The sequence below is a fragment of the Populus alba genome, chromosome 10 (genome assembly GCF_005239225.2).
Source record: "Populus alba chromosome 10, ASM523922v2, whole genome shotgun sequence".
NCBI lineage: Eukaryota > Viridiplantae > Streptophyta > Magnoliopsida > Malpighiales > Salicaceae > Populus > Populus alba.
In genome coordinates, this window is record NC_133293.1 from 19,939,591 (window position 1) to 20,077,659 (window position 138,069).

General features: G+C 36.1%; 18 protein-coding genes, 1 long non-coding RNA gene and 1 other non-coding gene across 37 annotated transcripts; 10 read left to right on the forward strand and 10 right to left on the reverse strand.

Annotated features, from left to right (window-relative positions):
* Positions 1 to 7,697: 7,697 nt before the first annotated feature.
* Positions 7,698 to 11,851, forward strand: LOC118059960 (MLO-like protein 6). The gene is made up of 15 exons (XM_035073017.2): positions 7,698 to 7,997; positions 8,268 to 8,325; positions 8,455 to 8,696; positions 8,851 to 8,967; positions 9,070 to 9,130; positions 9,322 to 9,410; positions 9,656 to 9,730; positions 9,823 to 9,917; positions 10,001 to 10,050; positions 10,145 to 10,185; positions 10,309 to 10,482; positions 10,575 to 10,610; positions 10,739 to 10,806; positions 10,909 to 10,969; positions 11,062 to 11,851. Exons 1-15 carry the CDS (start codon positions 7,875 to 7,877, stop codon positions 11,515 to 11,517), a joined length of 1,746 nt encoding a protein of 581 aa, XP_034928908.1. The 5' UTR covers positions 7,698 to 7,874; the 3' UTR covers positions 11,518 to 11,851.
* Positions 11,852 to 12,511: 660 nt separating this feature from the next.
* On the forward strand, positions 12,512 to 14,494 carry LOC118059962 (uncharacterized). The gene is made up of 6 exons (XM_035073026.2): positions 12,512 to 12,831; positions 13,059 to 13,086; positions 13,371 to 13,601; positions 13,841 to 13,904; positions 13,983 to 14,042; positions 14,160 to 14,494. Exons 1-6 carry the CDS (start codon positions 12,707 to 12,709, stop codon positions 14,213 to 14,215), a joined length of 564 nt encoding a protein of 187 aa, XP_034928917.1. The 5' UTR covers positions 12,512 to 12,706; the 3' UTR covers positions 14,216 to 14,494.
* Positions 14,495 to 14,574: 80 nt separating this feature from the next.
* Positions 14,575 to 23,871, reverse strand: LOC118059961 (uncharacterized). 7 transcript variants are annotated; one of them, XM_073411809.1, is made up of 10 exons: positions 23,677 to 23,871; positions 23,082 to 23,243; positions 20,570 to 22,380; positions 18,806 to 20,402; positions 17,427 to 17,584; positions 16,218 to 16,958; positions 15,723 to 16,129; positions 15,288 to 15,386; positions 15,064 to 15,201; positions 14,575 to 14,824 (listed from the first exon to the last, which is right to left on the reverse strand). In XM_073411809.1, exons 5-10 carry the CDS (start codon positions 17,524 to 17,526, stop codon positions 14,675 to 14,677), a joined length of 1,635 nt encoding a protein of 544 aa, XP_073267910.1. In that variant the 5' UTR covers positions 17,527 to 17,584; positions 18,806 to 20,402; positions 20,570 to 22,380; positions 23,082 to 23,243; positions 23,677 to 23,871; the 3' UTR covers positions 14,575 to 14,674. The 7 variants fall into 7 exon arrangements, with proteins under 7 accessions (XP_073267910.1, XP_073267912.1, XP_073267909.1 ...); XM_073411811.1 differs by lacking the exon at positions 23,082 to 23,243 and having other exon boundaries at positions 20,570 to 20,654; XM_073411808.1 differs by having other exon boundaries at positions 18,806 to 22,380.
* Positions 23,872 to 25,154: 1,283 nt separating this feature from the next.
* Positions 25,155 to 28,158, reverse strand: LOC118059964 (rhomboid-like protein 19). The gene is made up of 8 exons (XM_035073027.2): positions 27,939 to 28,158; positions 27,730 to 27,854; positions 26,778 to 26,838; positions 26,498 to 26,664; positions 26,300 to 26,405; positions 25,975 to 26,177; positions 25,742 to 25,879; positions 25,155 to 25,429 (listed from the first exon to the last, which is right to left on the reverse strand). The coding sequence occupies exons 1-8, from the start codon at positions 27,960 to 27,962 to the stop codon at positions 25,327 to 25,329; spliced, it is 927 nt and encodes a 308-aa protein (XP_034928918.1). The 5' UTR covers positions 27,963 to 28,158; the 3' UTR covers positions 25,155 to 25,326.
* A 504-nt stretch (positions 28,159 to 28,662) lies between these two features.
* On the reverse strand, positions 28,663 to 37,543 carry LOC118059965 (uncharacterized). Of its 2 annotated transcripts, XR_012170883.1 has the most exons (17): positions 36,979 to 37,543; positions 36,706 to 36,881; positions 36,256 to 36,421; positions 36,009 to 36,061; positions 35,186 to 35,329; positions 34,951 to 35,055; positions 34,749 to 34,874; positions 33,857 to 34,039; positions 33,623 to 33,729; positions 33,230 to 33,392; positions 33,054 to 33,119; positions 32,288 to 32,381; positions 31,394 to 31,506; positions 30,858 to 30,928; positions 30,333 to 30,486; positions 29,344 to 30,142; positions 28,663 to 28,881 (listed from the first exon to the last, which is right to left on the reverse strand). XR_012170883.1 is itself a non-coding variant. In XM_035073028.2 (16 exons), the coding sequence occupies exons 1-16, from the start codon at positions 37,298 to 37,300 to the stop codon at positions 29,705 to 29,707; spliced, it is 2,481 nt and encodes an 826-aa protein (XP_034928919.1). In that variant the 5' UTR covers positions 37,301 to 37,543; the 3' UTR covers positions 28,934 to 29,704. The 2 variants fall into 2 exon arrangements, 1 of the variants encoding a protein (XP_034928919.1); XM_035073028.2 differs by lacking the exon at positions 28,663 to 28,881 and having other exon boundaries at positions 28,934 to 30,142.
* A 2,379-nt stretch (positions 37,544 to 39,922) lies between these two features.
* On the forward strand, positions 39,923 to 41,281 carry LOC118059967 (chlorophyll a-b binding protein 6, chloroplastic). Its single transcript, XM_035073031.2, has 4 exons — positions 39,923 to 40,178; positions 40,324 to 40,426; positions 40,692 to 40,980; positions 41,063 to 41,281. The coding sequence occupies exons 1-4, from the start codon at positions 39,991 to 39,993 to the stop codon at positions 41,212 to 41,214; spliced, it is 732 nt and encodes a 243-aa protein (XP_034928922.1). The 5' UTR covers positions 39,923 to 39,990; the 3' UTR covers positions 41,215 to 41,281.
* Positions 41,282 to 45,189: 3,908 nt separating this feature from the next.
* On the forward strand, positions 45,190 to 47,764 carry LOC118059966 (serine/threonine-protein kinase-like protein CCR2). The gene has a single exon (XM_035073030.1). The coding sequence runs from the start codon at positions 45,289 to 45,291 to the stop codon at positions 47,560 to 47,562; it is 2,274 nt and encodes a 757-aa protein (XP_034928921.1). The 5' UTR covers positions 45,190 to 45,288; the 3' UTR covers positions 47,563 to 47,764.
* A 359-nt stretch (positions 47,765 to 48,123) lies between these two features.
* Positions 48,124 to 48,205, reverse strand: TRNAS-AGA (transfer RNA serine (anticodon AGA)). Its single transcript has one exon. It is a non-coding gene; the product is annotated as a tRNA-Ser (tRNA).
* Positions 48,206 to 56,583: 8,378 nt separating this feature from the next.
* Positions 56,584 to 58,391, forward strand: LOC118059968 (uncharacterized). Of its 2 annotated transcripts, none has more exons than XM_035073032.2 (3): positions 56,584 to 56,943; positions 57,038 to 57,214; positions 57,294 to 58,391. In XM_035073032.2, exons 1-3 carry the CDS (start codon positions 56,593 to 56,595, stop codon positions 58,131 to 58,133), a joined length of 1,368 nt encoding a protein of 455 aa, XP_034928923.1. In that variant the 5' UTR covers positions 56,584 to 56,592; the 3' UTR covers positions 58,134 to 58,391. The 2 variants fall into 2 exon arrangements, with proteins under 2 accessions (XP_034928923.1, XP_034928924.1); XM_035073033.2 differs by having other exon boundaries at positions 57,041 to 57,214.
* Positions 58,392 to 68,445: 10,054 nt separating this feature from the next.
* LOC118059969 (uncharacterized) lies at positions 68,446 to 70,529 on the forward strand. The gene is made up of 2 exons (XR_004689372.2): positions 68,446 to 69,398; positions 69,693 to 70,529. It is a non-coding gene; the product is annotated as an uncharacterized lncRNA (long non-coding RNA).
* A 5,505-nt stretch (positions 70,530 to 76,034) lies between these two features.
* LOC118059970 (putative serine/threonine-protein kinase) lies at positions 76,035 to 78,515 on the reverse strand. The gene is made up of 6 exons (XM_035073034.2): positions 78,248 to 78,515; positions 77,943 to 78,058; positions 77,640 to 77,850; positions 77,290 to 77,527; positions 76,851 to 77,001; positions 76,035 to 76,552 (listed from the first exon to the last, which is right to left on the reverse strand). Exons 1-6 carry the CDS (start codon positions 78,321 to 78,323, stop codon positions 76,100 to 76,102), a joined length of 1,245 nt encoding a protein of 414 aa, XP_034928925.1. The 5' UTR covers positions 78,324 to 78,515; the 3' UTR covers positions 76,035 to 76,099.
* A 5,848-nt stretch (positions 78,516 to 84,363) lies between these two features.
* On the forward strand, positions 84,364 to 90,994 carry LOC118059971 (aminodeoxychorismate synthase, chloroplastic). 2 transcript variants are annotated; one of them, XM_035073035.2, is made up of 14 exons: positions 84,364 to 84,509; positions 84,783 to 85,126; positions 85,307 to 85,438; positions 85,869 to 85,936; positions 86,193 to 86,257; positions 86,511 to 86,577; positions 86,699 to 86,983; positions 87,065 to 87,197; positions 87,627 to 87,949; positions 88,060 to 88,139; positions 88,389 to 88,491; positions 88,818 to 88,900; positions 89,374 to 89,991; positions 90,247 to 90,994. In XM_035073035.2, exons 2-14 carry the CDS (start codon positions 84,814 to 84,816, stop codon positions 90,725 to 90,727), a joined length of 2,751 nt encoding a protein of 916 aa, XP_034928926.1. In that variant the 5' UTR covers positions 84,364 to 84,509; positions 84,783 to 84,813; the 3' UTR covers positions 90,728 to 90,994. The 2 variants fall into 2 exon arrangements, with proteins under 2 accessions (XP_034928926.1, XP_034928928.1); XM_035073037.2 differs by lacking the exon at positions 84,364 to 84,509 and having other exon boundaries at positions 84,986 to 85,126; positions 85,849 to 85,936.
* Positions 90,995 to 91,342: 348 nt separating this feature from the next.
* LOC118059973 (chorismate synthase, chloroplastic) lies at positions 91,343 to 95,614 on the forward strand. The gene is made up of 13 exons (XM_035073039.2): positions 91,343 to 91,808; positions 91,923 to 92,073; positions 92,166 to 92,242; positions 92,340 to 92,398; positions 92,811 to 92,894; positions 92,993 to 93,085; positions 93,387 to 93,467; positions 93,793 to 93,924; positions 94,103 to 94,205; positions 94,376 to 94,470; positions 94,570 to 94,635; positions 94,906 to 94,990; positions 95,198 to 95,614. Exons 1-13 carry the CDS (start codon positions 91,670 to 91,672, stop codon positions 95,344 to 95,346), a joined length of 1,314 nt encoding a protein of 437 aa, XP_034928930.1. The 5' UTR covers positions 91,343 to 91,669; the 3' UTR covers positions 95,347 to 95,614.
* Positions 95,615 to 99,419: 3,805 nt separating this feature from the next.
* Positions 99,420 to 105,615, reverse strand: LOC118059974 (patatin-like protein 6). Its single transcript, XM_073411969.1, has 4 exons — positions 105,102 to 105,615; positions 103,489 to 105,015; positions 101,648 to 101,964; positions 99,420 to 99,817 (listed from the first exon to the last, which is right to left on the reverse strand). Exons 2-3 carry the CDS (start codon positions 104,617 to 104,619, stop codon positions 101,695 to 101,697), a joined length of 1,401 nt encoding a protein of 466 aa, XP_073268070.1. The 5' UTR covers positions 104,620 to 105,015; positions 105,102 to 105,615; the 3' UTR covers positions 99,420 to 99,817; positions 101,648 to 101,694.
* Positions 105,616 to 110,012: 4,397 nt separating this feature from the next.
* On the forward strand, positions 110,013 to 112,964 carry LOC118059975 (uncharacterized). 3 transcript variants are annotated; one of them, XR_012170944.1, is made up of 8 exons: positions 110,013 to 110,240; positions 110,328 to 110,550; positions 110,732 to 111,122; positions 111,318 to 111,455; positions 111,537 to 111,693; positions 111,826 to 111,979; positions 112,072 to 112,226; positions 112,427 to 112,568. XR_012170944.1 is itself a non-coding variant. In XM_035073043.2 (8 exons), exons 1-8 carry the CDS (start codon positions 110,116 to 110,118, stop codon positions 112,619 to 112,621), a joined length of 1,515 nt encoding a protein of 504 aa, XP_034928934.1. In that variant the 5' UTR covers positions 110,024 to 110,115; the 3' UTR covers positions 112,622 to 112,964. The 3 variants fall into 3 exon arrangements, 2 of the variants coding, with proteins under 2 accessions (XP_034928934.1, XP_034928933.1); XM_035073043.2 differs by having other exon boundaries at positions 110,024 to 110,240; positions 112,095 to 112,226; positions 112,427 to 112,964; XM_035073042.2 differs by having other exon boundaries at positions 110,026 to 110,240; positions 112,086 to 112,226; positions 112,427 to 112,964.
* Positions 112,965 to 113,958: 994 nt separating this feature from the next.
* LOC118059976 (V-type proton ATPase subunit G 1) lies at positions 113,959 to 116,261 on the reverse strand. 2 transcript variants are annotated; one of them, XM_035073044.2, is made up of 4 exons: positions 116,098 to 116,261; positions 115,318 to 115,430; positions 114,610 to 114,710; positions 113,959 to 114,245 (listed from the first exon to the last, which is right to left on the reverse strand). In XM_035073044.2, the coding sequence occupies exons 2-4, from the start codon at positions 115,403 to 115,405 to the stop codon at positions 114,102 to 114,104; spliced, it is 333 nt and encodes a 110-aa protein (XP_034928935.1). In that variant the 5' UTR covers positions 115,406 to 115,430; positions 116,098 to 116,261; the 3' UTR covers positions 113,959 to 114,101. The 2 variants fall into 2 exon arrangements, with proteins under 2 accessions (XP_034928935.1, XP_034928936.1); XM_035073045.2 differs by having other exon boundaries at positions 115,318 to 115,425; positions 116,098 to 116,223.
* A 1,893-nt stretch (positions 116,262 to 118,154) lies between these two features.
* LOC118059978 (uncharacterized) lies at positions 118,155 to 122,472 on the reverse strand. Its single transcript, XM_035073046.2, has 4 exons — positions 119,480 to 122,472; positions 119,051 to 119,177; positions 118,809 to 118,910; positions 118,155 to 118,600 (listed from the first exon to the last, which is right to left on the reverse strand). The coding sequence occupies exons 1-4, from the start codon at positions 122,173 to 122,175 to the stop codon at positions 118,535 to 118,537; spliced, it is 2,991 nt and encodes a 996-aa protein (XP_034928937.1). The 5' UTR covers positions 122,176 to 122,472; the 3' UTR covers positions 118,155 to 118,534.
* Positions 122,473 to 123,319: 847 nt separating this feature from the next.
* LOC118059979 (caffeoylshikimate esterase) lies at positions 123,320 to 124,731 on the reverse strand. Its single transcript, XM_035073047.2, has one exon. It carries the CDS (start codon positions 124,483 to 124,485, stop codon positions 123,490 to 123,492), a length of 996 nt encoding a protein of 331 aa, XP_034928938.1. The 5' UTR covers positions 124,486 to 124,731; the 3' UTR covers positions 123,320 to 123,489.
* A 2,881-nt stretch (positions 124,732 to 127,612) lies between these two features.
* On the reverse strand, positions 127,613 to 129,155 carry LOC118059982 (caffeoylshikimate esterase). The gene has a single exon (XM_035073054.2). The coding sequence runs from the start codon at positions 128,776 to 128,778 to the stop codon at positions 127,783 to 127,785; it is 996 nt and encodes a 331-aa protein (XP_034928945.1). The 5' UTR covers positions 128,779 to 129,155; the 3' UTR covers positions 127,613 to 127,782.
* A 3,524-nt stretch (positions 129,156 to 132,679) lies between these two features.
* Positions 132,680 to 136,910, forward strand: LOC118059980 (uncharacterized). 6 transcript variants are annotated; one of them, XM_073411982.1, is made up of 5 exons: positions 132,680 to 133,088; positions 133,562 to 134,593; positions 134,708 to 134,831; positions 135,038 to 135,123; positions 135,403 to 136,910. In XM_073411982.1, exons 1-2 carry the CDS (start codon positions 132,919 to 132,921, stop codon positions 134,535 to 134,537), a joined length of 1,146 nt encoding a protein of 381 aa, XP_073268083.1. In that variant the 5' UTR covers positions 132,680 to 132,918; the 3' UTR covers positions 134,538 to 134,593; positions 134,708 to 134,831; positions 135,038 to 135,123; positions 135,403 to 136,910. The 6 variants fall into 6 exon arrangements, with proteins under 6 accessions (XP_073268083.1, XP_034928939.1, XP_034928940.1 ...); XM_035073048.2 differs by having other exon boundaries at positions 132,682 to 133,088; positions 134,683 to 134,831; XM_035073049.2 differs by having other exon boundaries at positions 132,682 to 133,088; positions 134,683 to 134,831; positions 135,041 to 135,123.
* Positions 136,911 to 138,069: the final 1,159 nt, after the last annotated feature.

The window sequence follows — 138,069 nt, forward strand, 5'->3', positions numbered from 1 at the left end:
GCTCAACGTGTTTGATTTCTGATTTGGTGTCGAAGAGAGGAAAACGTGAAAATAAAGAACACAGTTCTGATTTTTTATTACTTTTCAAAAAATATATCTGACGTAAGAAAAACATAGGGCTGATGGTTTTATTAGTATATTTTCATGATTTTAATATCCTGGTGTTGAAAATAAAGAAATTTAAAGAATTTATTTTAGCATGTTTTTAAAAGAAAACACTGTATAGTATAATACTAAACACGCAAAAAAATAAAATGTTTTCATGTGTTTTCTATTTTAAAAATACATTAATTTATTTAAAAATTATTCTATAAATATATTTAATTTATATCCATTTCTTTTCGACCAACATATTTATCTTTGTATTAACACTACCTTGATTATTCTTTGTCGTAGAAATCAGGACAGCTTTTTTTTACCATTATTTGTCTATGTCGGGTCAAGATTGTAATCAAACACTGCCTTAATTATCCTCTGTTAAAGGAATCAGGACAAAGAGTATATTAATCATCGATCATTAGTCATTAATCAGGATAAAATGCTACTTAACAAGTGCTCCTGCTAGCAAAACTCATTGTATATTAAGATTTATTTATTTATTTGACTAAGTTAAGAGATGTATCCCAGCAGAAGAGAATCCATTGAACCTAGCCGGCAACCATTGAGCTAGTCCATAGTGGCACGGTCCCTGAACGAATAAACACGATAGACTCTCCTACCAAGACCAGCACCCCTTTTCCAGGGGCACCCGAAGCATCCACGTTCCCGGGGTTTCAAGGGCAGTCAAGGTCCATCATAGTCCCTAAAGTGGGCGGGCCCCCCATAACAAGGGCAGTCAAGGCCCCCCCCCCCCACCCACCAAAAAAAAAAACCTAGCCAGCCTAAGCTAGCTTTGAATTCTAGGACCACGGGAGAACGTGTGGGTGGGATCGGGGATGTCCTACAGAAACCAAGTTACATTTTTTTTTAAATTAAAATATACGTTGGTCAGTTTATATATATTTTAATTAATTTTATAAATTTTAAAATTAATAATTATATAAATATTTAATGAGTATAAAACTTGAATTGATAATTATTAAAAATAAAATTAAGTAAAATTAAAACATTGTCAGTTAAACCACACCTTTATAATTAAAAGTACAAGCTATTTTTTTTGATAACGTGGGTGTCCGGGCCAGCTTACCCGCACCACGACTAATCCCACGGTCCACTGAACATCCTGCAAGCCCTAGTGAGCAGTTAAGGCACCGTGGAGATGACAAGGATATCGCACAGGGAGGACCCAAGAGAAATAAAAATGGAACAAACTCTCCAACCCCACTTTATTGAAACTCGAACCGGAGTTTGAAGAAAGGAGAGCTGTCCCTTCACCACTTGAGCCACACATCTGTTGGTAAAGTATAAGTTACTTGATATTATGAGTTGAAGTCAACCCGCGAGTTCTTGGGTTCACTTGCCACAGCTTGAAAAGAGTTCTGCCGTCCAATTCTGCCCTAATAACTATTGTTTCCCTTGCACGCAATTGGACACAGCGCTTGGAGCTATATTCAATTATTCAACAATGTCGGTAACCATTTATAGACATTACATGAGCGAAATAAACATTTATCTCAATTTAGTTAAATGATAGGATTGTGTTTGTTTTTGAGATAGTTTTTATGATTGTGATTAAAAAAAGATAAATTTAAAAAAAGTATGGTTAGGTGTGGTTAGGTGTGGTTTGTTGAATTTAAATACATGTTTGGTAAAAATTATGGTTGGAGTTTATGTATAGCAAAAAACATGTATAAAATGTTTGGTTGTGATTGTTTTTAAAAAATATTTTTTACTTAGAAATATATCAGTTAAAAAGACATGTAAAAACCGTTTCACAAAAAAATATGGTTCAAACTTAATTTTTTAATAGGTCCATAATATAAAGCACAATTTGTTATTTGTTGTATTACTAAACACTTAACTGTGCTCTTTACACCACAATCACAGAAACTAAACCTAAACAAACAGACAAACAAGCTAACTCAATCTCCTGCCTTTTCTTTCCTTTTCTTTTGCCTAGAAAATCTATTTAATTTTATATATATTAAAAAATAATATAAATTATATATTAAATTTTATCTAATAATTTAAAATTTTAAGTGATACTGATTTTTCTTTTTTGTTTTGCACAATAAAATATCAGCACATGTAAATTTCATTCTAAAAAAAACTTTCATACATTGAGTTTTCACCTGCTATAATTGTTACTTTGACAATAAAACTGCTTGCCGAAGAGATGACAAACGTGTACACTGTACACTACTAATTTTGGCGACGGGTAATCACCTCAATGATTAATCTGACGTTAGTTTGTGAAATGACTAAATTGAGGAGGATTATGATAGAATGTGGGCCCAGTTAAAATGAAAGAAAGAAAGTTCTCTTTTAGGCATCTAACCACATGTCTTTTGGCTTTTATATTGTTTTTTTTTTTTTAATTATCATGGTAATTGAAATTTTTTATTTAAAAAAATATTAGTGAAATAATATATTTTCACCTTGCCATTCTTGAAAATTACAACCTTTACTGGATATTAATATTTCTAAACACAATAAAATAGATATTATGTTTTTTAAAAAATAATAATTAGTAAATTTCTCGCTTCTAGACTCAACACCTTCCGTGTACTTCTATCGCACTTTCCTCCGCCGGGGCACCCATCCGATTGCTACCCATCTAACGCGCATAAAAGAATAGGGTCCAATCCTCTTTCCCTTGACCTCATCCCTCGAGGTACGTGATTGTGTCCAAGAACTCTTCCAAAAATCCTAAAGTGTGAGCAGTTTAGGCATGCCCTCCCCCTTCACTTCTCCCTTGTAGACTTTTATTTTGAGACAAAATATATGCTCCGGAGAGTATCGCCGACCATTAAGAGATCGTTTGACAGTGAGTTTGAACCTATATTTGCTGAAATTTTGAATTTGTTTTTGTTAAAATTAAGTTCGGTTTGTATTTTTTGGATCGTTTTGATGTGCTGATGTTAAAAATGATTTTTTAAAAATAAAAAAATATCATTGGCATGTATTTCGACATGAAAAATTATTTGAAAAGCAACTGCTACCACACTGCTAAACACACTCTAAATCTAGGCGGAGATTTACATGAAGTGACATGGAAGGCAAATTTCCAAGGACAACAATTCCAATTTAATTGATGTCGTGCAATATTAATTAAAATTTTATCATGTTTTTTAACTACAACACCAATTAATTATTACATTTTAGAAATATAATATTTAATAAATATAACGATTTTTAACTGTGATGAGTTAAAAAATATTATTTCATTATATATATATCTTTTCAAAGTTATGTCAAGGCGTTTATTTTTTAAAAATTTTATGATAATTGCCTAAGCACCTTCTAAACGATCTCTTCAGTTCAGGAAGCATTGAAAATTCTAAATTCTAACCACAAAAGGCAGCCCTGGAGACAAAAGGGAGAGACTCGATCACCAGAACAAGTCTGCTTGTAAATTTCCACTGCAATATCAGCCAGACTTACTGGACCTTTCTCGATTCCTTGCAGTCAAATTGGGAAGCCAATTGGTCCTCGAAAACATTTTAAATTCAATGGGAGGACTTGCTAGGGAATTCGGACAAGCTTGTCTGAATTTTATATCTAGAAGTGGTAGAGCCCCCCCCCCCCCCCCCCCCCAATTGGTTCCTAGCTAACGGCAAAAGTAGACAATATTCATAAATTTTGGATCAGAACAGTGGACTTTTTTCAGTTTGCTAGCTGTGTCTTGGCTTTTTAAATTAAGCTGATGACAGGTTAGAACAGGGACAGGTATCGATCGGTTGCTTATGACTTTGTCAGCTGTTAGATACAATCTTATTATAACAATAGTACAATACAAACGATATTATATATACTATTTAGAAATATAGATGTGATTGTTTTTCAAAGTGTATTTTACTTGTAAATATATTAAAATATTTTAAAAAATTATTTTTCATATCAATACATAAAATAATATAAAAATATCAAAAAATACTGATTTGAAGTAAAGAAAAAAGATTTTAAATTTTTTTAAAAACAATTTTTAAATGTAAAAACAAACAAGCTAAACTAGAGTTTGAGCTAGGAAATATTATTAAAGATTCATTTTTTGAAGAAATTCTTATATAAAATACCTAAAGATTAATATATTGTGGATTATTATATTGTTTTTCTACATGATTTTAAATTCAATGGGAGGACAATACTATAATACATATGATATTATATATATTATTTGAAAGTATGGTTGTGATTGTTTTTCAAAGTGTTTTTTATTTATAAATATATTAAAATATATTATTATTATTTTTAACATCAATACATGAAATGATATAAAAATACAAAAAAAATATTAATTTGAAGTAAAAAAAAAATTAAATTATTTTAAAAACAATTTTTAAATGTAAAAACAAATAGGTTAACATGGAGTTTGAGCTAGGAAATATTATTAAAGATTCATTCCTTTAAGAAATTTTTATATAAAATCCTGAAAGATTAATATATTGTGGATTATTATAGTGTTTTTCTATATGATTTTTTTTCTAAAATTATCTTTGTCGATTTTATTTTTCTTATATTGAGCTATTTGAGAATTTAGTTTCGTATTTTTTTATTTAAAACACTGTGAATTGCTACAATATTTCACCACGTGATTTTTTTTTTATTATGATTTTTTTCAAAATTATTTTCATCGATTTTATTATTTTTAATATTGAGCTGCTTGAGAATTACAACTTTAGAATTCCTTATGAAACACTATAGATTGCTATAGCGTTTCCCTACTTGGTTTTTTTTTATTTTTTAAAAATTATCCTTATCGATTTTATTTTTTAAATATGGAGTTGGTTGAGAACTTTGTAATTTTTTATTTAAAAATATTGTGGATTGTAACAATTTTTTTTAATATAATATTTTTATTTTTATTTTTTTTTACAAAACCACAAGCCCGTAGTATCACGCGGGCATGACATCTAGTTAGCTAGCTAGAACATGGAGTTTGAGCTGGGGAATATGATTAAAGATTCATTCCTTGAAGAAATTCTTGTCTAAAATCTCCAAAGATTAAGAAATATTATAGTAATGTTAATCCTACGAGCTCAATATAGTCACGCTGCAGACGCAAACTGGCTAGATATGCCTTCACGCGATAGAGTTTTATGACTATGTAGTATTATGGTCAAATTTCTATTATCAAGCAAAGACAGTTGAATTTTTTGTTTGCCAGTTTCTTAAAATAAAATAAAAATATATATAAAAGAGGTAAAAACATGTCTATTAGAAAAGATAAAAAATAAAATAAATTTATCTGAATAACAAATCTGGAATGAATTTCATATTTTCAAAACTAGTATACGTACACATGTCCTTTCTATTCTCCTCATCGTCCCCAGCACTCTTATACCATTATAGTAATAAATACTAAATGATTTATGAACATTTTTTTTCATTTTTTACAAGGACAGTTTCCCCTCCATTCCAAAAGGGCCATGCTAAATTTGTAAAATAAACTCATGAACATTAACTAGTGCGTGTTGGAGAGGTGCTAGTCAAATTCTCACCGTAAATGAAGACACGCACACCATATTTAAATTATATTTGGAAATGCGGTGAAATTATATTTTATTAAAAAAAAAATTTAAATTTTTTTATATGTTTTGAATGGTTTTGATACACCAATTTTAAAAATAATTTTTTAAAAATATAAAAAATTTTATTTTAATACATTTAATATAAAAAATATTTTAAAAAATAAAGCAACTACTTTCCTAAACAGAATTTACAATCCATCTATTGAAGTCAACAGAGCTTGATGCAGTCAATTTTATTTTAGTTATTTACGTAAGTTTCGCTGGCTGACCTGTTCCAGCGAGGGTTTGAAATGGTCCCTGAAGTTTAATAATTATTTTTATATAATACCCTTTCTAAATAAATAAGAGAAGTTATATTCTAGCCCGCAGTCTATAATTCTCGTGGACATTTTTTGTGTTTAATAATTATTTTATATAAATCTTAACTTGACTCTTTTTAAATAAAAAGTTATATTTCAATCCATAGTCTATATATTTTTTTTCATATTTTTTTGTGTGTTGATGATTTCTGCACAGTGACATGTTCTTCAACTTTAAATTCCTACCGCCAGCCCTCCTCTCTGTGCATTATATAATAGACTGTTCTTCTTCTTTGAAGGTAAAATGATGGGTTACATCTCTGTCTGCCGCATATCCATAGTAAATTTTTAATCTATGCAGCATTTTCTCCAAAAAGATCATAATATCTTTCAAAATAGTATCAACAGCAGCAACTAAAGAAGTAATGGTGGTCAATTACCGCCTGTTTATTTTTGTATTTTTTAAAAAATTTTATTTTTATTTTTTTAGCTTCAAATTAATATTTTTCTAGTGTTTTTAGATCATTTTGATACACTGTTATCAAAATAATTTTTTAAAAATAAAAAAATATTATTTTAATATATTTCTAAACGAAAAACACTTTAAAAAACAACCGCAATCAAACTCCCAAATAGACACAGAAAAAATTGATACTTGCATAGAAATCACTAGTAAGGTCAATTTATTTTTTTTATTAAACTCTGTTTTTATTTATTTACAATCATCTTGCTTTACGACATGATTATTACACTTGATTTAGGGTCAATATGATATAAAACTTGGATCATGGGTTGGATGGTTTAATACAAGTTAATTCAGTTTTTTTTTTTTAAGTTAATAAGCGTTAACCATGTCGTGGATTAACCTTGGTTTTTTAATAGGGTCATATCGAGTCAATTCTCTTATATTTTTTTGTGAAACATAGCCCAAAAAAATCTTGAGTCGATCTACTAAGCCGAACCAAATTTTATAACATTGCTCTATTTATTTGCTTTTGCTTTTTAAAAGTGTTTTTGAAAAAAAATATTATTTTTTATTATTTACTTCAAATTAATATTTTTTGATGTTTTTAAATCATTTTGATGTGCTGATGTCAAAAATATTATTTTCATATATTTTAAATTAAAAAAATATTTAAAAAATAATTGTTATTACACTTTCAAACACTACATAAAGTTAAAGGGAATGTTTATTTATTTACCATAATCAATATTAAAATCTCAAATAAACCTTAGCAAAATGAAATTAAACTCCTTCAAAATAAATAGAACACATGTAGATTTTTATGTTGTGTTTGGAATTATATCGAATAATGTTTTTCTCTCAAAATTACATTAAAAATAATTTTTTAGATTTTTTTTTTAACACTAGCGTATTAAATAATAATAAAATATTTAAAAAGTATTAATTTAATTTTTTTCCAAACAAATATGCTGGTCTGAAACAAGAATTCAATGGGCGGCGGCAGTTATGACTGGTAGCCAAGTCAATCACCAGTGCTACGGTAACTGAGCCTGCAAATTAGGATTCATTCTCATTTTATTTTATCACAGGAGAAATTTCCTCATCGACTTGTTTATTTATTTTGTTTCGCTTTTATTTCCTGTGCTGCGCGTCCTTTTGTCTGCATTGTTTTGTACTTTCTCGGTCAAATATTTTAATCTCTTAGGAATAGTCAAAGTTTTGGGTCTTGGCTCTTGATGAACGTATCTGCATATGTCATTTATGCCCCTGCAAGACTTATAAAACAAGAAGCCAACTATTTCTTTCTCTAAATACAAAAGAAGAAAAGAAATTAAGTGCTGAATTTGCTAATTAAGCCTTGCAGCATCAATCTCTGGCCACTCTTCTCATTTCTGTTTCTTGTTTTTGAAAATTCTTGGTGAATCTTCGAAGGGAGGGTTCTGTTGTTTTAACCAGTAGAAGCTACTACTATACACCAGGATGGCTTCAGAAACCAAAGCACAGTCTCTTGAGCAGACACCTACATGGGCTGTTGCTGTGGTCTGCTTCGTGTTGGTTGCCATTTCAATCGTCATCGAGCATCTAATTCATGTTCTAGAAAAGGTATTTTCTTGCCTTTATTAAATGGTTTAGCTAGGTAGATGACTTGCACCATGTTAGGCAATTTAAAACTTGATTAGTCTTGAAAGCAGGCAAGCATGTTTCGAAGGTTTTTTATTTTTTTTTTTTGAGTTTATTTTCATGAAGAATAAGTGATAGCAGTTCTGACAATCGAACTAAACTCCTGCCAGCCCTCAAAATTGAAAGAGTTGAATATTTGAATGGCCGCGTATGTTGATTAGACCTGACGTTTTTTTTTGCACTTCTTCACAGTGGTTGAAGAAAAAACACAAGCCAGCTTTAGTTGAAGCACTTGAAAAAGTTAAAGCAGGTAACCCGTTTTTTAGTTTGATAAGTTCTTGCCAGTTTTGAAGTGAATTACGTATTTTGATCAGAAACCAAGTTAACTAATCCCTTTCTGTTCTTAACTTTTTTAAATAAAAAATAAAAAAAATTGCAGAGCTCATGCTTATGGGATTCATATCCTTGCTCCTAACAATATTACAAGGACCAATCTCTGATATTTGCATTCCGGAGAATATAGCAGCCACCTGGCATCCTTGCAGTAAGAGCCAGGAGAAAAAAAAGGTGTCAGAGTCCGATGATTCTGATAACTCTCGTCGAAGGCTCCTTCAGTTCTTGGGCTCCGGTGAAAGTCATAGACGTGTTTTAGCATCAAAATATGACAAATGTGCTGACAAGGTAAGAATAAGATCAGTATAATCTCTGAATACCAATTTCAACTTAGGAAAAATGTGCTAGGATTGGTAAAAGTACGTAGGTCCATAACATGTTCTGCAGAACTCGATGTTTTTGAGCAGCCGATTTTTAGCATTGATCTTTGCATATGTTTCAGGGAAAAGTTGCCCTTGTATCATCATATGGTATCCACCAACTCCATATTTTCATCTTCGTACTAGCAGTTGTTCACGTGCTCTATTGCATAATTACCTATTTCCTAGGCAGAACCAAGGTACTGCAATACTACCATTTGTGTACTTTTTTTCTTTCTCAAATGCTTGTTTGTTTCCCCTTTTCTGATGGATCGATCTCTTCAATACTCCTTGAAATGCAGATGAGAAAGTGGAAGGCATGGGAGGATGAAACAAAAACCCTTGAGTACCAATACAATAATGGTAAGTGTTTAGTCCAAAGCTTAGCCTAATGATCAATTATACTTTCATAATTTGTTGCCTAAAATTTCACCAAAGATGCAAAATTACACTTACAAGGATGGAAGTGACTTTCAGTAAACTAGTCAGTGGCAACCATTTCTATTTTAGTCATCTTATACTAAGTATTACTTAAATGTCTTCATGGCTTGCAGATCCAGAGAGGTTTAGGTTTGCAAGAGAGACATCATTTGGAAGGAGGCATCTGCAACTGTGGAGCAAGTCATCGATTCTCCTTTGGATTGTAAGTACTGAATGCGGTTTTTTCTAGAGGAATTTGCCATTATGAAATGGCAATACGGGCTATGAAGATAAAATCACTGAAACATTCTGCAAAATCTGTATTGAACTTAAGATACGGTATTCATGGTTTCGCTATAGAAATGATGTAATTAGCATGCCAATTCATTGCAACCTCATATTTTCAGGACTTGGAGTTTATTTTTGATATGAAACTCATTGTTCTTTTTTTTGTTGCTCCAATATCAGGTGTGTTTCTTCAGACAGTTTCTTGGATCAGTTACCAAGGTTGATTATATGACATTGAGACATGGATTTATCATGGTGCGTTGAGAATATACACTTATACTCGAATCCTTTCACCCTGACGAGGAATTCTCGTAATTCGAGTTACAATGTTCTGTTATTTTCTACAGGCACATTTGGCCCCTGGAAGTGAAACAAGATTTAACTTCCAAAAGTACATCAGCAGATCACTTGATGAGGATTTTAAAGTTGTGGTGGGGATCAGGTGTGTTCTCGCAATCATTTGAGCCCTAAATTACCCGCATTGATTGTTTATTTCAGAATAATAACCTTACTTTGTGTATGCAGTCCGATAATATGGTTCACTGCAGTGTTGTTCCTGTTGACTAATACACATCGTAAGCATAATATTGTGATATGATTCCCAGAAAATACAAGATACTAAAAGTTATATGGTTGAAGGGCTAAAAATCGTTTCCTTATTCGTGACAGGATGGAACTCTCATTTTTGGCTACCGTTTATCCCTTTAATTGTGAGTACAAATGTCTTACAAAACCCTTGGTTTTGCCTTCTAAATTGATTAATAAATTTCCTACTCTTGTGAGTTCTGTGAGCATGAGGAAGTCATCATAACATTTAATTGGGAATTTTGCAGATAATTTTACTGATAGGAGCAAAGCTACAAGTGATCATAACTCAAATGGGGCTAGGGATTCAAGAGAAAGGAGATGTGGTTAAGGGTGCTCTCGTGGTTATACCAGGCGATGACCTTTTCTGGTTTGGACGCCCACGATTCCTTCTCTTTCTCATTCACTTAGTTCTCTTTCAGGTAACATCCATATACCTTCACTTTTATCTGAACATTTTAATACTATACCCGCCCATGCTTACTTGTTGTCTTTGTAACCTTCTTCATTGCAGAACGCATTTCAGATTGCTTTCTTCATATGGAGTGTGGTAAGCAATTCTACCGTGTTCTTTTTAACATGAATCAGGATTTTTTTCTCACTTCCAAAGTATTATCTTATACCCTTTTCCCTTGAAGAAGAAGACTAGGCCCTAACTAAGTTTCCCTAATCTTTCAGTATGAATTCACAATAAACTCCTGCTACCATGCTCACACTGAGGCTATTGTCATCAGGATCACATTGGGGTGAGTTTCATTAGCATATTGAAAAACATGAAAATATTAACCTAGTTAAAGACTTCTGTATAATTAGGATTTTCTGACAAAATGCACATTGGAACTTTTCAGGGTCGTCATACAGATAGTATGCAGTTATGTGACTCTGCCTCTTTATGCCTTAGTGACACAGGTTAGTATTGAGATTCAAATGCCTTGAAAGTTTCCATAGCAGCAAGACATTTTGTTATCTTGTGAATGACATTGTTTCCTGTGATCTCACAGATGGGTTCTAGCATGAGACCAACCGTGTTTAACGACCGAGTGGCAGCAGCACTCAAAAACTGGCACCATACAGCCAAAAAGCAAAGTAAACATGGCAAGAACTCGGAGTCTCACACACCAATGTCAAGCAGACCACAAACTCCCGCTTATGGCATGTCGCCTGTTCATCTCTTGCACAACTTCCGCGGCAGCACTGCTCCTGATAGTTTCCAGAATTCTCCAAGGCATTCTTATTACGACAACAATGATCAATGGGATCCTGAAGCAAATTCTGTACACGATCATGAACTCAATGAGCCTGTACACCATGGAAGTCCTGATGTCAGGGACCAAGTCCAGGTCATAGAAACTCAAGATCCAAACCCGGTCCAATTGCCTCCAGGGCCAGGCCCCATCCATCCTCAGCAGCATGAAATTAACGTTGGCAGTGCTCGTGATTTCACATTTAGTAAGTGATAGCAGATGCATACAGGATTTGTGCAGCAATTGTTGTTTACGTGTCATGTGTTCATTTCTTGTACATGAGAAAATAGAAACCTACTTGGGCCCGAAAGAAAAGGAGTATAGGAACCTGAAAGCAGCACAGGCAGGGATGGTTTAAGGCATTAGTTTTGCTTCTTCTTTTTTATGCAAAATTTGGAGGCCCAGTGACAAAGAAGCCCTAAAAGGCTAGGGCAGAGAGCACAAAACATTTGTTAGATAAATCCTCCCTCTTGTTATTATTGAAAGTTGATGATTCGCTTTCTTCGATCATAATGAAGCTTGATTCAAACTTTATTTGTGCATAAAATGTGTTTTTTTTCTCCTATTTTTATTGGAGATTCATTTTCAACGAAGAAAAGATTAAAAATTGCTTTGACTCTGCCCACTCACTTGTGGTTCTCCTCGAAGATTCCTTTATCCCTTTCATTTATCAGCAAAGGGAAGTTGCCACCTGGCTAAATCCATTACTTTAGTTGTGCTTGAGTTAGAAAAATGATTTTATTTGTGGACATCTTGCTGTACCTTTTCCTTTTCAACAGTGGAAAGAGAGACAAAAACCAAGGCCCAATGATGTTATTTTAATTAAAAAATTTACTATAACATTTGTAAAAAAGATTTAATTACAAAATAATGTTATTTCTTATATATAATAAAGTATAATTTAAATAAAAATATAGATGAAAAACCTTAAGATTATATAGAAGTCTTTGATTGAGAATTAATGATAAAATTAATTAAAAAAATTTAATTTGGATGCAAAGTTGAGACTTGGGCGATATTTTTTAAGGTTTGCTTAATAAAAAATTAACAGGAAAAAACATATAAACGCATTAAAGATCATAATTCGAATTTTTTTCAAGAATTTCAATGATTCAGCTAGATAGATATTTAGGATGGTTTAGAATTTGTTTTTTTTTTTTTTTTAACAGAGCATGTCGTGGCAGGCTGTGTGCTATATATACTCTCACTCTCATTTAAAAAAAAAACAATATTCGAGCACTTTCACCCCCACGACACAACTAATCCCCAACAACAATACTGAAAGAGAATCGAAAGCTAAAAACCAGAACTTGATTAATTTGTTGATTGCATATCAACCCTTGATTTTGATCATTGCAGGAATCCACTTGGGTGATTTTTCTTTTTATTGTAAGAATACATCATGGAGGTTAGGCCAAATGAGACGGTCGATAACTCGACGCAGTATCGGCGACATGTACCAGCAACTCCTTCGAAGCAACCTGTTGTTCCTCCTAACACAGTTGAGACCACCTCCGTTTCTCAGAGGTCTCGCTTTCTTGAGTTTTCTGTTTGCTTCCTGAGGAATCTTTGGGAAAAAAAAGAAAAGAAAAACCCGTTTGTTAATTTTGATTTTCTTCTTCTGGGTCTCTTTGAATTAAAAGAAAGATAGAAGCTTTGAACCTGTCAGTATCAGATATGTTGTTTATTGGGTTTTTGTTTTTTTAGGCAGTGAAATGATCTTAATGGGTTCTGTTTGATTATTGTTTTTTCAGGTTACAGAAGGAATTAATGTCTCTCATGGTATGTAAAAATCCTTTCTTTTCTATTTCTTGCCTGTAAAAAATCATCAACTTTTGATGTTTAATGTTCAATCTGGTCACCAGTCTTGATTTTATCCACTGAATTAGAACTGTTGCCCTTTACGGTGGACTGTTGCATTGTGTTTCTGGCAATGGCTATATTGGAAAGAAATCCCTTCGAGTGGGGTTAGAAGGGGTTTATGATACACACACAATTGCAGAAATTAAAATCGAGTTATGTTTTTTACCGTGTCAGTTTATTATACACACACATTGTTTCTGCAGATGATTGGAGGAGATCTTGGAGTGTCAGCTTTTCCTGAAGGCGAGAGCATCTTTGCATGGATTGGTACAATTGCGGGTGGAGAGGGAACTGCCTATGAGGGATTATCGTACAAGCTCTCTCTACGTTTTCCTCTAGATTACCCTTTCAAACCTCCCCAGATCAAATTTGAGACGATGTGCTTCCATCCAAATGTTGATCAATTTGGGAACATATGCCTTGATATTCTCCAGGTATCAATCATTGTGCTTGTAGAGTTAAAGGGATGCAGGAGATGGCAGATGTCAAAATGATATTGAGATTAGGTGAAACCAATTTATTTGAGGATGTTTGAACCTGCTGATAATGCCAGAGTCCAGTCCTTCCCGTCGAAGCGAGCTCTCCATATCCACACGACATTGAAATTAGTTGCCTTGTCATTATATGTTTCTCTCATTTGACTAATGAGGTCCTCTCTGTTTTGTCTTCATAGGATAAGTGGTCTTCAGCTTATGATTGCAGAACCATTCTTTTATCCATTCAAAGTCTCCTGGGAGGTCTGCTCGGACTTGCGTGCGTGTTTAAACCTTGCCCTTATTCCTGTTTTTGCCTAACTATTTAGTTCGTTAACGCAGAGCCCAACCCGGATAGTCCCTTGAACAGCTATGCTGCCGAACTCTGGAGTAACAAGGAAGGTCAGATATCCCATCTTCATGTCTAAGAACTGCTATGAATATATGTTAAGCTCGAGCTTCTGTTTATATGTTGTTCTATATCAGCATGATGAACTGAAGAGCTCTGTATTGTCACAGATTACAGAAGGAAGGTCCACAAACAGTATTATGCTGGAGAAGCATTTGAGAGCTGAGCAGCGAGCTCCTAATGTCTTTGATGCCATCAGAAAATGTTACACTCCACGCCGCTGCTCTTTTGAAGGTTTAGGGGAAGGGTCTGGAGTCAGTTTGGATACTTTGAACGAATATTAAGGAACTTAAACCCGCATCATCTGTCAGGATAGTTCTGTCCGTTGCCTTTCCTGATTAAACGAGTGATATCTCTTCATGTAACTATTATAAAAATAAAGTCTACAAGGTTGTATGGAAAGTTTTCCCAAGTCAATGAAAAGCTATATTGGTTCTATATATAAGCAGATAAATTGTTTCTAGTTGTGATTCTATGCTTGGCTTGGCATTTTATCGTTCTTGACTAGGATCAAACAATCACGGATGAGCTTAAATTAAATTTTTATAAATGGTCATCAAATCCCATAACCAAATTATTATATACAAGATTAAGTGAACAAGATCAAATAGGAAGTAAAAGCAAATCATTCCTTGTTCGAACCATCAGCAACAGCAGGTGCTTTGCAGATGGGGCACATATTCTTCATTGACAACCACTTCTTGATGCAGTCGACGTGATAAACATGTCCACAGTTCCTTATGATTCCAACTTTATCCATGCTCTTGTACTCTTCCTGTCAATTGCAATTGCCATCAAGGTGCATAAATGTTAAGCAGCGGAAACAAATTAGTTCACACGGGCGGCATCCTGCCCTTTATTCTGATTTATACTTCCAGAGGAGTACATTTACACTATTCAAGATCATGAATCGTGATACTGTTCTTGTCAGACTTAATCTTAACGATACCTTTACCTGTATTTAAGGGTTTACTCAGATGCAAATTAATCACCATTTATGCAACTATTACTTACAAGGCAGATAGCACAGGATGTTTCTTCCTGGGCTTTGTCTGAAGAATGGCATCTTGTCTCCACCAAGCACTTTGAAAACACATCTTCAGGCAATCCTGTGTTGACATTCCCTATCCTTTCTCCTAGGGCAAGTAGTTCCTGTCCAGGCGACATAGCAGATAGTTTTAATTCAGGAGAAACAAGAAAACTGCCAGTCAAAAAAGTCATTTCCTGAAACTACTAACCTCATAACTCATGCTGTCAACATCCAGTCTCATGTCCCTGTATTGATCTAATAAATTTCTGGAGCCATATAAATATGAGTGATCTAACATCATAAGAGCCTGCAAACGTAAAATAAATATGTGAGCAGGTGATGAACTGCATCAGAACCATCACATATAAACCCGAAAGGGAAACACTACTTGTTTTGAGGAGAAACATGCACATTGCATACAGGTGAAAGAAATATGATGTGCATGGCTAATTTAAAAAGCTCAGAAGCATCCTGCACCTTAAATATTTTTGCGTTGGCTACCTCTTATGAAACCCCACCCCCCCAACAAAACAAGCATGACATGTGCACGTGCACAACAAAAAAAAAAGGAAAGAAGAGTAAAGAAAACAGAATGAAATTCTAGCCCCAACCATAGCACAAGTCACAATTGATTACCACGCACCTCAGATCCCATTCTATCACGCACATCCACCACATTTGAAAGTGACTGGAATCTCTCAATTGATATCCTTGACCTTCCTTCTCTATGATTGCTGTGCCAACCTCCAGACAAAAGTGGTCTTGGATATCTGGAACTATGGGTTTCTGAAAGAAAATGCTGACCATTTTCAGCAGCAGCAGCTTCTTGTCTGAAATGAGAGGAGTTTATATCAGCCCGACGTGTAGGTATAGCTCTTCGAGAATAACTGTTCTGACCCTCCCTTGAAGCCTGGGCATGAAAACCATGAAGATGTCGTGGCGGTGCAATGGGATTTCTGCTTAAGATGGAATCATGGTTGTACCGACGAATATCAGTAGGGTTCCCTCCAGCATAATGCTGATTCATCTCATGGCTCAAGGAATTATTTTCTGCAATTGTAAATTATAAATTACAATTACCTAGGAATTTGGGAAAAACTAAGAGTAGATGTTAGAAAGCAATATATCTTAAACTGACCCGAAGTATGAAACCTCCCATGTGCAGGAGGTGGAACACCAATTTGGTTCTGCTCATAAGCAGTTCTGTCAGCATTTAAGTTAGCAACATCCACTGGCCCTGGATGGTTTCGGAGATGAGATGTTGAAGAAAAAGGATGGGACGTGTAACTTGATGAATGGGTTCTCCTTGGGTGGGGCTCCAAATCAAGTCTAGATCTGCTTCTCACATTCCTTGGAGGATCTTCACCCCCAATTGACAGGCTGCTACCCATATAGGGAGGTAAACCAGAGGATTCTGAAAAGTAATTTCTATAATCTGAAGTTGGTTTCTCATGGTGAAGTTCAAAAGAATTGGAGGAACTTCCTGCACTGTACATACTGCTGGTGCCACCTCTTTCCCACGAGGTAGGAACACCAGGGCTTTTTCTTTTGAATGGCCCTCTTCCAGCACTCATTGTATGATCAAGGAGACCACCCTCAACTTCATGGATACCATGCCTGTTGTGGTGATTAGAATGAACATGGGTAGCATCAAGCTCTGGAGGAGGGTAAAAACTTCCACCAGCTGGACAGTGTGGGAATACATCATGTCGGGGGGCAGAAAGGGGAGCGGGAACTTGCGGACCTTCTGACCTGAAATATGTAGAGGAATGCTCAAGAGCTCTGTTTTCCAGGTTCCGCGAGGCACAGCTGGGTCCATCTATTGAAGTAGGATTGATAGGATGAGAAAAGGAACCATTTTCTTGAGAAACAGCCCTTCCTGCAACAACGTAGTTCAGAACTTAAATAGCTTCCAAGGCAAGGCTAAGCCATGATGTAAGCAGTCGGCAGATAAAAGAGCAATAGCAGTTCCCTAAACACCTAAAAGGCATGCAGTAGGTTTGAACTCCCAGGTAAAACACAATGGACACACCAATATTCTTGATGGCAAAAAATAAGGAGTGTTGTTTCAATTGGGCCATGGGTTTTTTTTTAAGAAAACCCTATAATCTTCATACTGCACCTGGAAGTGTTGCATATCTTTAAATGCAGCTATTTTCCTAGTTAAAGATTACTAAAGTGATGAATTAATGAAAGTTTCCCCTTAGCAGAATCATTGATAGATTCAAACCCTTGATCTGCATCCCACTGGTGATCTAAACAAAAGTTGGACATCATTGGTGCAAGGTATTGAAGAAATACCAACAGACAAGAGGCATCTTTATTGAATAACATAAAAATAAAATACCCATATGAACATGGGACTGTCCAGCAGCTGGGTGGCCACGGCTCCAATCCTGCTCCATCTCGAAGAATTGAGAAGTGTTGAACATTTGTCTATGTCCCATGACCCCTTACAGCAGAAGATAATTTAAGTTTTGGATTCAGAATAGAGGAAGAACCAACCTGCATAAAAGTCATCTCCAATTATCAGAGCAATCCCGTATGTACAAGTATGTGTGCTGCAATTATACATCAGTTTCTACATGTCATCTAAGCAGGCATGATACTAAGCTTTGCCTCCAAAACTTGATTAACTAATGACGATCAAACTTAGATATATTATATACCTCCTATGCCAGAAAGCCCGAGCCCTTAAAACCAGAATGCTTGAAAATATGGTTGAGGAAATGACTAAATGACATTTATAGTATTCATTTGAATTTCTTCAGCAAAGTTGTTCATTACTAAGATGGATAAACAGAAGTCAAAATATAATCACAATCAATAGGATTTTAGCAATTTCTAAAAGTTTTATCCATTTGATCCAAGTACCAATTTCCTGCTAAATCAAGAAAAAGTTTGCTAATGAGTTCATCATGCCAAGTGATTAACTACAAAAACTAGATCCCCTCACAAAGGGAAGAAAGAAAAGAAAAGAAAAGAAAGAACCCTATCAATACATGCTTTCACTCAAGCAGCTCCTAAAATGAAGTGCAAAATAGGGTCAAATTACAATAATTAAGCTTTAGGAACCAAAAGAGACTACATTGAAATGACAAGAGACAGGCAAAACAGGCTGTCTCAAATTTGGGAAACATACTAAGAAAACAGATTTTCTAGTTTTTCAATTATAATAATAGGTTATGTTTCTATGATTTTTACCATCAGGAATTGAGTTCTGATAAAAATAAATGAATAAATAAATAAATAATAAAACACAACTTTTTCACAAAGCAAACACCCCATGAAAGTTCCAAAAAAATGCCATGCAATACTGAGAAACATAAGTATTGTTCTAATGGAAACATGCCAAGAGAGAAAAACAGAGTTGAGGAAGGTAATTTATGAAAATATAATCACATCTAGAACAAGAAAGGAAAAAAAATGAACTTCTAAGAAAAAAATGTGATGAACTAAAATCTAATGGTCTGAGAAAACAGAAATCATACAAACGAATTCAAGAGAAATGAACTTCTACTGATCTCCTACTGCCATAAAAAAAATAACAACAAAACTGGGAACAATAACTAGTTCATTCTGTCTTAATGCCTCTTAAATAAGCAGGCTTACAAAGTATACATTGTTCCTGGGACAAAAATCCTATGGAAAACACAGAAAATTCCAAGAAAAATATGACAGAACAATAATAATAGAAGAAGGGAAAATAAGGCCCTCATATCTTACATCATCAAGAAGGAATCGAAAATGTGTGAATAAAAAAATGGTTACATTCATCCAGATTCTGTCTTTATATGCTAACATAACTACTACTCAAAGTCCAATTGTGACTCTCTCTCTCTCTGTAGATAAGGGATTCTACAGGCAATGTACCACGTCTTCATCCCTAGTAGCAGATTAGCAAATTTGTTGAAGTTAAAAAACAGATACGTAAAACTTCGCCCTTCAAAAGAACAGCCTTTACTGCTCGCTAAAGAAATACTACTGAATTTCTTTGGATTGGAAAATTATGTGAAGGCTGCAACAACCTAGATGCCCCAAAGTAATATCTTGACAGCATATTGATATGGACAAATGGCATCACATCAGCCATATAAAGGAAGAGAACATCTAAAGGAGCACATGGAATAACAACATCCCCTCAGAAACGCAACGCGTCCCAAAATGCCGCCGCAATCAAAAAATGTTTCAGATAACTGAGACAATAATTTTTCCATACATCTATGAGGGACTCCGGCCACTCATTTCACATTTTTTCTCTCACTTTAGCATTTCAATGTAGATTTCTCAAATCCAGGAAACAACCATCATTCTCCCAATCCTGACAAGTTATATCTTCTGTACTACCATCAGAATTCCACTATGCAATGAAATACTCCTCTTCATCAAGCAAGTCTCCGCAACCATGCCGCCAGACACTTCTTCAAATACAAAACTATCACCATAAGGAACAAGAACTTGATGATCTCCTCTTTTTTTGGTAAGAGCCTCAAAAGGCGAGCCACTCTAAATACACATCACATTGTGAAAGATAGTCACCTCAGTGGTGTGAGATTACTATCACTCAAATGCACAAGAAAATCCCAAGAGCCCTCTCATTTTTCAATGCAGTGACCTAAAATGCTCACTTCATCCACACTAGTTGTATTTGGGACAGAAACTAATTCTAAGCTCACAACATCCTTCAGATGAAACTGCACTATACAAGATTAATTGGAGTATTGAAAAATCTTCAGGCCTTGAATCGTAAGGCAATTTTGTAGTTATCCCCAATGTGAAAGAGACTCTATAACCCTCAAATCAGAGTAATACATCTAAGAGGCCCCACAGTTCGATCTCCCAGGACAAGGATTCATTTCTAGCACATTATTGCAGCTGCATGTATTCATGAAATTTATGTGAAATACAGGAATTCAAAAATGAAAATCCCCTTCAAGTGATCAATGAGACCAAAAGTGCCTGCAAGGCAATACCACTTGCACTTTAGATCAATACTTATAACAATAAAAGATAAACTTCCTATATACCAAATTGCAGAAATCTTTTTGAATTTAGTTGGCTGTGACTAATGGTTTTAATTAAAGAACCCATAGAACTACATATAAGAAGAGCTGAGGCAAAGGGCTCCGGCTGTTTTCGAAGGCTCTACTTAGGAAACCTTAAACCTCATAGAAATTCTAAGAGATTTAGCGACTCTATAGACAAGGTGCATAAAGTTTATGCATGCTTCAAGACTGAAGATTGTTTGGCAAAACAGAAATGCTTTAAGGAATGTGGAGAGAGAGAGAGATCCTCTGGAGACCAGTTCCTTGCTCACCTGTACCTGATAATAAATCAAAAACAGATATATAAAGCATCAATTAACCTGCATTCGTTGGCCACCTATACCTATAGGAGGGTGGAGAAACCCAGAGCAGGGCAAAAACATTATTATTCTTTTGATGATTAAAAGTGGAGAAATGGGAAAAGCACCAAAGAGGTGCCGCCTACCCATAGGATGGTACAATTTTATTAGCTCCATTACATCTGCATTGAGCCCTTGGGATGGTAAAAGACAAATAAACTGAAAAAGTATCTGCAAGAAGCTTCAATTAGTTTATGAATATATAAAATTATGTATGAAACTAGATAACTCAGATGTAACAAAGCACTTTCATGCACCGGATCCTAAATCCAACAGCAAAAGACTTAACTAAAATATTTAAAACTTAGAACACCATCCTCTGCATGAAAACTTCCAAATAAGTTAATATACACGAATTCCTTTGAGAAGAGGAACCATTGCAGAGCTCATGTCCTCATTCATCACTTAAGCCTTCCTCTCACTAAAGCAAATGATTACAGCAATATCAAACACTAAGGGAATAAAAGGAACAGGATTGATTGAAAAGAAGAAAGAGATGACTTCACTTAGTTAAGCATTAGGAAAAATAGCTTCTCCAACAGACGCAGGCAAAAAATATTTCCTCCAAAGCCTCTTCGGAAAAACCTCTAGTACCTGCTCCCTAGGATGCCTTGATATTTTTATTTGATAAGACTGCTGAATGCAGAGAATATTTTGTTCCCATCCTCCAGATGAAAAAAAAAAAAAAAAACATCTAGGATAAAGTTCAATTCAGAGCAACAAAGCTGAGAAAAGCAGAACCCAATTGATAACATGATTGGTAAATATTTTTATAAATTTTCTTCTTGTAAATTAATACATAGGTAAACAGAGTGGCAACAAGGTCCGAAAATCCTGTTAAAATCTTCTCCATCACATTCGATGGTATAGTATGTGACAATTATAATTCTAATGTTTACTCCGATCATATGATTAGCAAATTTACCTGTGATGAAACTTCAAGATTTTAAATACAAAACAAATTTTCCTGATCTGGGAGGAGCTTGATGCCTTCTCATTTCATAACATGTCCAAGAATTTCTTCCAATTTATATAGAATTTTTAGTTTTTCTTTCCTTCTCTTCCGAAACTGTAGTTCTTCTACATCCATTTGATTTTGTCAATGGGTGAGCTTTAAGACCACTTCAACATTTAAATTTATGATATTAAAATTTGTACTTCATGCTTATTGATTTTCCATCTTTGTCAATACAATTATGGTGGTAAATCATCATTCTGGTTTTAGATGATTTCACTTACACTAAAAAAGGACACCATTCTCTAGGGAATAATGAATTTAATAGAAAAAAAGCTAGAGGCGCAAAAAATGAGAAGGAAATGGCTCTGGAAGGGAGTTACAACTACAACAGAAAAATAGGGGCAAAAAGATTCATACAGAGCCACAGTTTCGCATGATGCAAGCATAGTCTTTATGGAGTAATATTCCAGAGATGTAGACCCTCCCATAGAGATAAACAAATTTATCTTAGTATGGTGAACAGCAATCGTGAAATACAACTAATAAGAGTGGAAAACTTGCCAAACTTCTGATCTTTCAATTTTAGTTTTGATAGGTGGAATTATCTCCAAAGATCTTAGGCCGACCTAGTGATGACAACCTGCATGTTATCAAGCATCTAACCTCACCTCTCTAAAAAATGTTAGTAAATCCATCTTTGAAGTCACCAGAACCTGCAGATCTAAGCAAGAAAAGAAATGAAATTTGCTGCATTTGTCAGCTCAAGCCACTAGTTCCAAAAAAACCCAATTAGCAACAAAGCACTGATGAACAAGGAAAATAATTGAGAAACAATTAGCAAGTCATCAAAATCATAGCCAAAGGCATGATCAAACACCATTCATATCTTACCTGCAATGTATCTTCACAATCTTTCAAGAAAACAATACTGCTGCCATCCTGAGAATATTCAACTATATGATCTTATTAATTTAATTTTGGCTAATTCAGGACCCCACTAGCTCCAACTCTACTCTGTAATTCTATTATAATATCCTTAGATCCACAGCTAATGAAACCAAAACAAGCACTCCTGGTACAGTTGCTAACACTAAACCAGGTGATTATTGTTGCATTGTTAGATAAATGAACAAAAAAACAGAATGAGATCATAGTCACATTGTAACACACCAAATCCTTTATAATCAAATAAGAGACACAAAACTTTCTATTTTAAAAAATCATATGCGAGGATAAGAGACAAATGACAAGAAATGCAGTAATGGGCATTGACTAATGTTCCATCCAATGCCATTACATCATATGAAAATGGAGAAAGAATAATAGTTTCCTACTGCCTAGGCATAGCAGCAACCACCACTGCCTTCTGGAAATAATTATAAGTGATCTTTCTCTTTCAAATAATACTAATACAAGTACATTCGATGATGCTTATTCTCACATAGAAATAGCACATGCTGCCATGCAAGCAACAAATTATTATCCATCAGTAAATTCAAAATTAGATTGCAACATCGATGCGCAAAAACCTACCAAGTTAATGTCTGATGCAAATCATTGGCATGAAATAAATAGCTTTCCAACTAAACCAACAAACATACATACTAACAAGCGTAAAGCAAGTCCAGAAGGTGCCATACCCTTTTATATTTTCACAAGCTAAGAGGTCTTGGAGCTTCAAACTCGCAATTAAACCAACCAATTGTCAATGATAGAAACACCACAACTTTTAAACTCACGAACTGGGCTTGATTTACGAGGGTCGGACCCCGCACTAGTTTCAATACGATTTGGTTCCGTGCCTAATTTAAGCAATCATGACCCTAAGATTAGCTCTAAAATCTAAATTTCAAGGTTATTAAGTAAGAAAAACACATAATCTACCAACAAAGCATCTAATCAGCACAACAAACACTAAAAAATAATCAAATAAACGCACGCATGCACACAAATAGTTAACGATGATACCCTAATTTAAATTCCAAAAAGGCAGGAAAAAATACAATTCCGAGGCAAAAAGAAAGAGAGGAGCAAAACATCCAGAGAGCGAGAAAAAAAAACACGATCATTAAATAAAAATCTACTAAAAAAACCTAATCAACGCGATTATTTAAATTGGAAGAGGATCGTTTAATTTCAAAAGAAATAAAAAAAATCAGAGGAAATTGGAGGTTAATCAACGGAGACTGGTCAAGAAGAAAAGGGAAAACGGAGAGAATTGGCCGGAGAAAGTACCTGAGACGTTTGATTGTGAAGTTGGCTACGGGGATCAGACGGTGGAGAGAGAGAGAAGAGAATTACAGATGTCCTTTTGTAGAGATGATTGAAGCCTTGGTTTGGTAAAGGGCGCCAGGAGAGAGAAAAGAAGAAGAGAGAGAAATATAGGGTGAGAGACGAGAGAGTTGTATGTTAAATTGTAAGTTGGCGTGAACTATAGGAGGCGTATATATATAAATTATATTAGCATGTAATTTAGGTATGCTAATTATGAATTATTGACCGTCCTGGCAATAAACGTGGTTCTTTTGGGATTCCATTGGTCTCTTTTTTTCTTTTCATTTTTGTCCTTGTAGATTTATTAAATTCCAATTAGTACTTTGATAGTTCGTTCCCCTTTTTATTTTATTTTTCCAGTAGCTGTGATATTTATTTTTCATACCTAATTATAAGTACCGAGAAATTTATTGAATTTGATTATTTGAGGATTTTGTTTGAGAATTGAGGAGGAGGGTATTTGAGGAATTAGGGGAGAGCAATTGTAACTTACATGACCAGAAATCCAAGTAACCCTCATCTAGCTGAATTGAATATGCGGCAAGCAAGCAAGGGATATGAGTTTCAACATTGATGAGAGGAAAGAACACCCCTTGGATTATTTTTTTTTTTTAAAGTTAAGATCGGAAGAGTCCTCGCGGGGCAAGCCACAATCAACGTGGTATTGTCAAACGTGGAGGCTTTCGTTTTTCAAGGAGGTAAGATTAATTTAACTAAAAACATAAAAGCAGAAAGAAAGAGAAGAAAGCCTGAAGCAAAGGGGGTTACTGTACGCAAGGATTAAACTTAAAAACGACACGCTTCCTTTCTCTATCCACCAATTCTTTTCTTATTTCAGCGAGATTCTTTCTCTGGTCGACGTATCTCCACGTTCTCAAATCAATTTATCATCTTGCAATTTCTTTATTCTTACTGGTTTCAGGCACGCAATTTCTTTCCCATGTGAAGGAGGAACGGGGCAGCGAATCCAGGACCGAGGCCAACTTTTAACAGAAAGTTTGGCAAACGCACCTCCAGTTCCTAAGATTTGGTGTGCGCAATTAAATTGGAAGCAACTGAAAACGACAGGCCATCTTGAGATTCGGATCTTCCCAATCAATTCCATTATTGTGTCCATCCCAGCGAATTCAAAAGAATGCTCGTGTCAAACGAAACATGGTAGGCAGTCTACCGATCTTAAATTGTGATCCAATAATGAACAGTGGCGTAGAGTTTCAACACCTGTAATAAAAAACGGGTCCTGGCTGGAGACAAAAGCCCATCCACCGAAAAAATCTTGATGGTTACGCATCTTTCTGGGAAAGCAGCCTCCGTTGGCAGATTAAAAATTTCCATCTATTTCTGCAAAGCCATCCCAGGGATAGTTCTTCAGGATTTCTGCTCTATATGTGTCGAAGGCAAGAACAGTCATTGCTAAAAAAAAAAAAAAAATCCAAGGATATAGGAATGATTTTACTATAAGAATGATAATCGACAGAAATATGCATGAAGAAACTGTAATATGGAAACCAACCAAAAAGACTTCTTTCCAAGTACTGCACAAACTCTGTAGTGGTCATAAAAGATACAATTTCGCATTTGTTGTTTATGTTTGAAAGTGAAGTCGCGCAATCAAACATTCTCTGAGGCATCCTTTTTCAACTCTTCAGCACTCCGTGCAGTGGCCAACCTCTCAGCTGCCAATCTCTCTTCCAGTGCTCTAGCTCCTCTTTCTCTGCAGGGGGAAGATTGATCAGAAACTATAACCTTCACATGTATGTGCTTAGTATCACATGTAATTGAAGGTGTCCAGGACTTTGTATCACTGTTTAATTGTTCCTTCGGGTTCATTTTTCTATTAAAAAAAAAATGCATTTTTCATCTCTGCTGTTACAATGATACCAATACACATAACCCTAGAATGTCACAGCAGGTATCGTATTGAAGCGTCATGTTCAAATAAATTGGGATGATTTAACAATATCCTAGCATGTGAAAGGGACACATATCCTTATCCAAAGTTTTAAAATTGAGTGGATAAACTTACCTCCTTCTAGACGCCTCGATGGGATCAGAACCAGGCAATGGAGCACCTCCCAAGGTGTAACCATGGGCTTCAATAGAAGTTTCGAATCTACCACAAAGCATCCGATGGAATATTGATGCAATAGGATCAATGACTGGCCTGAAAACAGATAAGAGACAGATGGAAGCACGTAAACAAACTCATATATTCCATGGACTAAAAACCTAGTGTATTAAGAGAAAAGGAGAAAACACCTGAGGAAGTCAGGGAAGAAGGATGAGAATGCAAAATCATCACTTGGATCACCCCTTAGTTTTGTTTCTGGTTTCCTATGAAAGTATCTCAAGTAAATCCAGCTCATATAAGTGCCAAATATTATGGTTGGAAGATATTTTGCTGACTCTGCAGTAAAGAAGCTTATAACAATAGCTATCAAGAGCATAAGAGACGGAAACCACTGCATGGCATTTGAAACAGCACCAAGGAGAATGTATGAGACATCCTTTCAACTTGCAAAACAAATCATCAAGTAATACTAAAAGGCAAGAGGTGAATGAAGCATATTGTACAGGTCCATACCTTTGCCTTTAATCTCAATAGAGACAGCTCTTGGTCAGGTATAATTTGCTTGGTACCAACCAAGAAACCTGCCAGGATCCCTTGGAAGCCAGAAATCGGCATATAACTACCAGAAAGAACAAAGGAAATCAGTACAATGGTAATAGAAAGAGAAGCACAAGCCAAAAAAAAAAAAACATTTAGGAAGCACATGCTTACAGGTAATTTTCCTGCCTTGTTATGTAGTACAGGCTAATAGCGGTAATGAAAACGCAGACAGAGATAAGAAAGTTGACTATGAAAATGAACTTTAAGAACTCTTTAGAACCCCATACTGGCTCAAGAAGCTTTCCCATGATGAGGAGGCATAAAGTGCTTGCAACCACCTACAGGAGAATTTAATGATGAGTGCAACTTTATGAAGGAAATATAGATGCCACGGAGCAGTTTAGGCAAAACCAAAACAAAGAATAGCATTATCAACAGATGAACTACATACTCCATATATTGATTGTTCAATGTAACCAGCTGTTAAGAGGTTCCATGCAAAAGGAATCGTCCTGCAAAACAAAATTTCTGGTAAGGAATAAATTTCCTTGCCATTGAAATGAAGATCATACATATAGAGCATACTGCATGAATGTTATCAATCTCCACAACCTAGCACAGGGGGTAATCGAGTATAGTAGGTCCATAGCTGTCTCTATCTCTGATCCCCTATACTAGCAATTATTTTTTCTTTGACTGTATTTCTTCATTGATATTCACTAATTTCAAGAGAAAATCATGTCTGATCAGCTGTTCATCGTACTATGGTAGAGCCATACTGACCACAAGGATGTGATTACCAATAATGCAGGAAATTACACCAAAATAAGCAAGTTATAAAGCATCAAGCAAATTTATCTATCCTGTGTTCTAAAGGCTCCGTGGTCCAAAGTGATTAACATTGGAAGTGCACCGTGATCAGTATTTGACTTGCAGCACTGGTCCAACCCATTGTTTTTATGATTTTTAAGTAATTAAAAAAAAAGAACTAGATTCATAATCAATTATCCAGTTAAATCCTAAACTATAGTGTTAAAAAAAAATTCTCAGAAAAGATCCAGCTTGCCAGGCAATGCAGCCCTCTCTTTCAAGCTGCTTCCTCCAGGACTAAGAACAAGAAAAAAATTCCATCAAATCAACATTGAAATAATCAAGAAAGTATGTACAAGTTCATGGATATAACAGGATTCAATTAGTAACTCTTTTTAACTCGAGTCTACGCTGTAAGTGTGTGTGTGTGTTTTGCTTCTAGTATCTGCCTGCCTCACGTTACCATTTCCGGATCCTTTACCATCTTTAATCAATAACATGTTATTTCTAAACACCATTTTTCCACTTTACTCTACTGATTGCAATCTGAAAAACAAAACCGCAAGGAATTCAAGAATTGAAAAGTTCGTTACCTGGCAGGAATAAGAGCAAGATAGTTAACAGCGGAGGGGAAAATCTGAACAACAATGTGAGCAGCGACGAGAACCACCGCGAGACCTTTGCATAGCCTCGTGAATCCTGTAAACAAGCTCGCGCCCTGCCATTAGAAAAAAATAAGGTTAATCAGGTCGAGATGCGTTGAGAAACGGAGAGAATTTAAGAGAGGGGGGAGGGAGATTACTCCGAGAATGGGTGGAGAGCTCATAATGCAGAGATTTAGGGTTTTGAAAAGGTGACTGTTTGATTTGGTGAAAAATGGAACAGGTAGATGATCTGGTGATCTCTGATCTCTGACTTTGCTTAGAGATGAAGAAGAAAGGGTGTTTCAACTTATCTGAGGCCCGCGTTTCCAGATCAGAAACTGGGCTAATATTGGTTCTTAAAACGACTTGCCGTTTTAACTCTCTTTTTTTTTAACTGTTAAAAGATTGTTATCAAACCACTACTGGATTTTAGATAATTCTTGTAGACATAGTTATTAAAGTCGTTCCGGCGCCTGGTGATCTCGTTTCCGAAAGTTTACCTAGTTAAATTTAGAGGACGATCAATTTATAAGCTGGTTGATCATCGGTTATGCTAATTTAAAGATATATATTTTTTAAGTTTTGTCCAAAATAATATTGCTTTCTTTTTTTATTATAATCTCAAAATAAAATAACGACATGCAATTTAGATCTTGGGCTGGACAAGATCTTGAATTTGATATGACAACCATGTTTTTTGACTGATGTGTTTTTGATAAATAATTTCTTATTTAAATTTAAATTGATAATATGATGAGTAGATTTCAGCCAAAACTTTATAAACGTTTATAGTGCTAATTCTTTTTTAATTTAGTTATATGGTTGAGATTTGCACATTACCTGTTTGTTTATATCGTGTTTTAAACTGCAATTTTATAATCAAAAACATCATTTTGATTACTTTTTTTATATATATTTAAATTACAGTTTAAAACGCTACATATAGTAAATTCCCGATAGCTATGAAGCAATGTAACTATGACATAGGAGAAGGCACCTCGTGCTAGACGAAGATGCAAGCAACCCTCTCTAAGTTCGATGTAGTCTTTGTTGCTTTTAGTCAACCATCACGACCTCACATTGCAATTCCCAAGCGAATCACTAATACAGGCAAAAATCTAGGCTTAGAAAACTACAACTTCTAAAAACAATATCAACAAAGAAATTATCTCTTCAGATCAGCAATGAATCACAAATTCATGTTTTCAATTCACTCAAATGATGCCTTGTCTACCACATAACTTCAACGAGCAAGATGCGTCTTCCCACAACCTTAAGTTAGCTACGACTGCATTGAATGATACGAGAAAAGATGTGGCTGTTTTCCCTTCTACATCATAAATTTTGTTGTGTCACGAGGAGTTACAAAAGAAGGGCCTAGATGGCTAGAAAATAATCAGTGATGTTTTCAGAGTTAGCTTGGAATTCAGCAGGGACCTTCAACCACACCAGCTCCTGGCCTCTTGCACATCGTATGTCACATACCAATGCTACATGTTACATATTTCAAATGCATTGACTTTATAGAAACCGAAGTATATACAGTTCTTATTCTGTACATACCAATCCTCAGTCTGCCTTGATTCATTGATTGACCTCAATGCTGTCCAGAATTTGACGATATACCAACTTTGAAGATGCCCACTTTTTGCAGTTCAAAGAATTTTGGCACCAACTACTTGAAACCCACCTCACTGGAGTCAGGGTAAGCACCAGAGGTGGACTCATACCTTGATGTCATAAAATCCGACTTAAGCCAAAAGTACTTGGTTTTCCTATTAGCATTATAAGCCAAAAGCACCTAGTTTTCCAATTACCATTCTATCCCACGTTCTCTGTTCTCCTCCAAAAATCTACAGTCAAGGGGGATGCCTGCATTAAATCTTCTTCTTCTGAAGAGGATCGAGAGGGCCAACTGTGGATTTCATGCACTAATTGCCACTCTTGGGAGAATGCGAGAAGGGGCCAACATAGCCTCGGACAGAGAGACCAAAACCCGGTGACAAGCCCTAACTGAGGCTGTGACAACCATAGCAAATGTAGTCCAGTAGAATTTTAGCATCAACGCTGGATCTTTCCTTGCAGAATCTAGTATCCTGGAAAAAATCACTTTGAGGCGTCGATCTCTAAATATGGACTGATAATCATAAACCGGTACAGTTAACCTGGAAGATGGACTCAGCTCTCTGTTGTCAGCCTCACTGGTCAATCTTACTTGGGAACCGTACCAGGTTGCCATAATGCCTCGTCCAAAAGTTTGAGTCATCCAATGATATAGCACATCAGCAATAACTCTGCAAAGCTGCTGTCTGACAAATATTGCCTCCTTGGAAACCATTGCTCGGATTAATGAAGCTCCATTCTGTTTGTTGAAATGCAAAATGAGTCCAATTCATTGTTAGAAGATAAAATGAGAGACAATGATGCCATAAGCCACTTCAAAAATATCTACATAGCATAAAATGAAATCTCATCGCTGGGGAGCACCCAAAAAAGCACTCATAAAAATAAGAAAGTATCTCATGAAAAGTTTCTGGTTCAAATTCACTCACTGCAGTCATTAGAAGTTTCCTAAGCACAATACCATCTCTCGATGGTAAAAGCCTCAGTACTAAGTGTGCAGTATCAAAAACACCACTGGACCTATTTGGTAAATAATCGAGCGAACTTTCATTCTTTGATGCTATCACCCGATTGAAGGCTTTCCTGCAGAAGTACAAGTATTTATTCATGTATTGGATGATGTAATAATGATAGAAAGATAGACAATGAAGAACATTTGCAATCAAAAGTGCCAAATGAGAATGGGTGACAATGGGAAGTAATTTATGGTATTTTTGGTTCTCATGAATCAAATATGCTGCATCATGTGAATACCCATAAAACTTTACACTGCAAATATATTTCTTGTTTTCCACAAAAGCAAAACTAACAAAAAGAACACAAGAAAATGAAGACTATTTGAGAGATAATGATTAACATCGATGAAATGATTTTTTTAATTGTGTCCTACATTGGATATCTTAAATAGTAGATAGTATCACATAGGACAACATTTTAGGGATTTCTTGTTATACCTGGTGGATCCTACTCTTAGGAAAAGAGCAAGCCTCTCCCACCGGAATTCTTTCTGCTTGTTCAAAACCACCTGAATAGCAAAAATAAATAAACAGCACATGACACAGTGATTCTGATGGAATCAGAAATTTTCTACAGACCTAGTTTCAGCATTCTGTGTAGTAAAGGATGTATTATCAAGTCACAAGGAAATATTCTGTGACCCAGAGACAACTAACATGCCAAAATTATTAAGTCACAGAGAAAATTATGGGAGAAGTTATTATTTTTGAAAGCATGTGCCTGGAAAATGTAGAACATTGAGCGAAGGAGAATATCCCTGCCACTGGTCTTTTGGGAAACAGCCATGAAACCCATCAATTCACAACCTTTAACTTCCCATTTTAATCACTTGTATACCTCAAAACTAACTACTATTTCAAAGTTTCTCTTTCACATTTTAGATAGCTCACATGAACTGTAACACACAAGGAAATCAATAATTATCTAGGTGGGACAGAGACTATGAGAGTAGTTCAGTAAGTCATAATGATACCAGATGCAAAATTTTCCTCGTTTCAGCAGAATTTTCAGTGAGAAGTTTCCGAACAACATATGGGTATGCAGCTTCAAATGTCTTAAAGTTTGGATCTGCAGCTACTGCCAAACCTGAGAAAGTAAAATCAAAGCAATTGGCAGTTGTAGCTATTGTTAGGATGAGAAATGAGAGAAACAAATTTAGCTATTGTCAGGTCCTAAGACTGTTGGCTTTCAGTTAAGATCATGTTACAGTTAGCACAACAAAACTGAATATTCTGTGGAATCTCAAGAGGGAATTTCCCCTGGGAGGGCTTTTGTGCTGCATTTTGCTTAGATGAGCCAACTTATTGTTATTAGAAAGGCCCCATCTCGTGTAAGAGTCAGAGCTATATATTTGGAATGTGTTACAGAACATCTGCCAGAGAACCAAGCATCTTTTATTGATCAAAATACTACAATGTGGCAAATAAATCTGAATTCTTCTTGAGAACCAGCTCCTTGCTGACAAGTTTTTATTATGCCTCTTTAAAGTTCACGTGACATGAGAAATGCACACATATAAACACAAATGTGAAATTATGTGAGAAATGAGAACGAAATGAATCTTATAAAAGAAGTGGATGAACCCAACCTCTGCAAACCCTAATTATTAATTCCTGGATAATGTATCCAAGCCATGACCAAATTGTTTGCTAGAGCTGGAACTGCCAAATGTCACCCAAAAGCTAATTCAGGCTTATTTACAGAAAATGAAATTCCCTGGTTGCTAAAATATAGCAACTTTTAATTATATAGTATGTTTCAAAAGAAAGTAAAATGATGCATTGAAACGGAAGCATATGATGCGATCCTACAGGTAATACTGAAATATATAGATGGGAGCTATAAAATTTGGCATTCATCAACTTACCTTCTAGGGATGCAAGAGAACGTAGCACAAGAGTAAAGTACGGCGGCATGCGGAAATGATTTTTGATCGCTATAGACAATATTTTTCCCAGAACCTTCAAAATTGTAGTCACAATCAGCCATTTGATTATATAAAGCATCCAAATAAATTTTGTGCGGCAATGAAATCAAGAAAATTTAAGGATAGGTGAAGAAAGCAGAAGGAACTAAAAATTGAAAACAAACCAATCCCATATAAGCTAGGGAGGGACTTTTTTTTAGTTGGTGCTGAATATTGAGTAGAATGGACAACGAATAACCAGATATGCATTGTAGCAGACTAATCTATAATCCTTCAGCATTTAAATTAACAATGGAATATAATATTGAAACATATTCCTAGTTGGGGATCAATCATATGATCAACACCTATAATTTATGTCCAGATTCCAGTACTTCTAAAGGGCACATAATTTTGACTATCCTAATCTTCTAATTGTTAGATTCAAAACACCGATCATCTAACAGAGTGACCTTGTCTTAAGAACAATCCAGGATTCCAGGCTTGCAGCCACTAAATGGGGTCTGCATTGATGCATAAAATAATTGGGGTAATTTTTTTCCTCATTCAAAGTCACTTTCTATAAACTAGTTACTCCATGGTGGCTGTCATATGTAGTTCTTGCCTTGAGGATATTGGAAAAGCACAAGTACAGGACTAAAAATTACTTGTGGGAAAGCACAGTACAGGACAACAATAGTCATATGTCCTCAACACATTATCTTACCCTACTGAACTTGACATCAGGTATTCCATCTTTAAACTCCACCTCTCCCAAAGAATTTTCCAGTTCCTGTATTATTCATAGGAACAATCAGTGATATCAAAAGGGAGTCCCAGAAGTTGAGCACTTGAAAAAATTATTTTGAACTTGATCATGATAACCCAATGCAAATATGATACCATTGTAATACGCCGGATACTAGTCCCTGGCCTCACAACATCCATGTCAATAAGAGCATGCACAAGGGATGCCCAATCCCCGTTTACAATGTGAACTATGGCAGCAAGCATAGCAAACCGATGCTTCTTTTCCATCTGGCAAAGTAATCCAAAATCCAGGAAACTGCCACAGAAATTAGTGGGAGAGGTAATAAAGCCATGAATATAAGGAGATTCAGAGCTTGCTGGAAACTAATTTGTCAAATTTTAACAGTTAGTTGATGTTTATGTGTCAGGAGGAAGACAGATTTTGAAGCCACAAACTTAATTATTGATATAATAATCAAATAAAGTTCAGCTACGACAGAAAGCAGAGTTTTATCTAATCAAGGACATGGAAGGCCAAAACCATACCCTATTTGTCCTGATGATAAGTAACGCAAATTTCCTGGATGTGGATCACCATGCAATAAGCCTGTTTCCAGGAGTTGAACTAATGATGCTTCTACTCCTTTGCTAACCTGGAACAGTTGAAAGTATAGTTTCCCTAGATTTTAACGTTGTAAAAAAGGGGGTTCTAGCAGATTACAAAGCACCAAATAATGGGACAAATGAAGAGGCAAGGATTAAATCATTATTATCACACACCAAATCAAGGAGACGCCTTTTTGCTTCAAGTTTCTGTCTTTCTGAATATGTGGAACTAGTAGATAGAGATAGTAAATCAGTTGGACTCTCACCAACCACCCACTCCAATGTCAGAACTCTCTTTCGGCTTAAATCTGGAAATATTTTTGGAGCATACATGAATGAGAATGAGGAATGAGCATCCTGCAGAGAAAATAAATGTAGTAATAAGCATGAGCATTTTGTCCTAGATACTAGCTGGAATCATAATTTCCACGGCTAAATATGTGAGGCATATCACCCACTATAACCATGTGACTTAAACACAGCTAATTCTTTACGTTAATCACATTTATGTCTCACTCGACAAAGTCGGTCATTTTACCAAGTGAAACTAGAAACAGATTTCTTTTCAAACTTGAAACCACTCTGTACTTTTCCCTCATTAAATCTGTCAGAGAAGCTGCTGTTCCATGTCTCAGCATAGAAAAGTTGCTTTTCTCCGAGTTTGGAAGGGTATGTAGAGTGATTTTATTAGAAGGATATCCCACTTTATATTAATACCCCTCCTGAAAAAGTAACAAGAAAAAAAGAGACTTGAGGCCATGTTCTACTGGTATACACAAATATACCAGTCTGGACAGTGTGGTTAGACTACACCCTATCATCAACAATCTAAATTAACAATTTGGATCAATTTCCTTTGAGTCGGTCATCAGAAAATAGACTCCCATCCCCAAAACAATACAGAGAGAACATGACCACCAAATAAATTTGTTCCACTGCAAAATTTGATTAATGCCACCTGCACAGTGGCAAAAAGTGCAGCATTCCTGGAACCTCTACTATTTTTCTTCTCTGCAATATAGCTAAACTGGGAGCAGTTTAACTTGAAAGGAAAACCTGTGAGTACCAGAAACTTGGAGGCATTGGCAGCCTCTATAGAATAATCCAGCTCCCCAACTAAGCCTTTCCCAAGCTCATCAGCATAGAGGCGAAGGTCATTTTTTCTCTTTGCTATCTTTTGCAACAGGCCCAACTGAAAACATTTGTAACTAAATTATTTGTGAACTATATGTACAAAGAGAGAGAGGTCAATGTAGATTAGCACAAACCCCGAGCCGAATTATATAGATATCACGAACTACAACATGATGTAGATTAGGACGCTGAACCTTCAGAGCAACGGTACGACCATCAAGGGTGCTTCCACGATATACCTAAATGTGCAGCCAGTAATAGCAAGAAACAAGTTAAGATGTTGAAAATACAAGCCTGAAAACATATTTATCTATTGTATAATTAGCAACATCTCTGTCCATGTGGAAGAATAACTAGGCAAAGATCCACCTGACCAAATGATGCTGCAGCCACAGGTTCCTCGGATACATAGCTAAAGAATGATTCAACAGGAGAACCCAATTCTTCCTCAAAGATTTTCATAGCCAAGGTCCTGGGAAAAGGAGGTATTTGATCATGCAGTCCAGAAAGTGCCTGCATTCATAACTCAAAACACAAAGATCTTATTAATTACACACATCCAATAATAGAACTTCACAGTGCAATCATGATGATGGCAATCTACAACGAGGTCCCCATTATACAGATGCAAGAATTCATACAAGAAACTTTTTTACCCAATATACACTCGACATCACCAGTGCCAACACACAAAAAGGTAACAGCTGGACAAACACACTCTGGAAAGCATAAATACTCAAACCTAAAAGCTTGTCAGGAAATCTTTTCACTAAGCTTTTGACTCCACTTGATAATTTTTCCATACAAACACAGTATGAAATATTCATCCAGGACACACATTACAAACAGCATAAATACACAAGTCTAAAAGTATTTGTTCAAGGATTAAATTAGTATATGATAATTATTGAACCTAGGCATTTGACTCCACTTGATAATTTTGTCACGAAGACACGGTAAAATATATTTATAAGGGTCTTGAAGATACAAAGGATATCCATTTGACCAGAAACCACTAAAAAAATATACAACAAAACATACAGGGAAAGATAAGAAATTTCATTCCCATGAACCAATTCATGACAACACACACATGCATATTAAAACATTTGGAACTGTGTACGCATTTTATGTAGACAAAAGATACACTTTAGAAAACACTAAGGTAGAAAAATCATGTACACCACCTAACCTTGGTAATTTCAGTACCAATAATATCTGGCCTTGTGGAAAGAGACTGACCAACTGCATCAGCAAGCAAAGACATGTAACTAGCTTATTGGTAATCTTGTGACTGCAGGATAGCAATAAATGGCCAGCATATAATTTCAAGAGCATTGCAAGAATGAACAACAAGAAGAAACAAATTAACGTAAGGAGTCACAGTTACCAGAGAGGGCCTGGAATTCTAACATTTGGAATCAGATGAGTATTCTGACCTTTGATAAAAGTGGGACCCAAATTTAGCATTGTTTCTTTTAATACCATCCCCAAATCGTACTGTGAGATGTTCCCATTTACATCCTCATCTGAACTTGATCTTAAAAACTTTCTCATCCCTGAGGCTCGAATTCTAATAGTTGCGGTAGCAAATGCAGTAAACACCTTCCAGCACGCAAAATAAAAATCGAATAAAAACATATTTCACAACGAATACTACTAGAGACTAACATTTTTACTAAATTTACTTTACCAACTACAAAAATTAGCAAACAAGTGTTGGAACAATTGCTGGCATCCCCGCCATTACTCGTTCATAACCTAAATAGCTGCTTATCCATGCCAATGATGCGGCAGGCCATCAATTAATCAATCTATAAAATCTAATGAGAAAAAACTCAATTGCTACAGGTGAATAAACCTTAGCAGATGAGAGAGAAGCATTATACCTCGAGAAGTCGAAAAGCGACAAGATGAGGCCTACAATTGAAGTAATCAGCAACTTCTTGAGGATCATAGGCTTCAGGTAATGGCTTAGACCAAATCTTAGACAAACAATAAAAATAACTAGCATATGATTCCAATGCTTTAAGATCAGCCATCAGCAAATCCACACTGGTAAGTCCTGTTAACACATAACACATGCATCTCACACCAAAATGCAACCAAATAAATAAAAGAATAGCAACTTATAAATAAAAGAAAAGAAAATGCGAATTGACCTGGATATGAAGGTTGAGGCCAGGATTGAGGTTCAATTGGAGGAGAATTATGATCTTCAAGATTTCGAAGCCATAAAATGTCGTCAAGGGTTTTGGAAACTTGCGGAATTCGAAATGCTTCATTTGCCCAGTCCATTCCTTTATTAATTCTTTTTTTGATAAACTCGAAATCCTTGCGCACCGTATCTCCAAAGTGACTGAAATTTCCTACAGCACGAACTCCTTGCCGTTTCAAAATCTTTTTCGTCGTCGCCGTTTTGGATTCTCTAAATAGAGCGCAAGTAGGCATCGGCGGCGACGCCGCAATGGTCACAATCGCCATTTTAGATTGTGATTGTGCAGGTAATTTCGGCGTTTTAATTCGGATATTGATAATTTTCGGGGTTTGATTGCGTGAAAAGAAAGACAAAAGAAAAAAAGGAGAAGATAGAAATGGAAGGAAGATATTGTAACAGAGGGGAGGTGGTTAGTAGAGGAGCTCTGTGTGAAAGTTTTTCTCGAGTTGTATTCATTTGCTGTGTGTGGCTGTGGAGTGTGAAAGGTGGCGGTAGTGGAGAGAGGAGATCAGATGAGGTGGTACTTACTGGTACTACGATGGTTGGTTGACTTGGTTCGTTGATTGGTTTTTTCTACTTTATGGGCGAATAGGAATTGAACGCGTCGCCGATCTAGTTAAACGTTGAATGCCGCGGACCAAATTCTGACCTCTGTTTGAAAGATAGCGTTGTTTATAAACAGTCGCTCCAATTCCCTGGTATAAACTATATGATTCACATTTCTCTAACTTTGCAATACTTTTCATGTCATACATCGGTTCGGTGCCTTGGGCCTTGTTTGGTTTCAAGGGAGATTAAAGGTTAAACTTTTTTTTTTATTCTACGTCAAGAATATTCTTATTAGTTTACGTGTTAATTGAGACTATATTTCTTAATTTTTAACCCCTTCGATCTTGTTTGGTGTTTTTAAAATAAATAAAAAATCAAGGGTTTAGGTGATAAATTACGAGTGTGTTTTCCTTTATGGGAATAGGTGTGCTTTTACGTTGTCAAAAATCCCTCGAACCACGGTCTAGAATAGTTAAAAAATGACATGGTTTTAATTGTTAAAATATTATTTTGCTTGGAAAATGATAATCTTGAGAAATCTTCAATAGGATGTTTTGCTTGCAAAAAATGAATTAATTTCTTTCTCCTAGAATCATAATTAAATATTAAATATATTATTTACACATGTCAGCCAATTATTGGTTTATTTGAAAAAAATACATGTATTTTAAATTTAGTATAGAATAATATAAATTATATCATAGAACCTTACATAACAATTTAAATTATTGGCTGAGATGGTTATTTGACATGGTATCAAAGCTTTAATAACCAAGCGGTCGTGAGTTTGAATCTCAATCCCTATCTATTTGATAAAAAAATTTAAAACAAGGTAATGTAGATTTATACAAGTTTCAAGTTCAAAGAGCTTTTATTTAAAAAATATATTAGAAAATAATATAAATTATATCTAAAATTTCATATTACAACTTAAACTATTAGGTTAAAAAAGTTATTTAACAAAATCACCCCGTTGTTATATAATTGCATAGATTTTTATAAAAGTCTCGATGTTAATCACACGATATCATTAAAACAAATTCCACATGCGAGATAATTTTTTATATTTACATAGGATCTGTAATTAACATCTAATAGTTAATTTATAAAATACATTAAAAATGATTTTTCAACAAAAATTCACGAAAATAAAAACTTTGCGACAAAACCATGACTTCTTCTCTTTTGTTTACCGATTTGGTGTAGTTTTGTTCCAAATCTTGATTTTCGTTGATATTAAAAGGACTGAACCATTCCCCATTTCTAAAAATCTTCGAGGAACCAGCCTTTTTTATTTTTATTTTATATTATTCACCTTACAATTAATGTGATTTATTTATTTAAAAAACAATTTATTTAGTGATACAGATTCTATAGGAATATAAAAAAACACCTTATGAATAAAGTATTCAATATATCACATCTGCTTGCATAGTTAATGATGAAACTTAATAAAAAAATAATTACTGAATTAATTTGACAAATTAAAAAAAGAGAGAGTTAATTGAACAGATTCAAAGAGCATAAAAAATAACTGATCAAATTAAAAACATAAAATAAAAATAAATAACCGACACAAATATAAATTAAAAACAATTATATAATCTTCACGTTAAAAGGTTTTTGCAATTAAATATTTGCATATAATTTTAGCACTGTAATGATACGAACACGGTGTAAATATTTGTTAATGTATGAGTACTCACTATTGTTTTTACCCACAACGGTCTATTTCCATCCGGTGATAGTTTCCATCCGGTGATAGTTTATTTGTAGTGATTAATTTTTAAAATATTTATGGTTTAAAATAATATATTTTTTTATTTTTTAAATTTTATTTTTAATATAATATATTAAGAAAAATAAAAATTTTAAATGTTTTAAAAAAAACATGGTTGCGCCTAAATATTGCCGAGGAGTATTTATTGGGTTGTATATGAATTTGTTTGGAAGTATTATTATAGTTGTTTTTAAAAGTGTTTTTTACTTGAAACTATTGATATTTTTTTATTTTTAAAAAATTATTTTTTATTATTAATATATCAAAATGATTTAAAAATATTAATTAAAAAAAAAAAAAAATACAAAAACAAGGGTTGTGACTTGCGAGGCAGAGGACAATCATTTTTTTGCCCGTTTTCATATCCTTGAAATGAACCATTGATTTTTGTAGCTAGCACTCAATCTCATCCACATATCCACTGGATATCACACGTACCCCACTAACCAGATTAACATATCCAACGTGGCCCAATAACAAATCCCAAGCAAGTCTCCTTAACCAATAACAATCCATATTTGGATTTTGCCTATATCCCTCCCTGCGATATTACCTGTACTGACCTCAATTTCTCCATCACCCATTCTCACAAACGCAACTCCACACTTGTTCACGGATTCTAAGAGAATGGCCACCAATACATTGATGAGCTGCGGCATTGCCACCGCTTTCCCTTCACTTCTCTCATCTTCAAAGTCAAAATTCGCCTCTTCAATTCCACTTCCCAGTGTCAATGGCACCTCTCGTGTCACCATGTCTGCTGACTGGATGCCCGGCCAGCCTCGTCCACCTTACCTCGATGGCTCAGCCCCCGGGTAGATGCCGCTACTATATGATAGCTTCATGGACTATTAATTGAAACCTTGGTTTATTATTGTTATCATTTAATAATGTTACGCAGCATGTGTGTTATTCTGTGAACATTTTTGCTGATGAGTTTGTCGGGCTGGTGCGTTGCAGTGACTTTGGGTTCGACCCACTTCGGCTGGGCGAGGTCCCTGAGAATCTGGAGAGATACAAGGAGTCCGAACTCATTCACTGTAGATGGGCTATGCTCGCTGTTGTAAGTCTTTTATTAATTTCAGTTGTCTTTTACTTTCCATGTTTCAAGCTATCCATCAGTTGAGCTGCTGAAGTTGTATGATATGGTATGATACAGTCTAGAAATGGAAATAAGAAGCTACGTAAAGAAATGAATCCTTAATTTTGATGTGGTTATCTGTGTTAGAAAAAGTGTTTTTGCAGATGCTAAGATGCTAAACCATGGTCCAAATCTCAGTGGAGTATAGGTTTACTCTTAACTAAATTGATTTGAATTCATTTTGCAGCCAGGAATTCTGGTACCAGAGGCCCTGGGTCTGGGCAACTGGGTAAAAGCTCAAGAGTGGGCTGCAACTCCAGGTGGCCAAGCTACTTACCTGGGCCAGCCAGTTCCATGGGGAACCCTCCCTGTCATTCTGGCCATTGAATTCGTTGCCATTGCCTTTGTTGAGCACCAACGTAGCATGGAGAAAGACACGGAGAAGAAGAAGTACCCTGGTGGTGCCTTTGACCCTCTAGGATACTCCAAGGACCCTCAGAAGTTCGAGGAATACAAAGTCAAGGAAATTAAGAATGGTAATCTCACAATCTTGGCATATGGTTGTGTACGTACTTGTATTATTATTAGTATTAATCCAATATGCATTTGATGTTGCAGGCCGTCTAGCGCTGTTGGCATTTGTTGGGATCTGTGTGCAACAAACAGCTTATCCTGGTACTGGACCATTGGAGAACTTGGCAACTCACCTGGCTGACCCATGGCACAACAACATCGGGGACGTTCTCATCCCTAGATCGGTCTCGCCTTGAAAAATCAAATATTGTATTGCTTATCTACTGTAACCATCTGCAATGAAACAGGATTCCATTATCTTTCTGGTCTGTGTAAATTTAGAAGTAACTTTCTGTGGTGCCTTGAAATCTTTTGAAAATTATACTGCCCTGTACCCTTATACCACCCATCCATCTTGCCCTAATTTATCTCTTATTCAGAGCATTAACGCGAATCCTCCATGCATCACCTTTTCTTAACAGCTCAATAATCTGAATTTATCAAGAAACCGAAGCATCTTTCACTATGGAGTGGATATCCAATACAGGGGACAATTGTTTTCCCTCATAGATTTTGCCAGCTTTTGCTAACCAGTGAGCTATCACGTTTCCTAATCTATTAATTAATAGTTGTTAGAATTTTTAGGTTGAGCTATCATTGATTCAGTAAATTCGTGATTTAGGCCTAGACTGTATTTTAGGTTGAGATTGCTAATCTCGGAATTTTTAGTTGACCTGATTTAAACTCAGTCAGAGGAACCCTCGGATCTATCTCCCATGAAGTATATGCTTCGCCATGCAAGATCATCCTTGCAGCAATTTACGAGTCAGTAACAACAAAAGAGAAGGGGATCGCTCTTTTACCTGCCATGGTCGCGAAGTATAATAAAGCAAGGAGCTTTTGTTAGCAAAGAGAACTCTCTCTCCCAAAACTGCAAAGAAAACTTTATGATTGTACAGTGAAGTGTTGTGAATGGTTTTATATATATTAAATCGAAATCCAGTGTTTAAAAATTTATTCAATCTTAACTAATCTGGTCAAGTCGGTTCATCTATTAAAAGATAAAATTATTTTAGTAATGGTGTAATTTATAAACAAAGACTCCAATTTAAAATCTTGTTTAAAAAAACATGTATAAAAATACTGAACCGACCCATAAATATGGATTATACAGAAACAGAGAAGTTCAAGTTGCCTTGGCTTGTAATGAAGACATTGAGAAATCGGGATAGTGTAGAAAAATTGCTTTACTTTTGTGTTCTCGTATTTTATGTTCATAGAATCTAATTACTTTAATTTAATTTAAATGAATGTAATTTAGTGTGTAACAAAAATTACAATAACTTAGCTACTAATTATTTTATTTCTCTCACCTAACCTAAATTATTGAATATAAAACCAGTTGTGGGACCTGAACATCTTGCTCCCTAGAAACCCGGGAGGAATATGATTAACACATGATAAAGATAGCAGCAACTTAATTCGTAATTGTTTTATTTTTTCTCCTAATTAAAATCATCGAATTCAAAATCAATGATTGGATTGGGTGTATGATTAGTCATGTTTCTAATGTTCCAAGTCGATAATTTAGCATTAATAAACTCCTTTAACAAAAATAATTAATGTCCATGATTTGCTAATAAATGTGGGATATTGTTTTTTTAGGTTTGGATCCATGATATCGATGTCTAGTACATGATAAAAAGTGTAACAACTTCATATTTAATTAGTTTATTTTTTTTACCTAATCTAAATTATCAAGTTTAAGATTTTTCCAAAAACATATGAAATGATTCAAATATAAAAAAAACATTGATGTTTATTAAATGATAAAAGTTATGACAATTTAAATTTTATTTTTATTTTATTAATATAAACATCTAGATTAACTTATGTGTATTTCAACTAAAATTAATGATTATATTAATCTTCATAATTATCTGATCACATAGAGATAATTATTTTTTTCTTTCACCTATCTACTTCACTATTATCTTCTTCGAACGGGAAGTGTAAACAATTAATACCTTAGAAACACCAAGGCTTTACCCAAATAAAACCAAGAAGACAAAAGCCTAGGGCCCAAGGGGCTGGCCCAATGACCTTACCTAGCAACCAGCCCACATGTATTACAAGAGACTGAGAGAGTACAAAACAATTCACCGCATCCTCGTTGCCACCCGTAAACGACAGACAGGATATCACTGGAGCCGCAGTAGCTTCAAACATTAACCTGATGAATCAATTTGAGTTTAGTAACTAAATCTTCAAACACTCGGAAGCTAAGTATATGGTAAAAGACGGAAATGCTAAAAGCGAAGAAGCTCCAATTGGGTTTCTTGGCTTTTGAGCTTCTTTTTTTTTTTTCCTTTTAAATACTATAAAATTTCGGTATTTGGTAACAATGCTAATCTTGCAAAATGTTTTTTTTTTTAAATAAAATTTATATCCATTGAAACGAGTGGATTCTACCACTGGTGCCCCCAAAAAAGAAGAAAACAAAGGTGCAAAAGCCCTTGAATTGCTCTAAGTTTCATGTGCAAAGAGTATAATGAAATACAATTTGTAATTTGTTTATTTGTTAACACCAGAGACGATGCCTACTGTCTCCATTTACCAAATCTTCCTTTGATCCCCTCATTAATTTGATTCTATAATTAACTTGTCAAACACATTTTGCCAGTTCAGGTACGGACGTCCTCCACGCCAATTCAATCAACTTGCTGTATTTTTCATTAATTAACTTCGTCAGTACCCTCCTCTTTCTCAAGTACTCTCCTGGCCTAATGCCTGCATACTGGATCGGTTTCTGAGCAAGGAGTCATGATGCTGTAGCCATTTTAGCAGGCCTTCAGAAGACTAGAATGTTCTTTATGCCATGACTTGTTATTCTTGTCGAATCATTTCAAGGAGTAGAAGAAAGCATTGAATCCAGATAAAGATCGTTGCTCTGGCTAAAATATCTTGTAGTTTGATTTTAGATTTGGATTTTCTGGTGGCACAATCTATTGGATGTTAGGAAACATGTGTATAGATCAGTGCATTTTCTTTAAAAGAATTGTTGTTTGCCCTAACAAAATTATGGAGCTCGTTTATGCAGAAAATTCCTTATGCTTTGTGCTTAGAGGCACAACTCTCCATTAACAAGGAATGATTAAATCTTGTCTGTCAACATATAAAAGACAGGGGAAATTAAAGAAACCAAATCAGAGAAAGATACGGAGATAGTGTCTAGATAATATGCTGTCTAATTCTTTAAAGTCCACTTTGGCTTGTAGCGGACATGGAGACAGAAAACCAGACTTCTATGGGCCGACAGTGGCCGGTGTCATCTCCCTTGGACACAGCCTGTTCTGGTCAAGCTTTCATGTCAGACCCTCTCTTGCTTCATACAACTCGCTCGCTCATGGCGATTCGGGCTCATCACCCATTTAGTTCTAAGGGATTTCCTGCACTACCTTTCTACAGACAAGTAGCCCTTGTCAGGTCATACAGTAACATCCTTAGTTACTACTATTCAAAACAAGTCGGCTGCTAGTTCTTACTACATTTTGTTGACGAGGTTTAACTATAGACAATGACAAACGATCGAGGAAGAGAATCCAATGACGAGCACCTTATTTTTTATTTGCTGGCTTGTTAGAATGCTCACCGAACCTTCAACTACACGGTCAAAAATAGTTCTGCCTTCCAGCATTTTTGTAAACGAAACTGATAACTTATCAATTTAAAACTTATAAATCTAATGACCGGTAATCCAACTAATATTTTCGTTTAGATTAGTTTTTACTTCAAATTATTATTATTATTTTACCGGAACAATACTTTCATTTATTTTTTTACAAAATTATAATTTTAATCGATGAAATCGTGACCTGGGCCTTAAGCTGAATTAATTTCTTAAAACTATGTTTTCACAATACCAATACAATATTACTAAACATAATAAGAAAAAAATCTAAGAGGTTTGAAGGGAAAAAGTGAGCAAATTAAAGAAAAAGGTCACAGTCACAAGTTAGATTGGATAGTAAATGGTGAAATAGTAAAATAAGCTAAATCGAATCCAACTGAGCCCAAGTAGAGGAGTCAACCCCGCTAGAAAAGAGAAGCCAGCTAACCCTGTGATTTTAAATTACAGTTACTGAATTAACTACCTGTACTTTTCAGTCAGCCACTCACCACTTTGACTTGTAACTGTCTGAATCTCAACTCTTCCATTAAAAAATGGCCAAAACCCACACCCCTCCCATTACAAAACAGCCCCAAACCAGCATTTCGTAGCCCATGAGATATCCACACTTGGTTATCTAAGAAGCCATTAACCAGTAGACATGGTAATCCAAAGATGTCTGTCTGGTTCAGTCATTACCATAACCGTTTTTCTGCTTCTACTAGTGTTGCCGGTCAATGTATTGGGGTATGGATCACTTGGTCCAATAGCAGCTGCATTCGGCGAAAATGGGTTCTTTTGTGCTATTGATGCCGGTGGAAAGCAAGAGATCATATGCTGGGACAAAGGTGACAACTTTTCAGTTTCAACATCGACAGCATATTTCAGCTCTCTTCCAGCAATGGCCTCTCTCTCTGGCGGTGAAGAGTTTATTTGTGGAATCACATCCAACAATTCTCAAGCATTTTGCTTTAACTTGTCAAATCCGGGTAACAATCTTGTCCCACAAAGTTTCCAATACAATTCTTATTCACAAATCGCTTCAGGCAAGTATCATGCTTGTGCTATTAAAGGATCTTACTTTTCTAGTGTAGAATATGGAAACGTGGATTGTTGGGAGTTTAATCAGACATCATTTGATTCGTTTCATAATTCTTATATTGATAGTCTTGTTTTTAGAAGGATTGCTTCTGGTGATGGGTTTAGTTGTGGTGTTATCAAGGAAGGTGGTTTGGTCTGTTGGGGACCCAGATCAGCTAATTTGGGAGTCTCAGCTGTTTCCGGTGAATTTGAGATTTTAGCGTCAGGAAGGGGTTCTGTTTGTGGTGTTTCTAATGTATCTAGTGAAGTAGAGTGCTGGGGTGATTCTAATGAGCTTGGTTCCCTGCCAGTTGGAACTCGATTCGTAGGTTTATCGGCTGGAGCACGCCACTTTTGTGGGGTTCGCGAGGATAATCATGAAGTTGAGTGTTGGGGGAATATTGATCTGGCTTCGATTCCAAAAGGTTCGGGGTTTATGGCTATTGCTTCATCAGATTATGCTACTTGCGGGGTTAGAGAAGTTGACCTAGTTCTCGATTGCTGGGGAGTTCATGGGAAGTCCTTGCCAGATTACAGCCCCCCTTTGCAGCTGTGTAGTCCTGGTGTGTGTTGGCCTAGTTCGTGTGGTCATGGAAAGTTTGCATTCAATGCAAGCCTTCTCAATGAGCCAGAATTGACCAATTTATGTGTCAGGAAGGACTTGAGAATCTGCTTGCCTTGTGGGACAAATTGTTCCGAAGGTTATTTCCCTTCCAGTACCTGTAGTGAGAATGCTGATAGAATCTGCACTGCTTGCTCTCTTTGCCAGAACAGCTCCTGCTGGGATGTTTGCGGACTTCGTTCTTCGTCAGGGCTTAAGCTGCAGGAGCAAGACATAAAGAAATTAGTCATCATCATTGGCTCATCGGTGTCGGGTTCCGTGCTAATTTTAATAGTCTGGTGTTGCATTCCCCGGATTTTCAAAACGAAAGATGATCAGAATATAAAATACCAGCGCAGTTTTTGCATAGGCAAGAAGGTGGTGGAGGCTGAGCCTGACCCCAATCCAGAGCCCCCCCTCTCAATAAGCATGTGTATTGGTGAGACGCAAGTGTTCCGGCTTTCAGAATTGAAAGATGCGACACATGGATTCAAGGAGTTCAGTGAGCTTGGCAGAGGGAGCTTTGGTTTTGTTTACAAGGCTATCCTGACTGATGGAAGGCAAGTAGCTGTCAAGAGGGCTAATGCTGCCACCATAATCCACACGAACAGCCGAGAATTTGAAGCAGAATTAGAGATTTTATGCACTGTAAGGCACAGTAATATAGTGAACTTGCTGGGTTACTGTGCTGAAATGGGGGAGAGATTGCTAGTTTACGAGTACATGCCTCATGGCACACTTCATGACCATCTCCATGGGGAACTCTCTCCTTTAGATTGGAACTTGAGGTTGAAGTTATCTTTGCAGGCTGCAAGAGGACTTGAGTACCTTCACAATGAGGTTGCACCACCCATAGTTCATCGGGATGTGAAGGCTTCAAACATTCTGCTGGACTCTGAGTGGGTGGCCAGAATTGCAGATTTTGGGATGGTAAGTGCTAATGACAGGGATGTAAATGGAGATGTGGAAAGTGATGTATATAATTTTGGCATTGTTCTGCTGGGGATGTTAACCGGAAGGAAGGCATACGATAGAGATTACGAACCTCCAGGCATTGTTGAGTGGGCATTGCCTTTGATGAGGAGGGGCAGGGCAGCTGCCATTATCGACCGGAATGTACCTCTACCAAGAAATGTGGAACCTCTCCTTAAACTTGCTGACGTAGCCGAGCTTACTTTGAGGGAAAATCCCGTTGAGCGTCCCAACATGTCTAATGTGGCAACTTTGTTGGAGCTGATTGTGAAGTTGGATTGATATTCTAATCAAATTCAATCACTAATCCAGAGCTTTGCGAGGAACATTTTCAATGAGTGCTTGTCTATTGCAGTGAATATTTTCTGTAAACATTGTGTTTTACATGTCTAATTCTTTCTCCTTTTCACAAAGTGAAGGAGATGGCTTACTGTTGTTATAAGATTTTGCAATTTTCCATCCATTAAAAAGTTCTTCGATGGTTTCTCACGTCTTGTTGCAAGAAGCTTAGATTGCCACCATTTTACATGGCAAGGCTCGTTTCTAAAAGCTAAAAAATCACGGAGGTCACAAGATTCAATCACTTCTACCATATGTTCAAATCACCTAGCCACCAATGGCTGTTGGTGCTGGAGACAAGCAGCAGTCTGCAACTTCACCGTCTTGTATAATATTTATAGGGCATTTATTTAAGTTGGTGCTTAGTAGTGGTGGAGTTTGGACTCGGAGGAGAGCACAAAAAGGATTTTAACATGTATCATGAGAAACACTTTTTTCAAGTTTTTGTTTATTTTAAGATATATAGTGTCATTCAGTGTAGCAAAAGTGGGGGTTAAAAAAACACGTGAACAGCAGGATTCGAACCTGCGCGGGCAGAGCCCACATGATTTCTAGTCATGCCCGATAACCACTCCGGCATGTCCACTTGATTTCTTCTTGATGAGAGTATTTAAATAATAATACTATAATATCCCCCATATAACTTTCCCTTTTGGTTTATAAGTTTTAAGCATAACTGCTACTTCTTTATGTGTCTGTGGGCTTTTTCACGCATATATTTGGGCTAAAAACAGGAGAGATCTAAACATGGTCGGTTTTTAGTTTTCAGTTTCGAAACATCAGCTCCATTTTGCCTGCTGTTGCTGGTTTGCTAGAGTTGAGTGAGAGTTGTGACATTGCTTCTTCTTTTTTATGCGATTAATTTTTGAAACATAAATTGTTTAATCTATGCGTAGAGAACATTTTCACTTCTAAATATATATATAAAAAAAGAAATTCTAATTTTTGAACTTGAACGGATACTGTTTTCATGGTCCCTTGGTTCTTGAATTGTTCGAGCTTTCGTATTCACACATGCGTGTAAGTAACCTTTATACTGTACATGGACGTAGTCATTTGTTTTCTTTCCACCGGAAAGAGAGAAAGAGATAGCAGTCTAGCTAGTCTAACCACAACTATATGAATACGAAAGCTCGAACAATTCAAGATCCAATAATGGACATTTCCAGATCCCAATCGTTTTCCTCCTGGGGATATCTATCAATGGGCATTTCCTTTTCACCCTTTGTCTTGATGTTCTTGAAAAATATCATTGAATGTTATCTCTTTATATTCAAATTATCAAAACTCAAACACAATATATATAGAGAGGGTGCGCCAAACACGCATCTTGTCTTGATTAATTCAGGGATGTGCTCGTTCCCAGCTTGCTGCTTATCACGAATTCAAACCATGTACTGGAAGTCATGATAAGAAAGACTCGTCTCATGTAATTTTTAATTTTGATTGATTCAAAATTAAAAGATAAACTTAAGAACATGATGCTTCCGCAGGAGAGTTTAAATCTTAAAATGTATAAAATATTGGATTTAGAATTAACTGTAAAATTAAGAATATGAATGCTTATATTTCCTTCCTTTCATGAAAGGATTTGGATATAAATTCTCAAATCTCCTATAGATTTTATTTGGATGTCAAATGAAGAAATTAATATGTTGCCATAAATATCACCTCACTAATACGTACCGTCCCATTTTCCCTTCGCAGCGCAATTAAATACAGAGCAAAGACAACAGATTTATTTAGCCACTGGATGACTAGAATAATGTCTGCCTTGTGACAACAATTACGTTCTGCAGTGATGGTGACGTCGCCCCCTCGAATGAGGGACAGCAGGGCTTCAAGTGAATTTCATGTCCATATATATAATGCATATGATGTTCCTATGAATCGGATATATGCTACCGTTTGCTCATTATATCTTTTGACCCCACCTAGTATTTTTTGTTTTTCATCTTTTTTTTGAGGGGTTAATACCTTCTTATAGTTAATTTGGTAGAGCCTTTTTTCCTTTGAAACCCTTGTCACCACCAAATTAAAACTAGGGTTCGCACATAAGTTCAATAACATACACACATTGAGAGAGAGAAGAAGCTTACAAAACTAAAATATTTTTCTCGAGAAATTGCAACAGTTTAGAGGATTCCGCAATACAGTTTATGCAAATATAGTTAAATTAGGTTAATATAATATAGTAGTAGTGGTTGTTAAAGAGAAGGGTTTAGAGTAGAATCTAACATTGAAATATATATGTATGTATACAAACAGGTAGCGAAAGGGAGAAGAGATATTCATGAGACCCATAAATTTCTTACAAGAGAGATTCCCGATCTTGTTGGTTCCGACACTATCCATAATAAAGTGATGAATAAAGATTTTTCCCTCATGATGATACCTCACCGATAATATAAGAGTTTATCCAAACTCTTAAATATCTACAATTATGATTTATTTTTAATTATATTTACTCCCTCAAATAATAGATTGTACAATTAAAAATTATAATCTCTATAACTCAACCAATAATATTTAGGATAATTGAATATGTGTAATTGTAATGAGTATAAGGTTTATACTCTTGTGCTAGAATATAAAGATTTAATTTAGCATAATTTAGAGTATGATAGGATTAATGGTTTCTAGCTGATTTTTCTTTTGGAATAGCTTTTATATCATATATGTTTATAATCTCTCTTTAATTTTGCATAAAATTTATATATATATGTTTTTAAAAGAAACTAGTCGTTGAAATGCCTTTGATGACTAAAATGATCAACTAATTCAAATAACCATATTATTTGGTCGACTGTTCCTGCAAAATTTATAGGTGTTCATTACTAATGAACAATAACCGACTAGTTTACTTGATACGTTTAAGTAATTGACTGGTTTAGCTTAAAAATCAATTTTAATAATCTCAAACCTGATAAAACTTAAACAATTAAATATCAAAACAATGATATTTATGCCTGCAATATTCCAGACGAGGAAGAAAAAAACACAGAGAGAGCAAAAAATCGAGGAAAAAGGAAGTGATGCATGAGCAAATTATTTTACATGTGTACGTAACAGTGTAAGGATTAATGTGTCTGCTAAGAAATAAGTCAACAAAACAAATTTCTAGACGCCTTTGTTATTTGACTTTTGCATCTTTGTGGCCAGGGACCCAGGCTTCTGTTAAGTGCATATCAGCCTCCTATTCCCTATTGTTTATTCACTGGCCGACATTCTGGTATCATGCGTTTAAGAGCGTGTTTGGCAATAATTAAGCCCTTTAATTTCGGACATAAATTTTACTCTGTTTTTATTAATTAGATATGTAACATCCCATGTTAAGAGAAAAATGTCAAGAGTCAAGATATATTAAGATAATTAATTAATACCTAATTTTACAGGACATGTTTTAGAACCTGTAAATTAAAAAAAACAAAATTATGAGGCGTGAAAGATGAAAGTTGGGTAGAGCCAAGCCATTACAAATAATATTTTGCAAGAAAAAATGGCTCGGACCTTACAGGATATGTACCAAAATTAAATTTTTCTTCTAGAAAATCTAGAGAAATATCTTCAATCTAAAAATATTTTTCAAGAAATACTTCTACTCGCACCACCTTTGGAATATTCATGGTCTCCGTGAAGCAGAATTAATCAAATGTTCTTTCAGATAAGATTTACTTTTAGTCAACTCCCAAATCTCACGTAAAAAGCAGATTAAGTTCCTCATTAATTTATAAAGCAGGCCCCGAATTCATCTACTTGGGTTAATCTGAAGATTCAAACCACCCGTACAAGTCCTCACCGCTACTACTTGGGGCGTTGGAAGGGATCCCGGCCGGCGGGATCATGTCCATAACAGTGTATCTTTAGTATTGATTCCTTTGCTGAACTGACAAATTGTGTAATAGTTAAAAGAATTAAAGAACAAAGATTTAGATATTAATTTAGTTTAAAGGTGTGTTTGGAAACGCAGTGCAAACCTTGAAATTTGATTTGTTTACTTAATTTTTTTTGTTTTTATATTATTTTTGATAGGTTAATATAAAAAAAATATTAAAATAAAAAAATATTATTTTAATATATTTTTAAATAAAAAATATATTGAACCGCAATTACTACTATATTTTCAAACACATTCAAAAGTCTACTGGGGATGCAATTAGTGTATGATTTATATTGTGATGTAGAGTGTTTTTTAAATATATTTTAATGAAAAATATATAAAAAAATATTTTATTTTATTTTTAACATCAATACTTGTAATTTTTAAAAGTATTTATTGTCGTAATTTAATTTAAAAACATGTTGTGAAAAAGTAATTTTAAAAGCATGTTGTGATGACTGTGATTTTTTACTTTATAAGCACGAGGATAAACCATGAAAAAAAATTGGAGTAGAAATTAAAAAATGAAGGTTACTTAATTCGGAGACCAAGACCGGCTGGATCTTCTATTGAATCCAAAAAGAAAAAAATCAGATGACTTTGTAGACACAATTTTGTGTACCTGAAATTAAATAAGCACACGTGTACAAATATATAATTTTATTAAATATATGAATGGGTACAATCTCTATGTAATATATTCTATCAAAAGAATATGGCAATCCTCTGATTCTTCCCTTGGATTTGATGTATGGTGACTTGATTTATTTGAGTAATCAAGCCAAGATTTGTGCTTTGCAAGAACACGAATTTGGGCGTGTATTGCGAAGCGAGATGTTGTGATTTGATGCTTTGAAGAGTACCTTGATTTGTCTTCAAAGTGTTATTGAAGAACTCTTATGGGGCGTTTTGGCTTGATCCAACAGAGCTTCGTTCTTGTTAAACTTCAAGCGTAGATGAAGGAGGCTTGAGAACTCTTTGAGAGAGAGCTTCCTTGCTTGAAGAGAGAGAGAGAGAGAGAGTCTTGAAGAAAATTTGTATCTCCTCTGGAATCCCCTCCCTTTAGGTTGAGGCCCTCTATTTATAGAGATCTGTAGGGGCTCTCAGGTCCTTTTCCAATGCCACGTGGCATAATTTTATTGGTTGGTCTTTATTGATGGAATCTTGACTTTATGACAAGATATCTTGAATATCTCATCTCAAGTGTCAACTTTTCATTGGTCAAGAAATATTTGAAGGCTCATTTGTTTTCCATGTCATTTATTTCAATTTTATTTTATTCTTTATTTTAAAGAATAAAATAACACATGGTGAAATTTGATTGGTGGAAAATTTGTGTTTCTACAGATGCCCCCTCGAGACAAGTTCACTTACTTTTGGAACAAGTGGGCATGTCTCGAAAAATATGGTTGTGAGGGTTTTATATTTCCGACTAAAATTTGATTTGATCATATTAGATTTTCACAATAAACAGATAAATCTTATTGTGAAAATAAAATATAATAATCAAAAAATTGAAAATTTATGGATCAATCTTGATTGAGATTTATCAGATAAACATGATAGAATATTCAGGTCCAATTGCTCATTTGAAACTGCTGCATATGCAGGGCTAGACAAAATTTATCTTTATACCCGAATAGCAACAAACACTTTGACCGGGCTGCATGATTTTTTTCTTTTCACTGAAAATGGTCACTGTAGCATCTTGTTTTAAAGATCTCGTTATTCTGAATCCAATAACGCAATCTGTTTGTGATTCCGAGTAGCGGTTAACAAGTTATGAATGATGAAAGTTGCAACTCCCTTTTCTCAATGCTTTGGGAACCGTGCCCCCATCCTTAATTAATTTCAACCTTTTGGAAGAATGTCCAGAGAGCAAAATAACTTTGCAACGTAAATTGCTTTGTGTAATTGACTTTCTTTTCTAAATAAATTGTCCAACGTGAATTAATTACTAAGAAAGAGACCAACACAATTTCTTGTACTGGAAGCCGACTTTGCTTGCTCTCACAGAATAAGAAAAGACTTTGTTTTAGATTAGGAAAGAGTCACTGAGGTGGCTATAAAAGAACATTACATTGCTCTTTTCTTGTTACCCACCACGCAGCACTTCATGTTGCTTTTTTTTTTTTAACCGCGTAGCATCCACCAAGTAACCAAACGTCTTGCTTCAAAATCAATATCTAACTTGATGCTTTGCGAAGATTGTGTCAATATCTACGGGCAGAATTGGTGATATCATTAAACCGAGTGTGGTACTGCTCAAGTTTGGATTTAATTAACGGTGCAGCCTCAACCTAGCAATACTTCTGTTTCTTCACTAACAGTGCAGCCTCCACTTAGCAGCTCAGCATCATCGACGGTCTTAGCAGGTAGGCATAACTCTTCAGTATTTGTTTTACAACCGCAAGTCCTTTATATATATATATATATATATATATATATATTCAGGACACAATTCTGAGTTTGTGCAGGTGAAGTGAGCTTTAAACTTCTAACCAAAGCTCATGATGATAGTAATTCAAACTCCTCTCTTTTATAAAATGCATTTGCATCGTCTTCCTATTTTTTTGACCGCATGGAGAAGAGTGAAATTATGCATGGCCTAGAATAAAGCAAAAAAAAAGGAGTGATTGCTCAGCGAAATATTTCCAACAATTTGCCTAGTCTTAAGAGCTGACATGGAAAACTTGACAATCCGCAGTCCTCTATTCGTTGAATTACATAGTGACGCAGTGAAACTGCATTCGGCCATGTGTTATTTTATCTGCCATGGTTGAATTACATGGAGACGCAGAGACGGTGACTGCTCAGTGACTAGAAAGCAACTATTTTCTTTATGTTGACAGTAAAGGTGAACTCTAGATGCCGCAGCGACAACAACAGTTTTTTTTTTTTTGAACTTCACCTTAGCAGGCTCCGGACAAGTTGTTTCAAGACTGTTGTTATCTAGATGAAAGAAATCCTTTCAAATCCTTGGAGCACTGCAGAGTTTCTTGATGGCACATCCAAAGAGAGAGCTTGTACTGGATTGACATATTGTTGACATGCGTGTGTTAACCAAAAGCAACCCTTATCTGTTTCTGCAACTGCATGATGGATGGTGCAAACTTGTTATTGAAATAGACTTGACTAAGCCTGATTGAGTTATTGGTGTGCCTACCTGTTTCCATTAATTAACATCTATTCTTATTGCAGGGTTGCAGGTTTCTTTGGGTGATCTGAATTCTCTTGCCGTAATACTTTACAAGCATTGGTGCTTGACGAGTTGCTCCTTAAAGGTCACGGTTGCTGTTTTTTTTTTTTTCATCAATTTTGGCCAATCATATATTTCTTAACATTGGAGCATCACTTTTCTTTGGCTCTTGATCAAGGTAAGTTCTTATTCTCTACCTTTTTTTTTTTTCAAATATGCATCTAATTCATGCATTTTTATATGTCTTCCTTTTCTTTTTAGATGGTGCTTTTCAGGAATTCTTCTTCTTCTACTAAAAGATTCTTAGTGATTGATGAGAAGTATCGTCGGACAAGCCTTCACGTATATGAACCTGCCATTGGTCCATTTGCTAAGAAGCGGTCTTCCGAAAGCATCAAGCATTTGACTTCCTGGTCATTGGAGACTTCTTATGAACTTTATGGTCATGGTGGTTTGCCTCAATCAGTTTTACAACTTCAATCCTCCTTTCCACATTCAACAACTTTTCTAGCTGATCTGCCGTCATTAGACTATCATAAACGTGATGGAAATGCTACTTGCAAGGATTATTTCCCAATCTCCGATGCACTTGAGTATACTCCCAAGTATTGGGAATGGACAGAAGATATTTTGAAACATTACGAGCCAATCCTCGAGAGGGCACATATTCGAGACACTATTTTTGCATCCCTTTTTACCTATGACTGGCAGATGAATGTTATCCTTTCTTTTTATAACCATTGGAATCCTGCTACCAACACGCTATCTACCCCGAATGGCGAGGAGTCTATATCTCTTTGGGAGCTAAAATCATGTAGCGGCCTTCCTATTTTTTGGCACTTTTTATGATGAAGTCATCCCTTCTGCTGATGAACTTAATGAAGCTGACAAGAAAGGACGTTCTTTTCTTCCAAAGAGCTGCAAGTACCTATTCATCGCCTTTCATAAAGAATGTCAGACTATTGATGGTGACCATGTAATGACCCTTCAAGATTGGGTAGATTTCTGGTTTCGAGATGACTTGAGATACAAGGTACCTTTTTCTGTGGGCAAGTCTAGCGGATCCAATAAGACTAACTATCCTTCTGGCTCAATTGATAAGTCTCGTGTTCGCTTCAGCAAATTCATTCATCCTTTTAAGGAGCTTAATGTCCCTTCTCATATTCAGGATGAAGTTTATTTAGCGGCTTTTCTTTCATGTTGGCTATGCAAATTTGTATTTCCTAGCAAGGATGTTGGTTTCATTCGTCCTAGTACTTTCAAAGTAGCATCCATGATGGCAGCTGGAAGGCAATTCTCTCTTGCGATACCAGTTCTAGCAAGTATCTTCAAAGGTCTAAAGGAAGTCCAGTCTGCATTGAGTGTGACCGCACGAGACATCCCTTTTCCTATTCATTTTCTCAGCAGTTGGCTTGCAGAAAAATTTGGCACCCATCAAACAACAATTAGTCCTACCAAGTTAGTTGGGATGACGAAATATGCCGGTGTGGGGTTGGCAAAACATTTCAATGAATCTCAAGCTCATGCTCTTTTCAGAGATCCCAAGAGAGTCATATTTTCCTGCATTACTTCCCCTGGCTAAAGTTGGGGTCTTATATGATGATGGCAACTTATCAATCCTCGAGAGTGACTACTTTATGTGTATTCGATCCGGCTATTTGACTCTTCGTTATGATGATACTTTTATTTTTTGAATCTTACTGTCCTGATAGATTCAGTAGACAATTTGGGTTTTGCCAACATATTCCCCGTGACTTTGGAGGGAGAACTGGAGTCCCAACCTTGGAGGATGTATCTCAACTTTGGCATAGTTTTACCAAACTCAAAACTCATTCCCAGTGCAAGCTTCCGTTGCCCCCAAATGATAAAACTTCCTTTGGTAACTAAACGTTACATGGATTGGTGGACTCCAAGGTGGTCCAAAGTTTGTTCTCCAGAGATGAAGATCATTCTTAAAAGTCCTGCTAATGTTGCCATAGTATCACGAAGGACAAAAGAAAAGAAGAATGACCCTCTTTTAACCAAAAAGAAACGATCTTCTCCTACCTATAAAAGAGACAAGCGGGTAGTTGATGTTGATTTAGGCAAGGAAGATGGTACACGAACATCTGCCCACATAAATAGGACACCACTTGTGATTCCTAGTGTAAAGAGAGTGAGTACTTCAAAAGATCATCTTAATAAGAAATCCTCTAACTCCTCAGGGACAAAGGAAAGGAGTGCACAATCCTTTTCTCCACAATTGGTAAATAAATACTCGTCTCCTTTTTTTTTTTATATATGCCTTATTAATTCCCCTTTTTTTTTTTATTGAGATGCTCATAAGGATATGCATGTAGCAGGAGGAGGAAGATAATGTTGAAGCGATCTTAAATGTTGATGATAGTGAGCATGAAAACAGTGATCATCATTGGAAACGTTTAAAACGTACAAAAAAAGTGTTCAATCCTTGCAGCTCGGGTTTTCTTCATGGAGTCCCTAGTGCATCAATCATGCCAGACAATATTGATGAACTGGTTTGACACTTTCCCTCTTTTTTTTTTAATTCATGTTATTTGTCATATATTAACCCCCTTTTTGATATGTATGTCTCAGCTTGGTCAACAAGACTTGGGGAATGACTTTGATATGTATATTGGGCCAGAAATGAGTGTTGCTTCTGTTGCTAGCCCTAACCCTTTCAATATTTTAGCTGCTGGGATTGGAAACTCTCAACCTTCATTCAGTTTACCACATGAGCAGCCTAAACCACCTCAACCGATCTTTAATATAGCGACCAACTTGCATAATCTTGGACCTACTACTGCCTTTGAGTCTTCAGGAGTCACTAGGTATTGTGCTGATGACATAATAGGAGAGATAAGATCTGAATTTGCTGTCAAGTGTTGGGAGAGCATCAAAAATAAGATTGCTCGTACACCGATCCATTATATTCCTAACCTGGCTGGTGAAGTTGAGAAGATCCTCCTCACCATTGAAGATATAAAGGTTGATTGCTCTTCTATCAGAAGAATGGTGACCGAGGTGATTGAGGATGCTAAAAAGTTTATTCACTTAGAGTCTTCATTATCTCCTATGATGACATCAGAGCAACGAGCCTTAAATGTTGAAAAGCTTGAAGTGCAACTTAAAAATTCAGAAGCTTTTGAAGAGGAGGCATCTACATCCATTTCTATTACTCATGCTGAGATAACAAAAATAACAGGACAATTGATGGAGTTGCAGAGCAAGAAGACTGAGTTAGAGTCATCTCTCAAGGCGTGTGATGCAAAACTTTCTGAGAGACAAATCATCACCTCCGGCATTCGAGTAGAGATCACCACACTATCCTCTTCCCCTGTGATAAGTGAAACTGACGCAGTCATTCTTCAAAAATTAAAAGGATTGTTGGAGACCAAACAAAAGGAGATGGAAGAACATAACTGGAAACCGTAGTATGATAATGGTTTATTATGCTTTGGAATTTTTTTGTTTTGGTAACATCGGCTTATGACTTTCTATTGAGGCTACATACTTTATGTAATAGAATTCTTCTTTCCATTAATAAAGTCTATATTTTGCCTTTGCTTGTGTCTTGTTACCTAGATTTCCATGTTACGATTGTGTTTTGAGGTTTATTTGTCCCTCTTCTCTACGTGAACAATCATATTAGTTCAAACAACTTTAAAGGATGGTGTGACTGTACTTAGAATAATTTCTAAGTTGCCTACGTACCTTTATGGATAAAGGATCAAGTCACAACGTAGTTCAAAACTTTTTTTTTTTTTTTTGCATGACTGTACTTGGAATGAATTCCAAGTTGCCTACGTACCTTTGTGGATAAAAGGATCAAGTCATAACGTAGTTCACATTTTTTTTTTGTCTTTTTTTTTTTTTTTGTGCCTTTCACAGTTTTAGCTCGTGTGGGCCAGGAGCTACATCAGATTTCAAGCATAGTATCTTTTCAAGAATTTGCCATTGATAGGCCCAATCCTCAATCCATTCTCATCAACAATCTTGTAAGCTCCATTGGTGTAGACTTCTTGAACCACATAAGGGCCATCCCATTTGGAGAGGAACTTGCTGCCCATGCGTTTTGACATGATTATCGGGCGTCGTACTGCCAAGACAAGATCCCCTTCCTGAAAGGAGCGTGGTCGCACCTTCTTGTTGAAAGCTCTACAAAGTCGTGCTTGATAACATTCTAGTCGTTGTTGTGCCTCAAGACGTTTTTCATCTAAAGCTTCAAGCTCTTCAAGGCGTAGGCGAACATTGTCTTCATTGGAAAGTCCTTCTTGGATCGCAATTCTTAAAGATGGAATTTGACATTCTAGTGGAAGAACAGCTTCAACCCCATATACCAGGGAGTATGGAGTAGCTTGAGTTGGTGTTCGGAATGTAGTACGATAAGCCCATAGCGCCTCCCCAATTCTCTCATGCCAGTCCTTCTTCGAGCGATTCACCACCTTCTTGAGAATGTTGCATAAAGTCTTGTTAAAGGCTTCCGCCAAACCATTAGCCGGAGCATTGTACATAGAAGAGTTATGTTGTTTGAAACTGAACTGTGCACACAACTTGTTCATGGCTGTATTGTAGAATTCCTTTCCATTATCGGTTATGATGTGTCTTGGTACCCCATAACGGTAAATGATGTTTGTTCGGATGAAGCTTACAACTGTCTCTTTCTTGACCTCTCTTAATGCTACAGCTTCTGCCCACTTAGAGAAGTAATCTGTTGCAGCCAATATGTAAAGATGCCCCTCGGAGCTTTTCGGCAATGGTCCTACCACATCAAGTCCCCAAGCATCAAAGGGCCAAGAGGCAACTGTCGGGTGTAAAGGCTCGGGTGGCTGGTGGATCAAATTAGCATGCAATTGACAACTTTGACATTTTCTAGCATAGTCTATGCAATCCTTCACCATTGTTGGCCAGTAATATCCCATTCTTTTGATCCGGAAGTGAAGTTTAGGGCCTGATTGGTGTGCTCCACAAATCCCTGAGTGAGTTTCTTCTAGTGCTTTTGTTGCTTCTTCTTCTCCGAGACAGCGCAAAAAAATTCCGTCAAAAGAGCGTCGATAAAGAGTGCCTTGGAAGTATATGAAGCGAGAAGCTCTCCGCCTCACCTCTGTCTTATGGCGTAAGTCTTTAGGTAGTTTTCCATGTCTCAAATAATCGATAAGCGGCTGACGCCAGTCTTCTCTTTCAATCTCGTAGACAGAAACCACGCCCACTTGTTCTTTCTCTTCTATGTCATGGCTTAGTGGTGGAACGACCCATCTTTGACATACAGGGACTTTTATCTCCTCACTACATGATGCTAGTGTTGACGCCAGATTTGCCAAGGCATCGGCTTGCTTATTCTCTTTTCGTGGTACATGTTCTAAAGTGACACAATCAAGTGATGTTATCAGTTTAAGTGCATACTTGTGATATGGGATGAATTCTGGCTTCCTGACTTCATATAGTGAGAGGAGTTGTCTGATGACTAATTGAGAATCACCAAAAACTTTAAGGCGAGACATTTTTATATTCACTGCCATTTCCAACCCAAGAATCAAAGCTTGATATTCAGCCATGTTATTAGAACAACATTTGGTAAGTGAAAAGGAGAAAGGCAAGACCTCCCCTTCTGGTGTGATGAATATAACCCCAGCACCGGCTCCATCTTGTCGTGCTGCGCCATCAAAGAACATTTTCCATGGTTCTGATAGTTCAATAAACAGAACATCCTCATCGGGTAGGTCTTCAGAAAAACTTCCATTCATCGGGAATAGGATGATCAGCCAGAAAATCAGCTAGTGCTTGCCCCTTGATAGCTTTTTTGTGAGACGTAGACAATTTCAAATTCTTGAAGCAATAAAGCCCATTTTGCCAATCTTCCTGATAATACTGGTCTTGAGATGATGTACTTGAGGGGGTCAGCTTGGGAGATTAATCTTACTGAATGCGCTTGGAGGTAATGCCTTAACTTCTTTATTGCAAACATCAATGCTAGACATGTCTTCTCTATTGGGGAATAATTCAGTTCAGCCCCATTTAATGTCCTACTAAGGTAGTAGAGAGCACTTTCCTTGCCTTCATCATTTTGTTGTGCCAACAACACTCCTAAGGAACGTATTTGAGCCGCAATATAGAGGATAAGTGGACGTCCCTGTACCGGTGCTCGAAGGACAGGTGGGTTCAACAAGTATTCTTTTATCTTGTTGAAGGCATTAGTACAAGCTTTATCCCAATAGAATGATGTATCCTTCTTCATTAAGTGGGTGAATGGTTGACATCGGCCCGCTAAGTTAGAAATAAATCTCCGTATATAGGCCAACTTTCCTTGGAGACTCTTCAACTCATGGATGTTTCTTGGCTCCGGCATTTTTAGAATGGCCTCGATCTTAGACTGATCAATCTCAATTCCTCGATGTCGAACTATAAACCCTAGGAATTTTCCTGAGGACACACCAAATGCACATTTTAATGGGTTCATTTTTAGTTGGAATCGACGTAACCGTTCAAACACCAAACGAAGATCCTGCATATGATTTTCCTTTTCTTTTGATTTCACCACGAGGTCATCAACATAGCATTCAACATATTGGTGAAGCATATCGTCAAAAATCTTCTGCATCGCCCTTTGATAAGTGGCACCTGCATTCTTTAAGCCAAAAGGCATAACTTTATAACAATATATCCCTTTTGGAGTTCGAAAAAGCCGTCTTCTCCTCATCTGCGGGTGCCATTCGAATTTGATTATAGCCAGATGAACCGTCCATGAAGGTTAATCTCCCATGACCCGTGGTAGCATCTACCATGATCTCAGTAATTGGAAGTGGAAAGTCATCTTTGGGACAAGCATTGTTAAGATCTCGAAAATCCACACAAACACGCATTTGGCCATTCTTCTTTTTTACTGGCACGATATTTGAAATCCACGTAGGATACTTGACCTCACGAATGAAACCTGCTTGGATAAGTTTATTGACTTCAGCCTCAATCTGTGATATGAGTTCAGGACGAAAGCGACGCTGAGTTTGTTTTACAGGTCTAGCCCCATGTTTCACTGCTAGTTGGTGTACAGCAACCCTTGGGTCTAAACCTGGCATTTCATCATAGGACCAAGCAAAGATATCTCGATATTCCATCAGAAGTTCCATGTAATTCGCTTCCTCTTCAGGTGATAAGTTTGCATTGATGAAGGTTGGTCGTGGGTTTTCAACAGTTCCTAAGTTAACCTCTTTAAGTTCGTCCATTGTAGGCTTATTTTCTGATTCAAGGGAAGATGGAGCTTCCTCAACATCTTCTTCGACGACAAACTTATCATTATCATCTTCTTCAATAGTGATGTGATTTGAAGTGAGACTCATTATTTCATCTTCTTCTTCTTCATTAGAGGGGTTTTGTTATCACTATTGTGCGTGTTTTTCCTTTCAATGTCTCTTCAGCACTCACTACCCATTCACATTGTCTCTTCATGCGTGAAGGTATTTTGCTACGAAGAACCTTTGAATCACCCATCAAACTTGTCTCTTTTGACATGGATTGTCCAAGTCTTGCAAAGACTGGTGTGCGTTTTAGCACCCTTCCATTATTTTGGGTTCCAATCCTAGTAAAACAGGAGCACGACTTGTAGTTCCACCAAGACGATCCCAGACTGAAGCTCTAAGAGGTGTCGACTGACTTTGTTGTTTGTCCTTCACTTCTTTCGCACTTATGTACCGTGAGGCTTCTTTATTAATATGAAAATACAGTGGTGTGGAAGACTCATATCCAAGACCAGCCCTCAAAGTTTTGCCAGAAGTTTTCTTCTCTCTCCATGCCTTTCTAGTCCTTGCAGAATCTTGTTTATCTTCAAGTTGAGTTGTATCACCATCCTTTGATATCTCGTTGATGTCCTCACGACTATAGCCAGCCCTTGCTAAAAGCTTGTAAGCGTTGGGATCAAAGCCATTTGACCGTTTATCAGGGAGTCCTGTAAGATTTATCACCACCGACTCAGTTTGATGAACAAACCCTTTTAGTAAAGGTTTTGAAACCTTGTTCAAGGCGAGATTAGTAGCTGGCAAGGTCAAGTTTTCAAGCTCTTTATTGATCTTTTCTTCATCCTTTGCAAAAGAAGACTGACCCTCTTTTCTTGCTGATACTGGAATATATCGGAGTGCCGCGGCTTTACGTGGTGGTTTATTGTCAACAAAGTTTTTCTACCACCTTTTCTTTTCCTTTATTCTTTGTTGGCTGAGACACCCCTTCATTTGCAGATGACTTATGCCCTTTTGAGCTTTTAGAGTCAATTATTCCCTCTCCTAAGTGGTCAGGTGGTGATCGTAGTTCTTCCATCATATTTGACTTGAAATAGAATTTTGCGTCTGCAAAGTGAGCTTCAGCTATAGTGAAGGGATCGGTGTCTGCCATTATCTTTCTTACTTGTCCATCTCGGCAATACTTAAAACATTGGTGGAGTGTTGAGGATATGATACCATTTTCATGTATCCATGGTCGCCCAAGCAACATATTGTAGGTAGTTTTGGCATCTATGACATGGAAAAGTGCATTGGATTCCATATCTTCCATGTGCATCGCAAGTCTTATCTTTCCTATAGCATTTTGCCCTCCTTGATTAAAACCTTGAATCATCAGATGACTTGGGAAGAGTTCATCCATAGGAATCCCTAGCTCTCTCATGGTCTTAAGAGGTAGTATATTGACCGCCGAGCCATCATCCACCAAGATGCGATTCACTATCTTTTCATCAACATATCCTTTAATGAAAAGAGGTCGGTTATGGAGTTTTGATCCAAGCAACAAGTCTTTCATCGTTGAAGGATATCTCTGTTGTGCATACACCGTGAGATAAGTTTGAAGAGTCATCATGACTTTTCTTCATGACATAATCAATAGGCGTTTTCTCTTCATCAACATGATAGCAAGCAACAGGTACATTTTCAATTCTTTTCATTTCTGTTGGCATGTACTCATTCAATGTAACAGGCTTTCTTATACTTCGAGCTGAAAAACCCTCCTTTCTAACTAGTATGGATTTTTGCTGAGTCTTTTGGCGTATCGGCTCACCAATTAGCTTCCTCACCATTGAGCTCCTCATTCTTGTTGGCTTTGTCATTTGTATGTGTTTCCTCCTTCCTCTTCTACGCGTGACTAAAGTCCATCCTTCATCATCATAATTTTCAGACCATTTAGGCTTCAAGTCGTCAACTTGAGGTGTAAGGGTTATACATGGAGTTTGACTTGAGGATGCAGTGAAGCTCATCGGGAAAATAGCATCAAGTCTTATAGGTTCATAGGAGCCAAAACTTATTGTAGAGAGTGATTGACATGGTCCTAAATTGACCGTGGTTGTGATATTAGAGGCTGCTATTTCATCATCAAAAACGATATCTCCATTCTCGTGTAACCTCATGATCTTGTCTTTCAACACAAAAACACTTCTCTACGGGATGACTAATTAAGCGATGATATTTGCAATAATTTGGATTATCTACTTGGTTTGCTTCTTCAGGGCGTTTCACCTCCGGCAACTCAATGATATTTGCCTCAAGCAGATCATCCAGCATCCTAGATATGTCTGAGTCAGGGAATGGATACACTTTTTCTTGTCGCTCTTTCAATGATGGTTTCTTTCTTTCACCCTTTTTGAAAAGTAGTCGGGCGTTGCATGATCATCCCTCTTAACTCCAGTTGGTACCCTTACAGCAGTCGAGTTAACTACTAAAGATTGCTTTCCCTCGACCTTCAGAGTGCTCTTTCCGAATCTACGACCTTCAGGCTTATTTCTTTTAGGCTCTTGCATAGGTAACAATGAACTTTCAGCCGCCGCAAATGCTAAGTTCCATATCATGTGCACGAGTAGCCAATTCTTCAAAAGACTTTGGTTTGATGCCTTGTAGGATATATCGTAGTCCCCAATGCATCCCTTGAATACACATGTCTAGCGCAGAAGTTTCGGTGAGTCGATCTCTACAGTTGAGGCTAAGGTTTCTCCACCGATGAATGTAGTCGATGACAGGCTCTTCCTTCCACTGACGTGCATTAGTGAGTTCAATCATGCTAACCACACGACGAGTGCTGTAAAAGCGGTTAAGAAAACTCACGCTCCAACTGCTCCCAAGTATCAATCGAGCAAGATTCCAAGTCAGTGTACCAGTCAAAGGCATTACCTTTCAAGGAACGAACAAACTGTTTTACCATGAGATCACCATTAGTCCCGGCATTGTTGCAAGTCTCCACAAAGTGAGCTATATGTTGTCGAGGATTTCCCTTGCCATCGAACTGTTTGAAACTTTGGTGGTTGGTAACTTAGAGGCATCTTTAACAGGTCGATTCTTTGGGTGTACGGCTTCGCATATGAATATGAGGGTTGAATTGAGCTTTCCACCTGGTCTGTGATGGCTTCCTTGATGAGTTCTTTCAGTTGATTTTTGGTGAAGATGCCATCAGTAATACCACGTATATTCTTCACAGCTCCGATTGCAGACTCCTCGATGACATCTAGTTGATCTACTTGAAAAGCCTTGGTAGTTGAGGTTTGGCCTCTTTCGTTCAAGCTCTCAAGTTTGTTCATCAACTTTGCTATCTCGTGGTCTTTTGCCTTGAGTGAAGTCGAAAGCCCCTCGACGAGTTTTGTCAAGTTAGCCACTTGATCTTCTAAAGATGTTGTCTCGGTCATCATCACTGACATGGTGCTAGAACCCGAAGCCTTACTTGGTGATCGACACGGAGAAGTTTCCATAGGTGAATTGTCAAAGTCGCCTTGAGTGCTGAAGACAATTTCGCGCGCCTCACTTGACTTTTGTAGTGGAGTTGCTTGTGGCTTCATCTTTGAGGCGACATCTTGTGCCCCTCTTGCATTCGAAGTTGATATCAACTTGAGAATCGGCCTAGTTCGTGCATACAACTCGACGATGGATTTTGTTTTCAATGGCGGGGTTGAAGGATCTTCAATAGTGTGTTGGGGACCTGAATCAATGGCCTTGTTGCTCTTCGAAGCGACAATGGTGATCATGTTCCTCGTAGTTGCCATTGAGAGTTTTGTTGAAAATTCTTTCTTGAAGGGAAGAGATGAAAGGTAGAGATGTCCCCAGCGGAGTCGCCAGAAATTTGTAGACACAATTTTGTGTACCTGAAATTAAATAAGCACACGTGTACAAATATATAATTTTATTAAATATATGAATGGGTACAATCTCTATGTAATATATTCTATCAAAAGAATATGGCAATCCTCTGATTCTTCCCTTGGATTTGATGTATGGTGACTTGATTTATTTGAGTAATCAAGCCAAGATTTGTGCTTTGCAAGAACACGAATTTGGGCGTGTATTGCGAAGCGAGATGTTGTGATTTGATGCTTTGAAGAGTACCTTGATTTGTCTTCAAAGTGTTGTTGAAGAACTCTTATGGGGCGTTTTGGCTTGATCCAACAGAGCTTCGTTCTTGTTAAACTTCAAGCGTAGATGAAGGAGGCTTGAGAACTCTTTGAGAGAGAGCTTCCTTGCTTGAAGAGAGAGAGAGAGAGAGAGTCTTGAAGAAAATTTGTATCTCCTCTGGAATCCCCTCCCTTTAGGTTGAGGCCCTCTATTTATAGAGATCTGTAGGGGCTCTCAGGTCCTTTTCCAATGCCACGTGGCATAATTTTATTAGTTGGTCTTTATTGATGGAATCTTGACTTTATGACAAGATATCTTGAATATCTCATCTCAAGTGTCAACTTTTCATTGGTCAAGAAATATTTGAAGGCTCATTTGTTTTCCATGTCATTTATTTTCAATTTTATTTTATTCTTTATTTTAAAGAATAAAATAACACATGGTGAAATTTGATTGGTGGAAAATTTGTGTTTCTACAGACTTGTTAAGGTGTAGATAAGGAGAGTACAGTGATTAATAAAAATAAAAATAATATTCATATGTGTAACAGATTAAAGTCCTTGCATTTTCACGATTTATATAAACAAATGAATTATTCAATTAATATTATTATTTACAGTGTATAAATAAATTAAAAATTATTGATACAAATCATGAAAGGTGGAAAATAGACATACAGGCTAACACCTGTTGTTTTTATGTCGACTCTAATAATTCTATAAGCAGCCTTTTATGTTGATATTATCAAGAATTATGATAATGATTATTTTAAAAAAAAATTATATAAAAATATATAAAAATAATATATATTTTTACATTTTTTTATAAACATATTAAAAGAATAAAAAACACAAAATAAAATTAATTTCTAACAAAAAAATCAAAAGTACCGCAAAAATACACAGCACCATTAACAGAAAAAGATTCTTATAAAGATATAGATATTGACTATTCGAAAAACAATCACAGAAGGCTACATGCATCGTTTGAAAGTATTTTGGGTTTGGCCAATGAAGAACAGATGGGGCTAGCTATTGACCGTGCAGATAATAATCACACATAAGGGACTGTACGATCAAGAAAATAAAGATACCCATCAGATCATCCAAAGAGAACAAAAATTAGACACTGGTATAGGGTTTCATAGTATTCCTGGAAGGAAATTGTGGTCTTTCTGATAAAAACTAGGGCAGGTTGGGTTAACCATTATTGGCGATAGAATTTGGTTTTGTGTACGAACTTTGTTATTTTATGAAAAGTAACAATATCATCAATTGATCTCAATATTAGAACCAATGATAATTCAACAAGGAAAAACTGACAAACTCATCTAGTTATGTAATTATAATACAAGCTTCTCAGTTAAGTTTTGTTACATTCTAATTAATAGTACCTCCTCTCCTCTTCTAATAACAGAGTTTTTGAAGCCAATATTTAGATTAAAAAGGGCTCTCTAAAAGTTCAAACATTTATCTGGTTGGCAGTCCAGGACAAAGTTAGTACAAGAACTTTTTTTTATAACTAGAATGTTTTGTTTACCACACAAGTTTTATGTGTCTTTTGTAGCTTAGATTTTTAAACTTTTGAGCATTTTTTTTTATACACTATAACTTTTTAAGAGCGTTTAGATTAAAGTTTTTGATTGGTGAGGTATCCAATATTGTTTACCAGCACACTAGATTCGCTGTTTCTACAATGGACTGGAATGGTGCAAAGGCAAAATTTAAAGATTAACTTAGAGACTAATTTCCAGTAGTACTATTTGGGATATATATTAGGTTGTTGAGGAATAAAAATGTTTTTCAAGAGGGAACTATAAGCTTGTTTAATTATTTCTCCATTATCTTTCATCGGGTTGCTATGTGATTGCATACTCTAGATTCAAACTTTATTTATATGAAAAATAACCTCTTAAGATCTTCTGATGGCATTAAATTATAGTGGAATAAGAAATTTTATATAATTTTTTTGTTTTTGTTGTAGTAGATTGATTAATTAATTAAAATTTTTTCTAACTTTTTTTTTTGTTATGTTTCTGTATTTTACTTTGATTATTAATTTTATGGTCTTTTCAATATACTATCGATAATTATTAAAAAAAGAAACACTTGAGCAGGTAGATGGAGAAATGACTGATTAATATGCACAGATTGATTTAATTGTCTGGCTCTGATATATTATTAATTTTTAAATTACTCTATATAAAGAGACAAACTGCACGTACACTCACAAAGACACATGCCTAAAAGAGAGAATTTAAGGGGGGTGGTAGATGGATGATGGAACAGAGAAGGTGCTGGCAAATTAGGCCGCAAAGCAGCAAGGATTAATTATTTGATCATGATAAGAACAGATAAAAAGTTAAGTAGAGAGAACCCCAGTTGCTTGATTAGCAAAATATATAGAAGTAATTAATATGTATATATAGGCTACCAAGAACATCAATAATTAATCTTGAGAAAACATTGGCTTAATTAAATATTAAAAGACATCACAAAAAGAACTGTTCCTCACAAAACATCGACTTTCAAAGCGATAAAAAGATTAGGAAAGCTGAGATTTACAGAAGATTGATTATTACAAGTGATAAGATGATGGTATAAAGGGAAAGGGGAAAAATGGTATGAAGAGAGGGAAGTGATGGAGATAAAGAAGAAGATATTAAAGATGAATTGATAGATAAAATTATCGTCGTTGCAGTACTTCTCTCTTTCTTTCTCTCTTTTTTTTATCACTTTTTATTTAAATAAAGGAAAAGAAAGAAGAGAGACAGAGAGAATCCATGTGTTTCCAAGCACTCCGAGACAAAACGAGCTTCTGAGAAGAAAAGCAACCTTTGCTTTACGACCCAGAAAAGGAGATTTCAAACCACCATGAGGGCTAGCTTAGGAAATTGCGTGGTTAGCAACCCAACCACACCGTCTCCACCTCTCTCTTTCTCTTTTTGTCTGATCTTTCTCTCTCTCATACGGTGGTGGCTGTCTATATTTAGGCGAAAGCTGGGGGTGCAAGTACAACCCCACATCTTTCCTTCTTTCCCTCTCAATGCAACCACGCATAAACGTAACCCCACAAAAAGTAAGCTCATACACACCCTTCCCTAAGTCGCTGGTTCGCTTGATTTATGCCAATTCAAAAGGGCTAATTTTATTTGTGGGGCTTTGAAACCATTAGTTGATTATGACCCGGTTTCTATTTCCCATAGATCTCTCTCCTCTCCTCCTTAAATACCACTCCCCCTCCCCTCCTCTCTCCCTCTCTCTGCCCTAATTTTGACGCTTCACTGAACCACACCCTCTCTTCAGCTTCATTGTTTATGTATGTGTGGTGTCCATGGGGAAGGCAAGCTATGGTAGAGAATCTGTTACCTTCTATTTATTGTTCATGCATTCATTCATGCTATGTAGTATGCATCCATGCAATTGAGGGCTGCATAAGCTCATGCACACATGCCTGCATGCTTAGTAATGTAATATAATGCATGCATACATGCATGTTTTAACCACCATGCATCCATATATATTATATGTGCCTGGCTCCCTGTATGCCATTTGCAGAGCCCACCGGTTCTTCGATGGCCTCCGTGGATGGCGTATGAGGAGCCATGCATATTCACATGTATATTATCCATGGTTTTCACTTGCAGATGGAAGATTTATACGGGCTCCTAGTCCAACTTTGAAGGCTAGAGTCTGCAAGGGTAGCATTGTAATTTTCAAAAGAATCAGGTTCTCTCTGAGAGCGAAGGTACATGTTTATCCTCTTCTCTTCGAAACATCACCCCTGTATAGTTTTTAGGGTTTTCATGATGTGATGTTGATCTAAAGGCCTTGCAGGAGAAATTATTTTAACATGACATTGCCACTACCCTTGTAACGAGGGATCTGATTAGAAATCTATGCTTTTAGCTCTCAAAATATCACTGTGGACGAATTATAATTGTTTGTACCTGACAACATAGGAGTTGCATTATGCCATCCATCTCATCATCTGGCTACATGCTTGTCTCAAGAACATGTCATATGACCTAAAGTCACGGTGTTATGTCCTATAAACTTAGACCATATATAAAAAAAAGGTGGGGGAGAAGAGACAGATCCTCATGATCACAATTTATAGCTTTTGTTCTTTGATAATGGGAAACAAGACTGACGAAAACCCTTTGTCATCTGTGCTATAGCTAGTGTCCAAGTTGATTTGAGCTGGTATGGATTAATATCAAATAATTGCTTTGTCTTATTAAGAAGGTTTCAATGTCTTCTGCTCAATGTTTGGCTTTGAATGTTAATCTGCTTTTTGTTGTCTTGACTTCCCCTGTGATTTTGATTAACCACCATGACCACAACTAAATCTAGGTCTTGTTCTTGCTTTTCTGTGTCTATATATGGTTGCTATTAATTTTCTTTTTACTGATATAGAAAGCATATATATATGCGCTAATTGCTGGTTAAATCGTTTGAAAGGGAAGGGTCTGTCTTGTATTTAACAAAAACAACAATTAATACTCCTATTATTAGTCAACACTGAAAGGGTGCTACTGAATTTGGCTTAATTAGTAGCCCAGCTAATTAGAACTTCGCTTTATTGGGTATGTAGCTAGACAGACAATGTGCAATGACAAAAAGAACTTGGAAAGGTAACTCCATTCAAGCTATCTATACAGTAGAATGGGTCTCGAGAACAAAATCTGCAAGGCTTTTTCCGATTTTGTTTGTGGATACAATCATGCATTCCATTAACCAAAGAACAACCTTTTACCATCCATTTTTCTTTTTTCTTTTTTGCTTTAGATGGATAGTTACAAGTAGAGTTGTGTCCGAGAGATTCTAGCTATCTCTCCTGCTATAACAAATCAAAGGCAAAAGACTAATTAAAGTACTTGAAGATGAATTAACAATAACACAAAGAGTTAGATCGAATTAATATCGTGAGTATTATGATTGTCCTTGTTTTCCACAGAAAAAAATATAAAAAAATCTAATTTGGAGAGTAGTGATATCACCTGCATGCCCAGATATAATGAACACAACCTGGTTTAGGTTTTATCAGCATCAAAAGTAGAGGCATAATCATGCTAGCCACGCACGTCCGGCCAGGGATTCAAGAAAGAAAAAGAAGTGTGGATTATGGGGAAAGTAAAGTAGTGAGGGTGCAGCAGCAGGATTGTGATTATAGCTTCTAGGGAATCTCATACAAAAAGAAATGGAACCTCTTCCTCTCTGTCACTTTCTCATTGGCCACTAGAGAATATGTTATACAGTCAAAGCAGGTCAAAAGGACACCAGCCAGGCCAGATGAGGGACCACATTGGAGATCTACTGTTCAAATGGGATCTTTTTACAAAAATTAAGACGGTAAATTAAAAGTTTTGTCATAAAAACGAAAGTGAAATAGCATATTTTTATACTGTAGCGCTTTTAAAACATAATATTTATATGATATTTATATAGTTTTCGTGCTGTAAAATAATAATATTTAAATATATAACGCTTTGAAGCGTGATAATTGTCATCTAGAAGGCTGGTTGAATATAGTTATATAATCTATTGATTGTTTCACAAAAAAAATTATAACTTTATAATTTTATGAGTAAAAAAAAAAAAATATATATATATATATATATATATATATCCAACTTTTAGACTAAAAAATAGATTTCTATGAAAATCTTAAAAAAAATATTGATCATATAGTAGTTTTTACAGGTAATTCTAAACAGTCAAGGATAAGTTTATGATAACTAAATGAGAATTTACCTTAGACAAATTACATGGATGTTTTAACGGTTGTATTTATGGATTAATATGACAGGTCTAAGTCTAGAAGGAGTTATGGTCACACTAAACTAGAATGATAACTCAAAAGAATCATAACTTTCGATTTGATTATTGGATTGCATTTAATTTTAGACAATTTTTCTACTCTAATCATTGGATCTTTAGATTTTAAAAATCTTACCATGAATTTTGATTTTAACAATTTTGTGATTTTTTTACAAACCAATTGACCGGTCAATTCTCAATTTAAATAGATGTCACAGTTGTAAATCACAACATTAATTTAAATTTTTTTCGTGATTCTCAATTATTATATTTAATTAATGTCATAATTTTTAATTGCAATATAAAAAAAAATATTATTTTGTCAAAACTTTTTTATTTATGTTTCACCATTTATTTTATTTGCATTTTGCATGCTAATTGCTCGATTTATTGGTTGAAATGGGATTTTTAATCACTCTTTACTCCCCGTTTCTTTTCCATGATTTATTTTTTTATTCCTAAGAGAAAAAAGGGAAACACAGAGAGTCTAATAATCCAGAGAGAACATTCTACCCGGATTGATCAGGGGGGAATGGTGAGAGAAGAAGAAGAAGATTAACGTGCCTTCTTTGTTAGGGCTCAGCTTGTCCACTGTTTGCTGTATCAGAGAGTAAATTCTATGCTATGTCTTACCTAAGAATGGCGGTGAAACATCAAGTGTATGTTCGTAACATTTCTACGTTCTTACACAAAATCATGATTTCAGGCTTTTGTGTTCAGAAAGAAATCTTGTTTCAGATACAGAGTTATGCACGTTTATGTTGGGGGCGGGGAGAAGATGTATGATGTCGTTCTTCCAGCTAGCAGACTGCACATTTCTCTTTTTCCTATGTTTCACGTACATATATACCAGTGGGCTAACCTCGCATGGCGAGGGCAAAATAATTTTGTTCATTTTCTCAATACATTACTGTTCATTTTTTAAATAAAAAAAATACTATTATATCATTTAATTTTGTAATCTTAATAAGAAGCAAAAAGTAATTGAAAAGCAACAAGGTTTCAAATAATTCGATATCCATACTATCATGAATGTTTAAAATTAAAAAAATCTTAGAAGACTTTGAACGAGCATTGATATGGTTTAAAAGATAGTTTTTTTTATATATATATAATCAACAAATATTATATATATATATAGATTAAATTGAAGTTTATAATATGAGCTTTCAATTGGTTTGTATAAAAATTATTTATAAAAAACATATGTTAAGAAATTGTTATTCAAAGTTCCTTTTGTGATTTTTTTTTCTCAACTTGGTATCGCTATTTAAATCTCTCTCTTTTTATTTGAATATGGGTAAGACGGATCCATATTATATGTTAGTTTTATAATATATATATATATATAGCAAAACACTGTTGGTTAAAATAACATACAAGTAAATCATGTGTTTGTCTTTCTTACCTGGCAAGATGCGTTTTCCCGATGTTCTTTCATGAAAATGGTGGAACCCATACCAAGTTATCTCAAAAGCATGTTGGGTTTTGCCATGATGGGCTCTCAGATTCTTTCTCGGCGTGTCGTGTACAATTCTTGTGGATTTGGACCTCATGGAGATGCCCCTTGGTACCCTCATCTTCTCCGAAGAGTAAAAGTAAATCAGAATACAGCTGATGTTAAAACCCATGCGCACAGATATACTGCAAGAATCATATGAACACAGGCAGCTTCGATCAGTTCAGAGGGGAAGGGGAAAAAATACATTCTGAGTTAACTTTGATTTACTTGCATCAGATCTGATCAGTTACACAAGATGATGTTGACAGGGAGAATAAACTGGGGAAGATGATGCTTCAATGGATAAAACTCTAACGTCTCGAAATGTGCAGTACAAGCATAAGATTCTTGCCATATTACGGACTTCGGACTGCATCATGTAAATCTTAGCTAAAGAAATTAAAGAAGGACCAAAGCTGTACATACATGATCTCATTATTATCGCTCTCTGTTTTTTTTTTTTTTTTTTGTTCTTATCATCTCTTTCAGTGCTGAGAAGCCTAAGTCTAATTGTTCTTTCTAAAGCAATACTAGTTTCTTTTCTCATGAACGTCTAGCGTTTTCTTATTATTTTTAAAATTGATTTTACTTGATATGACAAGTATACTACAAAGACACAGGAGATTCACCATTACAGCGTGATGACTGTTTTGTTCTTCCCATATAAAAAAAAAAATGAATGTCTTTAAATTAGAAGTATTTTGATATTTTTATATGGTTTATAAGTCATTATTAATTTATTTGAGGGTATTTTTTTTCCATTCAATGTATTTAGATTAGGTATTATTATTATTAATGTAAGTGTCCAGGTCAGTTTATTCGTGCTTCAATTAATTTCACAGGTTTTGAAATTAATGACCATATAAGTTTCTAGTGATCATGATATTAGTAACCACAAGCACAAACCTAAAACTAAAAATAAAGTAAACTCTTTGATTTTAAGTTTTAACCATTAAGTCATTTATTAAATAGTTATGTTAATCATTACTTGATCTTATGCGCAAGACTGGATTAATCCACCGAATCCTTCAACTCAACGACCAAATAATTCAACACATCAATCGAGTTGATGTGCATGACTTTCTCTTTTCCTTCACAGTTATCAACCAAAATAACATTAAGTATTTCCTCCTTCAGGCAATCTCTTGTACAATATGGTCTACCATAGACAAAACAACATGCACTTGGTCTAGATTCTTTTCCTTGCCCTTCAACTTGTTTCCCTCTACCCTAGTCAATAGCAGGTATGAACCCTACACCACCAAACTTCTTATTATTATTAATTTCTTCCTTTCTCCTTTTTATTTTGATTTTGAAGGGCTGTACCAGAACCATCTCTAGCATAACTCTTGAAATCAACTATACCATGCATTCACGGCAACAACACCATTCATCACTTTCTTTTAATTCATGATGAATCCTATAACAAAAATATGAGCAATACAAATTACAAAAACACCAAATCAAATTAACAATCATATAAATTAATTATCTAAATGTTATAATTATTTAAACTACTAAAAATAGTAAATATAACGAATGATCAAAATTTTAACAGGTTTATTCTAAAATGTAAAATCCTAAAAACCTTCAAACGATCCAAATACATTCTCATAAGCTTGGGCTACCACACATGCATGAGCCCAATTTTTACCAAGGTGCATGGACTCGGGTATGGAATCCCGAGCCCACCATTTTAGCTCAGGTCCACTACTAGATGTGTTTCACAGCAGCTTTATAAGCTCAAACTACCACACCCAAGCCCAACATACTTGAGTCGAGATAGTATGCTAAAAGTTTTTTTTTTATATATCTTTAATGGGCTCAAGCACCTTACTTAAGTCCAACATTCTCAAAATACCATAATGATAAAATTACACTCCAACCCTCTTCTATATAAAATAACCAAACTCATAATATATAAATACTACATGAATATTTTAACTTAAGGTTCTTAGTGCCCGTTTGGCATTGCGGCCAAACCGGCTTTTTGAAAAAATTCAAATTTTTTTTTTTTGCTAAAATTGAGTGCGGTTTGTACTTTTTGGATCGTTTTGATGTGTTTATGTCAAAAATGATTTTTAAAAAATGAAAAAACATTATTGGCATGCTTTTCAGCACGAAAAGCTATTTGAAAAGCAACCGCTACCACACTCCCAAACACCTTTTTAATCTCTTTATTTTTAACACTTTTATAAGTACAGTTATTAACTATATTAGCTTACTTAACATTATCAGCTATCAACCACTTAAGTTTTTCATATCAAACCACTAAAAATCTTAATTAAAAATAAATAAATTAAATTACTCAAACCAATAATTTAACTAATTATGTAATTACATATCAATTTTATTTTTAAATATCATAAATTTTAGGAATTATCGTCCAGTAATCAGATTTAAGATTTATTAAAAGGAAAAGAATAGGAGGAGAAGGAAAGGAAAGGAGGTACGACGCAATGAATTAACATTACGATATCGTAAAAGGTGTGTTTTTGGGGAAGGGTTCACGCAGAGAAAGAAAAAGACTGGTGGTTAATTATTTTTAATGATCCTGATTGATTCTTAAATCACTAGAGGGCTTAAAAAGTTAAAAAAAATAAAAATAAAAATAAAAATAAAAATAATTGAATTATTTAACAATATAAAATAAAATAAAAAGGGAAGAAAAAACCACATTCCTTGCCATTAAAAAGTTACAAGAATTTCCACCCTCTCTCGTTCATGGTTTCAGTTCAATTTACAAGCCATGTTTTCAAGATCTAAGGTGGGTTCTACATCCAAAACATTTTCTATTCGCATAACCATCTTAAAAAATAAAAAGCTATCGGACGATTTTTCTCCGACACAAAACAAAGAACGTCTTTTCACAGTTCGCAGAGGGTACAGCCTTGGGCTGCGCCTGCTTGTGATGCTTCGCACTGAGCTTTGTGGTTTTCTTCCTATTTTCACATCCATGATATCGATGATGAATCCTGGCTGTGTTATTTGCATGTTGTGGATGTCGATTTCCCCTCTTATCATCTTGATTGCCTTCGACATGCTCGGTCGAAGCCCACATTTCTCCTGTACGCAAAGCAAGGCAACCTTTACAAATCGAACAGCTTCTGTTCGTAAGAAGTTGCCATCTAGCATCGGATCCACTAGTTTTAGAAGGTTGTCAGCCCTGTACATTTCCCATGCCTGCATCAATCATTGTCCGAAGCATTACTCCATTAGCAAATCGAAGAGGTTATTACAGCAAACTTGGCTGTTTACAGCCTTGTTTCAAGCAAACAGCCAGGCCCCTCCGACCGAAAAAAGAAAAAGAAAGAACATCTAGGCCCAGCACATAAAAGTTCTTGATAGCAGACCATCGTCAATGAGCTCAAAGCCCGTCTTTTCATATAAGAGTGGATGGATCATACCAATAATTATTCAGTATTAATCTTGGAGTTTGGAAGCAAATATATTTAGTATTTACAACTGAAAAAAACAATACCTTCTCCACGAGGTAGTGCTCTCCGAGTTCTGGATCGAAATCAGTAGCTTTCCGTCCACTGACTATTTCAAGAAGTAGCACTCCAAAACTGTATACGTCTGTTTTCCGGGTCAAGCGGCCACTAATGGCATACTCCGGAGCTAGATAACCCCTTTTACACCAAAAACACAATTCAACATTGCATAAGCCAAAAACCCTAAAATTATTATGCAAACCCTATTCAAATAAACGTGTGTGTGTCTTTTTCCTTGAAATAGAGCCACAATGCAAGTGTCAAGCTATATAAAATCTCTGGATCTATTTTAACAGTCCATATTAACATTGATGTTCATCACAGCAACCAATTAGATAGTTTTTACACGCATGAGCTAAGTTTGTTCAATAATTTCCCAATCAGTAAAACCAATTAGGTTATGAGAAGGGGGGAAACTCCACTTACAATGTGCCAGCAACTCGTGTGCTCACATGGGTGAAATTCACAGGAAATAGTTTAGAGAGGCCGAAATCTGAAACTTTGGGACACAGATTCTTGTCCAAAAGTATGTTGCTTGCTTTAATATCTCGATGCACAATATGAGGCTTGATCTCTTCATGAATATATGCCAGACCTTGAGCAATGCCTAACGAAATTTCTCTCCTTGTTTCCCACCCGAATCTAGCTCTATTTTCCTCACCGCCTTGAATTTTTCAAGCAAAACCAGAGCAGAATCAGTACATTGCACTCTTAATCGGTCATTGTCAAATAGTATTGGATAAAAATGGACAAGAATCAATTGGGGGGTTAATTACCAAGCAAAGTTTGAGCAAGACTGCCATTTTCCATATAGTCATAAACAAGAATTTTACGAGGACCATCAATACATCCACCATGCAAGTTGACAAGATTTTCATGGTTAATATTGGACACTGAAGCTATTTCAGACATGAACTCCCTGTGTCCTTGCTTTGATTCTGCTGAAAGCATTTTGATGGCAACGATTCTCCCGTCTTGCAGTACTCCCTTTAAATCCCAATAACATAACATCATCAACAAAATAACCTCACCACATTATGCAGTAAATCAGAGTACCTGTGATTGAACAAGGTATTTACCTTGTAAACAGAGCCGAATCCACCTTCCCCGATTTTATTTGATGAGCGGAATCCATTGGTGGCGACTTTCAATTCATCAAATGAGAAAGCATGAACATTTTGAAGAATTTGTAAACCTGTAATTACCATGAGTAGTAATTGATTAGATCACAGAAAAGGACAGTACAAGAAATAAAATACCCGTAATCATAAGAAAGATTAATTGATTTTAATATTTCTCTAATTGTTTTTATCTTATGTGACACGAGCATCTAGATATCCAATGCTGCTTCGTAATTCAAAGACCTTGTAGTTTAAGTCAATACCTTCCATTGATGGACTGTCTGTGGACATATCAGATGAAGAAGAGAAGCATTTTGAGCAAGAAAAGGAGAACCTCATGCTGTTAAACGTGCTGCTGCTTCGAGCTAGCTAGTACTGCTTTTCATACTTCTCAAACTTGACATACAAGTCTAGTTGATATATAGCGAAGTTGGACCATAAAAAATCTACACAAGAGTGGAGGAAAGCACAAAGGAGGAGAGGAGGTGACGGAGGAAGGTTCATATGCCAATACAAAGATAACTGTTAGCTGGGGAACGAAGGGGTTTTAATTGTGGAAAACTTTTGATCATTAATATATAATAATTCCTTGTTAGGTAGAGGGAAACGATCAAATAATTGAGTACTCTGACAGAAAAAGGCCTAAAGTTTATTTTAATCCATCTATATAGAAATTACTCCGTTGATATTATTATTATATATATTATCCACTGTTTACTTTTGTTAAAAAAATCTTGATTGTTTCAGACCAGTCTGTCACCTTTCACATCTATTTAACTCACCGGATCCTGTGCCTTGACTAGAGGGGCGGCGCCCAGTAGTATTGATGAATCGGACATGCCCGTTTTTATATATGGTGTTTGACTTCTTTAAATTAAAATCACAATATTCGCCATGCACAGAATCAGGAATGCAAGTAGTTGGTTCAGTAGCAACGCAATTTTAGATGCGAAAACTTACTATCTTGATCCAAAGATTCAAGTTTAAATGTTAAAAGATTAAAAGGTGTATAGATGGAGATTTAGGTTGTGTTCTAGCATAGAAGAGTCAAATATAAAAGAGACAAATACATATGTTAAAAGATTCAAGTTTAAACACTATACCTTTTCTTTTCATTTTTTCTTTCTTTGAATAGAGAAATAAGACTTCCATGGAGTATTAAAGAAAGAATGTGTTTTTTTTATATATATTTTTAAGTTTAAAAGTAATGATATAACATGCCATGTCTGTTAAAGGTCAAGTTTATATTATTTTTTTATGGTAAAACAAATTCAAGTCTATAAATTAAATTCAAAAAGCTATGGTCGTAAAACCTTAAATTAGCATGACAGATCAACCCGATATTTAAGATCAGTCTACGCTGAAGAAAAATAAAAAAGCTTAGTTTATACTCAACTCATTTATTTTTTTAAAAATAAAATTAGAAAAGCACTCTTGACCCATATCTTATGGCAGATCCTTCTCATATCAGGTTTTACTCCTCTAGAAGCTCAGGTCAGAGAACACGTTTTTTTTCACTAAGGTCATGTAACAGCAATTGATTAGTGTCATCAATGGCATGATTATTTGCGTAATAATACTAGCATCACATATATGGGATACAAATCCAGGACTTAAATCAGTTCTGCATAAGTTTCCATTTTCATAAAACGCCATGCATAAAATTAAAGGCCAATCACACAAGCATTGTCAGGTCTTAACTACAGAACCAATTGGAAGGCAGTACTTTCAGCAAAGTCAACTGGTATTTGATTACATAAATGGAACCTGTATATGGATGTTCATGGACGTCAGTAATCTGTAGGAAGATATCCTTCGCCAATCTTAACCGTTAAAGTCACTGTCCAGGTTTCATATATGGTTGACTGAACCGCCCCAAGCGACTTTCAATTTCATGATGAGAGGGGATGCACCTGTCTCTATTAAATAATTGCTCTGATGTCACTCTTTTTTGCTACGCTTGAACGAGGAAAACAAGAGGGAGTGAGGGACTGAGTCTGCGTGAGTCAAGTTTCTGACCACTGGTTTGAAACAGTTTAGAGTAAATATGCAACCCAGTTAATTAATTACAGTCCATTCAAGAACATATACTGATCAGACAAGGTCCAAGGAAGTTCTCCAATCTTGGATTTTAGACAGCTTTGACCAGGTCGAGAAGCATGAATCTGTCATCTCCTTCAACCTGCCCGAAGAGGGTTTTTCACTTCAGTTCTGGTTAGATCTTTTGAAAATATAGCTGGGACATGCATTCACTCGCAGTATGTTGCTGCACTGATTTTTCCTTTCTTCGTTTTGGTTTAACTGAAGGAGGCCATGATAGGTTTTCGACTAGATAATGAGTACTTCTGTTATATATAATCTATGAATTTTCAGTCTTTATACTTTAATTTTAACTTGCTTTAGACCTTGGCTGCCGTCTCTTCTGGCTCCGTTTGATGGCTGAAAAGTAATTTTTTTTAGAAAGTAAATTCCAAAAAAGTATTTTCTGATGTTTGGTAGTGTAATGAAAAATGAGTTAAAAAATATTTTCCAGTGTTTGGTTATGTCATGGAAAATGAGCTGAAAAATAACTTTTTGATATTTTATTTTTCTCAAGTTTATTAAAATAGTGAGGAACAAATCTTACAAATTAAAAGGTTGAATGAGAATGAAATTGAAAAAAAAATATAATTTCATAAATTATCTCAAATAAAATAAATAATAATCAAAATAATAGAGATCAAATCTAAAAAATTAAAAAAAAAATAAAAGATGAAGAAATTAAAATAATAATAATCAACATTTTATAAATTATTTCAAATAAAATAAGTAACGATCAAAAGAATGAGGATCAAATTTGATTGATAAAAAATTTCAATAAAAATATGATAAGGAAAAAGCAAATAGCAATTGTAAAAAATAAGAACCAAAGTTAATATAAAAATAAAATTTTAAGAGATGAAATTGAAAAATAAATATTCAAAACAAAATATATATAGCAATCAAAAGTTTGAGGATTAAATTTAATATAATCAGTAAATAATGATATTTCTAAATTTTTCACAACTTCCAGAAAGTGTTTTCCCCCCAAATTTTTCAGGAAAACACTTTCCTGAAAACCAAGCCAAAATTTTCTTTTACTGGAAAGTGTTTTCCATTGACCAACTTTTCTACTGGCAAACAAACACAAAAAAGTTTGGAAAGTGATTTTCCGGAAACCACTTTCCGGAAAACAAACACAACTAAAAGGAAAACACTTTCTTGAAAACCAAGTCAAATTTTTCTTTAACTGAAATTGACTGGAAAGTGTTTTACGTTAACCAGAAAGTATTTTCCGTTGACTATAAAGTATTTTCTGTTGATCGGAAAGTGTTTTTCATTGACCAACTTTTCTAATGACAAACAAACACAGGAAAGTTTGAAAAATGATTTCTCATAAATTTTTTTTCGGAAACAAACATGGACAGTAGAAATTCAAAATTCTATGTTACTTTAGACAGTAGAAGTTGAAGATTTTATCTTACCTTAGACCATGGCTGCTCTAGTATCTACTGTTCTGGTATAGAAATTAAGTTCAAATTTTTAACTGACTTTAGGCCATGGTGGCCCCAGTATCAACTCTTCCAGTAGAAGTTCAAAATATTAACTTACTTTAGACCATGGCTGCAGGAGTATTCACTGTTGAGTTTCATGAATCTATACCAAATTCATTTTCTAGGACAGATTCCAACTTCCACACCATGCCTTCCACTTTCTCAAGCACCATGTTTTGTTTTTCTGAAACAAGAGATAAAATTACGGTTTCTTTTCACAACAGGACACGTGCTCAGCCTTGACAACACATGATACACGTGCTTGTTGCCCATTGGCTACACAAACTTGGAGCAGGAGAGTGGAGGCATGGTGATTGGCGCTGCGCTTGCAAACAAGCAAGAGGCTGCCCGTACTTGATATCCCTTGCCTTTTTTTTTTTTTTTATATAACATAAGGTGTTCGGGTCAGCTTGTGCGCATCACAATTAATTCTTGAGATCCACTGAATATCCTACAAGCCCAATAAACATTTAAGACACCGTAAAAATAACAAATATACATAATGAGGTTCGAACCCACATATAATAGAAGGGAACAAGTCCCTTCCACTGTTGGCCACAACCCAACCCTAGCTATTTTGATTCTATTTGATGTAAAGTGTGTTTTTAGAAAAACTTCGCAGTTTATTTGCTGAAAAGTAAATTTTTCTTTTGAAAAGTAAATTGCGAGAAAATGAATTATTTTTTTTATGTTTGGTAATATAATAAAAAATTAAATTGAAAAATATTTTTTAATGTTTTGTTGTGTTATAAAAAATAAGCTGAAAAATGTTTTTTGTTGACCAACTTTCTTGATAGATAACAAACACATGAAATTTTGAAAAATGGTTTCTTCAAAAACCACTCTTTCGAGAAACAAACATAACCTTTAGACTCTTTGCTATTTAAAATTTTAATTATTTTTTAAAGTGTTTTTTCATTTATAAATATATTAAAATATTATATTTTTTATTTTAAAAAAATAATTTGATATTAAAAATATTTTTTGAAAAAAATATTTTTAAAATATAAAAATAAATAATCCCAGTAGATTCAATGACTCAAAAAAAATCCGGTGACCTAAATAAGAATCATGATTCAAATCTTGTAAAAAAATCCGACGACCTAAGTAAAACTCATGATTCAAATTTTGCGTCGGGTCGGCCACCAACCAAATTTAAAAACTCTGTTGAAAGCTTCCCTGCCATCATTAATTTGATATCTGGCAAATTATTAATAATCATAATGGTTGTGTCCAGAGCCCACATTCTTTGAAAAGGTTTTTTTTTTTTAAAAAAAAAAGAGAAGAAAAAGGGTTTGCACAGACAGTAGAGAACTGATAATATTATCTTAATATATTTTTTAAAAAATAATCTCTGCTACTGTATCGAACAACTTGGTGCCGGCTGGCGGCTGGGTATACACTGTTTTATAGGCCAGGCTTGGAATTTGCAATTCAAACTGCGTGGAAGATGGATTATTTCTAATAAATCCTATTTATTTGGGCTAGATTCTTTTATATAGTGCCCTAGGCCCATATAAAACGAAAACACCCTCCTCCAGTTTGAAAACTTGATGATCTTAGAGAAAGATTGCTCCGATGAACATTTTTTTCCTATTAAACCACGCCCGTTATTAGAATTAATAATAATAATAATAATAATAATAATAATAATAATATCAGCAATAATAATAAAGTGGATTTTATTTAATTAATTCAAACAAAAGAGATGTAGATAATAATTCGAAATTCATTATAAATTTATTTAAAAAATAAATTTACTTGATATCTTTATTTCCTTAACCAAAATATATCAACTTAGCCAATTTACTTATTTGGGCCAATACGTGTTCGATTTGTGGACATCTCTAAGCCCATAACATTGTGGTCATATCCGAAGCTTTTGGTTAGGATTGTCAGGCAAAAGCTCCGACGGGTTAGCGGCTGACTTTCTTGGTTTGCTTCGCTGTACATCACCAGCCCTTTTTAATGAGCAGATCTCGCCTTCCAAGGTGGCCGGGGGGTTGGTGGAGTTGAAAAGGAAAGGCTGCGTATACTTTTCGGCTTTACACGTGACAGAGCAAAAGAGTCAGACGATCGACTAACTGTAACAAGGGAAAGGGATGCAGCAATAAAAATATCTTACGTGATTTTATCCCGAACAAGTTTTTATACCATTTAACAAGAACATGTTTTAGGATTTTAAAAAAACATTTTTAATTAAAAATATATTAAAATAATATTTATTTATATTTATTTTCTTTCTCATCCAAACTAGGAATGAATAAAAAATTCAATAAATTGATTAAACTGAAAAAATTAAAAGAAATAATTAAAAAAAATCAAATTGTAAAAAAATTCCTACTAAATTGATTAGAATTTTTAAAAAACCGTCTGATTTCGTTTTATAAGCCTAAGACTAAAAAAACTAAATAAAAAAGAAACCGAGTCAAACTGGAAAAATCTATACCAAACCAAACCGATATTTGCTCTAAGATAATTAAATTAAACCGAAATTAGTTAGTTTAAATTAATTTTTATTTTTTTAAAAAATATTTAACTTATTTTTTTAATAAAAACTAATCCGGCCAAAAATCATCACATCTACTTCAAACATTGAAATTATATAAAAAAACATTTAAAAATAAATTAATTTAACTTTTTTCTAAATAAAAATATTTTAAAAAACTTGATAAACCAAAAAACAAATTCACGCGCAAGGCCGAGAGAGGCATCCCTTTTCCCACCAACGGACACTGACAGGAGTGCGGAAGGTACGCACTCCACGAGGGTTCAAAAGAATATTATATAAAGGAAATAAAAAATAAATAAACACCAAACAAACACGGGGCCCATTCTCTGCTACACCTCTCATTCATCCACTTCCTTCCCTTCCCTAAAACAAACTCCACCTCTCCCCTTCTTCTTCCGCCAACCCTGCGTTCCGTTCTTTCCCTCCCTTCCATGTTCTAAGGTATTCTCCCCCCCCTCTCTCGTTCACTTTTTCGTTTTTTAGTAACGATGTTTCTCCTACACAGAAACTAAGTTGCAAATCCCTTTGTAGATTCAGCTCCAAATTTGCAGGATCTGCTTGCTTATCATTAATTATTATTACTATTAATTAGTGATCGAGCCTGCTCATTGCTCGTTTTACTTTTTGACAAACTTGCTGCGAATAATCCCATATGAGTGTGGAATTTGAGATTTGCAGTTCTCTCATCGCTTCGCTGCTCTGTTCTGATTGCAGGGGGGTTTCTTTTTGAGTAGTGGAAATTAAAATGGCTCTGTGTTCGTCGACTTCGTTGGAACTGAAAAATCCTTTTATTGAGGGCACGAAAGGGAAAATAGCGACATCCAAGTCTTTTCTAAGAGTTGGTTATGTTGCCAAGAAGGAGAAATCTTGTTGCTGTAATGGTAGAAAGGTGGCGGTATCCAGTCATTTGATGCCCGGACATTTAGAAGGGTCGTTCATGGGAAAGAAACGGCTGGAGGAGCCTAGCCAGAAAATGGATTTTGTGAGGACATTGTTGATTGACAACTATGATAGTTATACCTATAATATTTACCAAGAGCTATCTGTCGTTAATGGGGGTATGTATTTTTTGTTTTGGTTTTCTCTGTGTTTTCGGTTACTGTTCTTGTCTCTCTCTGTTTGTTTTTTTTTTCAATTTTACTTGGAAGTCAATTCAACTGTATTGTGATATATATGTGAAGAGAGAGAGAGACTGTTCGTTGAAATTGTCTCATTTGGTTTTGTTGATGCCATTTCAGTGCCTCCTGTGGTCATCCGAAATGATGAGTGGACATGGGAGGATGCGTGCCATTACTTGTATGAAAAGAGAGCTTTTGATAATATTGTTATCTCACCTGGACCTGGTTCTCCAACATGCCCAGCGGATATAGGTAAGATCGAGGATGGAGTTTCTGTCATTTCCATGCTTGTGGACTGTATTAGTTCAATTATACCCCACATCTCATTCACGGACACAAGATGTAGGATCCACCAATCCATGCGTAGAAGTCTACCCTGTTTCACTTGTCTCAATGCAATTAAACTCATGAATGTCAATATAAACATTATTATTATGTCAGTTATTTGATATAAACATTATTGTTGGGGTCTTGTTAAGCCATAAAGTTGTCGTGTAAGCTTAAGCTGGATCATTAGAAAAGTTCTGTGTGCTGGCAGGATAGTGGGATATTTGTTTGTCACAGGCTCACTTCCCTTGCGATGATGATACAGTTCAGTTTATTTTCTGTTTGACATATTTTATCATTTTTATTAGAGTGGAGTTAATCACATTACGTTTCAGAATCTATTTAAATCTTACAGGAATATGTCTTCGACTGCTGCTTGAGTGCAGGGACATTCCTATTCTGGGTGTTTGCCTTGGACACCAGGTATTTTGGTTCATGTTCAATGTCATATTCCATGTTGGCTGAATTTATCTTGATCAATTACTGCTTGTTTTTATGTTTCTATAAATTAACATGTTTACACCCAAGTTAAATCAAGTTTTTATCTGTTTTTTAATCTTTGCTCGATGCAGTATTCTCTTCCCATATTGCGTGTAAATGTAACTTTTCCTTCAACTAGACAGATCTTTTATCACGATCTGCTTTCCACTAATGAATTGAATGGCTTTTCTTATGACAGGCCTTGGGTTATGTCAATGGTGCTAGAATTGTCCACGCATCTGAACCAGTCCATGGACGCTTAAGGTATATTTTGAACATAATTTCAATGTTTTCTTATATCGTCCTGGTGTTCTTGGGTAAAATATTTTTCCATTTTATTGTATGTAGTTTAGTCACCATAATATCATTAGTATCTATTTTTTGGATGTTGTTGTGTCTATCATGGTAAAAGCATGACCTTATTTTGTGATAAATGACTTGCTAATACTCGCAAAATGGTCTTTCATGCTCTCGATCCCCCCTCCACTAACTTTATCACTGGTGTTGTGCCTTACAGTGAAATCGAACATAATGGAAGCAGGCTGTTTGATAACATCCCTTCTGGCAGAAAATCTGGTTTTAAGGTCCATCTGTATTCTTATGCTTTATGGATGTAAATTTACTTGTGGCCTTTATACTGTATGTATTAGGGACCATGGTGTATGAGTGTTTCATTTACCACTACTTTTCTCTTGATTGTTGCAGGTGGTACGGTATCATTCTCTCATCATAGATTCAGAGGCACTGCCAAAGGAACTTATACCGACTGCTTGGACTTCTAGCAGCACTCATTCTTTCCTTGAGTCTCCAAATTCTGGTCTTAACCCTGATGCGTGCAAGAATCAGATTAGGCCAAGCACATCTTTTGATACTTTTTCAACAGGATCACACAATGGAGCTTCTTGGTCTTTTAGCCACCCTGGAAGAATGCAAGGGGGAAAAGTTCTCATGGGCATTATGCATTCTACTAGGCCGCACTATGGCTTACAGGTTTGTTTATCATCTTTGTGCTGCAGTTAATCCCTGATTTGCTTTTCCGTGCTTTACATTCTTGATTGTCTTGACCTTCAGTTTCATCCGGAAAGTATTGCAACCTGTCACGGAAGGCAAATATTTGAGAATTTTAGAGAGATTACAGAGGATTATTGGCAGAGACTGAGGCCAAGGTCAACATTTATTAACGAGAGAAAAGTTCATTATACTGGTAAAGATTACCAATTAATTTTTCTCAGCAGTGAATCTACTTTGTACTATCTTTCAATGTATATTCATGTGTATTTGAAAATTATAGAATTATGCTATGCCTGTGCAGCAATTTATACTCCAATGGGAGTTCCCTTGTGTGATACGGAATAGGCCTCCTGTGTGTTGTTAGAGAACTTAGCATTAAGTTTGCGGTTTGACCAATCAACAAAGTATTTTAAGAGCAACTTTCAATGAGTACAGGGAGCATGGTGTCAACATTTAGTGAATATGTCTGGTCCACCCTCCTTCTGCATGCTCTCTGTTTCATTCTGAAACTGTATCTCGCCATCTGTGTTGCCTAAAAGTTTACCTCATGAATAACTCTATTTCTCTAATGTTATGCATCTGCATAGCCAGTAATTTCCCCCGAGCAGTAAACTTTTTTTAGCATGCATGCAGGTGCATGTTGCTAGTCAGCTGTTTAGAGTTCCTAGAATTGGATCATTAGTACACAAGGAAGATGCTCAACCATTCAAAGAAGCTTTTAGAAGAAGCCAAGTACTTGGAAATGCCAGCGTGAATTGTCTCAGCATTTCCAGTGCATTGAAGTTTCCAGAATCAAGCATCAACGTTAGGCATTTAAAGTTGAAATGGAGGAAATTTGATAAATTAGCAGCCCGAGTTGGTGGAGCAAGAAACATATTTAACGAACTGTTTGGGGCTTGTAAGGCTGAAAATACGTTTTGGCTGGACAGTTCCTCAGTAGAAAAGGTCTTACTCTCTGAAAATTTTTTAGCACTTTGTTGTCATGTTTATTATTTTTAACCTTCCCTTTTAGGGATTTTGACAGCCTTTGTTTTTTCTTGCTTTTGAACATTTAGAAAAGAGCACGCTTTTCATTTATGGGGGGTAAAGACGGACCACTTTGGAGGCAAATGACATTTAGATTGTCAGATCAAAGGTTTTGCTAACTCGGACATCTTCTTCTTCTTGAATAATAGTCATTCACATATCCCTTCAATTGTTTGTTTGGTTTATTCTCGTCACATTTTTTTGCTTTATTTATGTTTTTAACTAATTGTTTAGAGTGATGTTTTGCTGAGTCAGGTGCTTGATTGGGTTTCTTTTTTTGATAGATAAGATTGTGTGATTATCTAGTTTTTCACGTGATCCTTTACAGAAAATAATTTGTACTGGACTTATTTTTCAGTGATGTGGATTTTAAAGGTGGAGGTTACTTATCAATCAAAGATGCTCAAGGATCCACCAAAAGCATGTTTTTGGAAAAAGGTTTTCTTGATTTTTTGAACCAGGTATAATTGCATAGACTTTACTGGTTGTTTTTGTGCATCAAATCATGACAACATTACAAATATAAATTACGCTTAAATTTTAGTTTCCTTTTTGGGATTTGGGGAGAGGGGGCAATCGAGTTGAGTCTGCATGGAAATAATGACACATTATAGAAAACATATGAAGTTCATTTGCCTCTGACGAATATGACAGGGCTTTTAGTGCTCGACTAAAAGTTGATGCATGCAAAAATAGACTCTAATGCCACATGTCTATATTCATGCTTTCAATCAGATCGCTAGATCCAGTCTGATAGATGTTTTTTGTTGCTTGATCTGGTTTCTAGGAGCTACTATCATTTACTTACGATGAAGAAGATTTTGAAGAACTGCCATTTGATTTTCATGGTGGTTATATTGGTTACTTCGGGTAAATTCTTTCTCTCTCCATGTGCAGGTTAATCTTGTTTTAATGGGAAACATAAAGTCATCAAGCTATTTTAGCATTGCACGAAATTCCTCTTCATTCAAACCTCCATAAATACCAGGCATTAATCTCTAAATGTGCCGTGTCTCAGTTCCACACACATCACAGACCCATTCAATTACTCCTTGCTGCTTGCTTGGATCTTGTGTTGTAGGTAGTCAAATGCTTTGCATAGATCCATTTATCATCAAGAATTATCTTGTTTGGATTTTTTAGAGATTAATATTTTTATCCTTACATCCCTTTTGAAAGGACTTGGAAATGCAAAAGACAAAGTAAAAGAAATTAAAACATGAACAGGCTAATTTACTGAAGTTCAACTGGAAATATCATATCCCTTGGAGCATCCTTTTTATGCGACATCCTGGCTGAATCTGGATTTGCGATTTTTTGACAATATATCTCTCATATCACAGGTATAGCCTCAAAGTTGAATGTGGCATGTTATCCAACCGACACAAATCTACTACTCCAGATGCGTGCTTTTTCTTTGCAGATAATTTTGTAGTCATCGATCATCTTAATGACAATGTTTATATATTGTCCTTACATGAGGAAAACACAACCAGCATTCCATGGTTAGATGGCATGGAAAATAAGTTGCTTTGCTTAAAAGCTTCTGCCACAAGGAAGTTAGGGGAGCAGGCTTCCCCTACTGCAACAGTTTCCCCATACAAGGCAGGTTTTCTTGGTGAGAAATCTAGAGAGCAGTATATTAAAGATGTTAGTAAGTGTCTAGAATACATTAAAGATGGGGAAAGCTACGAGTTATGTCTCACTTCTCAGATGAGAAAAACAGTTGGACAGATAGATTCCTTGGGACTTTACCTTCACCTCAGAGAGAAAAATCCAGCACCATATGCTGCGTGGCTTAATTTTTCAAATGAAGATTTGTGCATCTGCTGTTCTTCTCCTGAGAGATTCCTACGCTTGGACAGAAATGGTATATTAGAAGCAAAGCCGATTAAAGGTACCATAGCTCGTGGGGTGACCCTGGAGGAAGATGAAGAGCTTAAATTGAAACTGCAGTACAGGTAAATTTGAATCTGGTCTTCAAATTGAAACTTTGATAGCTTATCATGTGATTTTACCTTCATGCTAGACATGAGAAATCATTCTTGTTAATGTTCACACGCTATAAAAATGAATGTAAATAATATTGAACAGACTAGTTACCTTTGAAAATACCTTGCCGTGTAAATCATATTGAACAGAATAAATGCATTTTGAGTGCAAGAATTGCTCTATTGTTCTTTTTTCTATGAACTGACCTCTCTCTCTCTCTCTAGTGAAAAGGATCAAGCTGAAAATCTTATGATTGTCGATCTTTTGAGGAATGATCTTGGTCGTGTCTGTGAGCCTGGCTCTGTTCATGTCCCACATCTTATGGAAGTAGAGTCGTATGCAACTGTGCATACTATGGTGAGCACAATTCGAGGAAAGAAGAGGTCAAATGTAAGTGCAGTTGACTGTGTCAGGGCTGCATTTCCTGGTGGCTCTATGACAGGTGCACCAAAATTGAGATCAATGGAGCTTCTCGATTCTCTTGAAAGCAGTTCTCGTGGGATCTACTCAGGTTCCATTGGATTTTTCTCATATAATCAGACATTTGATCTGAATATAGTGATAAGAACAATAGTTATTCATGACGGTGAAGCTTCTATAGGTGCAGGAGGAGCTATTGTTGCTCTGTCAAATCCCGAAGACGAATACGATGAAATGTTACTGAAAACACGAGCACCAGCAAGCGCAGTGATAGAATTTCAGTAGGATCAGAACCAGACGTTCACATTATAGAATAGCAACACTGTTGAATTTTCTTTTCCTCAACTTTTTTTCCCCAGAAATCGTCATTCTTGCTGCACACAAGCACAGATAGCCCTGAAGAGATCAGGGGCAACGCAGCTTCACTGTTTTTTCTTCTTTGTAGCGGCCTTGAGATCCAATTATATTTAAACATTGACTCTTGCTTTTGTATTCGATTGTTTACAACTTACCATTATAAAAAATTCTATACAAGTGTATCATTATTATTTTCCCCTTGCTTTTTGTATTCGATTGGCATCTCTTGCATTTGCGCTTTGAATTGGTTCTATAGCATTCTTTTCTTCTTGCAGCCTAAAAATCCAAGAGTTGAGAGTTTTTGTGAGTCGAAAAACATGAGCAGTTTCTTGGTAATGGCCAGCTAGCTAGCATCTTCGTAGAACGATCTTTGAGCAGCACGGTCTTTGATTAAAATGTTGTAAAACAACCAAACTGGTGGCCGGTGTAAAAGGAGGAGCCACCGTATAATGTATGAATTGACCAAGTCGTATTTTTGTTCAAGTATGGACAAATTATAGGTTGGTGGCAGTTCTTTCCAAATTATTGTTATTTCACTCCACCACCTACCAAGTTTGTATGATATCCAAGCAAAGATTGGGCCATCGCCTTCCCATTCTGCGCACTACCTGCCTAGTCAGTGCTTACCTACCCAAAAAATTGAAAAAAAAAAAAGAAAAAAAAATGGGGGAAATTCTCTAACACACAGACGAGGAGAAGAGGGGGGTAGGTGGTTCCAGACAAACTACAACAGCAACTACACCACCACCAGACATCTCAAAGTTAAAACCCCACGCAATTTGCTTTATTAAATAAAACCAAACCAATCTCTCCCAGCCTACTACTCTCTCTCCTCATCTCTCTCTCTCTCGATTTTCATTAGAGAGGTCAATGGCTTCTTCTACTCTTACCTCCAAGTCCTTCCTCGGTTCCTCAAGAATCGACGGTGCTTCAATCTCCTCGGACCTCCGTAAACTCTCAATCTCCTCCGTTCAGATCTCCTTCCGCTCACGTATTCCAAAGAAACTCCGTAAGTGTCTCCTTCTCTTTTTAACAATTCATTTATCTTCTTGCATAATCTCTCGCATTTTAGATATTGAATTTAGGTTTACTCAGCTTGACTTATGTTTTTTATTTAATATAGAAATAAATGCGGCGGGAAGCACATTTGGGACTAATTTTAGAGTAACTACATTTGGTGAGTCACACGGAGGTGGTGTTGGTTGTATAATTGATGGATGTCCTCCGCGCATCCCTCTATCCGAAGCTGATATGCAATTTGATCTAGATAGAAGGTTATTTCTTCTTCTTTTTTCAAAGAATTACTTTTTTGATTTGTTTTGTGCCTCAAGGTGTATTGTATTGATTATTTTTTCTGTGAGTGCAGGAGGCCAGGTCAGAGCCGAATTACGACTCCGAGAAAAGAGACGGATACCTGCAAAATATCTTCCGGTGTTTCTGAAGGTTTCTTCTTCTTCTTCTTTTTTGTTAACAATGTGTTGTTGCTGATGGTGTTGGTTTTTGATGTTCTGATATGGTGGTGGTGGTGTGTTAACTGCAGGACTGACCACTGGGACGCCGATTCATGTATTTGTACCAAATACTGATCAGAGAGGACTTGTGAGTATTTAATGCTAGAGGCATGTGTGATACTTGGCATATATAAGGAGGTCAATTTAGCTGAAAACGGGCTTACAGTATGTTTTTAACAAGTTTTGTTGATGGGAAATGATTTTGCCTAGTCTTTACTTTCCATTTTAGATTAGTTTGCAGTGTTTGCCTAAAGAATATTACCTAGGGTTTTCAAAATAATATAGTTCTGTTATCCACTATGATGGTGACTGCATGTACATTCGATTGCTAAAATTTTAGGATATGAATTTGATTTGAAAATTGTGAAACGAGATAAATAATGGGGTGTCTGTTTACTAGGGAAAGGCACATGTAATTGGGCAACGATATACTTGGTTGATATTGTTTTGTATTTTCTAAGCAGTTGAGAAAGTCTCATTCTTATTTTGTTGAATTTCAGGATTATAGTGAAATGTCAGTTGCTTACAGGCCTTCACATGCAGACGCAACTTATGACATGAAGTATGGTGTTAGATCAGTTCAGGTAGTTTATTTAACCAATAAGCACTCTGATTATAAAGATACTGCTGGCATTATTATGAAATGCAAGTGTGACATAGTTTATTTGAATTCTAACTGAAGGGTGGGGGTAGATCTTCAGCAAGAGAAACAATTGGAAGAGTTGCTGCTGGAGGTGTTGCTAAGAAAATTCTCAAACTATATGCAGGAACTGAGGTGTGTTTATTAAGACCTGGGTGTAGAGAAATTCATTCTTGTGATTTTTTGTCTCCATTACCATTTGTGGACAAAATCGTTTATCTTTTGGAGTGTTTGGTCTGTGCATGTTTGATTTTTTCCAATTTTGTATGTTGGATGGAAATAGATTTTAAACTTTTTTAAACAAGTTTCCTTGTAATGATTTTATCCATTTTATCATGAAAAAAATATATAAGAGTAATGTGACAGCTCCTTTTAGTGCTGGATGTTTTTTCTGTTTTTTCATTATCCTTTGCCGTAATGTCTGTTTTGCTTTCAGATTCTTGCTTATGTCTCTCAAGTCCACAAGGTTGTACTTCCAGAAGGTGTGGTTGATCATGAATCTCTTACACTTGATCAGGTAAGAGATGGTGTTTCTGAATAACATTTATTTTGGGATTCAGTTTAGCCATGTGAGAAGCTAACTAAGAAGTTGCGATGTATTTTGGGATGTCAGTTTTGTGTAATTCCTCTTACAAATGGAAGAGTCCTTTTTAGCAAGAACCTCTCACAAATCTGAGTGCCTTGATCCCGCATGAAGTTTTACAACACTTCAACAACCATAAAATTATATTTGGACTTGTAAAAGTTTGACTGAGAAGAAATAATATTTTATAAATCTGAAAGTCAAATTCCCTTTTCTGGAGATTTTTGCCCTTAGTCTGACCCTGCTATGCATGCCACAGATGGAGAGCAATATTGTCAGATGTCCAGATCCTGAATATGCAGAGAAGATGATAGCTGCCATCGATGCTGTCCGAGTGAAAGGGGATTCTGTTGGTGGTGTTGTCACTTGTATTGTAAGGAATGCACCACGTGTAAGTATATTGTCTCTATCTCCCTGTGTACTGTGCATATATTGATTTGTACATGATGTTCCATCATCAGATTTTGGATTGTTCAAAGAAGTTTCTAGATCCTGAACACACAAAGCTTATTCTTATGGCTTCTTATTGTGCATTCTTTGCCTGGATTAAATCTATAATTGCATGCCAGGGGCTTGGTTCACCAGTCTTTGACAAACTTGAAGCTGAGCTTGCTAAAGCTGCTATGTCACTACCTGCAACAAAGGGCTTTGAATTTGGGAGTGGATTTGCAGGTTGATAACTTTTATGCACATTTTAGAGTGCATGTGGCACCCAAGTTTTTCAATTAAGTTTGGTGATTGGGAATGATATGCTTAGGATGCTATCATCTGCTCTGTATTTCTTTATTGCTATATATTAAGCCACAATTCTAAGTCTTAATCAATGATGAAATTCATTGCAGGCACTCTCTTGACTGGGAGTGAACATAATGACGAGTTCTACACAGACAAACATGGAAGAATCCGAACAAGAACAAATCGTTCTGGTGGAATACAGGTGCTTGTTTGATTCATGATCCTCTTTATAATTTTAGTACTTTGGTATGATATCCCTGGTTGAACATCAGTTTTGATATTTTCCTCTTTTGACGAGCAGGGAGGAATATCAAATGGTGAAATTATAAACATGAGAATAGCTTTCAAGCCAACATCTACAATAGGAGTAAGTTTGATCTATCTACATATCAATATTAGTGCATGCATTTATTTGTATGCCTAGTTATTTGTTTTTAAGATGATGTAAAGATCATGTCTGTGATGAGCTTGCTCTCTTTCAGATCATTTCTTAAGATCTGCTAGGAACTATCAGATTGTTTTCCACATTATGTATCTACTGCTCCTGTTGGTTTATTAAGCTCCGCTTGTATATTTGACAACTATTTGCATGTGTTTTATTCTGGATTTTATATATATTTGGTGCACTGGTGCGCAGAAGAAGCAACATACAGTTACTAGAGATAAAAAGGAGACAGATCTAATTGCTCGCGGTCGCCATGATCCCTGTGTTGTCCCACGAGGTATGTCCTTGTATGATAGGTCGATTCTTCAAATGATTGAAATATCTTTAGTATTTTGATGATTGATGCAATTTGGAGTGGGCTTATAGTATCATCGTCAGTGAAAATTGAAGAGAACCAATATTAATCATGTATGCTTGCTCGTTTGAATGTGAAAGAAAAGATAACTTCTCTCTAAGAGTATGCTTGTTTGGGATGGTAATGCAGCGGTACCAATGGTGGAAGCTATGGTGGCCTTGGTGCTCATGGACCAGTTGATGGCACAATACTCGCAATGCTATCTGTTTCCCTTCAATTCGGAGCTACAAGAACCCTTGATAATGCCAAGACTTGAGGCAGCCAATGCGTCTGTATGAGAGATGGAGTCGATGTAACACAATTTTCAGCTAGTTTTCTTGCTGAGACAATTGGCTACAAGTTCAGATTTTTTTTTTTCTTTAAGTATTCTGTTGTTGTAATCTCTGAAATTGTTCACGCTCTTTTTCGCCCTCTCTCTAATGGCATAATGTGAGCAGATATCTGATATTATTGATCAATAAAAAAAAAATTGTAGAAGCAAAAGAGGTAGTGAACGTGCGCCTCTCTATTTATTTTATTTCTTGTATAAATTGAAGCTTGCTCAGAGATCAGCTGAGAGGACCGAGCTCCTGTCATTTTTTTTTTTTGGTTGCTTGGGGTTATGATAATGATGATGGTTTTAAATATTTTTTGTTATAAAAAGTTTTATTTTTAAAAAATTATTTTTAATATCAGTATATTAAAAGGATTTAAAAATATATAAAAAAATTATTTTAAATAAAAAAATTAATTTTTTTTGGAATATAGTTTTTATAACTATCTTCTTAAACACACGCAAATTAAGCTATTATATTCTGATGAGATGTTGATAAAGAGATTGGGCTCTGTGATCTTTCATTTAAATGTTTTTGCACGACCAAAAATGGTGAGGTGGAATTAAAACCCTATCTCGATCAGGAATAAAATTAAAACTTCTGCACTTTACCCTAAAAGAAATTCGTGTATGCCTTTTGAATGTTGAGGTTTGAAATGCCTTTTGAATTCGGGCTTACGAATCCCAATCAGATATCTTGATAAAAATAAAAATAAAAAAGTCATAGTCGTTTTGCCCTTGAAGGCCTCCATGGAATACTCCTGATTCATTTAATTTGAGACCACCTGCTCTACATCATAGTCACCCTGGCAGGATTGTTAGAAAAAACATCAAATTTCTAACAGTGCTCCTGTCTGGCACCATTAATAAATCACGTCAAGAAAATGCGCGATACACCTACCCAGAAGTCATAATTGCACTCTTGCCGAAGGAAAGTAGCATGGTTTGGGAGGATACATGGTGACCGCCATGATATCAACCCTAAAATTAGTTCCTTCGATAATCTAAAAATAAATGTAATAACATCAGGAGTTTACCCTGCCCTGTAATTATAAGTTACTTGATACGTAGTGGTTGAATCCTTAAAACTTAAAGAAACCGCTATTTCGTTAAATTCCCATGTTTATGTAAATTTCATGGAAATAAAATTCCTCGCCACCGTGTGTTCTCTTCCTTGATTTTCTAGATTAAAATAATAGGATTAAAACCAGAAAGATTTATTAAATTCCTTTAAACATACATGCATCATGTTAATATTACATTTATAATTCTTGAGCTTGATCTTTTTTAAAAAAAAAAATCCCTTGTGTCCTTGCATCACCTTTTGCCCCCTTTTTTGGACAAGATGCATGATCTCTTAGACCAGGAAAGTTAATTTTCAAAACACAAGAAAAATGAAATTTTAATATATATATATATATATATATATATATATATATATATATATATATTATTACTCAAGTAGGGAGAGACATCCCTAATCGACAATTATTACACATCTCTTTCCCAGAAGTACCAGGTTGAGAGAGGTTGTAATTAACTCGTTAGTTTGAATCTTCCTTCCCAAAATTACCAGGGCATATTATCAACAAAAAAAAAAAAAAAACAATTCCAAGCAGAATCAATATATAGGTAAAGAACATGACCGAGTAATGCTAGCATATGATCGTATTACCTTAGCCTAAACAAACACAAGGTCAACTTGACAGTACTGTAAGTATGTAACATTATTGCGTTTTTCAAATTTATTTTTATTTAAAATAATATATTTTTAATATTTTTAATATGTTAATATTAGAAATAAAGAAATATTTTAATACATTTTCCATTAAAAAATACCTTAAAAAAACATACTTTACGGCGACGCGCAGTGAATCATTCATGCTGCCCTTCTTTCTCAAGTGCAAGGCTGCAAGCAAAACCAAGGTTAGCAACCACGGCAAGTAATGGGGAAAAGACCACTGACATTCTTGTTGTCATTCTCAATTAACATCCCTCTGTATCTTTGATATCGGGTTAGGTCATTCTCGTTGAACTAATTAACTTAACTTAATCTCCCAACTAATCACATGTGCTTTATTTTCTTTTATTTTTTATGTTAATTATTGTTATTGTTGTTCACCTTGCCATGCTTTTGACGTAGTTAACAAGTACTAATTAATAGCGATTAGGTGCGTAAAGCGATTGCGTTGCATATGCTTAGGGGGGAAAGAGTGGGCACGTAGGGTCTATATTGACACGCGCCACCAGTGATTATCACTGTCAAGATGATTATCATTATCGTTTTCTGGAGAGAAAAAAAAAAGGTGATTATTAATTATGAACACAACTTTTGCTTTATATTTAGCATTTTTTGTGGACAATCCAAACACGCGCATACTCATCCATAAACTCAAAGATGATCCAGATTCCAACATAAAGTTATTAGGTCTCTATCTATCCAGTATTAATTGTTCACCAATATATATACATATATTAAGAGAGCAAAATGAGTATCTTAACCACTGCACCGAGCGTTTATTTGCCTTTAAATGTCCTCATAAGTGCATGATTTATCAACGTTTAGTATATAATATATAAAAATGTGTTGCTTTCGCTCTAAAGCCATGGCTCTCTTTATCCTTTAACCTGCATGGTAAAATGCTTTACAACCACGTAGGGTCAACTAGATGGACCGAGCACGAGAGATTTACGGGTCAAATATAGGGATTATAAAACTTCTTAGCATATATATGATTGCTAGAAATGGAGAGGGGAAGAAAAAGAGAGAGAGAGAGAGATAAAGAGCTGGGCTTTACTAGATGTGTAATCCGCGTCTCGTACGTCTCTCACATATATTAGTGGCTAAAACAGTAAGATCATGGTGTGATGCATGGAATCTGGTCGGTCACGAGCCCATGATCTATCCTCGAGAAAACCAAGTATGGCGGATCAATTTGTCTAATCGAGCCCTGCGTTCTTCTTTAATTTCTTGTTGTTGATTTGATGATCGTACGTCGCCAATTGAAAGTTGGATTAGACATCACATATCACCATTATTATTTCTACAGCGAAAAGGGTTAGTTAGGGCTAGCATTTCTTTAATTCTTCTAAGCTAGTGAAATGGATGGTTAAAAGAATAGAAGAGACATGAACTCGACTCGACTCGACAAACCCTCTCCTAAGATAATTGTTTATTAGCAATGATGACGACGTGGTTCAATGATATCATGCGCAAATTCACGCCATGAAATAGAAACTTGCTGCCTTAATTTTATATGGCAATTGGTAAGGAGTATACGGCACTGCTCGTATTATCTTCAAACATGAAAGAAAGAAGAAACAGTTTTTTTTTTTTTTAATGATTTTATATGATTTTGATAAGTTAATGTTAAGAATAAAATTTAAAAAATAAAAGTTCTTGTATTATTTTGATATATTCCATAAAAAATATTCAATATATATCCATCTCTACCATCATTATCCGAATAATCATTTGATAATAGTAAGTGAGGCCCATGAAGAAGCTAAAGGGAGCTAATTTTACTAAACTCAACCAGGAAGAATACAAACATCACCACCAACAACCATCCATGATCCCAACCGAAATTCACATGAGAGAAATCAACAGAGGGCCCCAGTAATGCTATTTACTTTTTACCCCTTCAAAATATTTGACTAATCAATTCACTCTGCAGTTTTAAAAAAATCTTAAATGGAAAATATTATAATTTATAATTTTTTTTAAAATTACAATTGCAAGAACTACCACTCTGTCATCCACACATGAAATATAAACTTTTTTTACATTTCTCCACGCACAGGAGATGTGGTTGGTTTGGGGAGAACAACTACTTGTCACTCTCAAATCTATTCCTCACCGCTACAAACTATTTGAAAAAAAGAAGAAAAAAAAAGGGTGAAAAGGGACCAAAGCTCAGTAAAGAACTCTGGCCTGTAATAATTAAAAAAGAAGAAGAGGGACTTGGCTATATATCAGGGGTTCAGTGCAGGTAGCCCACCATGAACCCCACACTCAAGTTTCTTGAGAGTTGAGTCTGATTGAGAAAATAAATAAATAAATAAAGGAAATATACAAACAGAGTCTTCCCACCCAAAAATCTTAATTGACATTAAAAGATTCACACCTGATACTTGGTTTGACCTTCAAAAGCTTAGCTGATACTTGCTTTCTCTTCTTTGTTTCTCTTCTTTCTCGGTTCCTTGCCATGTAGAAAGGTGGAGTGGACACCACCATGTCCATCACCTGGCAGGCAAAGAATCCCACTAAGATCTTCTACCCTCTCTCTGTGTTCTTCTTCTTGTCCTTTTTCACTCAATCCCCTCACCTCCTCTTCTTCTCTTGCTGTCTTCGTGACTTTCAAAAGTAAAAGCTGCTATATTACCTTTTCCCTCCTCCTCCCCTTTCCTTTTTGTTCCTTGAATATATTTTCCGCCTGCATTTCAGAGCGCAAACTCACTGTTAACAATAAATGAAATGCTACACGTAAAAAGATACCAACAAGAAGCACAAAGCTCAAAATCTCATGGTCAAATGCCAATTCTTTTGACCATGCATGCCCTCTGAAACATTTGAACAACTCAAAAGGTATAATATCACAAAACAATGCAGTACTGAGGTTGAAAAATTAAGGCCAAATTATCAAAATGTGAAATCAAATCTGAGGCACATCATACCAACAACTAGACGTGGATCTAATGGCCTAATCTCCTTCTTTAATCATTTTCCCCCTATCGTACTCACCTGGTAAATGTAATAATATTGAAATCACATGATTAAGCTCACCAAGAATTTTGAAAGCAATTTTGAATGCAATCGGTCCCCCACATTGCACACAAACCATTCCATACAGTGGTGACATGAATTTAAGGGTTGCTAGCTGTTACCGGAGAGAATTTAACGGCAGGAGAGCTCCCCTTATTTACACGATTGAATAATAACGGTCCATGAAGTATTGCAGTACTGAGCAATTACATGAATAGCCACAGCTATATGCAGACCGTAAGCACTTAATCCAGATTTTAGCATCGGCCCAGTGTTGACGTCTACTGGAATCATTGAATTTACTGTCCTATATTATATTGATAATCAAAGCAGAGACATTTTCAGAATACAATTGAAAAGGACAAAGGAAAACCCAAATGATTACACCTGCCTCAAATCTCAATGACAATATTAAAAATGTTATGTGTTCATGATGTTATAGAAAACAGTTCACGCATAAAAGCATCACCTTTGATGTCCTAAATGCAAAAGTTTCAAACTTCCAAGGAAAATAATGGCAACAGTTCCCCTCTCTACATCACTCCTAGGACCCAATAACATTAATGAACTTTGAAGGCAATAAAAAGACACGACAGCATTGCCAACATTTACTGGTAGAACTCATGTTCTTCCATAAATATAGCAAAAAGAACGGCATTTGGTTTATAGGCTAAAGGTCTTGGGGCGAGGACAAGGAATTCAGCTTTGTCCTGATAGTGAATTGAAATATAATAAAAGGGAATTCTTTTTGGGGTACAGCGGAAATACCTCCAGGCACCCATCAATGACCCAGAAGCTGGAACAATAAAGTTGTTCAATAAAATGACTGGGGTGTCCCTAATCTATCACAAGAACCGGTGTCGGTCGACCGACAACAATTGGGAATGGCTTCCCCACATCACCAATTTGCGTAGTTCTTACATCTGCTAACTTTTATGTTCAACAAGAACAACCGGTTGTTATATGTTTGTTTGGTTTTTCGTATCAGATAATGAAAATCACAAGGTGAGCCTACGAGTTCACTAAATGACAATTCTAGCTATCACCACCTTCTTTTTACGTCCATTTGTTGGAGACATCACAATTTGTACACAGCAAAAGCTTACTGTAATAAGAAGATGCATGGGCTAAATGTGTAAGCTTAATTTACTCCAAATGTAAAAGGGAGTGTTCATTTTCGGGTAGGTGCAATTGGCTTCTATGGACAGTGACATTTCAAGGCTGGAAAGGCAAAATCAGATTTGAAGTAATGATCAAAACATTGAAATACAAACCCAGAAGTTCTCAATCTACAACTAGTTTTGAAAGCTTTAGATAAAAAAAAAGTAGTTTGAACCCCTCTAAAGTCTCCCCCCTGCAGAGTACTGTGAGTGTCCCCACTTGATCATGTTCATTCAAAGCAGGGTCCAGTAAGATGCTATAAATCTGAGAGAAATAGCATAAAGCTGGATTTATGATTATAAATCTATTATATAGTAAGGAACGGAAAGAAAAAGCTTACCTTTCCTTTTTTGTTTGATTTTGGTTCTTGACACTGCTGAGAATAGTCTAGGTTGTTTTGGTGGCAGCTTGCTTGAAAGCAACAGTGGGAGCAATTCTGCAGCTCCTCCTCTGATGCTCTAACACAAGCTGTTCAGCAAACCAATCAAGTTTCTCAAAATTGCTTTGCTCCCCGATCCTCTTGCCACCAAACAGCACGGATTCTACATTTTTCTGCTTCAACATTTCCTCTGCTATTCCAATCAGCATCTTTACATTGTTAGGACTGGGGTCTGTGTCCACAGTAGGTCCACATCTTCCTAGATTGGACCCATTTGCCTGTCACACCAGAATTAATATGATCAGGAGATTAAACATATTCTCGTAATAAAGGTAAAGAACCACAGGTGTCAGATAACTTAATCCGTGCAGCTATTCAGAGAATTGAAATTAAATTATTGCGTTGTAATCCAACTACTATAAGAAACTAGCGAATCAGCCAAAAGCCCCCCAAAAAGAATGGCCCCATTGACGCCGGCCCCTCAAATAATTAATTAAAACTGTACGAATAAGGGCATTCACTGCTCATATCTCTCTCTCCATATTAGCAATCTCACCATAGAAGGGAATGCAGAACTCAGTGGTCACGAGGCTATAACAGTCTAAGATTCCTTGTCTAAGCTTTTTTTTCTTTTATATAAATTTCAGTACAGTTTAAACTTTAGGTTATCCCCTACCTAAGAAGATGCCTTCAGGTTTATGAGGACGGTACCTCACAAGCAAAGCCGGTAAATTATGCATTCAAGTGGTTCGAGCCATCTTTAACGCATAATATCGAGAATATTCAATTCAACAGGAGATCACCGATTCGATCTGATCCGAGAATGCTTTTTACCATAAAAAAACTACACAAGACACAGCCTAGTTTCTACTCCTGATCCTCTGTATCCACTTTTTATGGAAACATTGCCTAATAATCTTGCCCTTTTCAAATTCCTAACTATCAGCCCAACGGGCTACTTCAATTAATGTTGAACCTTAATTAAAAAGACATTCTCGTATACAAAAATGAAAGGAACACAGAGATCACGCATGCATTCAGAAGTAAGGATCCCTCGTTGCTATCTATGTAGGTGACTAACACAAAGGCAGTGCAAGGGCATCAAAGATCTATACATGTCCTTGCATCTGACAGCAGACAAAGCCAAAGCATTACCATAAGTGATCCTCGTAGGTGACTACGGCTCTAGGAAATATATAACAAAGTAAAATCATGGTGGATGACATTTTTATGACCACTCATTTTATAGAAAGTCCAGTCTCCGGCTCTCCAGCCATTTTCCATCTACTTATTGCAAGAAGAAAAACCCACAAACTCTTCATCAAGGAATGGTTTAACCAGATTTCCAGAACACAACACCAACGAATCCAAGGTCTCGAGTCAAACCAAAACCCAACATTTGGCTTGGTCATAGAAAACAAGAAAAAACAGAGGCCAAACCCACCCATCATGTGCAAGTCACCAGCACAGGTACCCATATGCTCCCATAATTCCATGGGGCACTTGAATTTATGGTCTCCCGGGCACACCCCCTTACATGTTGGCTAACCATAAGCCACAGGACACAGCGTGCCAACGACCCCATTAGGCCATTACACATGCAAAGTGCAAACAGCACATTCAATTGCAAAAACCCAAAACCCAGCTAAATATGCACAAAAATTGTATACGAGTGAACAAGACACGCCCAGGTTAACCATTTCCAGCCTGGCTAGGACTGTCTTGTACATTGAAATCAAGCAAAATAAAAACCATATCCAAGTTGCATAAAAAGATTAAAGATAGCGATGCCATTACCATACCTGAATTCTTACATAGTTACTGCTCCTACACTGACCAAATGCCATGGCCACTGCCTGGTCCACTGAATCAGCCGAACCATCACCTGAGATTCGAGCCATCGGTCGAGCCCACTGCTTGGCCCTCCAATTCTTAACCTGCTCATATTCATAACTAACCTCAAGAATCTGACCAGTCCCTAAGGACAACACCAACAAATCCTCGACTCCTCTAACAAAAGGAAATTCCTGCTTGTTATGCAGCACGTGAGTAATAGCTGCTGCGGCCGGGTTACTCATGGCTAAACCACCATCAACTGCCAAACACCTGGTCTGACCGTCAATGGACCCCATTAAAACCGGGTCAAACAAACCCGGTTCAGCTGATGTTGCCCGACAAACCTCCCAAAGCCGGAAATCAAAACTATCCGTTTCCAATGCATCCGCTCTTGAAAACAAAAACGGCGCCGTGCTGGAAAGATCATAGCAAGGAATCAAAACCGGCTTTAAAGTATCTTTCAAAGTCAAATTCCGGCCCTTGTCACTAAAAGTCTCCTTCATGGCCTTCTCTAAACCGGCTGTAGCAGCTGATGAACCGGTTGCGCCACCTCTGAAAAACCGCTTGAAAAACCCACCATTTCCATTTCCGTGACTGTAAAATTTCTTGCCCTGATCAGCTAAGAACTTCCAAGTCTCTTCAGCTTTCATAATCGGACGGCTATGATCTTTGGTGCCGAAAAGCATAGCCGTGAAGATTCCGCCAATTCCAGTTCCGGCTGCAACATCAAAATAATCAGCAATCCTGGCGTCAGGATTGCCTGATTTCACTTTCAACGCGTTTTCAAGATAAGCCAATGCTTTCCCTGAAATAATCCCTTTTAGACTGCTACCACCATCAATAGACAATATGCAGATTTTGCCTCTTTGATTCTTGATCGCAGACAGCCCGTTGCTGTTGTTTTCTGTAAGAACCGAGGGATTCTGTGACTCGGGTTTTGCTTCAATTGTTTCAGGAGAGACCTGTTTAGGAATCCAGAGTTTCTGATCGTCATATCCGAAGAGAAACTTGCTTTCAAGAATTGAAAAGATTTCGTAGCTGAGTTTGTCAGTGTCTATACTGGGTTCTTGCATTTCTGAAGATTGATTGTACTCCATGAGAGAAAAGGAAGAGATAAAAAAGAAAACTGTGAAGGTTGTTCCTATGGAGCGAACGTTTTTCTTGCTTGTTTCTCGTGAGGAGGAAGAATTTTATAGCTAAATGATAATAAATTCTTTCCTTGCTGCCAACCCCCACACACTTCGCTGCAGTTTCTTTTTATCTTAATTTGGCTATACAAAGAGTTTTTTTACCTTGGTATTAACGCCTCCATAAATTTGTTTCCAAATTTTGATTTTGTTGCTGAACAATGCAAAGACTTGTGTTGATTTGAAGACAAGAAGCTTTACAGGAAACTTCCAAAAATATGAAAAGAAGGCCCAACCGAACCAGTCCCTTCAAAGCAGCACCCAAAACCAGACTTTCACTTCAGTTCAGCCTCGCAACCAATCATACTTCACAGGAGAAGAAGTAAAAAACAAATCAAAAGAGCAGAAACAAGAAACAAGAAACGCTCTCTTCTAGGAGGAAAAAAAAAAACCTTTTTCCCAATCCCCTGCTCTCTCTGGCACTCACTATCTTTCCCCTTTCCCTCTCTCTGTGTGTAGTGGACGTGGTATCTTTTACCAGAGCACGCTAAAGCTGGAGTGGTAGAAATAGCAGTACCTAGGATAGAAGCATAAAAAGATTAACCAGCCAACCAGCAAAAGAACAAACGATTAGCTAGCTAACACTCAAAACAAAACACAAAAGAAACCAAGGAGAGGTATTGGTGTTTATAGGAAGAGGAGAGGAGGCAAGAACCACAGCAGTTACAGAGCATGTCTGTTTATGGCTTTTAAAACCACGATAACATTTTTCAACACGGTCACTCCTTCCCTCTCTCCTCTCTCCTAATCTCTATAGTATGTGGGCACCTCACCTACATAAAATAGGTATCGACCTCTACCATTTTAACCTCGTTAACCGGCTTGCCTCCGTTCTTTCTTTATCCTGTAATACCGATTGATACTAGCCTCTTTTTATCAAGAACAAGATGACCCAGTTAAAGAAAAATTAATACGCCTCCTCTTAATTTCTTCAAGTATTATTTCAAATTATTTTTACTTTGAATAATTGCATCAAAGAATCCAAGCATGACACCATTTTTTAGATTATGATTTGACTATTTTTATAGTATATTTAAATTAAAATAATTTATCATACTTGATCTCTTGTTAATGGAAAAACACTCTTAAACATATTACTAAACACAATTTTAATTACGTTAATTATTTTTCCCCGATCAAGAGTGAAGAATAGGAGTCGATTTTGGGGTAAGAAAAATGACAATGCTAAAACAAAGAGAAAAGGAGAGATTGGTTGTACAAATTGTACTTGAATGTGGGGTCATTTCTTGTTCTTGATTTAAAGGGTCTAGATTTCGTTGGCGCTCTGAGCCCGTGATCAATGGTCAAGCTGATCACCAACAAAAACTGATGAGTTGTTTTTATTTTTTATTTTTTTTCCGATTTCTCCTCCCGCCCCACTTGTCCTTACGCGGAGGGCAGGAGCCACCCCCGTCGGCTAAAGAATGGAGCCGCACTAACACTTTGCAAGACAAATTTTTGGCTAGGGTGTTTTTTTTTCTTTCTTTCTTTCTAAATTCAGATTTTAGAATCAAATATTCGTTAGAATTGAATAATTTTTTTCTAGATATATTAAGTTTTTGTAAAGTATATGTTCTTAAAAATTATCTAAAATTAAAATAATTTTCTGAGCTGATTTAAATATATAAATCTTTGTCCCAAAAATTAATGTTAATACAAAAACTCTTATCCTGGTTCCCGTTATTCAGATACAGTTTATTTTTTGTATTTGAATTTGTTTTTAATTATTTTTTATTTAAAAATATATTAAATTAATATTTTTTTATTAGAAATTATTTAAAAAAAACAATACCGAACACACATCGGGACCAAGAGTATTAAATGCTGATATAAATTTGACTGTTTAAGCGCAACAGGATTTGACGAGTCTTCCATTTACGAAAATACATGCTAACCTCTTTTTTTTTTTTTTTTGGTGGTAATTGCTATCGACGAGTCTTCTATGGCCGGAAGCATAGTCATTAGATCCGGTTGAATTTAAAATTTAGGATTTTAGATTTTGATCAGGCATCACTTAGATAAAATTAAAATAATATTATTTTAATTAAAAATCAATGAACGTGTTGTAATTGAATTTTTAACTATATCTTATTGAGTCAATCAGGATCGCTTTATCAATCTATCAGTCAGCTGTGTCATTTCATTTTTTTTTTTTAGAAGCCAATGTTTGGGAGTGCTTTTTAAAAGCGCTTCTGAAAAATTTGAAATATTTTTTTTTTTTAAATTAATATGTTTTTGATGTTTTTAAATTATTTTGATGTGCTAATCTCAAAAATAATTTAAAAAAAAAAAAAATTATTATTAATATATTTTTTTAAATAAAAAATATTTTAAAATGCAACAATAACTATACTTCCAAACATATATTAATCTGATTCAGTTCTAGTTTTGAATCAACCCGCGCTGCCAAGTTTAAAAAACTATGGAGACAAGTGAAGGGAAGCTTTTATTTGTTTGGTAATTGACATTACGAGACTTACAAGGGCAAAAATGGGTTCCACTATGTGAACGTGCTGACGGCAAATGTGTGGTCGCTATCAGGTTATTGCCGCGGCTGGAAGGTAGGGGGAGTGGTAGCTGTAATTTGGATGCCATAGTTAAAATAGCAAATTTGAGAAGTCCAGGCTATGAAATCATGGCTAAGTAAATGTACTTTCTTTTTTTAGTCATTAAAATACCAAATTTATCTTGAACTACGAAAAAAAAAAAATTTAACCCAGTTTTTCTCCGACATTAGACAATTATTCCAAGAAGAGTTGCCTAGATTAGTAAATCTAATGATTAATAACTATAACATAACTCGTAACAGTGACTAATACGGAGAGCTGCACTCTTCAAATTGTTTAAAAATAAATTTAGTTGTAATTAATGTTAAAATACCATGTTTTTGGATTGTTTTTATTTTTTATTATTTTTGAATTATTTTGAAGTTCTATATCTAAAATATATTTTTTAAAATAAAAAATATTATTTAAATATATTTTTAAAAATAATATCTCTTACCTACCTATAGACTTCAAGCAGATCACAAACAGAGAATGAAGGGGGAAAAAATACAAATTGTTTAGAATTATCTAGTCTTCCGGTCAAGAAAGACTAGTCAATGGTCATGACGTGGGGGCCTATTCATATGGATGAAAATGGTTGAAATTGTCAAATATTCGAATCAAATCCTCAAAAGCACATTAATTACTCTGTCCGTTTGGGTTTTCAAGGCTAAGATAAGATAAAATAAAAAATTACATTTCCATGTTCCCTTGTTTATTTATTTATTTATTTATTTATGGGATTCCAATGTTCGATTCATGTCAGTCGAGGCTCCCGATTACTTTTCCACGCTCCTTTACACCGTGCTGCGGCGTCCAAACACACATGTGCAGCCATGTAGAAGAGTCGCATCGAGTTTCATAAATCCCAGATTACTACATTAAAAATGTCATGTAAATGAAGCAGTGACGCTTGAAAAGGGAAGATGGAATGCTGCCCTTTGCCGATTTTCTTGGAGCCCATCAACTCGTAATGAATATTGTAGTTGGGTCGGCACTGAGTTGATGGAAACACCCCCTTTCTTTTTTTTGTGTGGTTCTTATCCACTAATCTCTACAATTTCTTGATAAAACAAGTGACTGACAAGCCAATTACATCATGTCTTGTTGATTGTTTAGTATATAAAAAGGGTTTATTGAGTTTTGATAATGATATTGTAAATATATATTAGCATTATTTGAAATTATATTTTTTAAAAATATAAATTTGTTTTTAATTAAAATTATAATTTTTAAATCATTTTATCAATATCAATTATTTTGATATTTTTCTAAATAAAAAATACTTTAAACCACAACTATTACTATATTCTTAAATATATTCCTGTAAATCTCAACCATGCTCCACTGTACATGAGCTTGCGGGCAATCATTAAGCCGTTTACTACAGTTTTTCAATAAAATCTTAATTTCTCCAAACCTTACAAGTTCCCTCCGATCCAATTCCGTCTTGGATTCAAGAAGATTTAGAGGGTCTCTTTCGTTATCTTTCCATGGCTGTTCTCTTGGTTGTGAGTTCACTTTCACTAGCTTTTTGGACACGAAAAGGGTTGTGTAGGAAAATCATCGCCACTCACATTGGTATCTCTCTCCACATCTCCTCTCATAGCGAATTAGTGATAGTGAGACCCTAATCCATGAGATTATAGAATTTTTTTACTGAAGCACTCACTCCACTAATCACGGTGAAGATCATATTAAGGCCCACTAAACTTCCTATTAAGCGTTCATCCCAAATCACACGCAGCAAGGACAATAATTACAGGAGAGAATTTCCTCGGACTTAATTATACCTCCAACATTCCAAAGTCATTCCCATACTTAGTAAATTCTTGCTTCATCAACCCACTTTGTGTTTTTTTTTTTTTTTCCTTCATTAAATTTTTAAAGGAATCACAACAAAACACAAACAATAGATGCGAGCAGGGGATGGGCTTGCAGTGACTGGATGTCTACAGAGGACAGCAGAACAAGCCATTGAAGTGTGTTGTGTATAGCAAGAGCAAGAACCTGTCTTGGCTTCTGTACAACAACTCACTTGTGTTGCCTCGTGGTGGTTTTGTCACTTCTCATCAAGTTGATATCCCGTACCTCCATAACTCTGTGGTCCTCGTCACATTTATCTTTTAACCCCTTCTCTATTTACCTTCCTATGTCACAATCCATCCTACTGGTTGCTGACCTTTTGATTCCATGTTTACTGGATCCTGGTGTCCAAAGGTTTTGAATAAAGGGTTCCTCCCATTTTCGACCACTGAATCAAATCGTTGATAATCCATGACTAGGTAGTAGTGTATAAAAACTGTAATCTCAAGAGAACATTTTGCATTCCATCCCTTGTTTCAACTCTCGATTTCTTGTGGTTAAATGGGCCCAATTTCTTGTGGTTAAAGTAGGCCGGAAAAAGAAAATGGCTTCAATGAAGGCTGATTATTTGTGGTTAAAGGGGCCCGGTTTTATCCCGTCCGGGCACATCTAAGAATATGGTCCATATGCTGCAGCACCCTGGCGTGGTCCAAAAATCTCCGCAGGTTACAGCGAGGACTCATGGGCTTTTAGCTGAGCTCTTTTTGCTAGAAAAATGGAGAAGGTCCTTGATTAAACAGACCCTTTTCACGTTATTGGCCTGGAATCGTGGATTTTACATGCACATCTGAGTTCCAACTCGTCATTTTTTTTTTTTTGGAATGAAGTTGTTGTTGGGAAATGAAAAGCAATTTTCAAGCACTCGGATCACTCATTGTTGCAAAATATCCCGTGGACGATCAGTCATTTTCTAACATGGTCCCCTTCCAAGATATATGGAGGGCACTTGCATTCATGGTCCATTCATTTCCATAGCTCCTCTTTCCTTTGTCACATGGATACACAGTGCATGCCTTCATCTTCTTCCTTGCACTCCAAAAGTCACAAAAATGTCACTGTGATTCCACCATTGATTAGAAGGCAACAAAAGAACACCACAGCTTTCTTCAAGTACAGGATGTATGAAGGAATTCCCTTCTCTGATTCTTTCTGAAACTTCTCTTTGTATTGATGCATAAATTTAACCATCAGTTTCTTTTCTTCCAGCCGCGGCTATCTTGCCTTTGCCTGCAGATGGAAGCAAGAGCGACGGGAAATTACAACTCAAAGGCCTTTAGTAATGAAGGCAAAGAAAGCTCCTGTAGAATTAAGTGAGGAGCCTGCTAAAGTAACTGAGAAGAAAGGAACTGTTGCTGGTGCTGTTGCTCTTATTATAGGTACCAGTATTGGTTCTGGGATGCTTGCTCTGCCACAGAAAGCTTCTCCTGCAGTAAAGATTTCCCTTACCCTTTCTCTCTCTCCTCCACTCACATATTCAAGCTTTCAACGCAGCTGTGATTAACAGACACTTATGATATTCCCATGATTATTTACAATCATGCTAAAGACTGCCATTTCAGAAATGATCCCATTCGTTATGATTAATTAATGTATCAAAACCTTCATTTCAGGGAGTCATTCCAAGTTCAATATGCATGATAGTATGTTGGGGTTTTCTCCTAATTGAAGCACTTTTGCTTGTTGAGATCAATGTGGGTTTGAGGAGGAAGCAAGGGAAAAATGAAGATGAGGGTGAACTAGAGGTCATATCTATTAGGACTATGGCTCAAGAGACCCTAGGAGACTGGGGTGGAACCTTGGCTACCATTACCTATGTCTTCTTGGGTTACACCTCCATGATTGCCTATAGTTCCAAGTCTGGAGAGATCCTTTTTCATTTGGTAAATCTTCCAGAATCAGTTTCATCCTGCCTCTTCACTACTATATTCACTGTGCTAGTTTCCGTTGGTGGGACTCAAGCAACTGATCAAGTCAATCAATGGCTTACTGCTTCCATGATAGGTATACGATGATTTTGTTGTTAAAATCATGCTAAGAAATGCAATAAAATGCCTCCACACTATTCCACTTATTTGGACAGCTTCCCCTATTCCTCTTGGAAACGTTGTGTTACTTTTGCATCAGTAACATGTTACCGGGCTAGTTACTTCAATGGCTACATATGAATCCTAACATCGAGGAGGGAATAATGCACAGGTTTGCTACTAGCGATTGAGGTGATAGCTGTTGCTTTCGGAGGGTGGTCAGGATTGGAGGGAAGTGGTGACTGGGGAAAAGTTCCTGCTACAATTCCTGTGATGATTTTTGCTTTAGTGTATCATGATCTAGCACCTGGTAAATAGATTTTTCTCCAAAATATGTACTTTTTTTATCAACAGAAAGCCTCCTCGTTTACGCTATTCAATATCCCTGCAGTTCTCTGTGCTTATTTGGGTGGTGACCTTAAGCGACTAAGGACTTCAGTTTTGCTGGGCAGCATTGTTCCTTTGCTGGCATTGCTTGTTTGGGATGCAATTGCACTTGGCCTTTCTGCCCAGGCTGATCAAGTTGTTGATCCAGTTTTGCTTATGAGGTAATTAGACTGCATATTATATTAAGCCTTGGGATGCTCAGTAATTTTCTAGTTAAAGTAATTCATAATTTAGCAACAAATAAACAAATGATGAGATTAATTAATATCTATGATGCACGGTCCTTGCATCAGTGAGAGATGGAGTGGGGTTTCATATATGTTAGAGGCCTTCTCACTTCTTGCAGTAGCAACATCATTGATTGGCACTCTCCTTGGCTTCTTGGAGTTCTTGAAGGAGCAACTGAAGAACCTCTATAGGGTTTCGAAAGCAACACGAACATTACAGGTAACATTTTTTTTCCCCTTTTCTAATTCTGCCTCATAGTGATTATTTATCAGCACAAGTTCTCCTATCCATAACATTAATAGTATCATTAGCGCAAAATGCAAAGATATTACAGGAACCAATTGGGCTGGGTGAATGGTGGGAAAGGAATAAAATCACCTTCACGGCAAAGGCAATGGCAGTTGCTCCGACGCTAGTTGTCTCAACCATTGTTCCAGATGGATTCTCTGCCGCCACAGACATCGCTGTAAGTCCCTACAAGGATGCAAAGCAAAGGCACACATGAAACTAAAAGGATTTTAAGAAGAAACACCTAAAAACAACTAGCTTTTAGCGCATTCCGTTAAAAAAGGAATGCTAACGCATGTTTTGGATCAGAGCACACAGATCAATAGTAAAACCTAGAGAACCGATCTTTCTGATCGCTGACTCTTCAATGTGGAACAGGGAGGCTACTGCATGACAATTCTCTATGGAGTTCTCCCACCGGCAATGGCGTGGGCAATGTATAACAGGGAACGAGAGGACAGTAGTCAAAATGAGCTATCAAGAGTAAGGCCTGCTCTTCTTGGGGTGGGCATCTTAGCAAGTGGGATAGTGGTGGAGCAAATCTTGCAGGATTTCTCAGCATTGCACCATTAACAAGGACAGCCAAAATCATTCCACTCCAAATATGAATTGTAAATGGTTATGGGGGTTTGACCTTGACAGAAGCCTCGTACTCTACCCACATTTCTATGCTCCACTATGTGTTTGTCTGAGGAAAGGGGATCGAAATCAGACAAGTCTTGAGTTAAAGGAGTTCCTTTTTTATTCATTATAAATTTCCACCAAATTTGGAGGAAAGCAAGGGAATAAAAAAATATACAAAATTTCCCAAAATGTATCTTTTTCTTTTAAAAAAAAAACTCTAGCTTTACAAGTATTGTGTCCACGCATTGTTGCTGCGGATAAGTCTATAAAATTGTTTTAACAATTCACTCAATTTTAAAATTTAAGTGAATGGAATAAAAATGCAATCAATATTAAATATTGAAAATTTTTAATTAATATGTATTTTGTAGTATTTAACATCATATTAGTATTTTATATTTGAGTTTAAATATACCATGCATATGAACATGTTTAGTTTTTATCAATAAACAAAAAGGATGGAATTAACTATTTATTTTTTTTTAAAAATCAAATTAGAAGACTAGATAATAATCAGTCTATATTGAAAGGATATTTAATTTTAGTTAATGAATTCATGTAAAAATATATAAAATAACTAATAAAAAATTAATTTGATTAAATAATAAATAATGAAAAAAATAAGGGGTGGGAAGATGCTGGCCAGGGCGGGGCACGGGCCATGCCCACCATTCGGGCCCAAGAGGCGACAAAGCCCACACATCTGGGTTGGACACTTGCAGCCCAACCATTAAAAGAAACAGATGCAGACGATGCGAACGCATTGCTGCCTCTACAACTTCCACCTCTGCATATCCAAACAATGAAAAAACTTAATTCCCCCCTCCTTCAACTAAAAAGAAAATTTAATATCACTTTTTTTATTTGAAAAGAACGACGTAGTTTTATGCCAAAATAACTAAAAACAATGCGGTTTCAATCCATTTAACCACAGCTAAAACAATATTATTTGAAGTTTTTTATAATATTTTTTTTCTTTTTAATACCCTATCTCTTCTTGTGCAAGTATAATATAGTAAAAAAAATATGTGAAATTACTTGGTTTTATTTCCATTCTCATCTTTTAAATACCCTTATTTCCCCTACACCCATAGACATTATGTTTATGCAAATAGCCTACATCCTGATCTTAGCGGATAGAAGCAATGGAGTTGGGAGAAATCACCACAAAATCAACAATGATTTTGGAACTCAAGATTTTACTTGTTAAAAAAAAATTGTTTTTTCGATGATATGGAAAGGGATAATTTATTTCACAAGAGATTTAATTGTTGCATAAAGTAACATAATCAAACAATACAAGTCATAAACATATTAGACAAGTGAACAAAAGCATTCTCACCAAGCTGGAATTCCAACCTTCAAGTTCAAAAAGTACATGCAAAAGAGAGTATTTGAACACCTCTGTCTACTTAGGCCAAGTAAGATCCTAGTTTTTCACAGTTGTAACATGCTTCAGAAGCATCTGTACAACATCATGGGAGATCCTTGCGGCTTCTTTCTTCAGGTGACCAATCTTTGCCTCAGTTTCTTGCTCCAACCGCTTCACATTAGCACCAGAGTCACCGCTGCTCTGTTTGATGTTCACATAAGGAGGTTCAAGTCAGCTCTTGAATGATACAACAACGTGCTCAAATCAGATCATGGATTGACTTAAGTTTCACTTTAGTAAATGACGAGAAATTATGGGAGTAAGAATGACCAAGTTTGGCCAAACTCTTTAGAATGCCTGAAATGACATTCAAGGAAAGAGGAGAACAAGTACGGGATATGCAATGCCGGAGAAGTATCATACGTTGCTAGGAATGCATGATGGATTTATCACACATACACACATATAAGTAGCAAAGGTGACTAGCAAATAAATTAATATTTCCTAATTCATAATGTTCTCATATGAATGAATTAACAGGAATTTTTCCCTTTTGTGTTCTTACCTCAGCAAGCTTCCTCTGAAATTCAGATTCCATTTGAGCACGAAATTCAGCAATCTCCTTGCCAGCCTCTTCTTTGGCTTGTTTCAGTCTAGCCATTTTTTCTGGACAAAAAGAAACAGATGCGTGTAAGAATCAAGATCTGCACCAATGCAGTGATTGATTACATCATAAATGCAATTAACAAGGTGTGAAAGTTACTTCCAGGGTACAAAAATTTAAGCTTTACCATATCACATTCCAAAACAACTAACATAAGCTTCAATTCAACGTTTGAGCGGCAAGTCCAATTTTAAATTTTCCTATAAACCATGTTATGCAGATCTAAGTTGCAGAGGAGCACAGGAAACACAGAGGAAAACAGAAGCCCAACCTCTCCGCTCCTTGTTTGGTTGGAAGGAGAGAAAAACCTGGGACTAGGTAAGTCCATTCCTTCCCCCTACTCATCTGTCCTATGTCCCTCCACCCAAACAAACACAATATGCAATCTAGGACTAGGTAAGTCTCATCCGAACAACCTGGGAAAAAAGCATCATAGATACACATAAAATAATGTAATTTTTTAGCCAATTCTATCTAGTGCCCTTTGTACAAGGATGTGAAAAGAACACAAATACCAGGATTTTCACAAGCAAAGGGATGACAAGTAATTTAAAGAGAAAGAGATGTATTTCTACTACCAAAAGCATAAAGAAGGGAGGACGTGTTTACCATTTCTAGCAGCATTGACAATATGCTGAGCTTCTTGCTCTGCAGCAAGTAAGAGTTGAATTCCATTCTGACCCCTGTTGGCTTCCATGCTTCGTGAAATCTCCAACGCTGTACTGCAATAAAAAGACGATGAGAGCACCTTAAATTAGCACCTGATGCTCCTTGCAGTAAAATATCAATTGGCTTCTTCAAGTAACAAAGTGGATTTTGATTTGCGTCAAAACAAAAGACAAAAGACAATCCATTTTCTAAATAAAAAAATATTCATACTAAATTACTCAGTGCTCACAATCCTCAAGAAGATCAATAAGTACATGCAAAATCTAACCATCCTATTGTATCTTTATCTTTATAGATAGCAACCAGTGCTCAAAATCCAAAATTCCCAGAAACCAATCACTACCCTTTAAATAAAAAGATAAAAAGCTCCCATCTTATCGAAAAATCTCACTGATCCAACACATCCCCTACTCTTAACAATCAAGATCCACACAAATGACTATGAATTCAATCTCGATTACAAAGAGTAAACTAGACACACTAGCAACCAAGCAAACTCCTACCAATTCCAGCAAACGAACCATAAAAAAAACCAACTAAGATTTTTCACGTAAGAAACCATTTCCAAGATTTAACCATTCAAGAAAATGAGATCAAGAAAAATTTGGCGAGTAAAAGATCCAGGCGCAAACGGTGCAGTGTGATCTGGGAATACATGGAGGGATGTTGCCAGAGAAGTAGCAGAAAATCTAGAAACATGACCAGGAAGAAATCAATTACCTGAGGAACCGGTACTTTTTTTTCTTTTTTTTCCTTTCTGGTCAAGAGATTTTCTTTCTAACACATATCTTCGACAGGTGTTAGAAACTTATGCCATTATTTGGCAAGTTAAAAGTAATTTTTTAAAAATTTTATTTTCAACACAAAATAATTTTAAAAAAATAAAAAAATAAATTTAAAATAAAAAATAAATTTAAACTTTCTAAAAAAACACAACTACACCACAACAATAAACACTTCCTCACCTTAGTCCTATGCTGTAGTCTCTATTCATTGAGTTTTAAAAAAATTAAAATTCAAAAAAATTCAAAAATTCAAAAAAAAAAACAGTTGTTTTTGTTCATCGACTCATAAGGATTGTTTTTTTAAAAAAATAATAATAATAAAAACAAAAGAAGAAAAACATGGACGCTGTTAGAAAAGAAAAGGGCTCGAAGGGGTAAATCAAGAGCTGGAAGCAGGCTTGGACCTCTGATCACTCCTTCTCTACCAAAACAGAGAAGAGAAATGGAAGCGGGCTTGGACCTCTGATTTGCTCTGTGAAGCAGTAAGATCTTTCCTCTCCTCTTGCCACCTTTGTCGATCTTCATCGTATTTAGCTTGAGCTTCCTTTAGTTCATTTTCATCAACCTACTAATGAAACCATTACCTTGTTCCTTCTGTCAGCCTGATCAACATTTTGACCAAGATTCTTCCTCTTTATTGAATCCCACATGGAAGAAAACAAAAATGCATGGTTTGCAAACAGAAACGGCAATGAACCCACCTGCAAAAAATGTGTAATGACATGGGATGTCTAAAAAATACATGAATCAGCAGACTGGCATAGGCTAAAAGCTCGTCCATATAGCAACGGTCCCAGGGCATCTTGTCTCCAAATGAGGGTAGTTTCTAATAGGCTCCTCGTATAATTTATTTTTTGAGGATAGACACAACAATGTTGCTAATTTCCGTCAACTTGTGCGCGGTAGTGATAGGCAGACTGCCATTGCTACTGTGATCCCGAGTCAACCCTATAGAAAGTAATCCAAGTCTATTGTTTGAGCATCATCCTAGTTTTTAAAACTTTTTTGTCTTTTCAAACAAGAGAAGTCTATTGTTTGAGCAGAAACAGCTAAATTCAAACTGATACATTCCACGAAAATCATAATTGAGGTTTACTCGGAGTTCATCCGGGTTTTAAAACTATACCAAAAACTTCTTTCTCATGTTATTCATTGAAACTTCAAATGCCATCCAAGTCTTCACCTCAATCGCAATGGCATTGCTCCATCGTATCAAAGTTCTCCATGGCAATCTTTTTAAAATTTAAGAAGTCGAAGTAAGAGGACCTGGACTTTTGACAGTTGAACAACATCAAAGGTCAAAACAAGGAATCCAATGACACATTCTTAAAAGAACCTGGTCCTTTCAAGATAATGATTGTCCATACGAACTCCATCGACAAAAAAGTACGAACTGGGAAATGCTAGAATATTATACTTCTCGGCCAACATTGTTTCCACAGTAGCATCCACCTTGGCAAGTATTGCCTCACCCTTGATCATGGTTGCTGCAGCTGTATACTCGGGGGCCAGAAGCTTGCTCTAGTAGCACCATGGCGTATAGAAATCCACCATCAAATGCCAATTCTTGTTAACGAAATCACTAAAATTCTTGTCACCCAAGATTACCACATCTTGTCGTCAGTAAGTGGTGGCTTTCGCAGATTTTTGTTGTTAAAAGTTTTCAGACTCTCAAAATCTTGATTGGTGGTTAGTATTGCCCCATGAAGAATTGGTTTATCCTCAAGAAGGGAAAGAGCTTTTGCAATATCTTCATTGTGAAGTGTAAGCCGAAAGACAGTGGAGAGAAATAGAAGAGTAGTTGTTGTAAACATTTTTTAGAAATAATCTGACACACAAAACATCACGCAGACTGGGGAGGATCCTTGTATTGGCCAGAGGAAAACTGTTGATTCTGTTGTCCTATGGAACAGATCTCGCACTCCGATAAACAGGATGCACAACTTTTTAAAGCCATTTTGTCGGACAATGCAATCACTTTGCTGCAGATCATTAAGGGCAGTCAACTTTATAAAGAGTGACGACATTTTCCAAAATAAGTACCTTCACCTTGAGTAGGAGAATCACGTGAAGGAGTAAGGGACTACTATAACTATCAGAAACTTGAACAGGTTCCTGCGTTCTTATTATCTTGAATGCAAATTGATTTCACAGTTCAATAAATACATCTCCAATACTGTCTTGGGATGTGATTTTGATACCATGTAATTTGTCAGCATGCCTCCTCATAATGAATTCTGAAACGCTCTTGCCTCTAGTTTCATATCAACATTATCTTTTGTTTGAGCATTTTCTGATGTTTGATTCACCTCCTAGATAAACCGATTTAGTGGGATGCCAAGGATTTCTTCACGGACATGGAGATCCTGATGTCACTTGCCAGAAGCACGAGCGGCCCCAATTAATTCTACCTCGATCATTTTCAAAATATCCGAGACCTGCACAAAACATAGAAGAAACACTTGTACCAATCAAAACAATGGTGTGTCAAGGAAATTAGATAGCATAATTAGAGTGACAGTGAGCAGGGGAAACTTTCAGATGTAAGGGTGTAATGTTTTTGTATGAAAAAGAACTTTTGCAATACAATATAGGCATGACAGACCTGCATCATATAGAAGATTAAGAAAATAGGCCATGCCTTACCTCAGAATACTGTTGCAACGCTGGCGCATGGTGATACAGTGTCCTGTATATCTTGTCAAGCAGGCTTAAAAGTACATCCACTTGATCACCTAACAGATCCACCTATTCAATCATATGGAGAAAGACATATAACTCTTAATGAAACCAATGTAACATTTCCAGGAAGAACTTTAATTTTATGCGAACTTCCACAGAATGAAGTCCATTTGGTAAAAAAAGAGAACAAATAATGAGCTCAAAACCTCAGTTTCAGCCCTTCTGAGATTCTCGCATCTCCTTAGAAAAGCCTTTTTATAAAGCAAATCCTCTCTCCTTTGCAAGGAAACAAGTTCAACGAGTGGATTCAGATAATGAGTTGCTTCCTCCACCCTGTAAGAAACAGCGAACAACTTTCTTAGCAACGAATATAACTTACTCACTACATCATACATAATAAACATTTTTGCCATTTTATTTTGGAAAACAAACACAAGAAAGCTAATGAAACAAGCATGATCAGAAGCAATGGCAAGGAATCCGGGTGCATCTCTATCAGCTTATAAGATGGTAATCGCAATTTAGATAAATTCTCCCTCGGTATATTTCAAGCAATATCATAGGTGAAGAAGGATAAGAGTTTGTGAAAATAACGCATTAGAGAACGGGGGAGAGCTAATGGAAAATTGAGGTACCTTAAAATGTTCAGCACTAATTTCTTTTCCACTATTCGCTTAAAGTCCATTAATACTTGAGAAAATTCCAGGATAGGTGTAAAATCAGAGTTAGATAGGTTTACTTTGACCTCGTCATCAAATCTTTCTGTATCTTCAACAGCAACACCTAAACTTGATCTTAACTCTCTCAGTAGTCCTTTACTCATAGCTACCTGCTCCAAAGCTTTCTTAACTTCGCTACAAACTGAAATTGAAGTGCTATCTATCTCAGTCAACAATTCCCTCGTGTGCTGAGATTTGTTCAGTTCTTCATGTTTCAGTGCCACAACGTGAAGGGGTGTTTTGTATTCCTTCATTGCAGGACTTGCTTGGCGTTTCAAATTTTCGAATTTAATATGCTCTGGCTGTGAATCTTGTTTTTGAACCAAATGCTCCTCTTTACCAATGTCTTGACTTATATGTAACTTGTCAGCAGAGGTGAAATCTTCCAATATTCTGAACCGATCCTGGGCTGTAGTTTCCCCAGAAATGGTACGAGTTTCTGCCATTGCCTCCACAACAATTAATATGAAAATTTCTTCTCTGAGGAGGATTTCATAATCATAGGAGTCTATCTCTGCCTTCCATTCCTTGGACATTTCTTTAAGGAAAACCATAAAGACATCCTCCTTCACTGAATATTCTACGTCCTCGAAAAAACTATTACCCTGTGCAACACAATCCACACTATTCCCAGGATAATTCAACTCTTTGAATTTGCTCACTATGCGAGTGCTTGCCATGTCTCTGATGGTCTCTTCAAAGGCAATCCGATCAATATCTTCCTTAACTATGCTTTCACCGTCACACCGTTCTACAGCCTCATTCCATTCCTTGAAATTTTCTGTGAACAAGGTTGACAATATTTCCTCCCTTGTTGTTCCCTCTAAAGCATGTTCTTGAAAACAATTCCTTTCAGCTCTGGCATCCCGGCACTCAGTTAACACGGAGTCGAGAGTACAGCAACAATCCTTCAGTGCCTCTCTGGAGACAAGATAAAACATCTCCTCTGTAATCTGATCTTCAATCTTATCACCTTGCATTTTCTCATCGCACTCGTTGACAATTTCCTTCAAAATATGTTCATATATACCTTCTCTTACCAGGATCGCAATGTCATAACTACGTAACTCAGCGCAGCATTCATGTACTAAGCCTTCCAAAAGAGTAATGTAAGTGTCTTCTACTATCACATTTTGCAAATTTGTATCTTCTTTCTCCATTTCCAGCTTTCTTATTACATTATGCAGTTTCTCATTTGCATCATGAGAAATTGAGATGCTATTCAACTTCTCCAAAGCGTCAGTGCCATGATCTTTCATATCAAAATGATACAGCATCTTCGTTGAAGAAGTTTCGTCGTGATCTTCACCTCCATGGTAGCCAAAAGATGCATCAAGGTTTTCCCTCCAGTCGAGTAAATTTCCCAGTTTTGCAGTAACATCTCGGAATCTTTGTCTTGGACTAACAGGGCCCTTTTCTGATCTCCTATAGCATGTACACCCTTTTTCCTTGAGAATTTCTAGTTTCTGTAATTTAAGCTCTTCACTTTTTCTCCTGATGATTGTTTCATGACTCTTTATCATCTTAGAAACGTAGTGCGCGCTGTCTTCTTCAGAATCCTCTACGTTCAGCTGCTTCATCTGGTCTATTGTTCCAACTCTTACAGTGAAATCGTCAGGGGTATAAGAAATGTCCCCTTCTGATGAAAACTTCCCTTTCATTTTCGTAGAAATCCTGCTCTCGCGACTGCTGTGGGAGATGCTAAGAGGCTCTAGTTCGTCTTGCAAGCATGTTATCTCTTTCATCAAATCCGCCAAATGCTTGCTCAAGCCTATGGAAACTTGCTTCTGCCACCTCCTTACTTCTGCTGTGAAATTCTCCTGGATATCCCCCATGAAACCTTTGATCAGGATAACTATTACAGCTTTCTCAATTGTCCACCCTAACTGTTGCTCAGTCGGCTCCAACTCCGACAAGAAAATGGCATTCTGCATCTTTTCAAAAGCAAGACCCATGGTTTCTTTTAAGATGTCCATGTCTGAGCTCATCTGCTCAACCCTCAAGCTTTCAAAACCATGATATCTCCTCTTATCAATATTTTCATCTTCAGGGTCAAGTTGCTGTTTGATATTCCACACCTGCTGATCTACTGAATCCTTCAGCTCAGAAAATCCTTCATCTCTATTCCCATCGCCACTTACCAGATTGCCAAGAACCTGCTCCTCAATGACATCGGTCTTTGTTCTCTCAAGCTCCAGATTGGCACGTAAAGATTCCAATTCTCTTTCTTTGAGTTCCAATTCATGCCTGAGCTTCATTTCATTTTCTAACCTCTCAGTTAACTCTCTATCCTTTTCTGCGATGGCCAGCTCAGTTTCTATAAGCCGGCCTTCAAGACGGTCTCTGATTTCTGCCAAGTCCCCTAAAGCTTCTTCATCACTGCTTTCAAGACTGCTGTCAGCTTCTTCAAGAACAAACTTCAGACACCCTTCCAACTGCATCACTGCCAACTCGTAAAACTTTGATATCTCATGTAAACGTGCAATAACTCCTTCCTTGGAGTGGACTCTTTCATGTGCCTTGTCCATTCTAGAGTGCAGCATAGACATGATAGTGGAATCTGTTATGGAGGATTTAACCTTACCACCCATCCTACTGAATACCTCATCCATTTTTCGAGTTGCAAGCAATGAGCAAAGAGAGATGCCAAACTCTAAAATGAGAGAAAGGAATATCCTCCCTCTGTCTCCCCCACTTTTTTGCCCTAAAAAGAGGATGATCCAACTGAATTTCCGTGATCTTACAAGGTCCACATCGATCTATTCCTCCTCCTCCTCCTCCTCCTCACTTGTCACTCAAAGCAGCTTGGTAAGGAATGGAAAATTGGGTTGCTTAGTCCTATTATTTCTTTTGTATTATTTGCAAAATGATTGGCCAACCCACTGCAACGAACCAAAAAGGGCTGATGTTGGTGTATTTCATTCAAATCATAGTGCTTTGCATGAATGCAAAGAGTAAACATTACAAACCTAAATCACCTTCCGGTTGCAACCCAATTAAAATCCGAGACAGTACGTACTCATTTTAATTTATCAAAACAATTTTTCTAGAAGAATTACATTTATAAAACCGAACCTCATTAAGGTTTGAGTTGATCTAGATTAATAAAAAATATTATTTTAATTTTTTTAAAAAAAATATCAAAACAAATCATTTGAAATAAATAAATAAATAAAATATTAAAATGAATCTCACATTAATTTGAATTCAAGTTACAAATTAAACCATTTAGTATCTGTTCGAGAGTACTTTGTTTATGTTACAAAAAAATTTTAGATATTTTTTAATAATTTTTTTAATGTAATTTTTTTTTCTTCAACCCCTCAAAAATATTAAAACATACTAATAATAATTAATTTAATATTTTTTCAATTGACCCTATAGTTTTAAAGGCACTCATTTCAACCGGAATGTGAAGCTATCGCTTAATTAACAAGATTTAACCGAAACTGATTGATATTAAATACAACCCAAATTAGGTTACGAATTTATGAGAACGTTCTCCATAAAAATTTTTTTTTTTTTTGGTTAAAATTTATTTTTTTTGTTAAAATTTATTTTTTTAATATATTTTAAATTGTTTTAATATAATAATCTCAAAAATAATTTTTAAAAAAATAGTTTTGATAAAAAAAATATTTTAAAAAATAATTCCAACCAAACTTTAAAATATTTTAAAAGATAAAGTACAATCAAACTTTCCAGCCCTGTTAACAACTGGAAACCACATAAACAAAACAAAATAAAAAATCCAAGTTTAAAAGCAAGAATTTCCCATCATAATGTAGCCATCCCTTTTATTAATTTCATCACCCAACTTCGGTAACATCACAGGTTGATCATAGCCTGCTTCATGTTATGATTTATGACCAACCACCTGGCTAAAATACCACAATATTAAACTATACTAGTAACAAAGAGCGACGTCACGCTTCACCGTCGTTGGCCACACCCCCCCGTCTGGCACGGTTTTCTAGCCACTCAACTATATCCCCAAACACCAAATTGACGTTCTCCTCGGGCTCACCAACCAACTGATGCCACATGCCAGGGTAAATCTTCAATGTCTTATCCGTGCTCGCAGCGCGTTCAAACAACTCCTTGGCGCAGGCAGGGTCACACACCATGTCATCACCACCATGCACCACCAACAGAGGCACATCCACCTCCTCAAATCTCCCTTGAAGTTCCTTGCATACTCTGATAAGCTCTAATGCTGTAGCCGCGCGTGGCCTCATTGCCACCCTCTTCGGGCTCGCAAACGCCAACTTCGCCTTCCATTCTTCCTTAAACGACACCTCAGGCAACGATCCACGCGTTGGAACGACTCTCCAAGTGGGCACCACCGCTGCAACTACAAACAGTAAATGCTCCAAAGGCCACAGGGGCTTGAACTTGGCACTAATCCCACACATGGCCCCGTTCAAAATCAACCCATCCCACGCGCCTTTCTGGCGTAGCGTAATGTACAAGGCTATTGCCCCGCCCAGCGATTCCGAGTACAGAAAAGCCGGCAGATCTGGCGCGTGATTCTCACGGAACGTCTTAAAATACTGCATGCAGTCTTCCACAACAGGGTTGATATCTGGGATATGATACATCAAGTTGTCGATCCCATCAGAGAAGCCATGGCCTTGGTGATCAATAGCACAGACAGAGAACCCGTTTTTAGCAAAGAGAATAGAGGTTAGCTGGACGAACCAGCTGGATTCACCGGTGAAGCCATGTACAACGGCTACGCAGCCAATTGTTTTGGTTGGAGGAAGTGGGGCCCACCATTGAGTGAAGAGCTTGAAGCCCCGGGAGTTGGTTATGTATTCGGAAGAGTGGGTGACTTGGTGTTTGGCGTAGAATTCAGTGGGGGAAAGGGTTCCAAACGGGCTTTGCTCGTTAGCTTCCGCCACTGGGTGCTGCACCACCATTTTTCTGTTGGGTTTGTTAGAAGTGAGGGTGGCGGAAGCGGGGGGAATGTGAAGAGAGAAAGAGAATGGATGGTGGAATGTGTGAATTTGGATTTCGTTGAGAGCTTGGGAGGGTATTTATTTTCTTAGCCCGGGGGTGTTGGGATTCAATGGTCTCGGAGCACGGTGTTCTTCCATGTATGAGTGAGAGGCCAGATTTAACCTTGAAAACATCCAATTTTACCATCAACAATTGTTCATGAAAATAACTTCGATTTCTTGGTCTTCGAGGCTTTTCTGTTAAAATCCCTTAGTTTCTTTGCAAAAAAATCGTTTTCTAAAAAAAAAAAACTACAATATAGATGGGATCTCATCGATTATGGATATAAAGATTTGACTTAGAATTTAAGAGATTTACAAGATTAAATTGATATAAAAAAAAAATTGTTTTGAAAAAAAATCACGCTAATTGAGAGAAAAAATTAAATGGGGAGTCATAATAAAAACTCCAAGGACAAATTTGAAAATAGGAAATTGAATAGAGACCGGAATCCAATTATTTTTTAGATAAAATGCATGACTATTTTGATAAATCTTAAAATTCAAGGACCAAAACACAAGACTTGAAGGCTTTGGGGGTGTCATAAGCCCAAGCATACCCTACCGTGGAGCCCCCGAAAGACGTGGCACCATCCACCATAAGTTTTATTTTTTTTTTTTTTTTTGTAAATGACTAGTCCAAGAAAATGTACCCAATTTCTCCCAAAGAATCCCGCTTGTGTTCAGGTTAAAATGCTTATCATGTCGTCTAACAATTACCAAGACAAGATGATTATTCTAAAAAATCAAAAAAGGAAAAAAAATCAGACAAGACAAGTTGATTATAAAATGTTTCTCCCCTATGTTATAGCATTATCTCAAGATGGATTGAAACATTAAGCATACTCCACTCTCTCAAAAAGCATGCCATAAGATTTGATCACAAATCACATCATTTTCCTATTGAGAATAGGAGCCAGTAACACTCTAGCAATATACACTAGTAAGAAAACTGTACAATCCCTATTCCACCTTCTGAAATATTATCTCTAGAGAGCAGATTCAGTGGCTTAATCCCTACCAAAACAGCATCATTCCTCGTCTTGGTCGACACAAGCTGTAAGAGAAAGGATTCATGTCAAAATAATGAATTTAGAACCCTCAGTTTTCAGCTTACCGGATGAAGTAGAATCCAATCATTTCAAGGGAAGTAACAAGAATTGTCCCAAATACAAGCAATGACTTAGGGAGGTTGATAAAAAATTTAACAGGAAGAAAAAGTTCAAGAAATTAACAGTCCAGAAAAGTTGGGAGGGGTGAGCAATATCTACTGGATCATAACTCTCAAAACACATGCGTTCCATGTAGTTCTTCACAGTCACTCCACTATATTTCATTGTTTACCGACAACTTGGACCACAAAAACCACCTTAAAACTACCAAAGTGAATGATCTCAGTAAGGTAATAGGGATTGTCAAACTGAAACAAATCTGGCAGAAATCTATTTAAAGGCCAGGAGGGTGCCAACTACAAAAAGTTATGCGCCAGTGAACTCTACAGCATCATTTCCACTTGCAAGAGTTTTCCCCTTATGCTGTTGATTCAAGTCCTTATCCAATCATCTATCATAAAGGGTAAAGAATACTCGTGTCCTTCAAAAACCCATGGTGGTTTTATTAGAAACAAACGTTTAGCTAATCAGAAACACCCCCCTAGCTCCTTCATTCCCGTACAAAAGCCTCCACTCCTCTGGGCATTGAACTCATCTCCCAGGGTAGTACGAGCCAAATGACTCCTGCTGCTTTGTAGATCAGCTCACAAAGTACACTAGTCCAAAAAAAGAGTAGCCATAAGTTATTGATCTTCTCCATCTTCATACATACCTGATAATAATGCCACGGTTCTCAGTTAACTCTTGAGGAATCTTCACCCAAAAATAGAGTGGCCACAGATGATTGATCTTCCTGGCTTCATACAGCAGCCAATAATAACAACACAGTTCTCAATAATTCTTGGAAAATCTTCATTTTTTACTTCTCTAAGCTCCCTGAAAAAATTTCCTAATGAAAAATCTGTCACTCAACATCTCATAACTCGACCTTTTTGCCCTAAAAAGTGGATGATCCAACTGAATTTCTGTGATCTTACATGGTCCACATTGATCTATTCCTTCTCCTCCTCTCCACTTGTCACTCAAATCAGCTTGGTAAGGAATGGAAAATTGGGTTGCTTAGTCCTATTATTTCTTTTGTATTATTTGCAAAATGATTGGCCAACCCACTGCAACAAACCAAAAAGGGCTGATGTTGGTGTATTTCATCCAAATCATAGTGCCTTGCATGAATGCAAAGAGGAAACATTACAAACCTAAATCAGCTTTCGGTTGCAATCCAATCAAAATCCCAGACAGTACGTACTCATTTTAATTCATTAAAATAATTTTTTTTAATTAGAACAGCTATATTTATAAAACTGAACCTCATTCAAGATTTAAGTTGATCCAGATCAATAAAAAATATTATTTTAATTATTTTAAAAATATATAAAAACAAATCATTTAAAATAAATAAATAAAATATTAAAATGAATCTCCCATTAATTTGAATTCAAGTTACAAATTAAACCATTTAGTATCTGTTTATTTTGACTATGTTACAAATTTATTTTTAGATATTTTTTAATAATATTTTTAATGTAATTTTTTTTCTTTAACACATCAAAAATATTAAAACATACTAATAATAATTAATTTAATATTTGTTCAATTGACCCTATAGTTTTAAAGGCACTCAACCGGACTGTGAAGCTATCACTTAATTAACAAAATTTAATCGAAACTGATTGATATTAAATACAGCCCAAATTAGGTTAAGAATTTATGAGAATGTTCTCCATAAAACTTTTAATTTTTTTTTATTAAAAATTATTTTTTAATGTATTTTGAATCATTTTGATACACTAATTTTACAAATAATTTTTAAAAAATAAAAAATATCATTTTAATATATTTCAATAAAAAAATATTTTAAAAAACAATTACAATCAAATTACTTTCCAGCTTATTAATAACTGGAAATCACATAAACAAAACAAAATAAAAAATCCAAGTTTCAAAGCAATAATTTCCCATCACAATGTAGCCATCCCTTTTATTAATTTCATCACCCAACTTCGGTAACATCTCAGGTTGATCATAGCCTGCTTCATGTTATGATTTATGACCAACCACCTGGCTAAAATACCACAGTATTAAAGTATACTAGTAACAAAGAGCGACTTCACGCTTCACCGTCGTTGGCCACACCCCCTCGTCTGGCACGGTTTTCTAGCCACTCAACCATATCCCCAAACACCAAATTGACATTCTCCTCGGGCTCACCAACCAACAGATGCCACATGCCAGGGTAAATCTTCAATGTCTTATCCGTGCTCGCAGCGCGTTCAAACAACTCCTTGGCGCAGGCAGGGTCACACACTATGTCATCACCACCATGCACCACCAACAAAGGCACATCCACCTCCTCAAATCTCCCTTGAAGTTCCTTGCATACTCTGATAAGCTCTACTGCTGTAGCCGCTCGTGGCCTCATTGCCACCCTCTTCGGGCTCGCCAACGCCAACTTCGCCTTCCACTCTTCCTTCAACGACACCTCAAGCAACGATCCACGCGTTGGGACGACTCTCCAAGTGGGCACCACCGCTGCAACTACAGACAGTATATGCTCCAAAGGCCACGGGGGCTTGATCTTGGCACTAATCCCACACATGGCCCCGTTCAAAATCAACCCATCCCACGCGCCTTTCTGGCGTAGCGTAATGTACAAGGCTATTGCCCCGCCCAGCGATTCCGAGTACAGAAAAGCCGGCAGATCTGGCGCGTGATTCTCACGGAACGTCTTAAAATACTGCATGCAGTCTTCCACAACAGGGTTGATATCTGGGATATGATACATCAAGTTGTCGATCCCATCAGAGAAGCCATGGCCTCGGTGATCCATAGCACAGACAGAGAACCCGTTTTTAGCAAAGAGAATAGAGGTTAGCTGGAGGAACCAGCTGGATTCACTGGTGAAGCCATGGACAACGGCTACGCAGCCAATTGTTTTGGTTGGAGGAAGTGGGGCCCACCATTGAGTGAAGAGCTTGAAGCCCCCAGAGTTGGTTATGTATTCGGAAGAGTGGGTGACTTGGTGTTTGGCGTAGAATTCAGTGGGGGAAAGGGTTCCAAACGGGCTTTGCTCGTTAGCTTCCGCCACGGGGTGCTGCACCACCATTTTTCTGTTGGGTTTGTTAGAAGTTTGTTGAAATGCAAGAATAATAGAGAGCTTTACACATCAACGGTTTGCACTAGAAAGCTGGGAGTAATGCTTGATCTATTCATTGATGCTTATGGCTGTTAAATAGCCTTACAATAACAGAAATAACAACCCAAGATTGCAGACCTAGAATCATGGTAAACGACTAAATCAACGACTAAATCAAGAATAACAGAAAATAAAATCTTCTCCCTCGAGTAATGGAAAACTTATTTGCAATATTGAATAATAATTGTCAACTAACAAATAAAGCTAACTTTATCAAAGTGAGGGCGGCGGAAGCGGGGGGAATGTGAAGAGAGAAAGAGAAGGGATGGTGTCAAGTGTGAATTTGGAGGGTATTTCTTTTATTAGCCCGGGGGTGTTGGGATTCAATGGTCTCGGAGCATGGTGTTCTTCCATGTATGAGTGAGAGGCCAGATTTAACCTTGAAAATATCCAATTTTACCATCAACAATTGTTTATGAAAATAATTTCGATTTCTTGGTCTTCGAGGCTTTTCTGTTAAAATCCCTTAGCAAGTTCTTTGCAAAAAATCGTTTCCAAAAAAACATAAAACTACAATATAGACGGAATCTATCGTCAATTATGGATATAAAGATTTGACTTAGAATTTAAGAGATTTAAGAGATTAAATTGATATAAAAAGATTGATTTGAAAGAAGAAAAATCACACTAATTGAGAGAAAAAATTTAAACGGGGAGTCATAATAAAAACTCCAAGGACAAATTTGAAAATAGAAAATTAAATAGAGACCGGAATCAAATTATTTTTTAGATAAAATGCATAACTATTTTGATAAATCTTAAAATTCAAGGACCAAAACACAATATTTTAAGGCTTTGGGGGTGGTCATAAGCCCAAGTATACCCTACCGTGGAGCCCCCGAAAGACGTGGCACTATCCATCATAAGTTTTATTTTATTTTTTCTATAAATAACTAGTCCAAGAAAATGTACCCTAAATTTCTCCCAAAAAAATCCCGCTTGTGTTTGGGTTAAAATGCTTATCGTGCGGTCTAACAACTACCAAGACAAGATGATTATTCTAAAAAATCAAAAAAGGAAAAAAAAATCAAGTTGACTATAAAATGTCTCTCCTTTGGTGTGGTGTGTATATATATATATATATAGCAATTTGTTATGTGTAGTTGAGTGATTGATGACAATTGTTTATTTTTTTATTTAAATTCATTTTTTATATAAAATCGAGTTAAAATTTATTTTATTAATTTTAGAAGAACTTAAGCTACTGCCTTGAAAAAAATCTCGCAAACCACCTAATCATTCCAGGTTTCCATCTCTTTATCAAATAAGAGTTCTATCGTTCTGCTATTATCAACTTCAAGCTCATCGAGCGTGTCTCTGTCTGCTCATCCAAAGAAAACTATCTTAAGAATTGCTTTATTCAATGAAAGGAGAGGCGGCGACGCCTTGTTGATTGCACAGATGTTTGGGGACAGATCTCCTTTGTTCCTTGCATAAGAGGATAATGCTAATAAATGTTTCCCCGTTGCTAACAGGGATACTCCACCCTAGCAAACAGCATTATCTCAAGATGGATTGAAACATTAAGCATACTCCACTCTCTCAAAAGGCATGCCATAAGATTTGATCACAAATCACATCATTTTCCTATTGAGAATAGGAGTCAGTAACACTAGCAATATACACTAGTAAGAAAACTGTACAATCCCTGCTCTACCTTCTGAAATATTATCTCTAGAGAGCAGATTCAGTGGCTTAATCCCTTCCGAAACAGCTTCATTCCTCGTCTTGGTCGACACAAGCTGAAAGAAAAAGGATTCATGTCAAAATAATGAATTTAGAACCCTCAGTTTTCAGTTTACCGGATGAAGTAAAATCCAATCATTTCAAGGGAAGTAACGAGAATCGTCCCAAATACAAGCAATGACCTAGGGAGGTTGATAAAAAATTTATCAGGGAGAAAAAGTTTAAGAAATTAACAGTCCAGAAAAGTTGAGAGGGGTGAGCAATAGTTATTCATTTCTTTATCGCCCATATGAAATATCTCCTGGATCATAACTCTCAAAACACATGCGTTCCATGTAGTTCTTCACAGTCACTCCACTATATTTCATTGTTTATCCACAACTTAGACCACAAAAACCACCTTAAAACTACCAAAATGAATGATCTCAGTAAGGTAATAGGGATTGTCAAACTGAAACAAATCTGGCAGGAATCTATTTAAAGGCCAAGAGGGTGCCAACTACAAAAAGTTATGAGCCAATGAACTCTACAGCATCATTTCCACTTGCAAGAGTTTTCCCCTTGTGCTGTTGATTCAAGTCCTTATCCAATCATCTATCATAAAGGGTAAAGAATACTCGTGTCCTTCAAAAACCCATGGTGGTTTTATTAGAAACAAACGTTTACCTAATTAGAAACACCCCCCCCCCCCAGCTCATTCATTCCCGTACAAAAACCTCCACTCCTCTGGGCATTGAACTCATCTCCCAGGGTAGTACGAGCCAAATGACTCCTGCTGCTTTGTAGATCAGCTCACAAAGTACACTAGTTAAAAAAAAGAGTAGCCACAAGTGATTGATCTTCTCCATCTTCATACATACGTGATAATAATGCCACGGTTCTCAGTTAATTCTTGAGGAATCTTCACCCAAAAATAGAGTGGCCACAAATGATTAATCTTCCTGGCTTCATACAGCAGCCAATAATAACAACACAGTTCTCAATAATTCTTGGAAAATTTTCATTTTTCATTTCTCTAAGCTTCCTGAAAAGATTTCCTAATGAAAAATCTGTCACTCAACATCTCATAACTCGACCATATTGTCAAAGCCCTAAACTATTCTAAATCCCATCCAGTCAAACAGTCAGGTCGAAGTGGGTTATGCCAATCATTTCAAGATTCAAAAGAAAACCCCATATACTAACAGGCCATCACAATCAATTCAAATGCTCATACAATACAAATCCTCGAACCATCTCTGGCTTTGTGCGTTCATAATCTTATTCTTACAGCTAGGAAAACAGTTAAACAACCATGAAAGAGTCTAGCATTAAATCCAAACACACTAACTCACTTCAAAGAACTCAATAAGTGGCTCTACACCGCAGAGTAATAAAATTATTCGTATCATCGTCTTCAATATCAAATAGAGCATCTCAAAGAAGCACTCATATCCTAAGACTTAGTTCCAACAGAATTCACAGAAGCAACAAATTGATTATCATATCAAAACCACATAACCAAAACCCCACAAATCAAAATCACAGATCACAAACACCAATCCAAACACAAACCCCAAAAAACAAACACAAAAAAAAATACAAAAAAGGGCAAAAGATCAGGTCTGTACCTCCACAACAGAAACAACAGTAGCAACAAGTGACGAGCATGAGAATCTCTCTGCAAATCAAAACAACTTTAGAAGTTTTTACTGGTTGTTGTTGGTTAGTACTGTTATCATCACCATCATCCAAAAGTCTTTGCTGGTTGCTGTTGCTAGTTTCTTGAGACTTCTGCTTCTTTTCATTGTTCATTCTATGAAGATTCCATTCAAGTTTTTTCAAGTAAGCAATCTTGAAGGAGTCCCTTATTCTCATCGTTGGCCATAGATGCATCTTTCTTTGATATTCTTTGAAAGGCCCCAACAAACTAGAAGAAACTGCTCAGGCTTGTTTCTTTCTTTCTTTCTTTGATTGGGTTCTATAAAGAAAGGTTTTTTTTTTTTTGTTTGACTCACAGCACTGCCACATTGACATTTTCTTTAGCTGATTAGTTATCTTAAGGTTTGATTCCTTTTTACTGTTTACCCTCTATTTTCGGGTCTTTTACATTGGATCGTTTGCGTTTTTCTTTTGTTTTTTATCCATTGGGCGTGGAAACCTGTAATTTGGTAACAAAGTGGGCCACTCTGAGTTAGAGGATGGAGAAAATCTAGTTCAGATTTGAGGTTAGTTAAACCTATACACAAACACAGAAAAGCCTGTCTGCCTCCTATAAACCTCAACTCTAAACCCTCTTTACCCCTTCCTTCTCTCTCTCTATCCATTCTAAGAGATTAAACAAACCAGGCTACATCTTCTGTTACAGACACCCAGAAACTGCTTATGCTCCTCAACAAAGCCCATTTGGTTTCTCTATGCTGCCGAGTCCTCTTCGCAAACTTGCCCGGTCAGTCACAGCTTATTTCCATACATATTGTGCGTTTTGATGATTTCACATATTTGGGTTTGGCTACAAGTTGGCGATTTAATTGTGCAACTGACATATTTGTTGGGTGAGTTGCGGCTTTTAATGGTGTAGTGCGTGAGTTTATTTTTCCTATTTCTTAATGATTATACAGAAATCTAAAGTTGCCAAACTGTTTCAGTTTAATTTGAACAAATTTGTGAACATGAAAGGGCAAGAAGAGCTTTGGGTTAGTTCACCAGTTACCTCGGTTCATATATTTTTGAGACAAATACCAAAGTGATTCACTTTTTTCCAATGAAGGCTTCTATGCCTTTATATATTGGAGGAAATCTTGCACCTGTGCCATTTATGTGGAAGCAGTTTTAGATAATTTGGACAGGGTCTGATCCTGAAGTTTGATAATTGCGTTGTATTTTGTTGAGTAGCGTGATTTGATAAAACTAATTTCTTATGTTTACATGGAGGTCTAATTAGAGATATGTTTTATCGTGTAATTTTGATTGCCTAGTAATCTCGCTCCCTTCTTTGGTCTTACTGTCATTTGTTTTTGTTTGGCAGTGAAGAATTTGTATCTTGTTTCCTCATCAATTTCCGACTTTCATATTACAACAGCAAATATAATTGTGATATAGGTCCTTTTAAAGCTGATATTAGCAACAGAAGAAACTACTCAAGCCAGGTTTTATTGGATCCATTAGGTGAAGAGCAACCTGTAAATTCTCAAATCTACAATCATTCCTGTACAAGAGATTCAAGCAGTCCTTATACATCGATTCTTCAATCCAGTAGTCTTCAGCACAGGTTCAAAAAATGGCAAGATCAAAGAAAACATAAACTGACGGCAAGCACTTTCAGTGGGGCTATTGGTTTTTGGCGTGGTAGGCGAGTCCAGCTCTGGTTAGAGAAACTTGGTGCAAAAGAACCATTTTCTGGTAACATGGCTACCTGTTGGAGCAATGCCAAAGAAGAGGAAGCACTTGAAAGATATAAGTTGATTACAGGAAATACAATTTTGTTTCCCAGATTTCAGGTCTATGGTAAGAACAACTTAAAAGATGATTGGCTTGCAGCTTCACCTGATGGGATAATTGACAAGTATTATGGGTTGAATTCCAGAGGAGTGTTGGAAATAAAGTGTCCATTTTTTAATGGAGATATGAAAAGGGCTTCACCTTGGAAGCGGATCCCCCTTTATTGTATTCCACAAGCTCAAGGTTTAATGGAAATACTGGACAAGGATTGGATGGATTTCTATGTTTGGACTCCTAATGGAAGCAGTCTATTCAGGTTATACCGAGATGAGGCATACTGGGATGCTTTGAAAATAGCACTTTCTGATTTCTGGTTTAACCATGTCCTACCAGCGAAGGAGTTGTGCAGTAAAAATGTGATAACAGATCCCCTGAAGGAATTAGGATCATTGAAGCCTGCGCCTAGGCATGAATTGTATAGATATATAGTTTATGAAAGCAAACATGCTGTTGATAGCTCTCACTTACTGATGCGTGAAATTAATGGTCACCTTCAAAATTGATGCAATAGGACTTGATGAGCCGAGGCATTTTGCTACAGTTTGACTAGCGAACTTGTGTAAGTGTCTTTTCCCTTTATTTTTTTACTTGCAGTTATGAGAAAAGTCAAATGTATCTGATATTAAACAAATAATGACTGGCTTGCAGGTGTATTGCATCTTCTCCAGTCCAGAATCTTCTTCTTCTTCTTTTTCCCTATTAAATAGAAGAACTACGAAATTTGACCAGAAAGCTAGGAACAAGGTTAAGTAGTTTGAGTGGAGCCAGATTAGAGAAACTTGGGTTGTTAACAGCAGGTAGAAAACTCAACCTGATTCCTATCCTTCTTCTCATGCTAACTGGTGTAATGTTTTGAATATTTTTGGTCCCAACATGATCATTTTGTTGTCATAATATCATATAAACAACTGAGTTAATGGTTTTACATGGTTAAACCATGTGGCTATGCCATGTCTAAATAAGTGGTATGTTTGTATATTAATGCTTTTTTTCCCCTTAACAGCAGCTTGTCAACTGTGGTATGAAGATTTGGTGGCGTGTCTACTCTGGACAGACACTCAAACAGAGGCACACATTGAGAGATGGGAGGTCAGTTGTGCATGTTTAATCATCAAGTCTTTTATGCGATATCATTATCCCAACAAAAAAAAAAAAAAAAACTGCAGTTCTTTGTGATGCCTGCTGCTTTAGTTAATATGCATTTCAATGTGGATAGGCATATGTATCCATTGATACTAATATCAACCATCGCATTAACTGATTTTGCACATGAATACTCCTTACGTATCACTTTTTTATCTCACATTTTAATATCTTCTAACTTCTTACTCTGCTTTCCTTTTCCTTTCGAATGTTTGAACTTCATAGTTACCAGATGGTTACGTTTATACTGCAAAGGAAGTTCTATACCATGGCTGGAAGTTTGCTAAACTTTTCTTGATGATCAAATGGCTCAGAGAATCATCGGTGCTGAAGGCACCCTTTGTTTCGCCAACAGATAAGTCATCCTTGATGATTTCTATTCCTTCCCTGCTCAACCGCCTCTCATTGCCATTTGAAAGCTTCAAAAGATTTGCTGAATGCTCCTGTTCGGATGTCATTTCATAATCCTCATGAAAGCCTGATATATATTTGTGATATCTTAGTGCATTAATGGAAGTGTACTTGTATCAGTATCAGTTTCTTGCTACCTTGAAACCACATGATTTACTAAAATAACAGATAAAACCATTGGATTATGAAGGGATTTAATATGCATTTGCTTAAACATGGTAACCAATCAAACAATGAGGCTTTAGATAATCTGATGCAAGTGTCATCCTTGATCTCTACCACAATTAATTCATGCAAGACAGAGAGTATCCATTTCTTGTGTCATAAATTGCTGCATCTATTATGAGATAGGGTAGCCATTTGGTTAGAAATTTGATACATGACAGTGATAGGATAAAATGGGATCATGATTTTTGGTGTTAGGTCTTCAATGTTGTTACATGTTGAGAACTAATAAACTGCATGCAAGAGAGGTGTGTGCATTTTACAGTGATTGCAAAGTAACCACTAGAGGGAGGAATATAACAAAATACATGGTTGTAAACCCCCCCCCCATCTGCTCGATAAATCGTTGTTAGGTTTTAGATTTATCAGATAAGCAATTGAATAGGAAAATCTGACTAATCAGATTTTACATCCAGCTGACTTAATTAACACAACAAGTCACCATACATTACATTACATAAAACTCTAGATTAGCTCATTGATAACTAAAAACTTTCAAACTACAATAGACTATGATGTGCTTGCAAATATCACAACAATGAAATACGAGATATAAATGAAGAGAAGACGAAAAGGCAGAGAAATTGTGAAGACTGAGATCAAGAAAAAAGTAATATTTGCCCCAAATTTACAACAAGACTCGGCCCAAAAACAAGACCTGCAGGTTAGCTTTGCTTCAGCGGCAGCCTCTGTATATGTTTATCTGACACAAATTTTGGCGGAAGACATGGAAGTTCCATAGACTGATCAGATCAACAAGAGGGTTGAAAAATCCTGGACCATGGGACCATATCCCAGTGCTGGGAACACATGGGGGTCCTGAAAATGCAAAATGTGGAGTGGTAATACTCGAGGGGTGGAGAGATCATGAAACCAAGAACAGAGGAAGAAGAAGAGGGTGGTGATAGGTGCCATGGTGTTGAGCTTGCTACACAGGAAGCTTGGTATTGGAGCTTGCTGGTCTTTTTATAATCTTGATTCGTTGCTTTGTTTTTGGATTTCAAACAGGCATAAAGGAAGTCGTAACGGCCATTGAGTCTGATAATCCAAAACTATATGCATGAAAAAGAAATGACAAGTGTGCATCAATTGCCTTGTCTCGTGTTGGGAGAAATCATGATCTTCTATGCGTGTCAAGGCTTTTCCAAAGTATTGCAGCCAAAGAAAGGGTGGGACAGGCATGCAATAAAGAAGCAAGCACTTGCTTTCACTCTGTTGTCAAATAGCTCAAGAAAATTTGACTTGGAAGCAACTCCTTTTATGAAGCCTAGATTCATGCATGTTATACAATTGTCTAAGAAGTTGAGCTTTATTGCTTTGAAATGGCCATCTTAGAAAGGATTCATGTGTGGCAAGGAGCACTAACTCAACCATAATCAAACCGGGGGAGTTTAGAGACTTTTGAAGTAACGATATCATGTTCCATTTTTATTTGAGTATTAAAGAACAGTCAAAAAGTAGGTCATGGAGCTGATCATCCATAATTAAAGATAATGAATGCCCTTCATTGATTGGTGCCGTTGCCGATCATCAGGCAGGGCACTGACAATAATACGACATGGTCATAGACAAACTGATCATCCTCCTATAATAAATACATTTAGATTGTGTTTGTTTTTTTCAAAAATGAATTTTGAAAAATCACATTTTAAGTTTTCTTGTATTTGTTTATCATGAAAAAATTTAATTAATGAAAAATAATTTTTAGTCAAAAAAAAATTTGGTTTGGTTTTTAAAAAAATATTTTCTTTTTATTTTGGGCTGAAAATATTTTTTAAAAATTAAAAAAAATTAAAAATATCATATTATTTGTTGATTATATCAAATTTGATTCTCAAACTTTTGATTGCTATATATATTTTTGTTTTGAATATTTGTTTTTCAATTTCATCTCTTAGAATTTAATTTTTATATTAACTTTGGATCTCATTTTATAAATTGCTATTTGATTTTTTCTTATCATTTTTTAATTAAATTTTTTTATCTATCAAATTTGGTCCTCATTCTTTTGATTCTTTTGATTGTAACTTATTTTATTTGAAATAATTTTTGAAATATTAATTATTATTATTTTAATTTCCTCATCTTTTAATTTTTTTATTTTTTAGATTTGATCTCTATTATTTTAATTATTGTTTATTTTATTTGAGATAATTTATAAAATTATATTTTTTTCAATTTTATTTTCATTCAACCTTTTAATTTGTAAGATTTGTTTCTCGTTATTTTAATAAATTTAAAAAAAAATAAAATATT

Coding starts and splice junctions, on each gene's coding strand:
- LOC118059960 (XM_035073017.2), top strand. CDS start 7,875: ATGGCTTCAGAAACCAAAGCACAGTCTCTTGAGCAGACACCTACATGG. Junction 7,998..8,267: donor TAATTCATGTTCTAGAAAAG/GTATTTTCTTGC, acceptor ACTTCTTCACAG/TGGTTGAAGAAAAAACACAA. Junction 10,807..10,908: donor GTCATCAGGATCACATTGGG/GTGAGTTTCATT, acceptor GGAACTTTTCAG/GGTCGTCATACAGATAGTAT.
- LOC118059962 (XM_035073026.2), top strand. CDS start 12,707: ATGGAGGTTAGGCCAAATGAGACGGTCGATAACTCGACGCAGTATCGG. Junction 13,087..13,370: donor AGGAATTAATGTCTCTCATG/GTATGTAAAAAT, acceptor TTGTTTCTGCAG/ATGATTGGAGGAGATCTTGG. Junction 14,043..14,159: donor ACTCTGGAGTAACAAGGAAG/GTCAGATATCCC, acceptor GTATTGTCACAG/ATTACAGAAGGAAGGTCCAC.
- LOC118059961 (XM_035073023.2), bottom strand. CDS start 17,526: ATGGGACATAGACAAATGTTCAACACTTCTCAATTCTTCGAGATGGAG. Junction 16,130..16,217: donor TGGGAGGTTTCATACTTCGG/GTCAGTTTAAGA, acceptor TTACAATTGCAG/AAAATAATTCCTTGAGCCAT. Junction 15,202..15,287: donor TTGACAGCATGAGTTATGAG/GTTAGTAGTTTC, acceptor TCGCCTGGACAG/GAACTACTTGCCCTAGGAGA.
- LOC118059964 (XM_035073027.2), bottom strand. CDS start 27,962: ATGAGCTCTCCACCCATTCTCGGA. Junction 26,839..27,729: donor CTTGCTCTTATTCCTGCCAG/GTAACGAACTTT, acceptor TTTGTTTTGCAG/GACGATTCCTTTTGCATGGA. Junction 25,880..25,974: donor TTCTTCCCTGACTTCCTCAG/GTGTTTTCTCCT, acceptor ATCTGTTTTCAG/GCCAGTCATTGATCCTATTG.
- LOC118059965 (XM_035073028.2), bottom strand. CDS start 37,300: ATGGCGATTGTGACCATTGCGGCGTCGCCGCCGATGCCTACTTGCGCT. Junction 36,062..36,255: donor GGGTCCCACTTTTATCAAAG/GTCAGAATACTC, acceptor TTGCTGATGCAG/TTGGTCAGTCTCTTTCCACA. Junction 32,382..33,053: donor CTGATGTCAAGTTCAGTAGG/GTAAGATAATGT, acceptor ACAATTTTGAAG/GTTCTGGGAAAAATATTGTC.
- LOC118059967 (XM_035073031.2), top strand. CDS start 39,991: ATGGCCACCAATACATTGATGAGCTGCGGCATTGCCACCGCTTTCCCT. Junction 40,427..40,691: donor GATGGGCTATGCTCGCTGTT/GTAAGTCTTTTA, acceptor TTCATTTTGCAG/CCAGGAATTCTGGTACCAGA. Junction 40,981..41,062: donor AGTCAAGGAAATTAAGAATG/GTAATCTCACAA, acceptor TTGATGTTGCAG/GCCGTCTAGCGCTGTTGGCA.
- LOC118059966 (XM_035073030.1), top strand. CDS start 45,289: ATGGTAATCCAAAGATGTCTGTCTGGTTCAGTCATTACCATAACCGTT.
- LOC118059968 (XM_035073032.2), top strand. CDS start 56,593: ATGGATTGGTGGACTCCAAGGTGGTCCAAAGTTTGTTCTCCAGAGATG. Junction 56,944..57,037: donor AATCCTTTTCTCCACAATTG/GTAAATAAATAC, acceptor ATATGCATGTAG/CAGGAGGAGGAAGATAATGT. Junction 57,215..57,293: donor CAGACAATATTGATGAACTG/GTTTGACACTTT, acceptor TGTATGTCTCAG/CTTGGTCAACAAGACTTGGG.
- LOC118059970 (XM_035073034.2), bottom strand. CDS start 78,323: ATGAGGTTCTCCTTTTCTTGCTCAAAATGCTTCTCTTCTTCATCTGAT. Junction 78,059..78,247: donor AGACAGTCCATCAATGGAAG/GTATTGACTTAA, acceptor TGGTAATTACAG/GTTTACAAATTCTTCAAAAT. Junction 77,851..77,942: donor GATTCGGCTCTGTTTACAAG/GTAAATACCTTG, acceptor TGGGATTTAAAG/GGAGTACTGCAAGACGGGAG.
- LOC118059971 (XM_035073035.2), top strand. CDS start 84,814: ATGGCTCTGTGTTCGTCGACTTCGTTGGAACTGAAAAATCCTTTTATT. Junction 88,140..88,388: donor TTTAGATTGTCAGATCAAAG/GTTTTGCTAACT, acceptor CTTATTTTTCAG/TGATGTGGATTTTAAAGGTG. Junction 88,492..88,817: donor TTCTTGATTTTTTGAACCAG/GTATAATTGCAT, acceptor TCTGGTTTCTAG/GAGCTACTATCATTTACTTA.
- LOC118059973 (XM_035073039.2), top strand. CDS start 91,670: ATGGCTTCTTCTACTCTTACCTCCAAGTCCTTCCTCGGTTCCTCAAGA. Junction 92,399..92,810: donor ATACTGATCAGAGAGGACTT/GTGAGTATTTAA, acceptor GTTGAATTTCAG/GATTATAGTGAAATGTCAGT. Junction 92,895..92,992: donor ATGGTGTTAGATCAGTTCAG/GTAGTTTATTTA, acceptor TTCTAACTGAAG/GGTGGGGGTAGATCTTCAGC.
- LOC118059974 (XM_073411969.1), bottom strand. CDS start 104,619: ATGGAGTACAATCAATCTTCAGAAATGCAAGAACCCAGTATAGACACT. Junction 101,965..103,488: donor GTAACTATGTAAGAATTCAG/GTATGGTAATGG, acceptor CTGGTGTGACAG/GCAAATGGGTCCAATCTAGG.
- LOC118059975 (XM_035073042.2), top strand. CDS start 110,116: ATGGATACACAGTGCATGCCTTCATCTTCTTCCTTGCACTCCAAAAGT. Junction 110,241..110,327: donor GCTTTCTTCAAGTACAGGAT/GTATGAAGGAAT, acceptor CTTTTCTTCCAG/CCGCGGCTATCTTGCCTTTG. Junction 111,456..111,536: donor GTATCATGATCTAGCACCTG/GTAAATAGATTT, acceptor ATATCCCTGCAG/TTCTCTGTGCTTATTTGGGT.
- LOC118059976 (XM_035073044.2), bottom strand. CDS start 115,405: ATGGAAGCCAACAGGGGTCAGAATGGAATTCAACTCTTACTTGCTGCA. Junction 114,711..115,317: donor TGTCAATGCTGCTAGAAATG/GTAAACACGTCC, acceptor CTTTTTGTCCAG/AAAAAATGGCTAGACTGAAA. Junction 114,246..114,609: donor TTCAGAGGAAGCTTGCTGAG/GTAAGAACACAA, acceptor AACATCAAACAG/AGCAGCGGTGACTCTGGTGC.
- LOC118059978 (XM_035073046.2), bottom strand. CDS start 122,175: ATGGATGAGGTATTCAGTAGGATGGGTGGTAAGGTTAAATCCTCCATA. Junction 119,178..119,479: donor TTAGTGCTGAACATTTTAAG/GTACCTCAATTT, acceptor TGTTTCTTACAG/GGTGGAGGAAGCAACTCATT. Junction 118,601..118,808: donor CGTTGCAACAGTATTCTGAG/GTAAGGCATGGC, acceptor TGTTTTGTGCAG/GTCTCGGATATTTTGAAAAT.
- LOC118059979 (XM_035073047.2), bottom strand. CDS start 124,485: ATGGTGGTGCAGCACCCAGTGGCGGAAGCTAACGAGCAAAGCCCGTTT.
- LOC118059982 (XM_035073054.2), bottom strand. CDS start 128,778: ATGGTGGTGCAGCACCCCGTGGCGGAAGCTAACGAGCAAAGCCCGTTT.
- LOC118059980 (XM_073411982.1), top strand. CDS start 132,919: ATGCTCCTCAACAAAGCCCATTTGGTTTCTCTATGCTGCCGAGTCCTC. Junction 133,089..133,561: donor GCAACTGACATATTTGTTGG/GTGAGTTGCGGC, acceptor TTTGTTTGGCAG/TGAAGAATTTGTATCTTGTT.